The sequence below is a fragment of the Pan troglodytes genome, chromosome 18, assembly GCF_028858775.2.
Source record: "Pan troglodytes isolate AG18354 chromosome 18, NHGRI_mPanTro3-v2.0_pri, whole genome shotgun sequence".
Taxonomy (NCBI): Eukaryota; Metazoa; Chordata; class Mammalia; order Primates; family Hominidae; genus Pan; species Pan troglodytes.
Genome location: NC_072416.2, coordinates 44,499,046 through 44,609,012, shown reverse-complemented (window position 1 = coordinate 44,609,012; position 109,967 = coordinate 44,499,046). Strand labels below are relative to the sequence as shown.

Below are 109,967 nucleotides of genomic sequence, written 5' to 3'. Positions count from 1 at the left end.
AGACAGAGTCAGAGTTTAGAGGCCAAGGCAGCCAGAATTTGCAAGGCAGATCACTGGAAGGGAGGGAGATGCACAGACAGCACCAGAAACCTGCAGAGGGTCCCCTGTGGTATCACTTGAGTACCAATATGCATGTGTCTAGCTTGTAGATGGCCGTCTTTTTCCATGTTCCTTCACATGGTCTCTACTCTGTGCCTGTTTGTGTCCTCATCTCTTATAAGGATGCCAGTCACATTGGATTAGGGCCTACCCATAAGACCTCATTTTACTTTTAATATACAGGACCTGTCTCGAAATACAGTCATATTTTAAGGCACATGGGTTAAGACTTCAACATAACTTCAATCTATGAATTTTGTGAGAGACATAATTAGCCCGTAACACCTTCCTAATGTGGACAGTTATTGGAAGCCAGATGAAATTTATGAAAAATTTGTACTGAAAATATTTCAAAAGTAACATTTTAATAATTTTCAGGTCTATATAGTTAACCTTGAGCTACCTACTTTAAGATGTTGCTAAATAGGGCATGCTTTATTAAATAGATATTTTATTTGTGATTACTGCATTGTTTACTTTTTACACACTTAACAGATTTTAAATCAAATCGATAAGCATATTGCATCTCCTTTATGGATAAATCATGTGCCCCAGAGACCCCAAAATCTTGATGACATTCTGTGAAGTTATACAAATGTATCTAAAGAAACATATCTGTTCTTGTTCTGATTTCAATTCTAAATAAAAATCCAATTTCAAAATCAGTTAAGAATGATTTTAATCTAGGAAACCTTGGAATTGTTACACATGTAAAGCCTTGTCTCTGAGAGCCTTTTCTCCTCACCACTGCACCACTCCACAAATCTTAGCTGGTATGGCATAGCATTGCCCGCAGTCATAGGAACCTGAGAGCTCAGCCCCAAGATCACCACCATCATGGGTTTGCTCAGCCTTCGGTGCGTGTGACTTCAGCTTCTGGGGTAGGTACAGGGCAACCAAAATGGATGAAGAAACACTTCAGCAAAAAAACCATGATTTGTCCACAAAACAGTGAAAAAGCGTCACATAAAATTAACAAACCAAACATAAATCTAACACCATTCTGCATTTCTAGAACTTGGTTTGATATTTGCACAATGTTCTTGGTCACCCACGAATATTTTCTGCATCTATCTGAAGAACTCAATTATTAAGTTACTAAACCTGCTCTTTTGACCATAAATCACAGAATTGTGATGATTAGAAAATTCATTTAGTTCTCTGTGCAGGGCACTTGCCAGTGTGGCGAGTGTAGTGCAATTAAAGATGGGATAGAAGTCTCTGGCATCTGAACTGGACACAGGAGTTCTCAAAATCACGACAGGGCAGTGAAACGGCATGGTCAGAACTGAGGAACATCATTTCCTTGGAAAGTCTTACAAATATCTAAGCACTGCCTGAAGTCAACTGAGTACCTTGCTCCATACACTTCCACAGAAATGGGTAACTGGCACCCATTCATTATAATCCATGTCATCTCTGTCTCTACTTCCCAGGCAGTGTCCCTGTCCCTCACCCCTAGCTTCAGGCTGTGTTTCCAGCTGCTGCTCTGCTTCCGCCATCGATGCCACCTGCAGCAGCTGGGTCCCCCGCTGGATGGCACTGTGGGTAACCTGCATCCTTTCACTGTGCACATGGTTCTCATGCCTTTACGGAGCAGACGCCTTGGCAAATAAATGCCTCAGTGCAGGAGCCACACGCAAGGCATTTCCCTTCTGTGTCCTCTTTCGTGATCTTGAGGTGGGACTTGGGTTTGAAGGCTTTGTCACTCACGTGGCATGCAAACCCTTTTGTTACTGTGAACTCTCTGACAGTGCTTTAAGTCTGGGGCACGAATAAATAATTTTCCACACAGCTCACAACTGTAGGGCTTACATCCAGTGTGTGTGCATTATGTGTGTGTGTGTATCCTTATTTTTTTGAGATGGAGTCTCCCTCTGTCACCCAGGCTGGAGTGCAGTGGCGCGATCTCGGCTCACTGCAACCTCCACCTCCTGGGTTCAAACGATTCTCCTGCCTCAGCCTCCCGAGTAGCTGGGATTACAGGCACCCACCACCACGCCTGGCTAATTTTTGTATTTTTAGTAGAGATGGGGTTTCTCCATGTTGGTCAGGCTGGTCTCGATTTCCTGACCTCGTGATCCTCCTGCCCCGGCCTCCCAAAGTGCTGTGATTATAGGTGTGACACACCACGCCCGGTCCTGTGTATGTTTTGAGACGGAGTCTTGCTCTGTCACCCAGGCTGAAGTGCAGTGGCAGGATCTCTTCTCACTGCAACCTCCACCTCCTGGGCTCAAGTGATTCTCTTGCCTCAGCCTCCCAAGTAGCTGGCATTTCAGACTTGCACCACGATGCCTGGCTACTTTTTATATTTTTAGTAGAGACGGAGTTTCACCAGCCTGGTCTCGAACTCCTGACCTCAAGTGATCCACCCACCTTGGCCTCCCAAAGTACTGGGATTACAGACATGAGCCATCACGCCCGGCCCCTAAGTGGATTTTTAGGCATTCTTTCAGGTGGGCCTCTGTGGTGAAACCTTTTGTGCACATTTCACAAACGGCTTGTCCGCTGTGTGGCATTTCTCAGCTTTCTCCACTGCCTTCACAGGAAACTTCTTCCCGCACTCCTGGCCGACGTCGCTCCCTAGGTGACTGTGCGGCAAAAGCTCAGACCTCAGGACACTGGTGGCTGTCGTCCAGCCTAGTATCTGCTTACCCCGCACTCATCCCGTAGTCACACGTGAAGGCTTGAGGGGTCAGGAACTTCCTGGCCGTAGCAATGGACTTTCTGAACTTTCTTGTTCTTTCAGAATTGCGTTTTGACCCTGAGTGTGGTCGTGGGTGACTCGCCGGCCTCCCGCCCCGGGGTGTGGTGCCTTTGTTCTGAGTCATCACAAGTGCCATCATCCTGATCCTAGCTTCTTTCAGATCATCCTCTCGAGGCTCAGCAGCGTCTCCGCCAGGGAATGTGGGGCCCTCACCCTCATTTCCCTGGTCCCTGGAGGTGGGGGCATGCCCGAGGCCGTTTGCCTCCTTCCCTAGACAGAAGCTCCCCGTCCCGGATACAGGCACGAAAGGGCCACGTTTCCTTCTGTAATCAGGCCTCGGGCGCAGGCTGGAGAGGCTCTGAGAACAGGGGGGACCCAGCCCTGCCGACTCCCCCAGGCCTGCTAGCACTCGGCCCTCCCCACTGTTTATATTTAAGATGATGAGAAAATAAATCCGTCAAGTAGGTTAACCACTTCCTACCGCATGGAGTCTGCCTTTATTTTCTTTGTATTGCAAAATAATTCATACATCATAAAATTTAATCTTTAAAGTGTACAGTTCAGTGGTTTTTAATATATTCTCAAAGTCGTACCACTATCAGCATGATCTAACCCCAGAACATGTCCCTCACCCGCAAAAGAAATCTGTGTCCCTTGCAGTTACTCTCTCTCCATCCCTTCTTCTTCCGGCTCTGGCAATGGCTAATCTACTTTCTGCATCTTTGGATTTGCCTCTTCTGGACATGTCATAGAAATGTAATCATACAATATATGGTCTTTTACTTCTTGTTTGATCTCTTAGCATAATATTTTCAAGGCTCATTCAAGTTGCAGCATGCAACAGTGCTTCATGGCTTTTTATATTTGAATATTGCGTTGTATGCATGGACCACTTTGTTTATCCATTCATCTGTTGATGGACATTTGGATTATTTTCCCTTTTTGGCTATTGTGAATGCAGCTGTTATGGTAATTATCATATGTTAATTCCGTTTCGCTTTTTGAGGAACTAGGCCTCCCAGTCCCAAAATTATATGCAGTGATTTAGTCTGATTTGGTTTTTTTGTTTATATATGACCACAACTTAGAAAAATGTTCACCAATTAAAAGAGGTGTAGGCAACAGTTTCTAATACATATTTCCCAGGTTCTATAATAGCTCAAGTCTCAGTCTGAGTGATGGTCCATTGACACTTCTCTGATTTCCTTCAGAAAAGTAATAAATAAAGGCTTACTTCCAAAGCTAGCTAAAAAGTAACCTCCCGAATTAAATCTGCCTTTCAGTGAAGGTTGGTTAGGTAACAAAGGCAATGGCACTGAAGAAGTTACTGAAATTTGGATAGATAGCACAGGAAATCCGAGTGGAACACCACTGTAGAATCCCATACACATAATAAGGCAGTAGGCTTTTATACAAATCCAAGAATTTTTAAAGGTTTTTAGCAAAAATGTAACTACTCTTATTACCTAATAAGTATCATCCCTCCCACGTGCATTTCACATACTAACGGCCATTTTGTGGTGGTGTGGTGGGTTTTTCCAGAGTTTTCTAAAATCTGTTTCAGGGACATTTCCTGCCCCACCCTGTAGGTCTTCCAGGATGTAAAGTCAGCTCACTCGCTCTTCTGAAAGTGAGGTGCCAGGCCACGGAGCATGGGGTCTTTCAGCAGCACTCAGGGCATGGGGTCTGGCTTCTTCAAGTGCCAGGGACAGCTGCCCTTGGGTCAACAGCATCTGTGGCTGGCTTGCATGGTTTGCTTCCCAAGTTTCATTGCTCCACTGTTTCCATTTTTGTGGGGGTCCAAGGATGAGATCTGGTGGCCGATACCTTGATATTAATAGCATTTTTTGCCCTTGTCTCAACCATGATGGCACCCACGGATTCAGCATATTCCTCAGCATCCTTCAGGGGAAACTCCCTAATATCTGAGAGATGGCACTTGTTTCAGTAATAGTCATTACAATGTTTTCTGGACCATGTTCTTTCAGCTCTTTATCCCACTTCTTCAAGGTATGAAATGAATCCTGTTTGGGTAACATCTGTATGAAATGAATCCTGTTTGGGTAACATCATGCACTGTATCAGCTGCAGCCGATCCTCCATAGCACATGAGCCAACGAATGAAACCGTTCCTGGCCAGCAGTGTCCCAGATGAGGAACTTGTGAAGGTCATTTCCAGAAGGCGCAGTTTTGGTCACAAAAGATACCTCAATGGTAGGGCTTATGTTGCGGTCAAAGTGATCCTGGGCAAATCGATACACAATGCTTGATTTCCCTACGCCAGTGTCCCCGAGAAGGCACACTTTGAGCTCCTCTATTGGCATCATGTGCTGGCTGTCAGGCTGACAGGGGCTCAGCAGCGTCCTCCCAGCCCCATCAGCATCTCCCGCCTGGGCCCTCGCTGGTGCCGCCCAACTTTTCATCTTCAAAGCCCTTTTTCTACTGCAGTTGCTTTTTCCAACAGCCGCGTATTTATCCAAGGGAAGGACTCTGATTGGTCTTGGTTGAAGCACATGAATCCCTCTGCCCCGGGTAATGAGATGCTATGACTGGTTATGTCTACATCAAGTGCACCAAAAGGAGACGCTTCGGGCAGTCCCAAACAATAGCTGTTATAATCCACTACAGCCTGGATTGCAAGATCGTGGGAACTTTCCCGTTTCATAGTTCCATAGGGAGGACATTTGGTTGGTCTCATTAGACTAAAAGGGGAGTAGGGTTTTCTGTTTCTTCTTGTTAACTTAGGACTGGGATTTCTTTGGGGATTGAAAGTCAGTTTCAGTTCTAGGTAGAGATGGCTGATTCAATGTATGCATCACTTAGCATGTTAGCGAAGCTTTGAGAGTAACAAAGAGTAAGAAAATTAAAAGAATATGTAAACTCAAAAAAACACAAAAAGAAATAGAAAGGAAATAAAATATGCAAAATTTGGAAGTTGAAAAGCACATGGACAAGTGGGAACTGACTTGGTTCTCCCTACTGCTAGCTTAGGAGTCAGTTTTCTCTGCTGGGAAGTGCCTGGTGCAGGAATTGGCACTTTCAGGTACTTCTGGAAGTAAAGGTAAAGGTGAGATTTGAAAAAGCAGAAAATCGGCAGGGCACGGTGGCTTAGGCCTGTAATCCCAACACTTTGGGAGGCCGAGGGTGGGGGGGGGTGGATCACCTGAGGTCAGGAGTTCGAGACCAGCCTGGCCAACATGATGAAACCCCGTCTCTACTAAAAATACAAAAAATTAGCTGGGTGTGGTGGTAGACGCCTGTAATCCCAGCTAATCGGCAGGCTGAGGCAGGAGAATCACTTGAACGTGGGTGGCAGAGGTTGCAGTGAGCTGAGGTCGAGCCACTGCACTCTAGCCTGGGCAACAAGAGCGCAACTCCATCTCAAAAAAAAAAAAAAAAAAAAAAAAAAGAGGGTCTCTGGCCTGGCAGACACTAGGCGTAGTAGGCCACTGGAGTGCTGTACTGAAAACGGAGTTATGTGAATGGCTCCTAGTTTTCTTCTCTTTCTCCTTTTTCTTTTCTTTTTTGTTAGACAAGGTCTCGTCCTGTCACCCAGGCTGGAGTGCAGTGGTGCCATCTTGGCTCACTGCAACCTCCGCATCCAGGGTTTAAATGATTCTCGTGGCTCAGCCTCCTGAGCAGCTGGGACTACAGGTGCCCGCCACCACACCCAGTTAATTTTTGTAGAGACAGGGTTCCTCCATGTTGCCCAGGCTGGTCTTTAACTCCTGAGCTCAAGCGATCCTCCCGCCTTGGCCTCCCACAGTGCAGGGATTACAGGCCTGAGTCACCGAGCCTGATCCCTAGTTTTCTTCTCATGCTCAGCTTCCAGGATGCCGACTGCCAGGTCTGTACTCTATGGGCAGAGGTTTATAGAAATGTTTTTTAGGTCTCCCTTCGTGGTCATTTCCCCAGAGATACTGTACAAATACTGGATGCTTTTTAAGGGAACGCCCCATGATTGACCTCTGGTAAAGCTCATAGTTGCTAAGCATCAGGGGATTGAGCCTCCAATCAGTGTGGTAATGTGCTGACTTTTTAAATGGAGCAGACCGCGCAGGATCCCCAGACAGCTGAGGAAAGACTCTAATATGACACAGATGAATGCAACCCAGCATCTCCTCTGACTATCTTTCCTCCAGCAGCGCGGGCCCCAGGGTCAGTCTCAACCAAGGAAGCCAGGCCGGACTGCAGCGGCTGTGGCTGCGTAGGGGCGGAATGGGCCGCTGGGCTCCATCCAGGTGGCTCTAGGCACAAGCCAGGGGAGCGGGCGCAGGCAGGCACCAGAAGCTGCGCTGGGAGGGTCTGCTGGCTGGGCAGGGAGTGGTGCGCTGCCTACTCTGAGGTCCTCGGTTCTGAGCTCAGCAGCCTTCGCTGGTGCCCGAGCTGCAGCCGCGATTTGCAAGGAGCTCCGCCCGCCAGAGAGTGTCCTCATGGGGGTTTCCCCGGGCGAGGCCTTCAGCATCCCAAGGTTCTCTAGCTGCTCTACCCTCAGTCCTGTGTTCCCACGTGGGAATGGCGTCTTCACACGCGACTGGGGCTAGAGTAGCTGGAACTTCAGGATGCCTTCCCCTTCCGGGGAATGTCCTGAAAACTCTGCCAAGTCTCACTGACGTGGGGCGGGAACGCAGGTCTGGTGACAAGCTGTCATCGATGTTTCTGACACGTGAGCCATGCACATGCGCGCTGAGAACGGTTGGCCACCTGTCGGTTGTGCGCACGCGCAGTGACGAGCTGTCAGAGGTGCGCATGCGCAGTCGGGCTTACCGGCTTCGCTTGGCGCGGCTTGGCTGGTTGGCTTCGCTTGTTACTGGCTCTGACTTTGGAAACTGCGAAGTTTCCTGGTTGGAGGTGGTGGCTGACCAGAGTGGCTTGGTCTTACTGGGCCTCTGAGGCTGTGATAGGCGGACTGGTGCTGAGGTGTCTCTGATAGCCTCCGCCATGAGGAGGAGCTCTGGCTTCGGGGGCCAGAAGGGCCAGGGGCCCTCCTGCTCCTTCACCGGCTGTTGGTGTTGCAGGGGGGACGATGTCGCCGAGAGCGATGACAGCCCCTTCGCCCAGTGCGGGTACAATATCCAAGAGAAACACCTCGGCAAGCTCCACAGAGCTGCCAGCCGGGGTGAAGTCTCCAAGGTGGAGCGCATCCTTTCGAGCGGGAGCGCTGACTTGGATGAGAGAGACAAGAAGAAAAGGTGACAGGAGCTGGGGCTGGGGGCGGGGACTGGGAGGAGGCGGGTGTGTGGGAGAAGTGCCCCCTTTTTGGCGGGGGGATGCGGGGTGGGGGGCGAGCCCTCCTGACCCCGGGGTCCTGGCTTTCCTGCCTCTGCAGGCTCCACAGCACCTGGCCTGGGGAAACCTTGGAGGGGTTAATTAAGTCTATACAGCACTTTATCTTGAATGGACACATTTCAAAACATATATATATATATATATATTTTTTTTTTTTTAATGAGACGTAGTTTCACTCTTTTTGCCCAGGCTGGAGTGCAGTGGCGCGATCTTGGCTTACTGCCGCCTCTGTCTCCCGGGTTCCAGCAATTCTCCTGCCTGAGCCTCCTGAGCAGCTGGGATTGTAGGTGCACGCTACCACTCCCGGCTAATTTTTGTATTTTTAGTAGAGACGGGGTTTCACCATGTTGGCCAGGCTTGTCTCGAACTCCTGACTTCAGATGATCCGTCCGCCTCGGCCTCCCAGAGTGCTGGGATTACAGGCGTGAGCCACTGCGCCTGGCCAACATAATGTTATATACGCTATAGACAGGTGCATAAGGAGAGCAATAATTCCCATGACATTTCAACTTCTGGGCTAACAATTCTTCAGATTATATCTAATATTTATTTTTATATAAATGTACATCTACGTAAATACGTTCTTTACTGAGGAACCTTAGAAGGAAATTTTAAAGTGGGAAGTCGTTCCTGTTCTTGAGTAGGAAGATTCGTTTTTCTTAAGATGTGAGCTCTTTGTCTATCAACTTTACATAAATCAGATAAAAATATCAAAGTTTTAACATTTTAAAATTAAACTTGTTGTCTGTGTTTTACTATTATGATGACATGAAAATGTTTTTTGTAATGAGGTGAGAAAGACTGGCCTTTCTATATATCAAAATGTGCTATTAATTTCCACAAATTGTTTATTAACAACTGAAAAGACAAATGAATGAAACAGAATAGAAGATCTAGAATTGCCCAAATACATGTAAGAATTTAGAACTTGATAATGTTGACATTTTAGATTAGTAGGAAGGGTGAATTATTCATAAATGAAATGCCTGCTGTTTGAAGAAAACAAACTAGATTTTTATGTCACAGAAATAAGTTCCTGATGAAATATAGATCAAATATTTTAAGTATACAAAATAAGGAAAGTACCAGAAGAAGACACACATGCCTTTTTATACAGATACATTTTTATGTTGACAAAGACCTTCTTAAGAACTTCACAAGCAAGCATTCTGCAGGTTGATTTAGCAAAATAAAACTTAAAACACTCTGTAAATAAGAAAAAAAGACAACCTACTTGCAAAATATTTACACTACATACATATAACACACACATATCATACATACACATCAGGTGAAAAATGTATCTTCATATTACAGATAATTCAGATCAACAAGAAAATAATTCTAAATTTGGGCAAAGTACTTCTTTTGTAGATCTATAAGTGACATAGGAAAAAATATTTCGTATTCCTTGTAAGAGAAGTAATTCATGTTAAAAAAGAAATAAAATACTGTTTCCTATCCACAAAGTTTGTGAAGATGAAGACAGTAGTACTTATACGGCTGCTTAAAGTTTAAGTTGCTGATGAATTTTCAAGTAGAGAATTTGGTGATAAGCACCACATTTAAAAAAAACATAAATGCCCTTCACTCATCAATTCCATTATACTGAAATATTTGTAAAAAATAGAGATACATCCAGTTTGTTTTTCTCAGTACTGCTTAAAACCTCAATGTATTAAGAAAAACTCATATGGTGGATTTTAGAACTAAATTTCAGTGCATCCATAGGATGGAATAGTAGCCGTTGAAGGTGTGACTAGATGCAGACTTATTTTGACATGTGAAGATGTACTTTGCTATACAAATTGAGAAAAAATTATTTTGAGTGTACATACACACAGACTATGCTCTTGTTTTAGCTTAAAATATGTACCAAATATGAGTACATTTATTTCTGGGCATTTGTACTATAAGTACCTTTTTTTCTTGTCTGTGATTTCTGCAATGAGTTTGTATAAAAGTTATAGTAAAGGCTTATTATTAATGAAATAATCCTTGGGAAAAGAAGAATACATGAAACTTGCCTAGATAAAAATAATTTCTCACTTTGTATTATTTTATTTTTGCGGTTTGGTCTCTTCAGTTAACTTTTAGCCTTTTTTGGAGAATGGGGAATCCTTTTATCTGTGCTTAAAGGTTTTATTATGAGTACATTTTCATTATATACATATGTTTTTATTATATACAGATTTACTATATATGTGAAAAAAACAAATTAAAAATTTTAGTTTAGTTGTGTCCTTATGAAAATAAAAAATAGCAAATATAAGTGATTATTACTATTACAAAAGTATTGCTTTATCTTATGGGAGTTTTCCTTAAAAATGTTGAACTCCCCAACTGTATTTTTCCATTTTTTAAAAATAAAAATAATTTTCTTTTTGAGGCAGGATCTCACCCAGGTTGGAGTGCAGTGGCACAATTATGGTTCACTGCAGCCTCGACCTCCTGTGCTCAAGTGATCCTCTCCTCAGCCTCTGAGTAGCTGGGACTGCTGGTGTGCGCACCATGCCTGGCTAATTTTTGTACTTTTTGTAGAGACGGGTGTCGCCATGTTGTCCAGGTTGGTCTTAAACTCCTGGGCCCAAGTAATCCTCCCACCTTGGCCTCTCAAAGAGCTGCAATTACAGACATGAGGCACCACGCACAGCCTCCATTCTTTCAATCGATTTATTCATCAAACAGAGGCTGGACATCTGTTATGTAGTACACATATTTTACTATCTTTCAGGGTGCTTTCATCCTTAAAAACTTCATATTTACCTACCTAGCTTGAGCAAACTGAGAGATTTAAAATTGGAGTATTATAACTTAATCTCAACTGAAGCTTTTCCTTCCTCCTTTAAGCATTTCTGAAGGTGGAAAATAGCAAAATAGAACTTTTTTTTTTTTTTTTTGAGACCGAGTCTCTGTTGCCCAGGCTGGAGTGCAATGACACAATCTTGGCTGATCTTGGCTCACCGCAGCCTCCGCCTTCTGGATTCAAGTGATTCTCTTGCCTCAGCCTCCTGAGTATCTGGGATTACAGGCGTGCACCACCACACCTGGCTAATTTTTGTATTTTTAGAAGAGACAGGGCTTCACCATGTTGGCCAGGTTGGTCTTGAACTCCTGACCTCAGGTGATCTGCCTGCCTCGGCCACCCAAAGTGCTGGGATTACAGGCATGAGCCATTGTGCCCGGCCACAAAATATAACTTCTAACTACTCTTTTGAAAGTTTATAACAGTCTTAAATGTGAATATTAATCATTGAAAGTGCCTGATTTACATCCATTCTATAAATCTAAATAGAAAATAAAATAAGCCATATGCTTTCATTTGAATTCTGAATTTCTTTTGGCTTAAAGTGTTTTTTTTTTGAAAATCAAAGTTAGAATGAGTTTGTTTTAAACATTTGTTGTCATCTTTATTGTCAGTCCTCTCATTCCATAGTACTTTTAAGAACTAAAATTTATTTAAATGCCATTTATATGACTAGAACGGCCCTAGATGTGTTGTATATACTAATTCTACTTATTGCAAGGCACCATGGATTCTGTGATGCCCCGTCATTTTATGTCTCAATAAGAGAATTGTTTAAATGTTGCCAATTTTAGTTGTAATAAGTCAAGAACTGTAAGTGGGATTCCAATGTCAGAGATGTTAAAATATGAGCAAGTGAGCAACTCAGAATGATCAAAATACAATGTTACCTCTAATCTTTAAACATATCTCAAAGAAGATATAATTGTATCATTTTACTTAACTAAAATCTTGTATTTGTTAAGTGGTAGTATTAGTAATAATTGTAATACCTAACAAATACTGAGCTGTTATTTGTGCTAGGAACTGTCTAAATACTTTGTACAGAGTCTCATGCAAGCATCACAACAGTGTCCTGTGAGACAGCCAGTGTTTTTAACCCCACTTTATTAATAAGGAAATTGAGGCAAAAAAGGCTAAGCAATAAGTAGGAAGTGACAGAGTTTAAAGTAGGATTCCGGTCCAAGTTGAACTGAATCCAAAGGCCAAGGTCTTTCTATTGAAATAGGCTGCTCTTTCATTAATGTAGTGAGTAATGAGAGAGTAAAAAGTGTGATTGCTTCACAAAAAATTAAATATTTGTTTGGAAGGCAGAGAAATCACATGCTACTCAATGTTTATAATTATATAGATGATTTTATGTTTTCAGATGATTTTATAATTTTATGTTTTCCAATAGTTTCCTAAAAATGTCATCTCCCTCTCATAGGACTGCTCTGCATTTGGCCTGTGCCAACGGCCATCCAGAAGTGGTAGCTCTTCTGGTGGACAGAGGATGTCAACTTGATGTCTTTGACAACAAAAACAGGACTGCTCTGCTAAAGGTACATAGTAGTCAACGATTTCAGCATGAGATGGATTTGATACAAATACATAGAATAAAATAAAATCCATCTCATTTAAACAGAACTCATTGGTGAAACTTGTGGAATGCTTATTTTGAACTCCTAGAATTTACAATCTATTTCTTGGTCTAACACTGACAGGCGGTACAATGCCAGGAAGGGGAATGTGCGACTATTTTGCTAGAACACGGAGCCGACCCAGACCTTCCAGATGTCTATGGCAATACTACCTTACACTATGCCATCTACAATGAGGATATCCCAATGACAAAAAAACTGCTTTTACACCATGCCAATATTGAATCAGCAAACAAGGTATAGATCAACCAACTTTATTTTCAAAATATTTGAAATGCATTTGTTTTAACATTGACTTATGTACAGGTCAGTTTTCCATATTTGGAAGCTCAAGCATAACCTAAATAAAAATATTTGGAAATAACTTAATTATAAAATGTTACTTTAAATATTGATACTTTTAAAGAAGCATTAGAGGGTATATCTTTTTAAATGTATTTATGGTAAAATTTTTGAAAACACTGAATTTGAAAAGGTAATACTTTTAAATTTTTTCCTTCCAAGTTTTTTTTTCTAATTATTATACAATTATCCTGGAAAGTGAAATTTGCTCTGGAAATAAGCTTTATCTTAAAATGCCAGCAAAGCTAACACATTTTAAATAAACAGAAATCTTGATGCTGTTGATAAGTTCCTACATAGAGTAATATATATGAAAATGATTTAACTCTCAGTAGCAGGGCTTAAAAGGGAAAAATGGAAAAGGAAAGGAGAGCAACCAGAAATATGCAGGCCAATTTGGAAATTAGGTAATTGAGGGAAAATACGAGAAGAGTATTTTTGTTGTTGTTTGCTTTTTGTTTCTTTGTTTCCAGTTTATATGTCTAGACAAGATTCTTTTCAGTTTTGGGGATAATAGTTTTCAGTTTGGGAGAGAGTTAATGAGTTGTTCACTCATCTAGAGATCAATTTTAGGAGGACCGTGAGGAAACCAGTTTGGCTGTGAATAGGTGGTGATGAAGTGGGAAACCCTTAAGCAAGTAATTAACTGACTTATCCTACGCTGGCAGAAACAGCCGCTTAGATAAATGTCTAAACGCTGCTCTCAAATCTAGACTGTCTTGAGGGGAAGGTGGAAGATAAGGAGCTTACAAATAGCAAAGTCAAGTTGGATTTTGAGTTTACTAGTCCCTATTCTATTCCTACCCAAACAAATTGTGTGGAGTTTTCAGTAAATGTAAAAGAGAGAGAAAAAACTCTCAGTAAATGTAAAACAGAGAGTAAAAACTCTCTTTTACTCTTTCCTCTTTTTGGCCAAATCCTCAAAGATAAAGGTAACTGGTCATGTGGTGAGAGATGATGGAAGTAATTGTCGATTGCAGTAGTTCTCAGCTAGAATTGTGCATCACTGTAACCTAGGGAAATATAAAAAATTCTACAAAGCTAACCTCTCCTCTGATGATTTTGATATAGTAAATCTAATAAAGCCTAGACATACATGTTTACAAATATTTCCTTGGATCCAGGCATGGTGAAACATAGCTACAGTCCCAGCTACTCAGGAGGCTGAGGTGGGGCTATTGCTTGAGGCCAGGAGTTTGAGTCTAGCCTGGGCAACATAGTAAGACCCCATTGCTGACTAAATAACAGCAAATTCCTCAAAATTCTGATACATGTCTGGTTAAGAATCACTGAATAGATAAGTGTAATATATAAATTGCTCTTCTAGAGTTAAGAAATCTCTAGAAGAGTTGGAGTTTGATAGGTACTACTTCCTTAAAATCTCTCCTTTTCAATAATATTAGCCATTTTTCTTTACCTTTGTGGTTGTGAAGCTAAAAGAAATATTGTTGGCAATATCTATCAGCTTACAGAATAACACCTTTTCCTTCCCACCATTAATTATTTACTACCATTCAGCGGGTCTTTATAAATTTGCTATGGGTAGTCTTTCTTTTTAAAAATTTTTTTTGAGACAGGATCTTGCTCTGTCACCTAGGCTGGAGTGCAGTGGCACAATCAAAGCTCAGTGCAGCCTCAACCTTCTGGAACTCAAGTGATCCTCCTACCTCAGCCTCCTGAGTAGCTGAGACTACAGACATGCACCATCATGCCCAGCCAATTTTTAAATTTTTTGTACATACAGGGTTTCACTATATTGCCCAGGCTGGTCTCAAACTCTGGGTTGCTTCAAGCAGCCCTTCTGCCTCAGCTTCCAAAAGTGCTGGGATTACAGGCATGAGCTAGTACACTCAGCCTGGGCAGTATTTCACTAAGTGGAGGCTGACCCCTTCAGGACTTCACATCTCTTTGTTACCATTCAGGTAATTAGGCCAATAAATCTTTATTACAAGTGGAGTTTCCTTAATTAGAATTGTAGCAAATTCTAAACATTTTGTTGTTGTTGTTGAAGCTGTATTATGGGCTATATCAGTATGTCTGTTCATAGAGTTTTGGCATAATCAGGATGACAGTTTTAAACCCTGAAAACCATGAAGTTACTAAGAGTACAGATATAAATTCTTTTTTTTTTTTTTTGAGATGGAGTTTTACTCTTGTCCCCCAGGCTAGAGTGCAGTGGCTTAATCTCAGCTCACTGCAACCTCTGCCACCCGGGTTCAAGAGATTCTCCGCCTCATTCTCCTGAATAGCTGGGATTGTAGGCGCCTGCCACCATGCCGAGCTAATTTTCTGTATTTTCAGTAGAGACAGGGTTTCGCCATGTTGGGCAGGCTGGTCTTGAACTCCTGACCTCAGGTGTTCCGCCTGCCTCGGCCTCCCAAAGTGGTGGGATTACAGGCGTGGGCCACCACACTCGGCCGTAAATTCTTTTAATCATTTCGTTTCAGCATTCCTATGAACTAAATATCTATTTGGCTAACAATCTCAGAAAACTACTTACTAACAAATTTTAAATGAATAAATGCTAGAAAAATTATTGAAGTGGGTAGTGTGAGTCTTAGTAGCAAATTTTATTACATGTTGGGGACTGTTTTTTTGGTAAAACATCTGAAACTAAAGAAAAAATATTTTACATGCAAACACTTACTTTATGCACAACCATTTGGCAACACATCCACGGCAAGTTTAAAAATGCAAGGCCTGCGGTCTAAATGTGGCCCATAGGTATGTTTCACTTGCCTTCATAAATTGTGTCAACAGGTAAAATTTAGGAGACTTATATACAAATCTGGATTTTAGGCTTCTCTTAAGAATCAAATCTGGTGTCCCTTGAGCCCACATCACTGTTTGGTCTGATGTGCAGAGGTTACCCCTTTCTATGAGGCCTGTGTTCTCTAGTTTGCTGTGGTGCCCACCTAGGTACCTCACTTAGGTCACCCCCTTTGCCCTTGTAAGCATTTGACAACTCTCGTCTTACAGTATATTTTGATAAAGATGTCAAGGCTTTCAAGACAGTTTCTATTTGTTTATAATATATAGCCTATATTTTATATAAATCCCTTAGCACCAGAGTTGAATTTTAAAATTTAGAAGTTTAAAAAAAAAACTGCTAAATTCTATATTCTTTTTATTTATGGTAAATATTCTTTATATTTAACTCTCATTTTTTATATTTGCCATAAATAAACACCTTCTCATTAGCATGCCTATAAGCCTTTCTAGGTTATTCTTAGCTGTAGCTGGATGTGTTACACATCTGGTAAAGTAAACATTCTTTGCAATGCAGCTTAAGAAACACTAGTCTAGACGCAATAATTTAGATCATTAATAAAAATGCTTGAAGCTTTTACTAATATGTCTTAAGATTTGGGAATATAGAGATAAAAGATAGAGCCCCTGCCCTCAAGAAGCTCTTGGTTTACACGGAAAACAATAAAATCATTACAATATACTATGTTAAGTGCTGTGACAGAAGCGAAGATTATTGGAGCTGGTATTGAAGTGAGTTTTGGAGATGACCAGAGTTCATGTGGTGAGGTGGAGGAGAAGGGGTTTTTCCAAGGGAAGGAACAGCACACGGAAAAGCAAAGAAGAATGAAAAGGAAGGGACTTACTTACTTACATAAATATAAAGTTTCCAGTTCAGTTGAGAAATATGTAACGTTGTGAATTATCAGTTGCTCTTGCCATTTTACAGGATGAACTCACACCATTTTTGCTAGCTGTACATGAACAAAAACAGCAAATGGAAGACTTTTTAAGAAAGCAAAAAGAAAATTTAACTGCAGTTAAGCTTGAAAGGTACAGTAATTAGTTCTTTTTTTAAAACCTGACTGATATTCTAGAGTGATAACAGTCTCTCTAGTTAGAAATACTAGATTAATAAGATTAACTTGTAATTATTGTGATATAGTAAAAAATATCAACACAAATCATCGGTTAAGTAGAAAAACAATTATTTGGACTGGGCAACATAGAGAAGAGTATATAGTAGGATTCATCTTCTCTTATTATATTGACTGGTGTTTGTTATTTGTAATGTGATGTTTTTGGTCATGTGACTTGACCAAAGTGTTTTTATATTGGTTTTGTTAGTTGTATGAAATGTAGATTTTAACTTTTAGTATACTTTAAGATTTAATAAATATTGAACTTCTTAACCCTTTTATAGTAGTTTTTAACCTCTGCTGCTTATATGCTCTTCCTTTAAACATGCTATATTAGACATAAATAGGAGTTGAAAATCATTTTTTCTTCTAGATGACTCTTTAAGTTGCTTTCTTTGAAAAATAGTAATGTTAAGTTATCCCTATGTGGCTGTTAATTGCTATTACCAGATACCGTGGGTTCATTAGTTTTTTCTATTTCATTTCTAGTGTATTTTGATGTTTTTATTTTATTTAATTTATTTTTTTAGGCAGAGTCTCGCTCTGTCACCCAGGCTGGAGTGCAGTGGTGCAATCTCAGCTCACTGTAACCTCCACCTCCAGGGTTCAAGCGATTCTCCTGCTTTAGCCTCCTGAGTAGCTAAGACTACAGGCACATGCCACCATGCCCAGCTAATTTTTTGTATTTTTAGTAGAGATGGGGTTTTACCATGTTAGCAAGGATGGTCTTGAACTCCTGACCTCAGGTGATCCACCCACCTCGGCCTCCCAAAGCGCTAGGATTACAGGCATGAGCCACTGCACCCGGCCCTGATGTTTTTATTTGTAATTGCTATGGGCAGAGGAAGAAAATATAGGTTTAAATGAATAACTTCTTCTTCTAATGAAGACAAGCCATAGGTGGTTGAAAAAGAGAAAAGAGCTAGGCTTTAGATTCACACAAGACTGGGTTTAAGTCCTAGCTTTCTCACTTGCTAGAAATGTGACCTGGGAACATTACTTATCACCAAATATGTTTTTCTATATGAAAAGGAGGATAATAATATATCCTTCAAGGGTGGTTGTGTGGAAGAAAGATATATATATATATATATATATATATATAAAATTTAGTTCAGTGCCTAGCACATGTGTATCGGCATCATTAACTGAAACTACTATGATTATTATTATTGTTACCGTTAGTATTAGTATTATTGTTTCCTGCCTGCAGATGGCTCTTACTTATCTGACCCCTAGCTGATTTTGAATTACAATGTATCTGTCTTTAAATCTTTGCCTACATTAGATAAGGGATCTCAGCATAGTTTCTTGCTCATCAAAGGACTTTAAGTTAGCAACTTCTATGATGTAATACCCTACTGGGACAAGAGGCTTTTTTTTTTTTTTTTAAGCATTGTTGGTAATTTATGAAGATGAACACTTGAGCACCCAAGATGCTTATGTTTGTTAGTACATGTAAATGTTTAATTCTACATGGACAGGCAAGATATTAAATTGGTATATTATATCAAATTAGCTTTTTAAATAACTTTCTTAAAGTTCCTAAGAAAGAATTTATCTCTCTGGTGTTTTAAAACAGCCCTCATTCTTGCTGTACATTGTGAATCAGCAAGAATAGTCAGCATTCTTCTTCAGCAAAATGCTGATGTGTTTTCCCAAGATATGTCTAGATGGGCTGCAGAAGATTATGCCATTTTTAGTCCTTTTACTAGGCAAGTTTTTATATTAGAAGGCTAGTTTACACTAAATTGAGGCTTAAAATAATTATAGCTATTGCATCCTATACATCAGGTGAGATTTTATAGTTTAATTCAGGTCATTTTGGAGTGACAGTGAGTTAGTCCACTTTATCAGCCAGAAATCAGGCAAAAGGCTGGACTGGTTAGAAGTATCAATGGGTGCAGAATTCTTTATCTCAGGACTTTTGAGATCTTTGCCTTAGAGATCCCAACATTGTCCCTTTTACTCCAAGTATAGCCACATGCATAGGATAAAAATAGTGCCACATCTCTGATTTCTCTAATTAATTATTTGGGTCTTGAAATGTTCAGTTTAGCAGAAAATCTTGTATGGTCTTTTGAGGGCTATCTCCTATACCCTCCTCTTTCAATTTTTCAAGAACCTAAGGGGTTTCCTAAGTCCAAGAAGGATAAAAATGACAATCTTTTACCGGTCAGAAGGAAGGGAAGAAAAGGACATTCTAATCATTCTGTTGTTTCCTTTGATTCTTTTCCTGCATTATTGCCATTAAAAGTGGTTCTGCAGTCTGTTAATGCTTGACTTTTCCCACCAGGATTCGCTTACTGATTCAGAGCCCTCAGTTTTCATGGTGATTCATACCTAGACTTCATAGCTATAACTTTTTTTAGTTCACATACATATATGCTCAGCCATTGTTCCCAAAGCACTAGCATCCTGCTCTGACAGCTGGGCATCCTAGCTTTAGCCACACACATAGTGAGAAAATTGACCAACCTTAGCCGGGTGCGGTGGCTCACGCCTGTAATCCCAGCACTTTGGGAGGCCGAGGCGGGCGGATCACGAGGGCAGGAGATCGAGACCATCCTGGCTAACACGGTGAAACCCCGTCTCTACTAAAAATACAAAAAATTAGCCGGGCGAGGTAGCGGGCGCCTGTAGTCCCAGCTACTCAGGAGAGTGAGGCAGGAGAATGGCGTGAACCCAGGGGGCGGAGCCTGCAGTGAGCCGAGATCGCGCCACTGCACTCCAGCCTGGGTGACAGCGAGACTCCGTCTCAAAAAAAAAAAAAAAAAAAAAAAAAAGAAAATTGACCAACCTTCCCCCACACTCGAAACCTTCTGTGGAGCCCACATCTTAGCCTAGACTTAGCTGAGGCATTCGTGGTAAGTTATCCTTTGAGGCCCTTGTTTGTCTTTTTTCTGTCAAATAGTAGTTGAGATTGTTCTAAACTGTCAAAGAGGTTAAATAATGTTGCAGAAAGAGATCAGTGTTTTCTTACTCCATTGTTACCAGATCTGTACTCTGAGGCGCCTTTACAGCTGTTTAGCACATTTTCTTAGGGAGTGGAAGGTTCTATATTATCCTTCCCTAGAGCAGTGGGTGCCAATTTGTGTGTTTTCTTTCTTTTTTTTTTTTTCAATTTGTGGTTTTATCCTCAAGCAATCTGTTTTCCATAATAATGAAAATCTCCCAAGTTACTTGCATTTCTTTTCTTTTCTTCTTTTTTTTTTTTTTGAGATGGAGTCTTGCTCTGTTGCCCAGGCTGGAGTGCAATAGTGTGATCTCGGCTCACTGCAACCTCCGCCTCCTGGGTTCAAGCAATTATCCCACCTCAGCCTCCCAAGTAGCTGGGATTAAGGGCATGCACCACCACACCTGGGTAATTTTTGTATTTTTAGTAGAGACGATGTTTCACCATGTTTGCCGGGCTGGTCTCGAACTCCTGACCCCAGGTGATCCGCCTGCCTCAGCCTCCCAAAGTGCTGGGATTACAGGCATGAGCCACCATGCCTGGCCTAACTACTTGCATTTCTACCTCAAGTTTTAAAAATATTTTCATATTCTACCTCACAGGAAGCCATTCAACAACAAAGTAGGTTTATTGGGTTTATGAGAGCTAAGTCTCATCCATGACTCATGAGTATTCATGTGTAAAGTAAGTTTTGTCTTTGCTTCAGCAGCACACATCCTAACACTGGAATAATACAGAGAAAATTAGCATTGCTCCTGCATAAGGATGACACACAAGTTCATGAAGTGGTTCATATTTTGTGCAGTCCCTGGAGGTCATTTGACAATTTTCTGACTAGCTCCGAGGAAACAGCATGAGTCAAAGCAAAATGGTTGGCACTTAATATTGAAATTGTGATTTTCACTACAAAAATATTCACATACAGTGATCTATGGAATGACAATGGAGCTGAGTAAAACATGGGATGTTGTGTGCAAATGTATTGTTAGTATGTGTCTCAGAAATGAGAAAATGTCAACTTGCATCTCCTTCATGGAACTTACAAAAAGAGTTTTATCTTTTATGTCAGTTGGAGGTGAACATGGAGATTAAGCATCATTCTAACAAAGATCTACTGGTTCAGAGTTTGAGTCTGTAAAGAAGGAATAGTAGTCCAAGGCAGGTCTTAATATCTATTAGTTTTTTGCCTTTGGTATGATCGATGAGCTCAGTAACAGTAGACAATTAATGTTATCTAATTTAATGAGATAATAGGTTTATAAATAAATGTAGTTACAAACTATGAAATATATGAGATGCCCTAAATTAGAAGCCACAAAGAGTAGAACACCTAATAAACAAAATTAGGACTTAATAATATTTCCCAAGTACCACAACATTTCAATATTAGAACCTACAAAAAATATGCATTGGATATTATTTGCAGTTCCAAGATAGTTTCACCAATAAAGTTCAAGAACAAATTATTTCATTGCTTCACTATTTTTCTGAACATTCAAAATACGTTATCTCAAGTTTTTATAACAACCTAGTAAAACAAGACAGTAAAATTCTCACTTTTTAGAAGAAGACATTGAACCTAACAAAAGCAACTTATCCAAGAACTAGTAGCTTTTGGTTATGGAGCTAGGGCTTATTCTGAGTTAAGACACTTTCCATTATGTCAGGCTTGTAGGGTCCAGCCCCACAGGGTCGGTGGGTTTTCTCCCCGTGTGCGGAGACGAGAGAGTGTAGAAATAAAGACACAAGACAAAGAGATAAAAGAAAAGACAGCTGGGCCCGGGGGACCACTACCACCAAGACGCGGAGACCGGTAGTGGCCCAGAATGCCAGGCTGCGCTGATATTTATTGGATACAAGACAAAGGGGCAGGGTAAGGAGTGTGAGCCATTTCCAATGATAGGTAAGGTCACGTGGGTCATGTGTCCACTGGACAGGGGGCCCTTCCCTGCCTGTCAGCCGAGGCAGAAAGACAGAGGAGAGAGCCAGCTTATGCCATTATTTCTGCTTATCAGAGACTTTTAGTACTTTCACTAACTTGCTACTACTATCTAAAAGGCAGAGCCAGTGTACAGGATGGAACATGAAGGCGGACTAGGAGCGTGACCACTGAAGCACAGCATCACAGGGAGATGGTTAGGCCTCCGGATAACTGCAGGCGGGCCTGACTGATGTCAGGCCCTCCACAAGAGGTGGAGGAGTAGAGTCTTCTCTAAACTCCTCCAGGGAAAGGGAGACTTCCTTTCCCTGTCTGCTAAGTAGCGGGTGTTTTTCCTTAACACTGACGCTACCGCCAGACCACGGTCTGCTTGTCAACGGGCGTCTTCCCACATGCTGGCGCTACAGCTAGACCAAGGAGCCCTTTGGTGGCCCTGTCCGGGCATAACAGACGGCTCGCACTCTTGTCTTCTGGTCACTTCTCACTATGTCCCCTCAGCTCCTATCTCTGTATGGCCTGGTTTTTCCTAGGTTATGATTGTAGAGTGAGGATTATTATAATATTGGAATAAAGAGTAATTGCTGCAAACTAATGATGAATGATATTAATACATAATCATATCTATGATCTGTATCTAGTATAACTATTATTTTATATATTTTATTATACTGGAACAGCTCGTGCCCTCGGTCTCTTGCCTTGGCACCTGGATGGCTTGCCGCCCACAAGGCTAATGCAAGTTAATTTACTGAACTATACTGCCTTCAGTTCATGAGTACTTCATGTTATTTTTGCTTAAAGAGAAGTTTGTAGAGCTTACAAATGGGAAGTGTATGGGATAATTAAAATTCTAAAATTAACACTGATATCATTTGAAATACTCTAATAATTTAACATTTTTGGTAATTATTTTTATATCAGTTTTAAAATAGTAATTTTACTTATTTCGTTTTTACACAGCATTCACCAAGTAATGTCTGAATACAAAGAAAATGAGACACCTAGAAATCCTCAAAATAGCAATCCAGGTAAGACTTCTGGTAGTAAATTACTCTTGGTGCTGTTACCATAGATTAACAAATAAGAGCAAGGAAGTTTTAATCACCAAAGAGTAGTTTAAAAGCTCACTATGTAAACTGCGCATATACATACACACACATATATATATATATATACACACACACATATACACATGTGTGTGTGTTTTAAATTTCTTTTTAGTAGGTTAGATTTCAGATTTAAAAAGTTGTGTGTAGATAATTTATAATCTCAAACAGTATTATCTGAAAGGAATCATTTCTTTAATTGTAGTCCCTAAAATCTTATATGATTTTTTTTGTATAAATAAGAAAAAAGATTTTTAAGTTAGTATGTGGTATATTTTATTTATAGTCTCATTATAACAAACTGGATATGTTATGAAATTGGAGCTTCTATTTAATTTTTAAAATAAATGGTTTTTATTGCCGGGCATGGTGTGGCTCATGCCTATAATCCTAGCACTTTGGGAGGCTGAGGCGGGTGGATCACCTGAGGTTGGGAGTTCGAGACCAGCCTGACCAACATGGAGAAACCCTGTCTCTGCTAACAATACAAAGTTAGCTGGGCATGGTGGCGCATGTCTGTAATCCCAGCTACTCGGGAGGCTGAGGCAGGAGAATCGCTTGAACCCGGGAGGTGGAGGTTACCGTGAGCCAAGATCATGCCATTGCACTCCAGCCTGGGCAACAAGAGCAAAACTCCATCTCAAAAAAAAAAAAAAGGCTTTTATTTAGTAAATAAATGTCAATTACAGTTGACCTTTGAATAACATAGGATTTAGCAGTACTGACCCCGTGTGCAGCTGAAAACCTGTGTGTAACTTTTGATTCCCCCCAAAATTAGCTACGAATTAGATGACTATTGACCAGGAGCCTTATTCATAACATAAACAGTTAAGACATTTGATTTGTTACGTGTGTTACTATACTATATTCTTACAAGAAAGCAAGCTAGAGAAAAATGGCTATTAAGAAAATCATAAGGAATGAAAATATATTTACTATTTATTAAGTGGAAGTGGGTCATCCTCATGGTCTCCAAGTTGAGTAGGCTGAGGAGAAGGAGGAAGAAGGAGATTGGTCTTGCTGTCTCAGGTGGCAGAGGTGGAAGAAAATCTGCATATAATTAGACCGCTGCAGGTTAAACTCCTGTTGTTCAAAGGTCAACTGTATTACATAGTGATTTATGTCACTAAAAAAAGTAACTTTTTAAAACTGGGAACTCAACAATACCTTTCTGGTACCATAAACAAATGTCAATAAGAACTGTAAAACTTATCCAGTGTGCACTAATACTAATAGAAAATTATTTTTTTTGAAGATACCAAGTGTAGAAGTCAGAAAAGCATTTTCTTGTTGAAAAGCACAGGTCATGTTACATATTCTTATACCAACAAGGTCTCACTTATTGACTTCATTCTTCCTAATTTGAAATTGAATGAGATACATTTACTTCATTAGAACAAGATAAGTTCTTCTCTTCATTAGTTAATTGTCATGATAACAGTAATTTTGTTAGAACAAAACACTTTTACCAGTAGCCAAAAGGTTATTGTAATGAATACCAGAAATAGTTCAACTCTAGGCTCAACAAATTATAATAAAAGTATAAAAGTGCTTCGCAATAACAAAAATGCTACTATGCTACCTAGATGTGACACCAAATACATTGTACAGTCTGAACTGTATGAGGACACTTTTAATTTAGTACATATTAATCGAAGACCTTTTTTTTTTTTTTTTTTTTGAGACGGAGTCTCGCTCTGTTGCCCAGGCTGGAGCGCAGTGGCGCGATCTCAGCTCACTGCAAGCTGTGCCTCTGGCGTTCACGCCATTCTCCTGCCTCTGCCTCCCGAGTAGCTGGGACTACAGGCGCCTGCCACGACGCCCGGCTAATTTTTTTGTATTTTTAGTAGAGATGGGGTTTCACTGTGTTGGCCAGAATGGTCTCGATCTCCTGACCTCGTGATCCGCCCACCTCGGCCTCCCAAAGTGCTGAGATTACAGGCGTGAGCCACCGCGCCCGGTCTAATCGAAGAACTTTTACAAGTTAGATTTTGCAAGCTACAGGTGAGAAACACGTAGTCTTGGTCTTTAAGGTGCTCATAATAGACTACAGCTGTCCTTATTTCATATCTGTGTGTTTTTTCAAGATTTTTTTTTTTTTTTTTTTTTTTTGAGACGGAGTCTTGCGCTGTCACCCAGGCTAGATGCCATCTTGGTTCACTGCAACCTCTGCCTTCTGGATTCAAGCAATTCTCCCTGCCTCAGCCTCCTGAGTAGCTGGGATTATAGGCACCCACCACCATGCCCGGCTAATTTTTTTTGTATTTCTAGTAGAGATGGGGTTTCACCATGTTGGCCAGACGTCTCGAACTCCTGACCTCAGGTGATTCACCCGCCTCGGTCTCCCAAAGGGCTGGGATTACAGGTGTGAGCCACCGCACCTGGCCAATAATTTTCAAATAAAATATTTTTATTCATTTATACACTTGTCCATTTAATGAATAAACTATCAAGAGCGTTTTAGGGAGTAAGCTTCTTTTGTTTTCATGTTACATTTAAAAATACAGTCAGGGGCTGGGTGTGGTGGCTCAGGCCTGGAATCCCAGCACTTTGGGAGGCTGAGGCTGGCGGATCACCTGAGGTCAGGAGTTGGAGACCAGCCCGACCAACATGGTGAAACCCTGTCTCTACTAAAAATACAAAAATTAGCCAGGTGTGGTGGTACACGCCTGTAATCCCAGCTACTTGGGAGGTTGAGGCAGGAGAATTGCTTGAACCCAGGAGATGGAGGTTGCAGTGAGCCGAGATCGCCCCACTGCATTCCAGCCTGGGCAACAGAGAGACTCTGTCTCAAAAAAAAAAAAAAAAAAAACAGTCAGGGCTGGGCATGGTCACTCATACCTATAATCCCAGCACTTTGGAAGGCTGAGGCAAAATAATTGCTTGAGCCTAGGAATTTGAGACCAGCTTGGGTAACACAGTGAGACCACAACTCTACTAAAAATAAAAATAAAAAAATGAAAAAGTTAGCTGGGTGTGGTGGCATGCACCTGTAGTCCCAGCTACTTGGGAGGCTGCATTCCAGCCTGGGCAATGGAGCAAGACCATCTCAAAAAACAAAACAAAAACAAAACAGTCAGGAGTTTGTTACGATCATTTTCATTTATATTATTTGCTACTTCATTCAGTGCCTACTACTATGTGCTGGATGCCGTCTGGAAGTGTATAATGATCACTTATTATGTTAAATATGTGCCAGACACTTGAAGTATGTGGTGAGGAATGAAAGCTGTTAAAAAGTGGGTAGGATTTCAGGTAAGCATGCAGAAGGGGTAGAACTTTTCTAGGTAAAGAGGCAGAAGGATGATGTGGGCAGAAGGAACATCTGACAAGTTTTCATGTTTGGCAGAAGGAACATCTAACAAGATGGCGTGCTTGGGAGAAGGAGCAGCAGGTGCAAAAGGTAAGATGCTTGAGTGAACTTTGCAGGGTTTATGAGCAGTTCTATTTTGCTGTTGCAGAAACTGAGATGGGAGTGGTTGGGAATAGGGAAAAACCTAGGTAAGGCAAGTTCATGATAGACTTTTTAATACTTTATAGTATTAAACTGAGTAGATCTTATCCTGCAGGCTATGGGAAATTTACCAGGTGGAGTGCTTTGGGCTGCAAATACTAAAGGACCTAACTAACAGTGACTAAAACAATAGGAAGCAGAGTTGCTTTGGTGGGTGGTTCAGTGATAACACTGGGTCCCACTTGGTGTCCCTGTTTCAGCTGTGCTGTTTTGTACATGTCTCCTTTCATGGCTGGCTAATTAGCAAGAGCTCCAAATATCATGTTCTCACAACACAATTTCTGAAGGCTGGAAGGGCTGCTTTCTTCTCATGTTTCTTTGAAATAGGGAGAAAACTCAGAAGCTTGCAGTGGGCTTCCTTTCACATTTTATTGGCTTTGTTACACCAAATGCTCATTCCTAAACCAGGCACTGGGAAAACAAATGTAATGACCATGATTAAATTAGAATAGTTATTTCTTTTGTTGGGGATGGGGAGGGAGTATTAGGATGATAAATATTCAAATAGACTTGTGGTTCTCCAGCAAGAAAGATAAGGAATGGTCATCGGGTAGGGAGGCAGCAATGTTTTCTGTAGGAATTCATTATAGAATTGTGAGCAGAAAAGTCACAAGATTAGATTTGAGTATTAGGACATTCTGATTATGGTATTAAGAAGCTTTTAATGTAAAGAACCAGGTGGGAAATATTTCAGGCCATGTGGTCTCTGCTATATCTACTCAACCCTGCCATGGTAGTGTGAAAGCAGTCATAGATAATATGTAAGCAAAAGGCAGGACTGAGCTCCCATAAAACTATTTACAAAACCATTAGGCAGGCTGGGTTGGACCTGCGGCCTGCAGTTGGATGATTCCTCATATGGAGGATAGATGGAAAGTACCACATAAAGAGACTGTAAGACAAAGGAAGCTTTTGCAGTAGCCAAAGCTATAGCTTCCTTGTCACCAATCCTTGGACTAGCATCAGTCCATTATGAGGGTTTCACCCATCCATGGTGAAATAAATGATGTTAGAAAGCTACTTAGTAATTTTAAAATGTTGATCTTTCTCTTGGTTTTTGCCTTTTTCATTTGTTTTGCTTGTTTTTTTATTTAAGAAATAATATTAATAGTTGGTAGCCTGTAAAAGCCAGTAGTTAAGAACCAGTGGTAGTGGAAATATAAAGCAGAGACAGAGAAGAGACAGAGATAATATGAGTTAGTGATTATTGGATATACAAATTTAGGGCACAGAGAGAAATCTCAGATGATTTACCGGTTTCCAGGTCATGAACTAGCATTTAACCTGGACATGAGGAAGGAGTAGGAGATTTGCAGGTGAATGGAGAAGAGCAGCAGATCAGCAGGAATGACTAACCTCTTTCTGTGCATGTTGAGTTAAATGGAATATTCACGTAGGATATTTTCAGTAGGTAATTGGATTTTAGGCATTTCTAGCTGGAGGTAGAACTGAGGTTGGAGCTGCAGACTTGGAATAACGTAGGCAAGGTCATAGATCTGAATGAGCTTGTCCATGATAGGAAAGATGTGGAATAAACAGAAGGCCAGTGGCAAGATCCTGAGAATATCAACATTTCCCAGAGGAAAAGAAGTTAGTAAAGAAGGCTGAGCAGTGGCTAGAGAAAAGTAGGAGAGGTTATCAGAGGATGAGGTGTTGCAAAAATTTTTTTAATGTGAGAATTTCAAGGAGGGGGAATATAAATTCTAACAAGTAAGATTACTAAAAAGTAAGTTAAATTAATATTTTGAAAGCTCTTTGGTGGTACCCTCTTCAAAAGAACACTTTTAGAGTTGTAAGGTCTACTATTTAGGTACATGGCACTTCCGGTGTTCAAGCATGGAAGACACCTACCACGATCCTACCTAATTCTTTTGTAACTGCAGCAGCTACCTACACAGAGTCAGGCCTAGACTGGTGAGTTCCTGTGCCAACATTTTCCCAGAATTGTCAGAACCTAAGGGTCCACATGAGGAAAAGTGTAATCTTTCTTATCTGGTTTTTGGGGAAATGCTTGTTTTTTACTCAAACCCTTGATAAGCTCTTCTGGATGTGTTGCCAAACAAAAACCTGACAGCAACAGCTGGAAGCCATTATCAGATACTCATATCCTTCCTCTGACATGGAATCAAAATACAGCCATGCTTTGACAGAATTTTAAGTTTTGATCAGAAATAGTTTGCAAATCAGCAGTTTGGATTTCTTTTAAATGATTTCTTTTAAATATTTTATTGCAGAACACTAATGTAATATCACAGAAAAATATGAGGTGATATGCGTACATAGTAGTTCTCAGCATTTTTGGAATTCTGGGGACATCAGTAGGGAAGTCAGTACCTGACTCTATTTATTAGTGTAATTTCGTTTTCATCTTCCCTCTTGTGATATCTCTGCTTTCACTGCTTCCCTTTGAATTTCATCCCTAAACAAAAAAGTACTATTAGAACACATTTCTAACATATGTATATTTGACAAATGTCTATTATTTGATTTTAAAAGAATTGGCTACCTATCCTAAAGTATATATGGTATTCTGTTACTTTCTAATGCTAAATAAACTTCTTTATATCTGACAGGGTGACTGATGATGGTCTGCCGAGATTTTAAGTGCGTTCTGGATTGTCAAATACAAATTGTTTTATTTCACACAGTTTAAATGTAAAATGCTTTTCTGGAATTACATTTCTTCAGAAATTAGTAACTGTGATTTAATTAGATTATGTGGGCAATCAGACTATCACCATTTTAGTCATCTATATACAAGATAACTTTCTTCCCCCTTCAATAAGTTAAAAGTCCTGTTGATCCTTAATAATCAAATTCACTATTTGGCAGGAACAATGAAAAACTCATACTGCACTTTGGATGCATTTTTTGGGCATTTTGGCTTGTTCTATTAAGAACTGACTTTAATAGGTAAAATTTTTTTTTGTTTTATAAAAAATTAAGAAAAAGATTGAAAACAAAACATAACTCTATGATCAGTAGTACAGTATTATAGTATATCTGATGGCTATATGTTATTCTACAATTATCACAGTTACCTGAATGATACACAATCTTTTATTTATTTATTTAGTTTTTTTAAAGAGATGGGGTCTCACTATGTTACCCAGGCTGGCATGCAGTAGCTATTGACAAGAATGACTGTGGCTTGAATTCCTGGCCTCAAGCAGTCCTTCTGCCTCAGCCAAAGGAGCAGCTAGGACTACAGGCATGCGCCACTGCACCCAACCAGATGCATGATCATTATAAAAATGAATGAAGCCCTGCTGAGTTACAGAAAATTACGATGATCTTTTAAACACTTTTTCTAGAAACTTTTGTATTGTAGAACATATTGTGAATCATCAAGGTTTCTAAATTTATTCTGGTCAAAATAGGATTGTTGCTTGTTTCGCATTACTTTCTTCCATCATTGTTTTATGTATTTGTTGATACCTTTCATCAAATGTTTATAGAAATATAGGAATCTGAAAGGCAAATGTGAAAAAATAAAATAAAAAAAATTAGGGACAGATGCTCTGCAAAGCAATCTTCTGATTGTAGTTACATATGACACATCAAATAATAAAAATTTTCTATGATGCAGTTGTTTCAGAGACTCCCAAGACCACCTCAGGTTTGGTGATTAACTGAGAAGGACTCACAGCTCTTAGCAAATATTCATATTCAGGGCTTTGATTTATTACATTTAATACAATAAAATGGTACAGAGAAAAATTTGCAAAGGGAAAAGGTGCACGTGGTGAAGTCTGGAGGAAAGCAAACACAAAGCTCTAGGAATCTTCTCCTGTGCAGTTACCAGGATGTGCTTAATTCCCCCAGCCTCAGATTCTGACAACACAAGTTGTCTACCAGTAGCAGATTCTCACTGAAGTCCCAGTATCCATGTTTTTGATGGAGGCTAGTCACATAGGCATCCTCTCCCTCACATATACCAAAATTCTAGACTCCCAGAAGAAAATCAGCTGTTCAGAGTAAGCTACATTTGCATAAACAGTTTAGGCACAGCGAGCCACTCTTCTCAGTAAGGGAATGGTGAGAGCCCTCCCAAATCCAAGGTCCCAACACCAGCCCAGGGCCATTCTTGTAATAAGGCCTTTCTAAGGATGGTGGTCTCATCTCATGCCTACTGTATAAAATCTTTGCTGTGTGGTAGCTATGGCCCTGGCATAATTTTTGGTGTTGTCTTAAAATTTTATTTTAACAGCAAATAATATGATGTAACATAACATGGTACTGGTTTCAGTTGCATTATTCATATTAAGTTGCAATGCTGCTTACAGTTTTGACATTTGGTGAAGAGTTGGCAGATATTTGTACAAAAGTTACTATGGCAATATTAGGTCATTATGATCTGTCCTTATCTCATTAAACTTTCAGTAAAATTGTTGGATAAAATAAGCATAATAATTTTTGATTCAAAATTAAAGTAAAAATTATCATTTATCCTAATTATATGGATGGACCAGTTTTGATTCATGTTGTGTTAAATCCCTGCTTGTAATTATGAAATAAGATAAAATATTCAATCATTTTTATCCATTTTTTTACCCAAGTATGCGATTAAAATTATTTGCTTTATGTGTTTTTGTATATTTCAATTTGGGAGATAATATTCATATTATATTACTTTGATCTTTATTTGCAATTTTCAAGCTGACTATATCTTTTTATAATATAGGATAATAGCAAGTTCAGGAAATATCTTTTTTTAAATTAATAACTGTATTATTTAACATAGTTTTAGATTCACAGCAAATTGAGAGTAAGGTACAGAGATCTCTCATATACCCCACGACCCCCTGATGTGCATAGCCTTCTGCATTTTTATTTTTATTTTTTTATGGCATATTTATATAATACTGTTTCTTACAGTAACACAGCTAGAGAAAAGAAAATATTGTTAATAAAATCATAAGGAAGATAGAATATGTTGACTCTTCATTAAGTGTAGGTGGATCATCATCCTCATTCTCATCATCTTCAAGTAGAGTGGGAAGAGGAGTTGGTTTTGCTATCTCAGGAGTGGGAGAGATGGAAGAGGTGGAGGCAGTGGAAGAGGAGGCAGAAGAGGCAAGGACACTTGGTTTAACTTTATGGAAATACATCATAATTTCTTGTCTGACGTTATTGGCTTTTCATTTCTCTAAGAATGTTTCTCTATGATACCAATCTTTCACTGTTTGCTTTAGTTTCAGTGTCCATATCATAGAAGGGTCCATGTCATAAAATAAGTCAAAGCAGTCATGAATAATTGGAACTCTTCTACCAGATTGTCTAATGTCAATTTGTTTCCTTGCATTGCTTCTTCTATGTCTTCTTCCTTATCATCTGGCACTGGTTTGGAAGCATTCATCCCTATCAAGTCATCTTCAGTTAATTCCTCTGGTGTGGTGTATATTAACTCTTGAATTTCTCCCAATAGTCATATCTTGAAACCTTTCACCCTTCACCATTTTTTTTCTTGCCATTTCCACAATCTCTTTCATGATCTCCTTGTTTAGCTCTGTTATAAATCCTGTGCAGTCATGCACGACATCTGGACACAGCTTTCTCCAGCAGGAGTTTATTGTTTGGGGCTTGATGTGGCATCCTACTGAAGCCTTTCATGTTCTCTCTGTCAGGGTTTTCTTCCACAGTGTTGACAATTCTTTCCATAGAGTACCATGTGTAATGAGCCTTTCAAGGTTCTTATGACCCCCTAATGTAGAGGCTGATATCATATTTGGAGCCAAGTAGACCACTTCAATGCCTTTGGTGTTGAATTCATAGAGTTTGGATGGCCAGAGGCATTGTCCAATATCAAAAGAACTTTAAAAGGCAGTCTCTTCCTTGCTTCAGGGACAAAGCATTGATGGAACCAATCTAGAAAAAGAATTCTGGTTTTCCAAACCTTCTTGTTATACAATCAAAAGATGCCAGCAGGAGTTTATCTTTTCCCTTCAAGGCTTGAGGGTTAGCAGCTTTATGGATAAGGGCAGTCCTGATTTTAAACCTAACTGCATTTGCACAAAACATTAGAGCTAGCTTACCCTTCTTAAATCCTGGTGCTTGCTTCTCTTCCCTACTAATAAATGTCCTTTTTGGCATTATTTTCCAGAATAGGGCACTTTTGTCTGCATTAAAAACTTGTTTTGGGATACATACTTTCTCCTCAATGATTTTCTGGAGACATGTATATTCAAATCCTTTGCCCATTTTAAAATCAGGCTTTTTATTGTTGAGTTGTAAGAGTTATTCATATATTCTGGATATTAGACCTTTATCAGGTAGATAATTGCAAATATTTTTTCACATTTTGTTAGTTGTCTTTTTTCTTTCCTGATGTCCTTTGAAGCATAAATGATTTTGAATTTGGTAAAGTTCAATTTATATTTTATTTTGTTGCTTCTTTTGATGTCATAAAGATAATCCAAACTCCTGAAGGTTTACACCAAAGTTTTCTTCGGTTTTAGCTCTTTTATTTGAATCCTTAATAAATTAGAGTTAATTTTTTATGTGGTGTGAGATGACAGTCCATTTTTATCTTTTTTGGTCCAGATATTCAGTTGTCCTAGCATCAGTTGTTGAAAACATTGTTCTTTCTCCACTGAATGATTTTGGTACCCTTAGAGAAAATCAATTGATCATAGATGTATGGGTTTATTTCTGGACTCTCAATTCTATTCCTTTTATATTTATTCTATCCTTATATCAATATCACATACTTTTGATTGCTATAGCTTTGTTTAAAGTAATAACCTAAACAGTAATTTTTAACCAGAGCAGGGTAACTAGAATTACCCGTAAAGCTTGTTCACCTGGTTCTATCTGTATATGATGAAGTAGCTTGTATTTTATAGAATAACTATAAAATCTAGTAAAAATTAAGCAACATAAGCAATCACCACAACTGTTTAAGGGCAATGGGCAGTAACCAAGCCTGTCAGGATTTGTGGGGCCATAGGATAAACACAAAGAAAACCACATTTAAGAACATGAGAGTAAAATGGCTGAAAACCAACTACAAAGAGAAAATCCTAAAAGCCACCAGTGAAAAGTTATACATTATTTTCTAAGGAGCAAAAAAATATTGATGGCTGGGTGTGGTGGCTTATGCCTATAAGCACTTTGGGAGGCCATGGGGGGAGGATCGTTTGAGGCCAGGAATTTGAGACCAGCCTGGGCAACATGGCAAGACCCTGTCCCTACAAAAAATTTAAAAATAAGCCAGGTGTGATGGCACATGACTGTAGTCCCAGCTACTCAGGAAGACAGGAGGATCGCTTGAGCCCAGGAGTTCAAGGCCACAGTGAGCTGTGATCACGCTGCTGCACTCCAGCCTGTGTGACAGAGCGAGATCCCATCTCTAAATAATAATGATGATGATAATAATAATAATAATAAATATTTCTAGCTTTCTTTACAAAAAATGTTTACAAAATTATCATTGGAGGAGCCTAGCTTAGTTCATGAGTCAATAATTTATTGGTTATTACTGTTCAGGGGTTACAGTGCTGGTGAAATGCACCTGTCTTTCAGAATGCTGTGGTCCATCTCTGATGAATGCCAGAGACAATGGAATAACATTGAATACTAAACTTTTTTAAAAGGCTGTGAACATTGTATTCTATATTAAAATATCTTTTAAAAATGAAATAATATTTTAAGAAAAAAACAGAAAGTTCACTACTAAGAGATCTACATATAAGAAATGTTACCAATATCAGGAATGAAAAAAGGGACATCACTACAGAGTACACAGATATAAAAAAGATGCTAAGAGAATCTTATACTTTTATACCAATGCATTTGAAAATTTTAATGAAAAGAATGAATTCCTTGAAAAACTCAACTTACCAAAAGTAGCTGAAGAATAATTAGAAAATCTGAAGAGTAACTCCAGGTTCAGAGGGCTTCGTTGGTAAGTTATTTTAAAATTTAAGAAGGATATAGTATGACTCTTACATAAACTCTTTGAGAGTTTAGAAGCAGGAAGAACATTTCCAACCTCATTTTATGAGGCCTATGTAATCTTCATATAAAAACCTTACATGGTCACCAAATTATAATTCAGTCCCCATCATGACCACAAATGGGAAAAGCTTTAATAAAATACGATCAAATGAAATCTAATGATATATAAAAAGGAAAGATATATCACAAGTTGAATTATTTTTAGGAGTGCAATATTGGTATTAATTAACAAAAATAAAAATGTAATTCTTCATATTACAAAATAAAGGAGGAAGAAAAATCATCTTAATAGATGTAGAAAACATATTTGATCAAATTCAACACCCTTTCATGTTAAGGGGTACTTACAGAAACCTACAACAATCATGTTTAAAGGAAAATTTTAAATTCTTGCTCACAGAGATTAGGAATGAGACAAGAATGTCTACTATCATCACTTCTGTTCAACAGTGTACTGGAAGTCCTAGCCAGTACCACAGGCAAAACAGAATAAGAAAGATAAGGATTAAAAGGGAAGAAATAGAATTTCCATTACTCATTGACGATATAATTAATAGGTAGAAAAAATAAGAATCTATACACTGGTTATTATATTATTGTATTTCAGTTAATGAGCAAATTTATCAGAGCTGCTTGACACATCATCAATTTAAAATTATAATCCTATGTTCAAAAATTGTATTTCTGTATTTTGCCACAAACAATTATAAAATGAAAATAAAGATATGATTCGCAATGGTACAAAAAAGTAAATATTTAGGAGAAACTAGTGAAACAAGTTTATAATTTTTAAACAGAAAACTACAAAACAATTTTGACAAAATTTAAAGAAAAACCTAAATAAATGGAGAGATATGTTTTGTAGTTTATTTTATTTTATTTTATTTTATTATTATTATACTTTAAGTTTTAGGGTACATGTGCACAATGTGCAGGTTAGTTACATATGTATACATGTGCCATGCTGGTGTGCTGCACCCATTAACTCGTCATTTAGCATTAGGTATATCTCCTAATGCTATCTCTCCCCCCTCCCCCGACCCCACAACAGTCCCCAGAGTGTGATGTTCCCCTTCCTGTGTCCATGTGTTCTCATTGTTCAATTCCCACCTATGAGTGAGAATATGCGGTGTTTGGTTTTTTGTTCTTGTGATAGTTTACTGAGAATGATGATTTCCAATTTCATCCATGTCCCTACAAAGGACATGAACTCATCATTTTTTTATGGCTGCATAGTATTCCATGGTGTATATGTGCCACATTTTCTTAATCCAGTCTATCATTGTTGGACATTTGGGTTGGTTCCAAGTCTTTGCTATGGTGAATAGTGCCGCAATAAACATATGTGTGCATGTGTCTTTATAGCAGCATGATTTATAGTCCTTTGGGTATATACCCAGTAATGGGATGGCTGGGTCAAATGGTATTTCTAGTTCTAGATCCCTGAGGAATCACCACACTGACTTCCACAAAGTTGAACTAGTTTACAGTCCCACCAACAGTGTAAAAGTGTTCCTATTTCTCCACATCCTCTCCAGCATCTGTTGTTTCCTGACTTTTTAATGATTGCCATTCTAACTGGTGTGAGATGGTATCTCATTGTGATTTTGATTTGCATTCTCCAATGGCCGGTGATGGTGAGCATTTTTTCATGTGTTTTTTGGCTGCATAAATGTCTTCTTTTGAGAAGTGTCTGTTCATATCCTTCGCCCACTTTTTGATGGGGTTGTTTGTTTTTTTCTTGTAAATTTGTTTGAGTTCATTGTAGATTCTGGATATTAGCCCTTTGTCGGTTGAGTAGGTTGCAAAAATTTTCTCCAATTTTGTAGGTTGCCTGTTCACTCAGATGGTAGTTTCTTTTGCTGTGCAGAAGCTCTTTAGTTTAATGAGATCCCATTTGTCAATTTTGGCTTTTGTTGCCATTGCTTTTGGTGTTTTAGACATGAAGTCCTTGCCCATGCCTATGTCCTGAATGGTAATGCCTAGGTTTTCTTCTAGGGTTTTTATGGTTTTAGGTCTAACATTTAAGTCTTTAATCCATCTTGAATTAATTTTTGTATAAGGTGTAAGGAAGGGATCCAGTTTCAGCTTTCTACATATGGCTAGCCAGTTTTCCCAGCACCATTTATTAAATAGGGAATCCTTTCCCCATTGCTTATTTTTCTCAGGTTTGTCAAAGATGAGATAGTTGTAGATATGCAGCATTATTTCTGAGGGCTCTGTTCTGTTCCATTGATCTATATCTCTGTTTTGGTACCAGTACCATGCTGTTTTGGTTACTGTAGCCTTGTAGTATAGTTTGAAGTCAGGTAGTGTGATGCCTCCAGCTTTGTTCTTTTGGCTTAGGATTGACTTGGCGATGCGGGCTCTTTTTTGGTTCCATATGAACTTTAAAGTAGTTTTTTCCAATTCTGTGAAGAAAGTCATTGGTAGCTTAATGGGAATGGCATTGAATCTATAAATTACCTTGGGCAGTATGGCCATTTTCACGATATTGATTCTTCCTACCCATGAGCATGGAATGTTCTTCCATTTGTTTGTATCCTCTTTTATTTCATTGAGCAGTGGTTTGTAGTTCTCCTTGAAGAGGTCCTTCACGTCCCTTGTAAGTTGGATTCCTAGGTATTTTATTCTCTTTGAAACCATTGTGAATGGGAGTTCACTCATGATTTGGCTCTCTGTTTGTCTGTTATTGGTGTATAAGAATGCTTGTGATTTTTGTACATTGATTTTGTATCCTGAGACTTTGCTGAAGTTGCTTATCAGCTTAAAGAGATTTTGGGCTGAGACAATGGAGTTTTCTAGATATACAATCATGTCATCTGCAAACAGGGACAATTTGACTTCCCCTTTTCCTAATTGAATACCCTTTATTTCCTGCTCCTGCCTAATTGCCCTGGCCAGAACTTCCAACACTATGTTGAATAGGAGTGGTGAGTGAGGGCATCCCTGTCTTGTGCCAGTTTTCAAAGGGAATGCTTCCAGTTTGTGTCCATTCAGTATGATATTGGCTGTGGGTTTGTCATAGATAGCTCTTATTATTTTGAGATACGTCCCATCAATACCTAATTTATTGAGAGTTTTTAGAATGAAGGGTTGTTGAATTTTGTCAAAGGCCTTTTCTGCATCTATTGAGATAATCATGTGGTTTTTGTCTTTGGTTCTGTTTATATGCTGGATTACACTTATTGATTTGTGTATATTGAACCAGCCTTGCATCCCAGGGATGAAGCCCACTTGATCATGGTGGATAAGCTTTTTGATGTGCTGCTGGATTCAGTTTACCAGTATTTTATTAAGGATTTTTGCATCAATGTTCATCAAGGATATTGGTCTAAAATTCTCTTTTTCTGTTGTGTCTCTGCCCGGCTTTGGTATCAGGATGATGCTGGCCTCATAAAATGAGTTAGGGAGGATTCCCTCTTTTTCTATTGATTGGAATAGTTTCAGAAGGAATGGTACCAGTTCCTCCTTGTACCTCTGGTAGAATTCGGCTGTGAATCCATCTGGTCCTGGACTCTTTTTGGTTATTAAGCTATTGATTATTGCCACAATTTCGGAGCCTGTTATTGGTCTATTCAGAGATTCAACTTCTTCCTGGTTTAGTCTTGGGAGGGTGTATGTGTCAAGGAATTTATCCATTTCTTCTAGGTTCTCTAGTTTATTTGCGTAGCGGTGTTTGTAGTATTCTCTGATGGTAGTTTGTATTTCTGTGGGATCGGTGGTGATATCCCCTTTATCATTTTTTATTGCATCTAATTGATTCTTCTCTCTTTTCTTCTTTATTAGTCTTGCTAGCGGTCTATCAATTTTGTTGATCCTTTCAAAAAACCAGCTCCTGGATTCATTAATTTTTTGAAGGATTTTTTGTGTCTCTATTTCCTTCAGTTCTGCTCTGATTTTAGTTATTTCTTGCCTTCTGCTAGCTTTTGAATGTGTTTGCTCTTGCTTTTCTAGTTCTTTTAATTGTGATGTTAGGTTGTCAATTTTGGATCTTTCCTGCTTTCTCCTGTGGGCATTTAGTGCTATAAATTTCCCTCTACACACTGCTTTGAATGTGTCCCAGAGATTCTGGTATGTTGTGTCTGTGTTCTCGTTGGTTTTGAAGAACATCTTTATTTCTGCCTTCATTTCGTTATGTACCCAGTAGTCATTCAGGAGCAGTAGTCATACAGTTTCCGTGTAGTTGAGCGGTTTTGAGTGAGTTTCTTAATCCTGAGTTCTAGTTTGATTGCACTGTGGTCTGAGAGACAGTTTGTTATAATTTCCGTTCTTTTACATTTGCTGAGGAGTGCTTTACTTCCAACTATGTGGTCAATTTTGGAATAGGTGTGGTGTGGTGCTAAAAAAAATGTATATTCTATTGATTTGGGGTGGAGAGTTCTGTAGATGTCTATTAGATCTGCTTGGTGCAGAGCTGAGTTCAATTCCTGGATATCCTTGTTAACTTTCTGTCTCGTTGATCTGTCTAATGTTGACAGTGGGGTATTAAAGTCTCCCATTATTATTGTGTGGGAGTCTAAGTCTCTTTGTAGGTCACTAAGGACTTGCTTTATGAATCTGGGTGTTCCTGTATTGGGTGCATGTATATTTAGGATAGTTAGCTCTTCTTGTTGAATTGATCCCTTTCCCATTATGTAATGGCCTTCTTTGTCTCTTTTGATCTTTGTTGGTTTAAAGTCTGTTTTATCAGAGACTAGGATTGCAACCCCTGCCTTCTTTTGTTTTCCATTGGCTTGGTAGATCTTCCTCCATCCTTTTATTTTGAGCCTATGTGTGTCTCTGCACGTGAGATGGGTTTCCTGAATACAGCACACTGATGGATCTTGACTCTTTATCCAATTTGCCAGTCTATGTCTTTTAATTGGAGCATTTAGTCCATTTACATTTAAGGTTAATATTGTTATGTGTGAATTTGATCCTGTCATTATGATGTTAGCTGGTTATTTTGCTCGTTAGTTGATGAAGTTTATTCCTAGCCTCGATGGTCTTTACAATTTGGCATGATTTTGCAGTGGCTGGTACCAGTTCTTCCTTTCCATGTTTAGTGCTTCCTTCAGGAGCTCTTTTAGGGCAGACCTGGTGGCGACAAAATCTCTCAGCATTTGCTTGTCTGTAAAGTATTTTATTTCTCCTTCACTTATGAAGCTTAGTTTGGCTGGATATGAAATTCTAGGATGAAAATTCTTTTCTTTAAGAATGTTGAATATTGGCCCCCACTCTCTTCTGGCTTGTAGAGTTTCTGCCGAGAGATCAGCTGTTAGTCTGATGGGCTTCCCTTTGTGGGTAACCCGACCTTTCTCTCTGGCTGCCCTTAACATTTTTTCCTTCATTACAACTTTGGTGAATCTGACAATTATGTGTCTTGGAGTTGCTCTTCTCGAGGAGTATCTTTGTGGTGTTCTCTGTATTTCCTGAATCTGAATGTTGGCCTGCCTTCCTAGATTGGGGAAGTTCTCCTGGATAATATCGTGCAGAGTGTTTTCCAACTTGGTTCCATTCTCCCCGTCACTTTCAGGTACACCAATCAGACGTAGATTTGGTCTTTTCACATAGTCTCATATTTCTTGGAGGCTTTGTTCGTTTCTTTTTATTCTTTTTTCTCTAAACTTCCCTTCTTGCTTCATTTCATTCATTTCATCTTCCATCACTGATACCCTTTCTTCCAGTTGATGGGATCGGCTCCTGAGGCTTGTGCATTCTTCACGTAGTTCTTGAGCCTTGGCTTTCAGCTCCATCAGCTCCTTTAAGCACTTCTCTGTATTGGGTATTCTAGTTATACATTCGTCTAAATTTTTTTCAAAGTTTTTAACTTCTTTGCCTTTGGTTTGAATTTCCTCCTGTAGCTCGGAGTAGTTTGATCGTCTGAAGCCTTCTTCTCTCAACTCGTCAAAGTCATTCTCCATCTAGCTTTGTTCCGTTGCTGGTGAGGAACTGCGTTCCTTTGGAGGAGGAGAGGCGCTCTGCTTTTTAGAGTTTCCAGTTTTTCTGCTCTGGTTTTTCCCCATCTTTGTGGTTTTATCTACTTTTGGTCTTTGATGATGGTGATGTACAGATGGATTTTTGGTGTGGATGTCCTTTCTGTTTGTTAGTTTTCCTTCTAACAGACAGGACCCTCAGCTGCAGGTCTGTTGGAGTTTGCTAGAGGTCCACTCCAGACCCTGTTTGCCTGTGTATCAGCAGCAGTGGCTGGAGAACAGCGGATTTTCGTGATCCACGAATGCTGCTGTCTGATCGTTCCTCTGGAAGTTTTGTCTCAGAGGAGTACCTGGCCGTGTGAGGTGTCAGTCCGCCCCTACTGGGGGGTGCCTCCCAGTTAGGCTGCTCAGGGGTCAGGGCTCAGGGACCCACTTGAGGAGGCAGTCTGCCTGTTCTCAGATCTGCAGCTGCGCGCTGGGAGAACCACTGCTCTCTTCAAAGCTGTCAGACAGGGACATTAAAGTCTGCAGAGGTTACTGCTGTCTTTTTGTTTGTCTGTGCCCTGCCCTCAGAGGTGGAGCCTACAGAGGCAGGCAGGCCTCCTTGAGCTGTGGTGGGCTCCACCCAGTTCCAGCTTCCAGGCTGCTTTGTTTACCTACTCAAGCCTGGGCAATGGCGGGCACCCCTCCCCCAGCCTCGCTGCCACCTTGCAGTTTGATCTCAGACTGCTGTGCTAGCAATCAGCGAGACTCCGTGGGCGTAGGACCTTCTGAGCCATGTGCAGGATATAATCTCCTGGTGCACCGTTTTTTAAGCCCGTTGGAAGAGCGCAGTATTAGTGTGGGAGTGACCCGATTTTCCAGGTGCCGTCTGTCACCCTTTTCTTTGACTAGGAAAGGGAACTCCCTGACCCCTTGTGCTTCCCGGGTGAGGCAATGCCTCGCCCTGCTTCGGCTCGTGTTCGGTGCGCTGCACCTGCTGTCCTGCGCCCACTGTTTGGCACTCTCTAGTGAGATGAACCCGGTACCTCAGCTGGAAATGCAGAAATCACCCGTCTTCTGCATCGCTCACGCTGGGAGCTGTAGACCGGAGCTGTTCCTATTCGACCATCTTGGCTGCCTCCTCCTTCCGCATTTTTAATATCTCCCACAGAGTTCATCAGACTTACAAACGGCCCCCATAATTCAATTATCTCTCACCAGGTCCCTCCCACAACACATGGGGATTATGGGAGTACAATTCAAGATGAGATTTGGGTGGGGACACAGAGCCAAACTATATCAGTGGGTATCATTTTGAATATTAAAAAAATTAAAGTTCTGTGGTAATTGAATGTAGTCATTTAAGATGTTCTCTGTCCTTGCTTTAGTTTTCCTTTTATTCATAAGCATAGGATCTGATGACGTATGCTTTACATGCTGAGAAAGTGTGATTTCTATAGACACTTGCCACATAATGGGGAGGGTTGGGGAAAATGGCATCACGTGGTACTACACAGTGCTACACAGCACTAACTGGACCATTTTGCTCCATGAGGTGGGTCCCGATAGACTCATTAGCAGTAGGAAGGGACAATCTCAAGAGGTTGTACTTTATAAAACTAAAATCACAAAGTCTTTCATACATCCCTTGCAATGGAATATAAGACCAGGTAGTGAATACCATAGGTGAACAAATATGTTTGTCACTGATTCCCTTCCTTTCAGGAATTAGTTTGAATACAGTCCATATTATTATAGCATGGCTCATCTACACCCAGATTCTCTGTTATGAGAAATGCCAAGAGAATCAAAATGTTTTGGTTTACATGAATTGAGAGAGAATTTTTTTTTCTTTCACTAGACACAGTGATAACTCTTGGCAAATTCGGGTAGCTTGAGTGAGTTGATAATTTTGTTTTTATATATTTTTTATATCAGATAGTACTCCCTTGACATTTGGCACCCCTTCTGCACTGTTCCTTCTTAAGCTTCTCTCTGAATAAGTGGTAGGGTTCAGAGTGGGCAAACTCTTAAGGAAGTGATCTTTTCAGTAGTTCTTTCCATGGGAGGTAAAATGGTAAGTAAATTTGAACCTTATTTATATCACACATAGGGCAGATAAATTAGCTAGAACTAAGTAAATTTAACTAGCCTCTTTCCCAGAAGAGGATTAGTGAGAATGAGTACATTGATTTGTCTTGAGCTCTTCTCCACTGGCAGCTGAAAGTGATTTGCAAGAATCTTTGCCTCTGGTCTATTTTCTATGTTTTGCCATAAAACATAGTATGATGCCCATAGACCTAGCTTCCTTGTGATAGGGCATTTTATTCTAAACTAAAGCATTTTAACTGAAGAGCTGGAGAAGCTATGTTGTATGACAACAAAATAAGTACAGTTGTCTCCCTTTATCCATGGGGGATATGTTCCAAGACCCACAGTGAATGCCTGAGAGTTTGCATAGTACCAAACCCTATATATGCAATGTTGTTTCTATACATATATATCTGTGATAAAGTTTAATGTAAGATTTAGGCACAGTCTGAGCTTAACAACAATAACTAATAATCAAATAGAACAATGATAACAATATACTGTCATAGGGGAGTACCAACTATCTGGGCCAGTGGCATGGCAGTAAAATAATTTACCAAGACAGTTAGAGAAAGGCAGATTCATTACAGAAGATATGAAAATATGTTGCAAGAAGGCAATGGGCAGCCTGCAAAAGAAAAGCCTACTGCCAGGGATCAAAGGCTTGCTGGAAATTTTATAGGATGGTTCTTAGGCTGACCGATAATGCCAAGGTAGCAGGGATCTAACTTGCATTCTTCTGTCAGCTGAGGGGTTTGATACATTAAAGTGTTTGGCGGTGAGCAGGAAGTTTGTGACTTATATACATTATCTGTGCTGGAGGGCCATATGTCCTGGGCCAGAAAGAAAATGAGACCTATAACTTATTTGGTTCCTCTTTTTAAAAATAGTTTCTGGACCATGAAGAAAGGAAGACATAGCTTATTTGCTTTATCTCTTTGCTTTCTTCTTGCCCTGCCAACCTGACTCTTTTTTTGTTTTTTCTAATTAGGACTTCACATATGCTATAAAAAAGTTTATACATATATATGTATATATATTCCCTCAAAGTATCTTCTTGTACTGTACTCACACTTCTTCTTATGAAGATGATGTGAGGTAATACAATGCCTCTGTAATGGGATGAAGTGAGGTGAATGATATAGGCATTGTGAAGTAGTGTTAGGCTACCATTAACCTTCAGAAAGAGGATCATCTGCTTCCAGTAATCCTGGATTAATGAGCCTTGATGATGTTGTTGGTTGGATGTCAGGAGGAGATGAAGTCAGTGACTAATGGGCACATAGCATATACAGTGTAGATACACTAGACAAGGGGATGATTCATGTTGTGGATGGGATGGAATGGGATGGCTGGAGAGTCTATCATGCTACTGAAAACAGCACACAATATAAAACTTATGAATTGCTTATTGCTGGAATTTACCATTTGACATTTTTGGACCATGGGTGATGTATTAGTATTTCTCACACTGCTAATAAAGACATACCCAAGACTGGATAATTTATAAAGAAAGGGGTTTAATTGACTCGCAGTTCCGCAGGGCTGGGGAGGCTTCAGGAAACTTACAATCATGGTGGAAGGGGAAGCAAACACATCCTCTTTCATATGGCAAGAGCAAGGAGAAGTGCAGAGCAAAGGGTAGAAAAAGCCCCTTATAGAACGATCGGATCTTGTGAGAACTCACTTACTCTCATGAGAACAGCAGATAACTGCCCCCATGATTCAATTACCTCCCACAGGGTCCCTCTCACGACACATGGGGATTATGGGAACTACAATTCTCGATGAGGTTTGGGTGGGGACACAGCAAAACTACATCAGGTGACTGTGGGTGACTAAAACCACAGAAAGCAAAACCACAGATGTGATACTGTGAAATATGTATTCGATCTTTGAACGCTTTTCTTGGCATACAACTCCTAAAATCCTTAGAATCCCCAAAGTGATGTCCCTTTGTATGTGAATGATTCATTATGGCTGGCAGCCCCTAATGAGCTTCAGGATGGGGGCTGGTCACCAGAAAGACCAAGGCATGATTAGAGGGTTAGGACTTCCAGCCCTGTCCTCCAACCCTCCAATCTCACGGGAAGGGAGGGGGGCCAAAGTTTAAGTTGATCACCAATGACGATTGATTTAATCAGTCATGTGTATGTAATGAAACTTCTATAAAAACCCAAAAGGACTGGGTTCAGAGAACTTCTAGATAGCTGAATATGTGGTGGTTCCTGGAGGGTGGTGTACCCTCAGAGGGTATGGAACTCTGCACCCCTTCTCCCATGCCTTGCCCTATGCACTTCCTCATCTACATCCTTTCTAATATCATTTACAATAAGCAGGAAATGTAAGTAAGTGGTTCCCTAAGTTCTGTGAACTACTCTAGCAAATTAATCCAATCCAAGGTGGGGGTTGTGAGAACCTTGAAGATAGTTGGTCAGAGGTTCTGAAGGCCCAGGCTTGTGACTGGTTTGGGGAGGGGGAAGCCTTGGGGACTGAGCTTTCAGCTGTGGGATCTGACACTATCTCCAGCTACACAACGTGGGAATGGAATTAGAGGACACCCAGCTGGTGTCTGCTGCCGAACTGATTGCTTGCTTGTTGGTGGGGATAAATCCCCCTCGCCCACCAACATTTGGTCAGAGATGTCTTCTGTGTTGGTGATTGTTGCTGTGGTGTGAGAGCAGAGGAAAAATATGTTGAGTGTGTTTTTTCACCCATGTCATGGATATGGGAGCATTACTGTATACTCTGTTCTAACTACTACTAGTTCATTAGTCCACAAAGCATGTTCTTGAAGTTTGACTCAGTTTGCTAGTGATGCTAGTCAGTCTGATAGGGTTTGGTTAGGATTATGATTATTGTACACAGCAATTCATTTGTAGGTATCACATTTTGGCAAATCCCATTCTCTTTTGCTTTGACTGATACAAAGGAGGAGAAGTAAGGATTCTTAATGTAGTAATTGCCTACCAGTAGTATAATCAATATTAATTCTAGTATAGTCTCAAGGTATGGTCCTAAAGGAATACTTTGTGAAAAAAAAGAAAGATCTAAAGCATGCACAAAAGTGTACATGATTTTTTTTAACGAAGGCAGAGTCTCACTATGTTGCCCAGGCTGGTCTTAAACTCCTGGGCTTCTCAAGTGATCCTCTGGCCTTAGCCTCCTGAGTAGTTGGGATTACATGCATGTGCCACTGGGCCCTCTTATACTTTCAATATTCTGTGTTTTTCTATTGTTGACTTAAAATGCATTTTTTTCTTTAATAGTGGATGAGATTCCTGGAAATCCTGTAAAAAGGTATGACTTACAGATTTTAAAATATTATATGTTACCTGAGGGAATATAAAGAAAAGAAACTAACATCTGTTGAGTGTTGTACTCTGGGGTAGACACTATTTTATGTGCTTGTCTCATCTCATATAGTTATCACAGCAGCTTTGAAAGGTTCTCTGTTATTATAACCTACTTTTTCCTAATTAGCTAACTGTGGTTCAGAGAGGTTGATTAATTGCCCCATGTCCCCATAGTTAACGCTGGCGCATGATTTGACTGGCAGCCTGCCTGGCTCCCAAATCCCTTCTCTTGCCCCTCTGCATAGATTGGCAGAGACCTGTACAGCACTGGAATCAAGACACAGGTCCAAACCAGATCAATTCAGAAAGTCAAATTTAGTTAACTCTCATTTATAGTTTTTCTTAGAAGTCTGGTTAGTCTGAGTTTGTTTTAATGTATTTGGCAATTTCAGTGGTAATCAGTATCTTGTTTTTACCATCAAATATTTTAGGGTAGATCTCACTTAGCTATGGCCACAGGACCATGGGTTTTACATAGACAAGACCAGTCATATCCTAGAGAGGAATTATTTTATTGTAAGTGAATGCTATTTAAGTTACATTTATTTATTATGTTAGTTATATTTAGCATCTAAATAGAGCCTATTTCTAATTGATTTCTCTACTTATTGACTCCTTAGTTTAGTTTTCCCTTTAGGCTACTACCCTGCCTAATTCCATGGGCTTTTTTTAAAGAGTCCTTTTTTCTTCTTCCATTACTTTTCTGTAATCTTTACTTTAGTTGTTAACTTTCTTCTCTGCTTTCTGTGGTGTTTCTTTTGTTTTATTTTTCCATTTCTGCCAGCTAAGTATTCCCCATTTTTATATAGACAGAATCAAAAGCACACACAACTTCAGGATTTTAAGGAATCTTAGTGACTAATCAACTCTAGTACTTCAACCTGTGTTTAACATTCTGGTGAAGTGGTTGTTCAGATGGAATATCTGAAACTCAAAGAGATTAAGATGACTTATTTGGATATAGGAAGTGGCAGAAATGAGATTTGAACTCATTTCAAAGCCCATTACTCTTCCTTCTTTATCATCCTGTTAGTAAGTGTTTTAATAATAGAAAGGGAAAGTGGGTCTAGTGAACACAGTGGATGAGCCTAGGAAGGGAATTAGCTGGGGAACCCAATGGAAGAGGAGAAGAATTAAATTAATAGGGTAAGGCCATGTTTGAAGAGAAATAACACTGGATTGGATAGGAATAAGGTTTTTAGAAAAGAGAAGTGAATATTGGGGTTTATGACAAGTTTTATAAAGATAAATTATAGTAATGAAGAATACAGGATGTTGGGAGTTATCTAGAAAGACATGTTTAAGTAGGTGGTTCAAGGGAGTCTTGAACAGGTTGCTGCTCTTTTGTTTGTTTAATTAGAGTGACTGACCCAACTTCGAAGTTTCTATTGAAAGATGTTAAAAGAATTTGAGCCACTGAGAAGAGTCTCTATAGCAGATTGAATTGTAGTATTATCTACTTCCACCCCAACTTATAGAGGGATGGCTCAGAGTCCCTCCACTACTAGAGGACTGAAGTTTCCTGAACTATATAGATTTGAGCCCCAGAGCACGTATCCTCTTACCTCTGCCTCTTTTCCCAATTCACCAATTGTCCTTCCCATTTCCGTGATTGTCTGGCAAATCAGTCATGGACCTTCAGTTTGGTAGTTGATAACATGCCTATGCCGGGGGAAGACGACTGAAATTCCATTTAGCTTGCTTTCTAGCAGCAGTAAAATTGAGAGCTCTGTCTTTTGGTCATTTGAGCTTACTCTTTTAGGAATTTGTGCTTTTATTGGCTGAAGATTTAAAGGTTGGAGACTGCCATAGAGCCCTGCAGAAGAGGGATCTGGAAGTGGGAGCCCATAGGAGGGGAGATATTTAGATAGTTCTCAGGGAAATAGAGATACAACTACCAGGACTCTGTTTTTCCAGGAGTCTCTCTCCTTTGGTGTCTGAGTGCCTATGGAGGTTTTTAAGAGCTTAGTACTTTATGTGGCCCTGAATTTGGCAAAGTCTATTTAGGGAAAATAATTAGATTTTATAATTAAGTTTTAGTATCTCCAGGAAGAGTATTTTTAATAACAATATATACATTTGTCCTTTGACATTCATACATTTAGCTTTCAAGTATTTTAGATGTGTCAGGGAAGATTCTGTACTATTTTAAGGAAAAGGGAAGCAATGGGGGCCTCCTTAAGAGGTTTCCAAGCAGAAGAACCAGGACTGCCATTTTCAAGTGACACAGATTGGTCTTTGAACCAGAGATAGATCATGGAGAAGGGACAGTGGATCTTTTTACTTTATTTTAAGTTATCAGGTTTCTTCCAGTTCAGGTAACAAAAGTTATGTCAGCCATTACTTGGATTTTAAGTTCTGCCTCCAGGACAAATAATTTGTGAAGCCCAATTATTCTTAGGCTTTACCAATATATTAGCTGTCATGATTTGTTATGGAACTAAGGGTGAGTCTTCATGGACTATTCCATAGCTTTGGAGAGGAGGAAGTAGAAATACGTAATTAAGATCTTTCCCACAACAGAGGCCAAATTTTAATTATGTTAAGAGACATTATTTTAAATACAGATAGCTGACCTTCCACAAGGTTTACTTTTTTTTTTGTTTTGTTTTGGGAGGGCACCCAGTTATGAACCTTCAAATTGCTTAAAGAAATGAACACACTCATTTTTGTTGCATATTTTTATTCTAAAGGCTTTTCAACAAACCATCTATTGACGACTCACGACCTATGTCAGCTAATGAAGACTTTGATTTTGATACTGAGGTAAAGAGGTCTCTTGCAAAATTAATTTTCTCATTCTGAATCTAATTTTCTGTAACATTTTCTCTTGAAATTTAGTAGTAATCTACTTATAATCGTATTATGTTGGTTATGGAAAGTTCATTAGAGAAAACCATTTTATAGAAACATGACTAAACATTTTCAAACATTTTTTACTTTGATAAATAACAAAGACTTGGCAAATATGTAGAGGGAGTGAGGGTGAAAAAAGAATGGGCTGGAAAATACATAGTGACAGGAAAATTATATTAGGCAAAGCTTTCTCATAATAGAGCAAGTTTGAAATTTGGTCAAGGTTGATTTGAATAAGTATTCTTACTGTGTGTGATTTTTAAATTATACCAAGATGGCTTTTATAATACTTATGCCTAAATAAGTCTTTAATGGATCTAATTATTTATTATAGTAATCATGGAATCTCCTTGATGCCTTTTGGTTCAAAAACTGTACAGCAGATAGCATATACTTTTCTTTCTTAGACACATTATTTTAGTATGATATATATAGTTTTTAGGTGTGAGATTTTTTTCCTATTTCTATCCTTGGTTATGTAACTAGACTAAAATAATATTAGAAATTGTGAAAATTTAGCTGGATATGGTGGTGCATGCCTGCAGTCCAAGCTATTCAGGAGGCCGAGGTGGCAGAATTGCTTGAACCCAGGAGTCTGAGACCAGCCTGGGCAACATAGCAAGAACCTGCCTCTGATTTTTAAAAAAATTGTGGAAATTCAGAAATTTACATTTCGTTTCTCAAAATCTTTATTACAATGAGATTCCACTGTGTTTTCTATGTCATTTCATTAAGACTACATTTAAAACTCTTCACCTAATTGAAGAATAGTTGCTTTGTCCAAAATAACAACCAGTTCTAGAAGCAAAGACTCTTAATAACCATATGGTGGGACTTAATTTCAGAATTATTTGTATTGTAGTTCTTAAAAATATCCAAACTAAATCCTTACATCACATGCTAAAATTTCAAATTTCAGAAGTTTTTGTATTTATTTAGTAATCATTTCAAAACTCCTTTATTACTATGAGCTACTGGAGGTTAGGGAATTTTTTTTTGTAGCCTGGAGTACTATGAATGAACAGACAAATGCATTTCTATATAATGGAATGTTAGCAATAATATAATATGCCTAATATATCTAATACATAAATCCATTCATTTATAAGATATAGCCTAAATTTATATTCCCTTTTAATATTTAGGATGTATAAATTCAGATGAGTTATATTGAAAAAGTGTGTCATAAATAAGAAAATGAATTAGAAATAGATCATCAATAGGAAAGAGGGTTAAAGTGTTAATATCTTTTCTAGTGTCTTCCAACTATAAGCATAAATTAATATTTTAGATTTAAAATATTTAAACTTTTAAAAGCCCCAACCCATGTTCTGCTAAATATATGTTTTCAACCCATATATTACTGCTTAGAATTCTGATTAGTATTTTTCCTCCAAGTAGAAAGTTAATGGAATATTTCTTTTTCCATTTTTCTCTCTCTGAGGTAGTAATGTTCCAGCTTTTAGGTAGTGGTATATGACCATATTTAACTAATTGAATGTCTCGTTTTACAGTATACAATTCAATTCTATATCACAGAAATGTTTACCAAAAGCTAGTTATAAATACTACTCAGTATTATTGGAAATATACTATGAACCAAAGTCTCTACATCTATATTTCTCCATGTACCTTACTGTATGTGATGTTTTTCTCCTTTTCCTTGGCTTTGGCTTTATTCCTTGGCTTTCTTTCAAGCTCAAACTTGATTGACTGGTCAAGTTATGTCTTTTTGTTTGTTTGTTTCTTTCTTTCTCCCTCCTTCCCAATCTTTTAAAAATGATTTATCCCAACCTATGTTTTTCCTCCTAGAACACATTCTCTACAACATCTCTTCTTTCAATCCATGTGTCTTTACTGCCAGCATACTTAGTGTAGCTTTCTACGTAGTAGCTATGTGAGACTTTTATTCATCTATCATTGCCCTACAAGATTTATTCTTTTTTTCTCTGTTTCTTGGAAGGAGCTGAATTTATACAATGATTTGTCCTTAGCTTTTTGAGAAACAGAATAGAAATAACTTATGCTAAAGAATTAGAAAGCAACCCACAACAGCAGCTTAACGAATATGGAGCTGAAGAGGGGGATGAAGGGAAAGAATTTATTAAAGAGAGGCAAGATAAATGTAAAGATTGAGTAACAGAGTCAAGTTGTCAGATTATTGTAAAAACACATCAGAAACTGTGGGATTTAATGAGCGCAGGAACTCTTTACATTATAAAATATGATAGAACTTATTTTAAATGCAAATTAAGAAAAGAAAGACAGGTAATAAAAAAAATTGCTGAGATTCCTCTGAATGTCTTATAGCTGATTTTTATGAAGAACCGAAATAAAATATAAGGGTGACTATAGTTAACATTAATCTACTATACATTTGAAAGAAAAGATAACTAAGGTGATGGGTACCCCAATTACCCTGATTTGATTATGTGAATGTATCAAATTATCACATTTACTTCAAAAAATGCACATCTATTATGTATCAGTTTTTAAAAAGGAAATTTATATCCTCACATCTTTGAATTTAGCAAAGTTATGTCATATATTTGATCTAGTAAAACCTTGTTTATAAATAATGCACAGTGAAATCTGTTTTAGGCCTTATCAGATTTACTATGAATTCTTAATTTTTGACTCTTGCTTCTTGTTTAAGTTTTCTAACTTAGTGTTTGGCATATCCATGACTTAACTAATTTATCTTACTCTTTCATATAATCTTGAGAGCCGTTTTAGATGTTTCTGAGAATAAAGAAAATAAATAAATACATTATATTTAATCTTTTCATTAGTTAAAATTTCTGGTTTATAAAGGAGGTTCTTAATTTATCCATTCGGTGAGAAAATAAATTTCAAGGTAAAATCCTCTTAAATAAATTCAGGGAAGAAGATGGAGGAATAGAAATCCCACTGTTCCCCACCACCACAAGGACACCAAGTTAACAACTATCTACACAGGAAAAAACAACTTCATAAGAACCAAAAGTAAGGCGAACACTCACAGTACCTAGTTTTAACTTAATGTCACTGAAAGAGGCACTGAAGAGATTTTTTAAAGTCCTGAATGGCTGACATCACCCCTCCCCCATCCCTAGCAGCCTGACGTAGTGTGGAGAGTGTCTCTGAGTGCTGGGGGAGGGAGAACACAGCAAGTGTGAGGCTATGAACTCAGTGCTGTTCTGTTAGAGCAAAAAGGAAAATTAGACCAAACTCAGCTGATGTCCACCCATGGAGGGAGCATTTAAACCAGCCCTAGCCAGAGAAAAATCACCAGTCCCAGTGGTCTGAATTTAAGTGCCTGTAAACCTTGCCACTGAGGGCTACAGCACCCTGTGTCTCCAAGTAATGTCAAAAGACAGTCTAGGCCATAAGGACTGCAACTCACAGATGAGTCCTAGTGCTGAGCTAGGCCAAGAGACAACAAGCTGGGTGGGGAAGATATGCCATATTGAGATACCAGCTGGGGTAGCCAAGGGAATGTTGGCATCAACCCTCCCCTAACCTCAGGCTGCACAGCTCACAGCTCCGATAAAGGCCCCTTCCTTCTGCCTGAGGAGAGGAGAAGACAGAGCGGGGAGCACTTTGTTTTACATCTAAGATACTAGCTGAGCCACAGCAGCAAGATAGGGCACTGGTCAGAGTTGGGAGCCCCCATTCTAGGCCCTGGCTCTCTGATGACATTTCTAGACACACCCTGGGCCAGAAGGGAACCCGCTGCCTTGAAGGAAAGGACCCAGTCCTGGACTGGCAGTATTCCTCACCTGTTGACTAAAGGGCCCTTAGGCCCTTAATAAACAACGGTGACACCCAGGTACTACATCGAAGGCCTTGGGTGAGCCTCTGTGACTTGCTGGCCTGAGGTGAGACTCAGCATATAACCAGCTGTGGTGGCTATAGGGCAAAATATTTTCTGCTTAAGAAAAGCAGAAGGAAAAATAAAGGGGACTTTGTCTTGCACCTTAGGCACCAGCACGGCCATGGGGGTGGGGAGTAGAGCACCAAGTGGGCTCTCAAAGGTCCCTGATTCTAAGACTTGACTCTTGGATGGCATTTTTGGACATGCTCTGGTCCAGAGGGGAGCCCACAGCCTTGAAGGGTGAGTCCCAGGCCAGGCAGCATTTATGACAAGCTGACTTGAGAGACCTTGGGCCTTAAGAGAACATAGACAGTAGTCTAGCAATACTTCTCATGGCCTGAGGTGATGGTGGCTTCTGGGGGGAGGCTCCCCCCAACTCTTTCGATGCCTTGGGACATGGGCCATGGGTTTTCAAGAAACAGTGACCAGTGAGGAAGCACCTGTTCCTGCAGCACCTGCTGCTGTCCTGGCCACTCAGTAGTCACTACTCATGAGCCTCACACAGCAGCTGTCAGAGATGTGGCAATTAGACAGATCTGCCCATATCCCTAATAAACCACTAATGTTCATCTTTATTAGAGCCAGTCTTATAAAAACAGAGTTTCATCTTTTTCAAGAAATATAGGCTGGACGTGGTGGCTTAAGCCTGTCATCCTGGCACTTTTGTAGGCCAAGGAAGGTGGATCACCTGAGGTCAAGAGTTTGAGACCAGCCTGGCCAACATGGTGAAACCGCGTCTCTACTAAAAATAAAAAAATTAGCCAGGTGTGGTGATACATGCCTGTAGTCTCAGCTACTTGGGAGGCTGAGGTATAAGAATCACTTGAATCTGGGAGGTGGAGATTGCAGTGAGCTGAGATCACATCACTGCAATCCAGTCTGGGCAACAGAGTGAGACTCCATCTCAAAAAAAAAAAAAAAAAAGGAAAGAAAGAAAGAAATTTTTTTTCAAAGGGATAATAACAGAGAACTTCTTAAACCTGGAGAAAGATATTAATATCCAAGTACAAGAAGGTCATAGAACATCAAGCAGATTTAACCCAAAGAAGACTACCTCAGAGCATTTGTTAATCAAACTGCCAAAGGTCAAGGATAAAGAAAGGATTCTAAAAGCAGGACGAGAAAAGAAACAACAGACAATGGAGCTGCAATGCATCTGGAATCTGATTTTTCAGTGGAATCCTCCTTACAGGCCATGAGAGAGTGGCATGACATATTTAAAGTGCAAAAATCCTCAATGGAATGTTTTCAAAGTGAATTCAACAATATATTAGAAAGATCATTTATCACAACCAAGTGGGATTCATCCCTGAGATGCAAGGATGGTTCAACATATGCAAATCAATCAGCATGATACATCATATCAACAGAATGAAGGATAAAAAGCATATGATAATTTTAATTGATGCCAAAAAAGCATTTGATAACATTCAACATCCCTTCATGATAAAAACCCTCAACTGGATATGGAAGGAGCATACCTCAACAATAAAAGCCATGTATGACAGACCCACAGCTAGTATTGTACCGAATGGGGAACCCAAATTTGGGTTTCCTTTAAGATGTGGAACCGACAAGAATGCTCACTGTCATCACTGTTATTCAAAATAGTACTGGAAGTTCTAGCCAGCACAATCAGACAAGAGAAAGATATAAGGGACTTCCAACTGGAAAGGAGAAAGTCAAATTATCCTTGTTTATAGATGATATGATCTTATATGTGACAAAACCTAAAGACTCCACAAGTAAACTATTAGAACTGATACATGAATTCAGTAAAGTTGCAAGATACAAGATTAATGCACAAAAATTGGTAGCATTTCTAGATGCCAACAGTGAACAATATGAAAAAGAAATAAGAAAGTAATCTTATTTACAACAGCTACATGTAAAATTAAATACCTAGGAACTAACTTAACCCAAGAAGTGAAATATCTCTACAATGAAAACCATAAAACATTGGTAAAGAAATGGAATAGAACACCAAAAAATGGAAAATATTCTATGTTCATGAATTGGAAGAATCAATATTGTTAAAAGTTTCATACTACCTCAAAGAATCTACAGATTCAATGCAATTCTCATCAAAATATCAATTACATTCCTCATGGAAATAGAAAAAACTGTCCTAAAATTTATATGGGACCACAAAAGACCCAGAGTAGACAAAGCTATCCTATGCAAAAATAAGAAATCTGGAGAAATCACATTACCTGACTTTAAATTATACTACAAAGCTGTAGTAATCAAAACATCATGGTACTGTCATAAAAGCAGACACATGGTATTGTCATAAAAGCAGACAAATGCAACAGAATAGAGAACCCAGAAACAAAGCCACATACCTATAGTGAACATATACTTGAAAAAGGCACTAAGAACATACACTGGGGGAAAAGACAGTCTCTTCAATAAATGGTGCTGGGAAAACTGGGTATCTGTATGCAGAAGAATGAAACTAGACCACTATGTTTTTTTTTGTTTGTTTTGTTTTTTGTTTTGTTTTGTTTGTTTGTTTGTTTTTGAGATGGAGTCTGAATCTGTCACCCAGGCTGGAGTGCAGTGGCACGATCTTGGCTCACTGCAACTCTGCCTCCCGGGTTCAAGTGATTCTCTTGCCTCAGCCTCCCAAGTAGCTGGGATTACAGGCACCCACCACTATGCCTGGCTAATTTTTCTATTTTTAGTAGAGAAGGGGTTTCACCATGTTGGCCAGGCTGGTCTCAAACTCCTGACCTCAGGTAATCCGCCCACCTCAGCCTCCCAAAGTGCTGGGATTATAGGCGGGAGCCACCGCATCTCGCCTAGACCCCTATCTCTCACCATATACAAAAGCCAAATAAAAATGGATTAAAGACTTAAATCTAAGACTTCAAACTATGAAACTGGTATAAGAAAACTTTGGGGAAATCTCTAGGACAATAGTCTAAGTAAAAATTTCTTGAGCAATACCCCACAAGCACAGGCAACAAAAGCAAAAATGGACAAATGAGATCACATCAAGTTAAACAACTTCTGCACAGCAAAGGACACAGTCAACAAAATGAAGAGACAATCCACAGAATGGGAGAAAATGTTTGCAAAGTACCCATCTGACAAGGGATTAGTAACCAGAATATGTAAGAAGCTCAAACAACTCTATAGAAAAAATATCTAATACTCCAATCAAAAAATGGGCAAAAGATTTGAACAGACATTTCTCAAAGGAAGACACACAAATGGAAAACAGGCATATTAAAAGGTACTCAACATCATTGATCATCAGAGAAATGCAAATCAAAACTACAATGAGATATTATCTCGCCTCAGCTCAAATGGCTTATATCCTAAAGACAGGCAACAACAAATGCTGGTGAGGATGTGAAGAAAAGGGAACCCTTGTGCACTATGGATGGGAATGTAAATTAGTACAACCACTGTGGAGAACAGTTCAGATATGCCTCAAAAAACTAAAAATTGAGCTACAATATGATCCAGCAATCCCACTGCTGTGTATATATCCAAAAGAAAGGGAATCAATATATCAAAGAAATAACTACACTCCTATGTTTGTTGCAGCACCATTTACAATAGCTGAGATTTGGAAGCAACCTAAGGTTCCATCAACAGATGAATGGATAAAGAAAATATGGTACAGATATACAATGGAGTACTATTTAGCCATAAAAAGAATGAGATCCAATCATTTGCAACATCGTGGATGGAACTGGAGATCGTTAAGTCGAATAAGCCTGACACAGAATGACAAACATTGCATGTTTTCATTTGTTTCTGGGTTCTAAAAATCAAAACAATTGAACTTGTGTGCATAGAGTAGAAGGATGGTTACCAGAGGCTGGGAAGGGTAGTGGGGTTTGGCAGGAGTTGGGGATGGTTAATGGGTACAAAAAATAGAAAGGATGAATATGACCTACTATTGTTAGCATAATAAGGTGAGTATAGTCAATAATAATTGTATATTTTTAAATAACTTAAGGAATGTAATTGGATTGCCTATAACTCACAGGATAAATGCTTGAGGGGATGGTTACTCCATTCTCCATGATGTGCTTATTTCACATTGCATGCCTATATCAAAACATCTCATGTATCTTATAAATATGTATTGATATTGCATAATGTACCTATTATGTACCCACAAAAATAAATAAAAATATTAAAGTAAATGAGATAAATTCAGAAATTATTTCTGAAGGTATTCTGATTTCTAATAATATTGGTATATAATCGACACACATGCACACATCAAAATGCAATCAAAATTTATGATTTTCTAAAATAAACTACCTGTTATCATAGGATTATAAGAAAGTTAAGATTTCCAAGAAAGTATGAACAGTTATCTCTAGAAGATGATTTTCTAATTTTAAAAATATCTCTGGCAATAAAGACATTTTATGTTATTGTCAGGAAGCTTTATTAACTTTAGTATTCATAGTTGTTAAACCTTATACATAAATTCTTGCATCTCTAAAACTCAGGAATTCTGCTGACTTGATTTTTGTGTGTGGAGAATGGGGTCTTACTATATTGCCCAGGGAGGTCTCAAACACCTGGACTCAAGCTATCCTCTTGCCTCTGCCTCCATAAGTGTTGGGATTACAGGAGTGAGCCACCGTGCCTGGCCTGACTTGATTTTTTAGTCCCCATTTTCTCTCCTCATGTGAATATGGGGTCCTGCTTGAGCAGCATCTTGAGTTGATGTTTTAGAATTACATCTTTTCATTCAATTTAAAATGCATATTACCATAATATTTCAGAAATAAATATTTGTGTATATTAGTAAAAGTATATTTTATATCCTTGAAACAAATGTTGAAATATATAATAGAAATTTTGAATCTCAAGATTTTTTCTCCTCTTGTTTTCATTTTCAAAATTTCAGAAAAGTGTATAGTTTTGCATGATTTAATTCTGAGTTTAGTATAATTTAAAAATATTCCTCTTCTTCACATTATGTGCTTTTCCTGAGTAAGGTCATCCACTCTTGCTTTCTGGGTGCCTCAAATTTGTTATGTCCCACACTGAAGACATTGTCCTTGACCCTTTCCTGATGTTTTGTAATCTACTCTGTCATCTGGTTTCATCATCCTAGGAAATAACACCTAGTAAGTAGCACTGAAACAATGAAGCAGGAAAATTTCTACCTTTCAGCCCTTTCTCAAATCATCAGTTCAGTCCCTTGCAAATTCTATATTTTCTACCTGGTAAGCATTTTTTATATCTCATTATCATAATTCACTCTCTGACTCATAATTTTGAAATACTCTTAATCTTCCCCACACCATGTTCATCTCTATCTTTTTGTTGCTGCCAAGGTGACTTTCATAAAATATATTTATAATGATATATAACTCATCTGCTTTTGAATTGTTCCCCATTGCATGATGGGGTAAGTTCACACTCTAGTGTGGCCCATATCTTGTGGTTTGGCCTGATTCTCCCATTTTATCTCTCCATTCCATTCCCTCTGACTATGTTCCACTTTTACTGCATTATTTTGGTACCCTTCATTTGCCCTGTCATTTCGTGCATGCTTCTTTTGAGCATGCTTCTCTGTCTAGAAACCCTTCCTACCCTCACTGTGTACTTGGTCTATGTTTCAAAATATGGCTCTATCTTTGCAGCATTTCCTGAGCTTCCCAAGTAGAACTGATTGTTCTCTTCCTTGTGCCTGTACTTACTTTATTCACTTTAGTTGTAGAACTCATGGATTACACTTTTCTGTTTTTATTACCTTTTATATATCTCTACCCTCACTGAAATATAAGGCAGGATCTGACTTTTATTTATATTTTTAGCTTCTCCCCAAATACTGCTTATGATTTGATAAACAGCACATTTTTTTTGTCTTACTGACAGAGTGGGTGAGTGAGTAAATACAATGTTTTCTGAAGTTGCTGTTCTTTTCTTTTTAATAGGAGAAAGCAACAGAGCCAGCAAATGGAAAACGACAAAATGGTATGGGTATTATTGAGAGTGCTCCACAAGAGCACACAAATAATGAAAACATTTAATTTTGATTCAAAAATATTCGAGGTGGTAAGTTAGTGAATATCTCTGAAAAACAGTGTATAGTAAGTATTTTCAATAGAAAAACCACCGAACTATATAGATCCAAACATAATATTCATTTCTTTTCCACAATTTTTTTCTTTCTTTATACTACCAACTTTTTCCTAAAACTACTTCAATTCCTCAATTCCCTGAAATTCTTTTTCTTTTTCTTTTTGTTATTACTTTTGTTTCACTGAAATATTTATGGGTGAAGACAAACTTCTATAGGTATATAAAATTCATAGTGATAAATTTTCTCATGAATGTGTCTGTGTATAACATTTTATAGATATGCCATTCACAGTAAAATCAGGACAAAAGGAAGACATGCAATCACATTTGGACAGCAAGGTATTATCTATTGTTATTGCTGCAGTTATTATTTTAGAAAATAAGCATTCAGTGATATTACAACATAAAAGAGAATGCTTTCACTTCACTTTTGCACCTCTGCATATGCCCATAAATAATTATTTTCTGGCCAGGCAAGGTGGTTCACGCCTGTAATCCCAGCACTTTGGGAGGCTGAGGCGGATGGATCACCAGAGGTCAGAAGTTTGAGACCAGCCTGGTCAAGATGGCAAAACCCAGTCTCTACTAAAAAAAATACAAAAATTAGCCAGATGTGGTGGTGTGCACCTGTAATCCTAGCTACTCAGGAGGCTGAGGCAGAAGAATCACTTGAACCCAGAAGGTGGAGGTTGCAGTGAGTTGAGATCGTGCCACTGCACTCCGGCCTGGTCAACAAAGCAAGACTCCATCTCAAAAAATTTATATTCTTCCATTATCAGCCCATAATTAGTACAGTAGTTATGTACAAAGTATATCACTGCTGCATAGTACAATTCTGTTAATTTGGAGGATTCGTGTAAAAAGCCAGTGTCATATAGCGTAAAAAATATCAGGGTTAGAAGTCACAAGGAATCAGTTTGGGCTCTAAAGTTAAGTTTATCTAGAAACTAAAAAATTGTTCCATGTCGATATATGGCTGAATGCATGATTCTATGTTCTACCTGGATGTGTAAAAGTGCTAATGAGATTCAGAGAGAAAGAGTTTGGACTGTAGTTTTGTACAACTTGAAACCTGAAAAGACAATGCCTGGGACTTAAAATACTACCATGTTTGGATTGACTAGTATAGATCTGCAAAAAAATTTCAGAAGAAGCAAAAGCATGGGGAGTTGTAAATAAGTGAAGCTATAAACACAGTAGTTTGGTTTAGTGGTGTTTTATTAAGTAGAAATCATATTTTAAAAAAGAAAACATTGAGTACCTTTATGGTAAATGAAGACTATTCTAAGGTGACAACAGTAGAAAGAGATGAAGGGGCCTGGCTTCTTAGAAGCAGTAGCTGTATTGTGATACCAGCACCAAGTTGGTCAAAAGACATGTTGTTATCCTGGTGCTTTTACTTACTAGCTATGAATTTCTGGTAAAAATTATTTAACCTATTTGAATGTCGAGTGATGCCCTTCATAAAAAGGGTACTAGTATGTACCTCTTAGGCATGTGTAATGAACAAATGTGCTAAAAAATTGGAAAGCATTTTGTAAACTTGAAAGTGTGTACACTAATGTATAATAAAGTGATCCACAGGGGTATTCAATAAGTATTATAATTCAATAAGTATTATATAAAGTATAATAAAGTGATCCACAGGTGGCTCAATAAGTATTGAGGATGCTTCATGTAAACTCGGAGGACAATAAAATGACAATAGCATCAAGAAAAGTTTGGGAAAGTCAGAGTGGGCATGTGGATTTCTAGTTTGGGGAACATGGAGTTTCAGCAAACTATTACTAGAGAACTCTTCTAGGAATCTAGTGGTTTGGTGCTTGAGACATTCCCATGGATATTTAAGTGTTTTGACCTTGAGTGAATTTCTGCTGTTGAGCACCAACTCTGCTAGGCAACTAGAGACTGAATATCGATGATGGGGGCTTAGGTTACAGCAGCAAGAAGAGAAAAACAAGTAAATAACCCAGTCTTATAAGTTGAATGTGCTTCCTATAAAGAAAACGGAGAAGACAGAGATTATTGGAGAGGTTTGTAGTTAGCATGGGGATGGGAGTGGCAGTAAAGTTCTATAGTCAGAGGAGATGTTTCCGCATGTGACATTGAAACTGTCAACTAAAGGATGAAAGGAGCCAGCCATGGGAAAGTCTAGGAGGAGGACATTCTGGACAGAGAGGAAACAATGGATCTCATCTGTTCATCATGTTCTTGTTAACATCCTGGAATGACCAGAAAGTGGGGTTACCATCATCTTCATCATCATCATTATTTTTATTAGTATAATGTGTAGAAAAGAAAATGTGAAATTAAGTTGCCTGGCACATTTTAAATGCTTCACAAATGAATGTTCTGAATGTTCTTGTTCTGCTTCTTTTTTTTTGAGATGGAGTTTCACTCTTCTCGCCCAGGCTGGAGTGCAATGGCGTGATATTGGCTCACTGAAATCTTCGTCTCCCGGGTTCAGGGGCTTCTCCTACCTCAGCCTTCGGAGTAGCTGGGATTACAGGAGCATGCCACCACACCCAGCTAATTTTTATATTTTTAGTAGAGGTGGGGTTTTGCCATGTTGGCCTGGTGGGTCTCCAACAGGAGTTTGAGACTGCAGGTGATCCACCCGCCACGGCCTCCCAAAGTGCTGAGATTACAGGCATGAGCCACCGCGCCCAGCCTTGTTCTGCTTTTTATACTAAGGCTTGATATACTTTGTTGAAGTTTTTTTTTTATTGGGAGAGTGTTGCTTACTATATCTAATATTTGCTTACTTATATATAGACATAAACTAAAGGTTTTCTCATTGCTTTGTGGTTGTATTCAACCATTTTTTCTATCAGTAAAAATATCAAAGACTGTGTAGATTTCTCCAAGCCCTTGTTTATCTAAATGAAGGAGCTTCTACCATGTTCTGTTTAAACGCAACATGATGTACGCCACATGTTTCTTATTGTGCTGTCTTAACATTTACATTTTCTGTAACTAGAAATCTTTTAAATATTTAGTATTAAATATTTAAATATTTAATGCTTTAAGTGTAACACCAAGTGTGTTATGTCATATTTTAAATGGTCTTTTATTTTTGGTTGGGAATGTAGGGTGGAGTTAGGAATTATGAAGTTAGTCTCTTGCTGCAATATGCACGTAAGTTATTATTTGGTCTGTGAATATATTTCTTGTAGGCTTTTAGTCTGGGTGTGCAGAGGTAGTAGCCCTGTGAAGATAAAAAATAAGTTTGATTTAGACAGCCTATCTATGTAAGGTTCTCTATTGAATAATTTAGGTTCCCAACACATGCTTTTCTTATTTTGAAGTTATCTGAATGAAAAACACCTTCTTTAAAAGAAAGTATTTGGGAAATCTTTATGTAACTACTACTTCTTTTTCATCTTCTTGAAACTCATTGTTGTTATTAATTTTTACAGAAGATCTCCAAGAATCACGCAGAGAATGGTGGCAGTCATGTATCTGGGGCTACAGACTGTAAGACAAAATATGTAGTAAATGGGCAAGAAGAAGGTAAAAACTGTAGTCATAGAATAAGTCGATTGACAGTATGTCTCTTTAAAAACAGGAGCACTAGTATATTCTAATAGCCAGAGAAAACTTCTTAAAATGACTTCTTTTTTTTTTTTTATTTTTTTGAGATGGAATTTCACTCTTGTTGCCCAGGCTGGAGTGCAATGGTGCAATCTCGGCTCACTGCCACCTCTGCCTCCCAGGTTCAAGCGATTGTCCGGCCTCAGCCTCCCAAGTAGTTGGGATTACAGGCACACACCACCATGCGTGGCTAATTTTTTGTATTTTTTCTATATGCTTCATTTTCATTCTTTAAGCCCTAGTGCCTGACATATAGCAGGACTCCATAAATAATTGCTGAGTAAAATATATAAAGGCTGTTTATACAAAGATGATTTGCAAGTTGTCCCCTATTGTGTAGGAGCAAAGGGGACATTCATGTAAAGCAATAATGTACAGTTCAGGTGGTAAAGATTCAGTAGAAAAATTAATAAAATACTAAGGCAGCCCCAAGGAAGGAGACACCTGGTTATCTGGGGAATAAAGATATTAATTAAAAAAATCACCAGAATCAAGGAAGACTTCACATAGCCACCTGTTTTAAAAGAAGAAAATAAATTTGTCAGAATAGTAAAGGAAAACATTTCAGATATTAGGAACAGGGTGCACATCGATAAAAGTGTAAACAGTCATTTTGGAAATCATCAATAAGGTACTACCATGAAGCAGAGAATAGTATACTGCATTACTATGTAGGGATGTTTCTACTAAATTTTTAAGTATATTTTTAATTTTTAATTTTTTGGGTACAAGGTAGGTGTAGATATGGAGTACATGAGATATTTTGATACAGGCATACAATGTATCATAATCATATCACAGTAAATAGGATATCCATCACTTCAAGGATTTATCCTTTGTGTTAAAAACAATATAATTATACTGTTTTAGTTATTTTTAAATGTACAATTAAGTTATTATTGACTTTAGTCACACTGTTGAGCTGTCAAATACTAGATCTTATTCATTCTATTTTTTGGCACCCATTAACCATCACCTCATCCTCCCCCAACACTGCCCCACCACCCTTCCCAGCCTGTGGTAATTATTATTATACTCTATCTCCATTAGTTCAATTGTTTTAATTTTTAGTTTTCAAAAATAAATGAGAATATGCAAAGTTGGTTCTTCTGTGTCTTGCTTATTTCAGTCAGCATAATGACCACCAGTTCCATCTATGCTGTTGCAAATGACAGGATGTAATTGTTTTTCATGGCTGATTAGTACTCTATTGTGTATATGTAGCACAATTTCTTTATCCATTTGTCTGTTGTGAAAGGCATAGGCTGCTTCCAAATCTTGGCTATTGTGAATGGTGCTGCAATAAACATGGGAGTGCAGATATCTCTTTGATACATTAATTTCCTTTCTTTTGGGTATATACCCAGCAGTGAGATGGCTGGATCATATGGTAGCTCTATTTTTAGTACTCTGAGGAACCTCCAAACTATTGTTCATAGTCGTTGTACTAATTTACATCCCCACCAACAGCATACAAGGTTTCCCTTTTCTCCACATCCTTATCAGCATTTGTTATTGCCTTTCTTTTGGCTATAAGTCATGATCACTGGGGTGAGATGACATCTCATTATAGTTTTGATTTGCATCTCTCTGATGATCAATGATGTTGAGAAACTTTTCATATGCATGTTTGCCATTTGTATGTCTTCTTTTGAGAAATGTCTATTCAGATCTTTTGCCGATTTTTAAGTTGAATTATTAGATTTTTTCCCATATAGTCATTTGGGCTCTTTGTGTATTCTGGTTATTAATCCCTTGTCAGATGGGTAGCTTGCAAATATTTTCTCCCATTCTGTGGGTTGTCTGTTCCCTTTGTTGATTGTATCCTTTGCTGTACAGAAGCATTTTAACTTGATGTGATCCCATTTGTCTATTTTTGCTTTTGTTGCCTGTGCTTGTAGGATATTACTCAAAAAATTGTTGCCCACAATGATGTCCTGGAGAGTTTCCCCAATGTTTTCTTCTAGTAGTTTTATAGCTCGAGCACTTAGTTTTAAGTCTTTAATCTATTTTGATTTGCTTTTTGTATATGGTGAGGGATAGAGGTCTAGTTTCATTTTTCTGCATATGGATATCCAGTTTTCCAAGCACCATTTATTGAAGAGCCTATCTTTTTCCCTAGTGTGTATGTTCTTCTTCCCCAGTGTATGAACTCAAACATGAGTTCACTGTAGGTATGTGGATTTGTTTCTGGCTTCTTTATTCTGTTGTGTTAGTCTATATGTCTGTTTTTATGCCAGTACCGTACTGTTTTGGTTACTATAGCTCTGCAGTATAATTTGGAGTCAGGTAATGTGATTCCTCCAGTTTCTTCCTTTTTGCTCTAGATAGCTTTGGCAATCCTGGGTCTTTTGTGGTTCCATATACATTTTAGGACAGTTTTTTTCTATTGCTGTGAGGAATGTCATTGGTATTTTGATAGGGATTGCATTGAATCTGTAGATTGCTTCGGGTAGTATGAACATTTTAAAAATACTGATTCTTCCAGTTTATGAAAATGAAATATCTTTTCATTATTTGGTGTCCTGTTCATTTTCTTTCACCAAAGACTTACAGTTTTCATTGTAGAGATCTTGCACTTCTTTGATTATGTTAATTTTTAGGTATTTAATTTTATTTTTAGCTCTTGTAAATGAGATAAATTACTTCCTTGATTTTATTTTCAGATTGTTCACTTTTGGCATCTAAAAATGCTACTGATTTTTGTATGTTGACTTTGCATCCGGCCACTTTATTGAATTTATCAGTTCTAATAGTTTTTTAATGAAGTGTTTAGGTTTTCCAAACATAAGATTATATTATTATATCATTTGACTTCTTCCTTTCCTATTTAGATGTTCTTCATTTCTATCTTTTGTCTAGTTGCTCTAGCTAGAACTTCCAGTACTATGTTGAATAACATTGGTGACAGTGGGCATTCTTGTCATGTTCCAGATCTTAGAGGAAAGACTTTCAGGATTTCCCTATTATGATACTAGCTATGGGTCTGTTGTATATGACTTTTGTTGTGTTGAGGTATGTTCTTTCTATACCCAGTTTTTTGAGGGTTTTTACTATAAAGGGATACTGCATTTTTACCCAATGCTTTTTTTTGTATCAGTTGAAATGATCATATGATTGTTATTCTTCATTCTATTGATATGCTATATCACATTGATTGATTTGCATATATTGAATCATCTTTTCATTCATGAGATACATTTTACATGGTTATGAAGAATAATTTTTGAAATGTGTTGTTGAATTTGTTTTGCTAGTATTGGTTGAGGATTTTTTGCATCAATGTTTATCAGAGATATTGATGTGTAGTTTTCTTTTTTTGATGTGTCTTTGTCTCATTTTGGTATCAGGGTAATACTGGCATTGTATAATGAGTTTGGAATTATTCCCTTCTCTTCTGTCTTTCAGAATAGTTTGAGTAGCATTGGTATTACTTCTTCTTCAAATATTTGGTAAAATTTAGCAGTGAAGCCATCAGGTCCTAGGCTTTGCTGGGAGACTTCGCTGGGTCCCCTAAACTTTGCTGGCTTCAATCTCATTATTTATTCTTAGTCTGTTCAGGTTTTGGATTTATTCATGGTTTAATCTCAGTGGGTCATGTGTGTCTAGGGATTTAATCATTTATTATAGGTTTTCCAATTTATCGGCATATAGTTTTTCACAGTAGCCTCTAACAATCTTTGAATTTCTACAGAATCAGTTGTAATGACTGCTTTTCCTTTATTTTTTTTTTAATTTTACTTTAAGTTCTGGGATATATGTGGAGAATGTGCAGGTTTGTTACATAGGTAAATGTGTGACACAGTGGCTTGCTGCACCTATCAAGCTGTCACCTAAGTATTAAGCCCTGCATGCATTGGCCATTTGTCCTGATGCACTCCCTCCCATCCTCCCGCTGAGAGGCCCCAGTGTGTGTTATTCCCCTCCCTGTGTCCATGTGTTCTCATTGTTTAACTCCCACTTATGAGTGAGAACATGAGATATCTGGCTTTCTGTGTCTGTGTTAGTTTGCTGAGGATGATGGCTTCCAGCTTCATCCATGTCCCTGCAAAGGACACGATCTCATTCCTTTTTCTGGCTGCATAATATTTCATGGCATATATATACAACATTTTCTTTACCCAGTCTATCATTGATGGGCATTTGGGTAGGTTTCATGTCTTTGCTATTGTGAATAATGCTGCAATAAACATAAATGTGCATGTAGCTCTATAAAAGAATGATTTATATTCCTTTGAGTATATACCCAGTAATGGGATTGCTGGGTCAAGTGGTATTTCTGGTTCTAGATCCTTGAGGAATCGCCACACTGTCTTCCACAAGGGCTGAACTAATTTACCTTCCTACCAACAGTGTAAAAGTGTTCCTATTTCTCCACAGCCTTGCCAGCATCTGTTGTTTCTTGACTTTTTAATAATCGCCATTCTGACTGGCATGAGATGGTATCTCATTGTGGTTTTGATTTGCATTTCTCTAATGATCAGTGATGTTGAGCTTTTGTTTCATATGTTTGTTGGCTGCATAAATGTCTTCTTTTGAGAAGTGTGTGTTCATGTTCTTTGCCTACGTTTTGATGGGGTTGTTTTTTTTCTTGTAAGTTTGTTTAAGTTCCTTGTAAATTCTGGATATTAGACCTTTGTCAGGTGGGTAGATTGCAAAAATTTTCTCCCATTCTGTAGGTTGCCTGTTCACTCTGATGATAGTTTCTTTTGCTGTGCAGAAGCTCTTTAGTTTAATTAGATCCCATTTGTCAATTTTAGCTTTTGTTGCAATTGCTTTTGGTGATTTCGTCATAAAATTCTTGCCCATACCTACTTTCTGAATGGTATTGCCTGGATTTTCTTCTAGGGTTTTTATAGTTTTGGGTTTTACATTTAAGTGTTTAATCCATCTTCAGTTGACTTTTGTATAAGGTAAGGAAAGGGGTCCAGTTTCAGTTTTCTGCATATGGTTAGCCAGTTTTCCTAGCACCTTTTATTAAATAGGAAATCCTTTCCCGATTGCTTGTTTTTGAATGACTGTTTTTTCATCTCTGATTTTATTTATTTGGGTCTTCTCTCTTTTTTCTTAGTCTGACTAAAGGTTTGTCAATTTTATGTAACTTTTCAAAAAATCAAGTTTTTGTTATGTTGATTTTTGTGTTGTTTTGTTTGCTTTAATTTCATTTATTTCTGTTCTGATCTTTGTTATTTCTTTTCTTCTGCTACCTTTGGGTTTGGTTCGATCTTGCTTTTCTAATTCTTTAAGATGCAACGTTAGGTTGTTTACTTAATGTTTTGTCTCCTTTTTGATGCAGGCACTCATAGCTGTACTCATCTCTGTTAGCACTGCTTTCACAATATCATATAGGTTTTGGTTCTTGTTCCATTATTAAGAAAAAGTTTCAATTTATTTTCTTAATCTCTTCATTGACTCACAGGTTATTCAGCAGCATGTTATTTAATTTCCATGTGCTTGTGTAGTTTCCAAAATTCCTCTTGTTATTGATTTTTAGTTTGAGTCCATTGTGGTCCCACAAGATACTTGATAGTTTCTATTTTTTGAGGGTTTTAAGACTTGTTTTTTGGCCTAACATATGGCCTGTTCTTGAGAATGATCCACGTACTGAGAAGAAGAATGTGTATTTTGCAGCCATTGGATGAAATGTTCTGTAAACATTTATTTGGTCCATTTGGCCTATAGGGCAGATTAAGTCTGATGTTTCTTTGTTGATTTTCTATCTGGATGATCTGTGAAATTCTGAAAGTGGGGTATTGAAGCCTTCAGCTAATATTGTATTGAGGGTGTGTTCTCTCTTTCTCTGTAGCTTTAGTAACATTTGCTTTATTTATCTAAGTTTTCCAGTGTTGGGTGCATATATATTTAAAATTGTTATATCCTTTTGCTAAAATGACCCCTTTATCATGATACAGTTCCCTTTTTTGTCTCTTGAAGTTTTTTTCTTGAAGTCTATTTTGTCTGATATAGGTATATAGCTACTGATTCTCTTTTTTAGTTTTCATTGGCAGGGAATATCATATGTCATTTTTTTTTTTTTTGAGAGCAAGGAATTTGTTTTATTTACTAATATATCCTCCTCATAGGGCTTTAAAAGTCTTTTTTTTTTATGTCATGTTTTTATTTTCAGTCTATATGTGGGCAAAAGATCATTGGGTCTTGTTTATTTTTAATTCATTCATTCCATTTATGTATTTTGATTGGAGAGTTTAGTTATTTATATTCAATGTTGTTATTGATAAGTGAGGACTTACACCTGTTAGTTTGTAATTTATTTTCTAATCATTCTGTAGTCTTCTCTTCCTTCTTGTCTTCCTTTTAGTAAAGGTGATTTTCTCTGTTGGTATGTTTTAATTTCCTGCTTGTGTGTGTGTGTGTATCCATTGTATGTTTTTAGATTTAAGGTTACTATGAGGATTTCAAATCTACTTAAGATAGGAGTAGTTTACACACCATAATTAAAGTGTTGTAATATTCTATGTTTGTCTGTGTACTAACTATTATCAGTGAGTTTTGTAAGATTCATTGATTTCAGGTTGTTTCTTATTGCTCATTAACATTCTTTTGTTTCAGATTGAAGAACTCTCTTTAGCATTCCTTGTGGGACAGGTCTGGTATTGATTAAATTTCTCAGCCTTTGTTTGTCTGGGAAAATCTTTATTTCTCCTTCATATTTAAAAGACATTTGTACTGGATATACTATTCTAAGATAAAAGTGTTTTTCCTTCAGCACTTTAAATATGTGTCATAATATGTCATGCCACTCTCTCCTGGCCCATAAGCTTTCCACCAAAAAGTCTACTTCCAGTTGTATTGCAGCTCCATCGTATGTTATTTGTTTCTCTTTGCTTGATGCAGGGATAAATGACCCTTTCTTTATTTTTGATCATTGTAAGTTTGATTATTAAGTTCCTTGAGGTAGCCTTCTTTGGGTTAAATCTGCTTGGTTTTCTCTAACCTTCTTGGACTTGAATATTGATATATTTCTTGAGGTTTAGGAAGAACTTTGTATTTCTTTGAATAAACTTTCTTCTCCCATCTATCTCACTTCCTCCTCGCTAAGGCCATTAACTCTTGGAATTGCTTTATTAGGCTATTTTCTAGATCTTGTAGGCATGCTTCATTCTTTTCTATACCTTTTTCTTTTGTATCTTCTGACTGTGTTTTCTCAAGTAGCCTATCTTCAGGCTCACTGGTTCTGTCTTCTACTTGATCAGTTCTGCTATTAAGGGACTCATGCATCCTTCAGTACATCAATTGCATTTTTCACCTTCAGAATTTCTTCTTGATTCTTTTTAATTATTTCAATCTCTTTGCTAAATTTATCTGATAGAGTTCTGGAATTTTTTTCTTTGTCTTATCTTGAATGTTTTTGAGTTTCCTCAACACAGCTGTTTTGAATTACCTGTCTGAAAGGTCATATATCTCTGTCTCTCTAGAATTGGCCCCTGGTGCCTTATTTAGTTCACTTGGTGAGGTCATGTTTTCCTGGATGGTCTTTATGTTTGTGGATGATTGTCTGTGTCTGGGCATTGAAGAGCTTTGTGTTTATTGTAATCTTCACAGTCTGGACTTGTTTGCACTCATCCTTCTTGGGAAGGCTTTCCAAGTACTCAAAGGGACTTGGGTACAGTGTCTATGCTTTTGGTCACTGCACCCATATCTGCATTAGGGGTCAGGGACCCTAAGCCCAGTAATTCTGTCATGTTTGCAGCCTCACAGAGACATGCTTTTGGTGGTTGTTCAATAAGAGCTGGAAGAAGTCTCTGAATTACCAGACATAAACTCTCGTTCTCTTCCCTTACTATCTCCTAAACAAATGGAGTCTGTCTCTGTGCTGCCTGGGGCTGGGGGAGGATTTATATAAGCACCTCTGTGTCCACCATCACTGGGATTTCACTGCATCAGACTGTTCAAGCCTGTAGGGCTCCACAATCAGCTGGTGGTGAAGTCAGCCAGTCTTATGTCTTTCCATTCAGGGCAGTGAGAGTCCCTTCAGGCCCCAGGTGGGGCCACAGATACTGTCCGGGAGCCAGGGCCTGAAGTTGGAAACCTTAGAAGTCTACCTGGTGCTGTATTCTACTGCAGTTAAGCTGGCACTGAAACCACAAGACAAAGTCCTTTCCACTCTTCCCTCCCGTTTCCCCAGGCAGAGGAATCTCTTCCCATGTCCACCACCACCACAGACCTAGGAGGAGTCCTGCTGGGGTACCACCAATGTTCACTTAAGGCCCCAGGGCTCACATTTTAAAATTTTATTTTCTTTGTGTTGGTTTTCTTTATTTATGTTTGGTAGATACATTTGTGAGTGAATGTTTGACATGTGTGTTTATCTTCAACCTGGTGACATCTAGTGTCTCCCCAGGTGGTTTCTTGAAGTTTTAAGACTTAGGAGTATTTATTAAAGAAGTAAATATCCTGCTAAAGATTAAGCTTCCTTTAAATTCACAACTTATAAAATAAAATGAAATATTAGTTCTAATCTGTTTTCATAAAGCCTATAGTTTAATCTAACTGTTGTGAGTAGTTCATTTTAACTAAATGTATAATTTTTTCAGCAGAACAAGTCTTAGCAGTGATATCAGAGGAAGAGCAAGAAAGACTTGAAGAAAGTGAAAACAACGAGCTACAAGTATACAACAATTTCATTTAAATTTCTTGTTGACTATTATGTTCTTTGCTTTAATAATGTAGGGTAGTCCAAATGAAATTACCTTTCAGATTAGCCTTTGATAACAATAGATTCTAATTTACTATTTAGTATTGAATTTTAAATACATTTTAACTAGTTATAAAACTTAAAAGATTTTTAAAATCTATAGTAACTTATAGCTCATCTTTACCCTTGGAATAGAGAGAAAACATTTTCAAAATTTTCTTTACTCTTTCATCTCTATTAACATGTTTGCATGATGAAGAAAGTAACATGAATTATTAAATCATATTATTGAGCGACAGAAGTTATGAACAATTTAAGGGTGATGGCCATTGAGTTGGATTCATGTTAAAGGAGTCATGATGGCCAGTGGTTCAAAATGTGCAGTTTTATATTGCCAGTCACTAATGCCAAGGTTAAAGATGTATTCTGCCTCATGGTCTCTCATTGACTTCAGGTCATGTTTAGGAAGAAACCTGGGTCATAAAATCAACCTAACTGTTTATTAAGAGAACCATACTCTGCAGAATGGGACCTTTGGTATTAGGATATGAACAATAACTTTCTAACTTATTTCAATGCAGGAAGTCAGTAAATAGTATAAAATTTTTAATCCATCATCATTGGTGGATATTAGAATATATTAGAACTGGACTTAAGCAGACTTAACTGGATACATCAGAGTGTCATATTACAGAATATAATTTGAATTATAATTTGAGAATTTGCTTTTCTTTCTGATTTGTATTGATTTTGGCTTCTAACAAAGTTTGCCTACAGTCCAGTTAGTAATCTTTAGAAAAAGTACTTAAATGCACCGCATGTGCTCACTAATTAGTGTATGCTGAGGTAAAATCTTTTCAAGTGAGGACACTTTTGTAACACTACTAACCATCTGCTAATTCATGTTTTGGTAGATATAACACAAAATGAATTTAGTCCAAACAACAGTGCCAAAGTTAAGTTTGCTGGTTTGTTTTTTTCTTGCAGTTTTAGCTAAGGCAAATTACTTTTTACTTCTCCCTGTGATTTGGGAGAAGCTAAACATACATGAAGAAGTTTAACAATTAAATTTTAATTTTAATTAAATTTTTTTCTTTATACTTTATTGAGAATAAAGTTATTTTAAAAACATGCTCCCTGCTGGGCGCAGTGGCTAATGCCTGTAATCTTAGTATTTTGGGAGGCTGAGGTGGGAGGATTGCTTCAGCCCAGGAGTTCAAGACCAGCCTAGGCAGCATGGTGACGCCCCATCTCTACAAAATTTTTTAAAAAAATTAGCTAAGCATGGTAGTATGTGCATGTGTTTCCAGCTATATGGGAGGCTGAGATGAGAGGATCACTTGAGCCCAGGAGGTTGAGGCTGCAATGAGCCACGTTTGCACCACTGCACTCTTAACTTATGCAACAGAGTGAGACCATGACAATTAATTGTTTGAAAATGAATATGTATAGCAGATGGTATTGGTAACTGGTGCACCTGGGGGAATTTTTTCAAAATTGTTCTGAGTCTATTTTGTCTGTGTTTAAATGTTGGAAGGTTTTTTTTTTTTTTTTACAGTTCAAAATGCATTTCATTTTTATTTACAACCAATTTTTACAATTCATTTTTGCTTTGTGCTATTAATAATAATGAAATGTTAGAAACAATAGCATGCCCAATAGTAGGCAACTAAGTAAATGATAGTCCGATAAAATAGAGTATATGAGCGAAATTGTATGTAATCATTAATTATGACCTTGGAGAAATTACCCATTGCCTTAGAAAGATATTCATGAAAATAAACCAGATTATATGTATGATAAAAAATAAATAAAAACAAAAACATGCACTCTGACAAAGATAACTTCTGAGAAACAAAACAAATTAATCTTCCCCTTTTGCATCTGCCAAAAATATCTCAAGAACAAGAATAAAATAAGGATTGGATAGAGAGGATATGTCTGTATATTCAGGACTGTTTTGTGTAAAAGTCTGAGGAAATGTGTATTAAATGAGGCAAATTAGAGTGGGAAAATAAATTAAAACTTCTCACAAATGAGTTAAATCAGAGGTTTGGTGAAATCTGCGAAAAATACAAATTACTGCTTTTTCTGAAGCCACTCCATGATAGCTCAAAAGGAGAAGCAAACATAAAGGAAATTCCTTCTAATTTGACAAATAATATACTTGTGAGGGAAAAAGATGCATCTGGAGTGTCTGTCTTTGTAGCCTTCCAGGCATTTTGTTGAACACATGGAACCCAGTCTCAAAAATATGTGTATATCTCATTCATGTTCTGGGTTTTTGGTACATGTTTGCCAGGCATCTTTTAAGCTTTATTTAAATGAAAATAAATTAGACTGTGAAAATAACAAACCAGATAATGAACATGTTTTTAACATAGATGAGGAGAATTTTTATAATGATAGAGACTCTAAGAAAGCAAGGAACCGTGAGCCGAGATCGTGCCATTGCACCCCAGCCTGGGCAACAGAGCGAGACTCCTCAAAAAAAAAAAAAAAAAAAAAAGAAAAAAAAGAAAGCAAGGGACCCAGAAGTTGTTACAATGGAAGTGAAAGAAAGTCAAGACTTTGATATGCAAATGACGAAAAAATATGACCAAGATACCATGAGGCACTAAATTAGACATCAGGCATATGCCTCTACCTAGTGATCCAAAATGTTTTTTAGATTCATGGGGTACCCCCTCCAGAGAGATAAAACATGATTCAAATTAAAGGAGTGAGCCGAGTCGCACCACTGCACTCCAGCCTGGGCGACAGAGCGACACTCCATCTCAAAAAAAAAAAAAAAAAAAAAAAAAGAGCCACAGTATTTCTGCAGATATAGACACTTAGAAGAAAATAAAAGCAATACAGGACTTGTTCTAGAAGCCATTCTGTGACAGTCTCAGTGCTAGCAACTATAAAATCATGGTGCCTGAATTAGAAAATGTGAGTTCTTTACCACTACATCATGACAGAACATCAAAAATATATCTACAAGGAAAATGACAGCAAGATATGCAAAGGTTTAAGAATGAAGTAGACATATTACAAGTAGAGTTCCTGGAGGTTTACTTGTTGCTACTCTTTGTTTTTTCTCTTTATCAATTATCTGATCCATTCTGAGTTACTACTGATGAGAAACTCATGTGTAAAATAGGGTTATCTAAATCTGTAATTGTACATAGAAATAGATTATTTCTGCTATCTAAATGATAGAAGTTCAGAAAAACTTTCTCTAATCTTTGTACCTTGATCAAGCAAAGTCTGTTAAGTTTTCCAAGTGGTATAAGAAATCATAAACTAATTTATCCATATGCCTATGTCCTTCAGAACCAGGATGAGCATAAAGAAAATTGCTTAAAATTATAGCCCTAGGGTTGTCCCTTCTATTTACATAAAGACGAGATGTGTTTAGCAATAAAATGGGAATACAATGGGAAGGAAGAAATAACTGAAAAGAGAGATAAAAATGTATTAGTCTTGAGAGTTGTAAGAAATATTCCTGGCCAATGAAACTGTTTCTTGTGCTTTCATGTTTTGTAGTGTATCTGTTTAACTGCAACTCTTGCAACATATAATTATATTATAAGCATTTTAAATATTTTTGAGAAGTATATATACTTTCACATATTTTTAATAACTCTCACATGTTTCTGTTGAGTCAGACCTCTACATTCTATTGTTTGATAGAGTATGGTGAGTTATGGCATATATGATATTTTTATATAAGTAGCATAAATCCTCAGCCAAAAATTTAGTATATGATTTTAAAGTAGAAAGCTGAGTTCTAGACAGATAAAAAAGAAAGATAAAAGGCAGTGGGGAAAAGAATAGCTTAGTGCACAAAGGGTGAAGCTTCCTTTCTGTTCCTGAAGCCCCACAATGTCGCATCCTCTAAATCTGGCTGTTTAAAATCCAAGTTGTAAAGAAGGAAGAAGACAATTTTTGTCTTTGTCTTTTATGAGGTGGTGGTGGTGGTTCTGGCCTTTGGCCCACTGAATAAAATGATGTTCTCTTAATTTAATGCCATTTGTCTGCAATGGTCAAGTAGTGATATTCATATTGCCCTCATGAAAAGCAGAAGCATTTGATACTTTCCATAGGAATTAATGATCTTTCTATAATGTCAAAACCCTTGCTACTAACAAAACATGTTCTAGTTGTTGAAAGTTATTTAATCTTATTTTTATATTAATGGAGGGGTTAGTTTATTACTTCCACTGATTGGTAAGAAGAAAATGTATAGGCAGTTCAGAGACCATATTTTGGGTGTTCTTCTTTTTACTTTTGAGAAGATTAACAGTCTGCTCCAATAGTGTCTAATTTGAGTACAAAGAGTTTGAACACAATGGTATGCCACAATATAAACTAGTGATAATTTGCTAATATGTATTTTGTTCCTAGTAAAATAGTTCAGTATATTTCCCCCATTTCACATTTATTACTCTTTCAAACATTATAAAGAGGAAATAGAAGTTATTGAAATGGAAATGATTTTATGACTCTCTAAGCAAAGCTCTATAATTTTATCTTATTTACTATTGGTGTTTTGAAATAAAAAAGCTTCTTTTTGTATTTATTCATACTAAAGAAATAAATGTGATTTGGTGGAGGCGCACTAGAAGTAGAGTTAGAAAACCTAGGGAAAATTCTGCAGCTTGCTTATTTTTTGACCACTCCTTTGCAGAATTGTGATAATTGAGTTCAGTGACATATGTAGAAGTGCTTAGTGAAATGCTTATATTTAGCATTTATGCACGTATGTCATTCTTAGAACTGACTATAAAAATGGTACAAAAATACTATATCTGTAGAATATTCTCAGGAAAAAGGAGCTTAAAGGACATTGGGAAATTTCATCTGTCCAAATATATGCAGAGCTAAGGCTCTTAGTATATGGTGGTATATAGGTTAGATATCAGAGTGTAAACCCAATATTTAATGTAGTAAATTTTTTTAATCTTTTATTTTATGCCTTTGGGTTTGTTGTTGTTCTGAGAAAGGTTTTTCCATTTCTGGGAACCTTACACATTCTCTAGTGGTTTCTCTTTTACTTTTATGGATTCATTGTCTTTAAATAAATCTTTGACCTTTGGAGAATTTATGCTCTATGAGGTTTGAAGTTTTAATTTAACTTTTTTTTCCCAGTTAGATATTCATTCATGGCAATGCTTTCATTGTATAAATGTGCAGGATATTCTTTAATTTCAGAGAAAGTAATGAAATGTCATTGTATTGAATGTTAGCTAAAAGTTTCCTTTGTTTATTTAGATTTCTCATGGGCATAAGAAAGAAAAAGATCTGTTGCATAAAAATTGCATGTTGCAGGAAGAAATTGCAAGGCTAAGACTGGAAATAGATGCACTGAAAAATTGGAACCAGCAAAAGGAAAAGAATTTTCTTGAGGACATTAAAATTCTGAAAGAAAAGAATGATTTCCTTCAAAATGCTTTGATGCTGAAAGAGGAAACATTTGCAACAATGATATTCCAGGACAGTATACAGCCTGAAATTTTGAAAGCTGAGAATGAAATGCCCAGTTTTAAATTGAAGGATAAAAGCCAAAACCAGGAGAGACTGGAAAGAGAAATTGAATCATATCGTTGTAGATTGGCTGCTGCTCTACAAGACCGTGATCAAAGTCAGGCATCAAAAAGAGATGTAGAATGTGATTTCCAGAGAACAAGAGAAGAGTGGTTTCATTTAAAGGAAAAAATGAATTTTGATATGAGTGACCTAAAAGGTAAGAATGAGCTGCTTTCTGAAAAACTTTCTAATGCTGAAAATAAAATCAGAAGCCTCAAAATGAAGTGGCACCAGACAAAAGATGCTCTAAGGGAAAAGACATTGGTTTTAGAAGATGTCCAAAGAGACCTAACCCAATTGCAATGTCGGAGGAAAGAAATTGAACAAATGTTTCAGAATGAAGAAGACAAAGTGAGTAAATACATTCAAAAGCAAGAATCTCTAGAGGAGAGATTATCTCAAATACAAAACGAAAATCTGTTACTTCGACAGCAACTGGATGAGGCTTATAAGAAAGCCGACAATCAAGAAGAGACAATAATTAATATCCAAGAGCAATTTAATGCTATTGTCAAAAATCAAGCTCAGAGTGAAGAGCAAAGTCTTCTACTAGAGCAGAAAAACAACAACTTGATCAATAAATGTGATTTCATAAAAAAAAGATTGTACAAATATGAAAAAGAGAAAGCAGAAAGAAATGTAAGTATTGAGAAAGAAAATATTTTTCAAACTTCTTGAAAGAAAATGTAAAGTAATATTTGGTTTTTGCTAAATGATGAGTCTCATTGAATATAAAAATATATGTATTATAAACATATTTGCTTTATCAGCCTAGAAACATGCCAGCAAAAAAAGTTAGACTGGAAAGATGCTTTGAGTAAAGAAACAGTGTCACCTATGAAACATTGAGAGGTTAAGTTACAAGTTGTTAATAGATAGAGACTAATATCAATAATGTAGTCTTACACTGCTGAAATAATACCTTTTTTTAAAATTTGAGACAGAGTCTCATTCTGTTGCCCAGGCTGGAGTGCCGTGGCACGATCTTTGCTCATTGCAACCTCCACTTCCCGGGTTCAAGCGATTCTCCTGCCTCAGCCTAACGAGTAGCTGGGATTACAGGCACGTGCCACCATGCCCGGCTAATTTTTCTATTTTTAGTAGAAACGGGGTTTTGCCATGTTGGCCAGGCTGGTCTCAAACTCCTGACCTCAGGTGATCCACCCACCTGGACCTCCAAAAGTGCTGGGATTACAGGTGTAAGCCACCGCAACGGGCCTGAAATAATAATTTTAATGTCTTTATGTGGCCACATTTTGAGACCATGATGAAACAGATAAATGGAAATGCTCATACCTGAAATGAATATTTTGAAATTAAGATTCAATTTGGTGGGTGATTTCGACAGTTAGGTCCAGATTTCCCAGGTGAACTGAAGCGTACTGCTGTATCTCATAAGACTTTCCCTCAGGAGCTTCTTATATATTGAAGTTGGTGTAATTTTATTTTTATTCATGTCAGTTTGACTTAAATCTGAAACTATTTCATTATTGTCATGACCTCTCAACTCTTTGACGGCATTCACTTTTAATTAAATATAATTTGGGACGGATGTGAGTATCAGTAAAACCATATTTGATTTACTCTTACCACTGGCATTTGTAATTTATTTCGAATGTTTTTACAAGTAATTTGTGCATAATTTTTATTTCAAGACTCAATGACTAATTTCATTTGGATATAACTTTGTCCAGTACAAAGATAATTGTAGCAATCTGAGATTTCTTTGTTTGGCATTGGGTCCCCATGTTCAAACTAACGAGGGGTGACAGGATTCACACATAGTGGGAATGGAGTGAGTAGGGGAGAGAGTGTAGGAGCTGAGATCAGGGAGGTGGAGGCAAGATTATCAAGGGCCTCAAAGGCCATTGAAATTTTAGTTTTATTTCGATACAGCAATCTATTGGAAGGATTTGAGCAGGCAATTGAATAAATGAGGAATTGTGAAGTTGATTTGAACTTCTAATAAAGAAGAGAGAAAACATTTCAGAGTATAGAATTTACCACCACTAGTCTCACTCACATACCCATTTCTTTCTGAGACTTCAGTAGATGATTAAGCATTGCAAACTTAGGTGATGAATGTATAATGGGCTGTATCTGTTGTCTAAGTTACAGAATACTGATTTGGTGGGAAAATAACACCTTTTCTGTCCTTAACTGAATTCAGTATTGAACAGGAATGTTCATTACACATGTGGAAAAGTAGGTGAATCAATGTATGTGGTAATATTTTTCAAAGTATTTATGTTAGAGTTAAATTCTATGACCATCATTTAATAACAAGGTGACATAAAATCAATAACAAAAATATCTTTACAGGAAATTATGAGACAACTTCAACAAGAACTGGCTGATACTGTTAAAAAACAACCTATATCAGAGCCTCCACTAGAGGCTACACCATGTTATGTTAATTTAGATGAAACACAGGCCTCAAAGAGGAAATCAGGTCAAATCAGAAGTCAAGTATGTATAAAATGTAACATGTCAACAGTTAGTCTATAGCTGGTTAAATAATATGAAGTGTTTTAGTATACTAATTTCAGTGAACAGCTTTCTTTTTTGTTTTCATTATAATTAATTTTATTGCAATTTTATTATCATTATAATGTACTTATTTCTTAACCTCTTGACTTTTATTCTGTCATTTTTCCTCTTAAGTATGTACATATTTTTCTTATAATATTTACCTTCAGGAAAAGTTGAGAATTAGACATCATTTCTCACAAAAGTTGAGAGACTTTTTTTCTGTGAAACAGTAATTTTTAGTGATTTTTCTCTATTGCCATGATGAGGCACACGAGATTAAATCAGAGGATAATGTTTATTTCAGAAAATTGTCTTATTTCTTATCTTTACTTTTGTGAATGGGTACAGAATCTCTGTATATTTATTTCATGTATTTCAGGATAACATGTACAGGAAAGACTGTTATACTGGTCTTCAAAATACAAATGTTTTAGATTAGTTTACAAACTACTTGAAATGTTAGGCATTTCCTTCCTATTTTGTTTCTTTTAAATATATTGTAAAACAGAAATATTCAGATCATGTATAGTATATAATCCAAAGTAGAGAAGTAGGAAATTTATCAAAATCCTGCCATTTGATTTTTAAAAACAACTTTATTAAGATACAATTCACCTACCATACAGTTCATCTGTGTAAAGTGTACAATTCACAGTTTCTTAGTATATTCACACAGTTGTGTAACCATTGCCACCATCAATTTTAGAACATTTTTATGACCCTGAAAAGAAACTCTGCATCCCTAAGCTATCATTGACCAGTTTCCCCTTTTTTACTCAGCTCCAGGGAACCACCAGTCTCCTTTGATTGTATAGATTTGTCCATTCTGGATGTTTTCTATCAGTGGAAGCACACAATATGTGGTCTTTTGTGACTTTTTTTTTCACTTAGCATACGATTTTAAGGGTTTTCTGTGTGGTAGCAGGTATCAGTACTTAATTTCTTCTAATTGCTGAGTAATATTCCATTGTGTGAATATACCAATCATTTTATTTATCCATTCATCAATTGTTGGACCATCGGGTTGTTTCCAGTTTGGACTGTTATTAACAAAGCTGCCGTGAACTTTTATGTAAAAGTGCTTGTGTTTGCATATGTTTTCATTTCTGTTGGGGTTATACTTATGAGTGGAATTGCTGGGTCATGTGTTAACTCTTTGAGGAGCTGCCAGTCTGTTTTCCAAAGTGGCTGCACCATTCTACATTCTTCTCAGCATCGTGAGGGTGTTCTAATGTCTTCATACCCTTGCCAAAATTTTCCATATTTTTGATTGAGAAAAGATTTCATTCTAGTAGTGCTATGTGGTACTTTATTGTGGTTTTGATTTGCATTCTTCTAATGACTAATGACTTTAAGCATCTTTTTATGTGCTTATGAACCATTTGTATATCTTCTTTGGAGAAATATCTATTCAAATCCTTTGCCCATTTTTAAATTGGTTTTTTATTTCTAAATTTTAAGAGTTGTTTTTATATCCTAGGTGTAAGTCCCTTATCAGATGCATGATTTTCAAATATTTATTTCTACTCAATGGCCTTCCTCTTTGCTTTCCTGATGGTTCCTGTTCAAGTTCCAAATTTTGATCAAGTCCAGTTAATCTATTTTTCCTTTTGGTGTTATGTCTAAGAAACCACTGGCAAATGCAGTCACAAAGATTTATGCCTGTGTCTTCATCTAAGAATTTTATAGTTTTAGCTCTCACATTTAGCTGTTCTATTTTGAATAAATGTTTAGATATGGCATTTGGTGAGATGATACCATTTGTTGAAAATACTATTCTTTTCTCATTTGCTTTTTAACTCTTGTTGAAAATCAATTGAACACAAACATACAGACTTAATTTTGGATTCTCAATTCCAATATGCTGGTCTATGTCTATCCTTGTGCAGTAACATGTCTTGCTCAATTTGTATGATATGGAGAAGCATTTTGTTACAAAATAAAGATGAGATGGTCTCACCTTCTTCATACAAACAGGCTCAAAGTAAGGTAAAGGGGAAATTGTACTTAATTTCTTTTTTATCTTATTATTATTATACTTTAAGTTTTAGGGTACATGTGCACAACATGCAGGTTTGTTACATATGTATACATGTGCCATGTTGGTGTGCTGCACCCATTAACTTGTCATTTAGCATTAGTATATCCCTAATGCTATCCCTCCCCCCTCCTCCCACCCCACAACAGGCCCCGGTGTGCGATGTTCCCCTTCCTGTGTCCATGTGTTCTTATTGTTCAATTCCCACCTATGAATGAGAACATGCGGTGTTTGGTTTTTTGTCCTTGCCATAGTTTGCTGAGAATGATGGTTTCCAGCTTCATCCATGTCCCTACAAAGGACATGAACTCATCATTTTTTAAGGCTGCATAGTATTCCACGGTGTATATGTGCCACATTTTCTTAATCCAGTCTATCATTGTTGGACATTTGGGTTGGTTCCAAGTCTTTGCTATTGTGAATAGTGCCGCAATTAACATATGTGTGATGTGTCTTTATAGCAGCATGATGTATAATCTTTTGGGTATATACCCAGTAATGGGATGGCTGGGTCAAATGGTATTTCTAGTTCTAGATTCCTGAGGAATTGCCACACTGACTTCCACAATGGTTGAACTAGTTTACAGTCCCACCAACAGTGTAAAAATGTTCCTATTTCTCCACATCCTCTCCAGCATCTGTTGTTTCCTGACTTTTTAATGATCACCATTCTAACTGGTGTGAGATGGTATCTCATTGTGGTTTTGATTTGCATTTCTCTGATGGCCAGTGATGAGCATTGTTTCATGTGTTTTTTGGCTGCATAAATGTCTTCTTTTGAGAAGTGTCTGTTCATATCCTTCACCCACTTTTTGATGGGGTTGTTTGTTTTTTTCTTGTAAATTTGTTTGAGCTCATTGTAGATTCTGGATATTAGCCCTTTGTCAGATGAGTAGGTTGCAAAAATTTTCTCCCATTCTGTAGGTTGCCTGTTCACTCTGATGGTAGTTTCTTTTGCTGTGCAGAAGCTCTTTAGTTTAATTAGATCCCATTTGTCAATTTTGGCTTTTGTTGCCATTGCTTTTGGTGTTTTAGACTTGAAGTGCTTGCCCATGCCTATGTCCTGAATGGTATTGCCTAGGTTTTCTACTAAGGGTTTTTATGGTTTTAGGTCTAACATTTAAGTCTTTAATCCATGTTGAATTAATTTTTGTATAAGGTGTAAGGAAGGGATCCAGTTTCAGCTTTCTACATATGGCCAGCCAGTTTTCCCAGCACCATTTATTAAATAGGGAATCCTTTCCCCATCTCTTGTTTTTGTCAGGTTTGTCAAAGATCAGATGGTTGTAGATGTGTGGTATTATTTCTGAGGCCTCTGTTCTGTTCTATTGGTCTATATCTCTGTTTTGGTACCAGTACCATGCTGTTTTGGTTACTGTAGCCTTGTAGTATAGTTTGAAGTCAGGTAGCGTGATGCCTCCAGCTTTGTTCTTTTGGCTTAGGATTGACTTGGCGATGCGGGCTCTTTTTTGGTTCCATATGAACGTTAAAGTAGTTTTTTTCCAATTCTGTGAAGAAAGTCATTGGTAGCTTGATGGGGATGGCATTGAATCTATAACTTACCTTGGGCAGTATGGCCATTTTCACAATATTGATTCTTCCTACCCATGAGCATGGAATGTTCTTCCATTTGTTTGTATCCTCTTTTATTTCATTGAGCAGTGGTTTGTAGTTCTCCTTGAAGAGGTCCTTCACGTCCCTTGTAAGTTGGATTCCTAGGTATTTGATTCTCTTTGAAGCAATAGTGAATGGGAGTTCACTCATGATTTGGCTCTCTGTTTGTCTGATATTGGTGTATAAGAATGCTTGTGATTTTTGCACATTGATTTTGTGTACCGAGACTGCTGAAGTTGCTTATCAGCTTAAGGAGATTTTGGGCTGAGATGATGGGGGTTTTCTAGATATACGATCATGTCATCTGCAAACAGGGATAATTTGACTTCCTCTTTTCCTAACTGAATGCCCTTTATTTCCTTCTCCTGCCTGATTGCCCTGGCCAGAACTTCCAACACTATGTTGAATAGGAGTGGTGAGAGAGGGCATCCCTGTCTTGTGCCAGTTTTCAAAGGGAATGCTTCCAGTTTGTGTCCATTCAGTATGATATTGGCTGTGGGTTTGTCAGAGGTAGCTCTTATTATTTTGAGATATCTCCCATCAATACCTAATTTATTGAGAGTTTTTAGCATGAAGGGTTGTTGAATTTTGTCAAAGGCCTTTCCTGCATCTATTGAGATAATCATGTGGTTTTTGTCTTTGGTTCTGTTTATATGCTGGATTACGTTTATTGATTTGCATATGTTGAACCAGCCTTGCATCCCAGGGATGAAGCCCACTTGATCATGGTGGATAAGCTTTTTGATGTGCTGCTGGATTCAGTTTACCAGTATTTTATTGAGGATTTTTGCATCAATGTTCATCAAGGATATTGGTCTAAAATTCTCTTTTTTTGTTGTGTCTCTGCCCGGCTTTGATATCAGGATGATGCTGGCCTCATAAAATGAGTTAGGGAGGATTCCCTCTTTTTCTAGTGATTGGAATAGTTTCAGAAGGAATGGTACCAGTTCCTCCTTTTACCTCTGGTAGAATTCGGCTGTGAATCCATCAGGTCCTGGACCTTTTTTGGTTGGTAAGCTATTAATTATTGCCTCAATTTCAGAGCCTGTTATTGGTCTATTCAGAGATTCAACTTCTTCCTGGTTTAGTCTTGGGAGGGTGTATGTGTCGAGGAATTTATCCATTTCTTCTAGATTTTCTAGTTTATTTGCGTAGAGGTGTTCATAGTATGCTCTGATGGTAGTTTGTATTCCTGTGGGATTGGTGGTGATATCCCCTTTATCATTTTTTATTGCGTCTATTTGATTCTTCTCTCTTTTCTTCTTTATTAGTCATGCTAGTAGACTATCAATTTTGTTGATCTTTCAAAAAACCAGCTCCTGGATTCATTGATTTTTTGAAGGGTTTTTTGTGTCTCTATTTCCTTGAGTTCTGCTCTGATTTTAGTTATTTCTTGCCTTCTGCTAGCTTTTGAATGTGTTTGCTCTTGCTTCTCTAGTTCTTTTAATTGTGATATTAGCGTGTCAATTTTAGATCTTTCCTGCTTTCTCTTGTGGGCATTTAGTGCTATAAATTTCTCTCCACACACTGCTTTGAATGTGTCCCAGAGATTCTGGTGTGTTGTGTCTTTGTTCTCGTTAGTTTCAAAGAACATCTTTATTTCTGTCTTCATTTTGTTATGTATCCGGTAGTCATTCAGGAGCAGGTTGTTCAGTTTCCATGTAGTTTAGCGGTTTTGAGTGAGTTTCTTAATCCTGAGTTCTAGTTCGATTGCACTGTGGTCTGAGAGACAGTTTGTTATAATTTCTGTTCTTTTACATTTGCTGAGGAGTGCTTTACTTCCAACTATGTGGTCAATTTTGGAATACGTGTGGTGTGGTGCTGAAAAGAATGTATATTCTGTTGATTTAGGGTGGAGAGTTCTGTAGAGTCTCTTAGGTCTGCTTGGTGCAGAGCTGAGTTCAATTCCTGGATATCCTTGTTAACTTTCTGTCTTGTTGATCTGTCTAATGTTGACAGTGGGGTATTAAAGTCTCCCATTATTATTGTGTGGGAGTCTAAGTCTCTTTGTAGGTCACTAAGGACTTGCTTTATGAATCTGGGTGCTCCTGTATTGGGTGCATATATATTTAGGATAGTTAGCTCTTCTTGTTGAATTGATCCCTTTCCCATTATGTAATGGCCTTCTTTGTCTCTTTTGATCTTTGTTGGTTTAAAGTCTGTTTTATCCAAGACTAGGATTGCAACCCCTGCCTTTTTTTGTTTTCCATTTGCTTGGTAGATCTTCCTCCATCCCTTTATGTTGAGTCTATGTGTGTCTCTGCATGTGAGATGGGTTTCCTGAATACAGCACACTGATGGGTCTTGACTCTATCCAATTTGCCAGTATGTGTCTTTTAATTGGATCATTTAGCCCATTTACATTTAAGGTTAGTATTGTCATGTGTGAATTTGGTCCTGTCATTATGATGTTAGCTGGTTATTTTGCTCATTAGTTGATGCAGTTTCTTCCTAGCCTTGATGGTCTTTACAATTTGGCATGTTTTTGCAGTGGCTGGTACTGGTTGTTCCTTTCCATGTTTAGTGCTTGCTTCGGGAGCTCTTTTAGGGCAGGCCTGGTGGTGACAAAATCTCTCATCATTTGCTTGTCTGTAAAGTGTTTTATTTCTCCTTCACTTATGAAGCTTAGTTTGGCTGGATATGAAATTCTGGGTTGAAAATTCTTTTCTTTAAGAATGTTGAATATTGGCCCCCACTCTCTTCTTGCTTGTAGAGTTTCTGTGGAGAGATCAGCTGTTAGTCTGATGGGCTTCCCTTTGTGGGTAACCCGAGCTTTCTCTCTGGCTGCCCTTAACATTTTTTCCTTCATTACAACTTTGGTGAATCTGACAATTATGTGTCTTGGAGTTGCTCTTCTCGAGGAGTATCTTTGTGGCATTCTCTGTATTTCCTGAATTTGAATGTTGGCCTGCCTTGTTAGATCGGAGAAGTTCTCCTGGATAATATCGTGCAGAGTGTTTTCAAACTTGGTTCCTTTCTCCCTGTCACTTTCAGGTACGCCGATCAGACGTAGATTTGGTCTTTTCACATAGTCCCATATTTCTTGGAGGCTTTGTTCATTTCTTTTTATTCTTTTTTCTCTAAACTTCTCTTCTCACTTCATTTCATTCATTTCGTCTTCCATTGCTGATACCCTTTCTTCCAGTTGATCGCATCGGCTACTGAGGCTTGTGCATTCATCACGTAGTTCTCATGCTGTGGTTTTCAGCTCCATCAGCTCCTTTAAGGACTTCTCTGCATTGGTTATTCTAGTTAGCCTTTCATCTAATTTTTTTCAAGGTTTTTAACTTCTTTGCCATTGGTTCAAACTTCCTCCTTTAGCTCGGAGTAATTTGATCTTCTGAAGCCTTCTTCTCTCAACTCGTCAAAGTCATTTTCCGTCCAGCTTTGTTCCATTCCTGGTGAGGAGCTGCATTCCTTTGGAGGAGGAGAGGTGCTCTGATTTTTAGAGTTTCCAGTTTTTCTGCTGTGTTTTTTCTCCCACCTTTGTCGCTTTATCTGCCTTCGGTCTTTGATGATGGTGACGTACAGATGGGTTTTTTGTGTGGATGTGCTTTCTGTTTGTTAGTTTTCCTTCTAAAAGTCAGGACCCTCAGCTGCAGGTCTGTTGGAGTTTGCTCGAGGTCCATTCCAGACCCTGTTTGCCTGGGTATCAGCAGCAGTGGCTGCAGAACAGCGGATATTGGTGAACTGCAAATGCTGCTGCCTGATCGTTCCTTTGGGAGTTTTGTCTCAGAGGAGTACCTGGCCGTGTGAGGTGTCAGTCCGCCCCTACTGGGGGGTGCCTCCCAGTTAGGCTACTTGGGGGTCAGGGACCCACTTGAGGAGGCAGTCTGCCTGTTCTCAGATCTCAAGCTGTGTGCTGGGAGAACCACTACTCTCTTCAAAGCTGTCAGACAGGGACATTTAAGTCTGCAGAGGTTACTGCTGCCTTTTGTTGGTCTGTGCCCTGCCCCCAGATGTGGAGCCTACAGAGGCAGGCAGGCCTCCTTGAGCTGTGGTGGGCTCCACCCAGTTCGAGCTTCCCAGCTGCTTTGTTTACCTACTCAAGCCTCGGCAATGGCGGGTGCCCCTCCCCCAGCCTTGCTGCCGCTTTGCAGTTTGATCTCAGACTGCTGTGCTAGCAATGAGCGAGGCTCCATGGGCGTAGGACCCTCTGAGCCAGGTGCGGGATATAATCTCCTGGTGTGCCGTTTGTTAAGCCCATTGGAAAAGTGCAGTATTAGGGTGGGAGTGACCCGATTTTCCAGGTGCCATCTGTCACCCTTTTCTTTGACTAGGAAGGGGAATTCCCTGACCCCTTGCGCTTCCCAGGCGGGGCGATGCCTCTCCCTACTTCGGCTCCCGCACGGTGCACTGCACCCACTGTCCTGCACCCACTGTCTGGCACTCCCCAGTGAGATGAACCCGGTACCTCAGCTGGAAATGCAGAAATCACCCGTCTTCTGTGTCGCTCACATTGGGAGCTGTAGACTGGAGCTGTTCCTATTCGGCCATCTTGGCTCCCATAAGTTATTATTTCTTGATGTCTCTTTGTTTAAATCAAATTTTCTGTTTATTTTTTCCTAACAAATTACCCAAAGTTGACTCGCTGAAAACAACATTTATTTAGTTCAGCCATCTGTGGGTGGGGAAAACTTTGGCCAGGACAGCTTGTCTCCATCCCCTGAGCTTCACTTGGGATAAATCAGAGGTTGGAGGACTGGAATCCTCTGAAGGCTTGTTCCCTAACTGTCTGGTTGTTCATGATGGCCATTGACTGAAACTTTAGTTGGGGCAGGCAGCTGAAATACCTTCATTGGAACTCTTAGGCTATCTTTGTGGCCTTAGCTTCCTCACAACATGGGGTCTAAGTTCCAAGGACAAGCAATGTGAGGTAGAGGGCCTTTTCTAACTTAATGTTGGAAGGCACGTGGTATCACTTTTACCACATTTCTTCATTAGAGGCAAGTCAGTAGGGTTGGCCCACAGTCTACTTCTTTATAGGATACATTTTTTCTTCTATTTTTATTATTTATCTATTTATGTATATTAGAAATGGATCTCACTGTGTTACTCAGGCTGGCCTTAAACTCCTGAGCTCAAGGGATCCTCCTGCTTCAGCCTCCCAAATTGCTGTGACTACAGGCATGTTACGCCATGCCTGGCTTTCTTTTATATTCTGTGGTCATGTATATTTGTACATATTTATAGGATACACAGTAATATTTTGATACATGTAAACAATGTATAATCATCAAATCAAGTTAATTATTATATCAAGCACTTCAACCATTTACCATTCTTTTTTTTGTGAACATTCATAATCCTCTCTTCTAGCTTTCAAAAAAGTACAATAAATCATAGTTAATCATATTCACCCTACAGTGCCACAGAACACTAGAGTTCATTCTATCTAGTGATAATTTCTTTTCCATTAACCAACCTCACCCCATCCCCTACTCCCCTTCATTTCCCAGACTCTAATGTCCACAGTTCTTTTCTCTACTACCACGAACTCATTTTTTAAAAAAATTTAGCCCACATGAGTGAGAACATACAGCATTTGTTCTTCTGTGCCTGACTTATTCTACTTAACATAATGTCCTCTAAGGTCATCTATGTGGCTGAGAATGATATAATTTTATTCTATTTTATGGCTGAATAGTCTTCCATTGTGTACAGTTACCACATTTTCTTTATGCATTCATCTGTTGATAAACATTTAGGTGGATTCCATATCTTAGTAATTATAAATAGTGATACAATAAAAATGGCAGTGCTGGTATTTCTTTGACACATTTATTTTCTTTCTTTTTGATAAATACTCAGTAGTGGGATTGTTGGATTGTTTTATAGTTCTATTTTTAGTTTTTAAGAAACCTCCATACTGTTTTCCTTAATGGCTATACTAATTTACATTCCCTCCAACAGTGCATAAGAGTTTCCTTTTTCTGCAACCTCACCAGCATTTTTTACTTTCTGTCTTTTTGATAGTAGCCATTCTAACTGTAGTGAGATGATATCTCATTGCAGATTTATTTCATTTCCTGATGATTACTGATGTTGAGTATTTTTTCATATATTTGTTGGCCATTTGTACATCTTCTTTTGAAAAATGTCTGTTCAGATCCTTTGCCCACTTTTAAATCAGATTATTAATTTTGTTTTTGCTGTTGGGTTGTTTGAGCTCCTTATATAGGCTGAATATTAGACCTTTGTCAGATGAATAGATTGCAAACATTTTCTTCCATTCTACAGATTGTCTCTTCACTCTGTTGGTTGTTTCCTTTGCTATGAAGAAACTTTAATTTTAATATAGTCTCATTGGTCTGTTTTCGCCTGTGTTTTTGATGTTTTAGTCATCACAGCTTTGCCTAGACCAAGGTACTGAAGCATTTCTGCTATGTTCTCTTCTAGTAGTTTTATAATTTTGGTTCTTAGATTGTCTTTAATCCATTTACAGTAGATTTCTGTATATGGAGAACTATAAGGATCTAGTTTCATTCTTCTGCCTACAGATATCCAGTGTTCCCAGCCTTATTTGTTGATGAGAATGTTCTTTCCCCCATGGATGTTCTTGACATTTTATCAAAAATCAGATGGCTGTAAATATGTGGATTAATTTCTGGGTTCTCTATTCTTTCTGTTGGTCTTTGTATTTGTATTTATACCAAAACCGTGTGTTTTGGTTACTGTATCCTTGTAATATAATTTGAAGTCAGGTAGACTGATGCCTCCAGCTTTTTTTTTCCTCAGGATTGGTTTGGCTAGTGTGGCTCTTTTTTGGTTCCATGAGTTTTAGAGTCATTTTTCCTAACGCTGTGAAAAAATGGTGTTGGTAGCTTGATAGGAATAGTGTGGATTGAATTCGTAGATTGCACTGGGCAGTATAAGCATTTTGATGATACTCATTCTTCCAATCCATGAGCATGGATTTTTTTCATTTGTTTGTTTAATTTCTGATTTCTTTTGGCATTGTGTATAGTTCTTCTTGTAGAAATCTTTCATTTATTTGGTCAGATGCATTTCCCGGTATTTTATTTTTTTGTGACTATTTATAAATGGGATTGTGTTCTTGATTTGGCTTTCACCTTAAAACACTATTGGTGTATGGAAATGCTGCTAATATTTCCACGTTGATTTTGTAACTAGAAACTTTACTGAAATTGCTGTCAGATCTAGGAGTGTTTTGACAGTCTTTAGGGTTGTCTAGGCATACAATCATATCATCTGAAAAGAGAGATAGTTTGACTTCTTCAGTTCTTACTTGGATGCCTTTAATTCCTTTCTCTTGCCTGATTGCCCTGGCTAGGACTTCTAGTACTATGTTGAATAGGAATGGAGAGAGTGGGCATCTTTTTCTTGTTCCAGTTCTGAAGGAAAATGGTTCCAAGGTTAGCCCATCGAGTATGATGTTGGCTGTGTGTTTGTCATAGGTGGCTCTCATTATTTTCAGGTATGTTACTTTGATGCCTAATTTGTTGAATGTTTTGATCATGAAGGAATATTGCGAGTCTACTGAAAGTTTTTCCTGCATCTGTTGAGACGATCATGTGGTTTTTAAGAATTCTGTTTATGTGGTGAATCACATTTATTACTTTGTATATGTTGAACCAACTTTGCATCCCAGAAATAAAGCCTGTCAGATTGTAAAAAAGTGAATTTTGGGTCAGGCACGGTGGCTCTTGCCTGTAATCCCAGCACTTTGGGAGGCCGAGGTGGGTGGATCACGAGGTCAGGAGATCGAGACCATCCTGGCTAACACAGTGAAACCCCGTCTCTACTAAAAATACAAAAAAATTAGCTAGGCATGGTGGTGGACGCCTGTAGTCCCAGCTACTCGGGAGGCTGAGGCAGGAGAATGGTTTGAACCCGGGAGGTGGAGCTTACAGTGAGCTGAGATCATGCCACTGCACTCCAGCCTGGGCGACAGAGTGAGACTCTGTCTCAAAAAAAAAAAAAAATGAATTTTTGATGTGTTGCAGGATTTGGTTTGTTAATGTTTTGTTGAGAATTTTTGTGTCTATGTTCTTCAGAGATATTGGCCTGCAGTTTTCTTTTTTCACTGCATCTCTTTCAGCTTTTAATATCAAGATGATGCTGTATTCATAGAATGAGTTAGGGAGGAGTCTCTCAAACTCGATACTTTGGAATAGTTTCAGTAGGATTGGTAACAGATCTTCTTTGTATGTCTGGTAGAATTTGGCTCTGAATCCAACAGGTTCAGGGCTTTTTCTTTGGTTACTAGGTTTCTAAATTACTGATTCCATTTCAGAACTTGTTATTGTCTGTTAAGGATTTTAATTTTGTCTTGGTTCAATCTTGGGAGGTTTTGTATTTCTGGGAATTTATCCATTTCCTCTAGATTTCCTAGTTTCTGTGCATAGAGGTGTTCATAATAGTCTTTGATGATATTTTGTATTTCTGTGGGATCCATTGTAATGCCATCTTTGCCATTTCTGATTGTGCTTATTTGAATCTTCTCTATTTTTTCTTTGTTAATGTAGCTAGCTAGCTATCGATCTCATTTATCCTTTCAAAGGACAAACTTTTGGTTTTGTTGATTACTTGTAAGGATTTTTGCGTCGCAAATTTATTCAGTTCTGCTCTGGTTTTAGTTATTTCTTTACTTCTGCTAGCTTTGAGGTTATTTGGTTTTTGTCTTGCTAGTTCTGGTAGGTGCGATTTTAAGTTGTTAGTTTGAGACCTTTCTGGCTTCTTGATGTCTGTATTTAGTGCTATAATCTTTTTTCTTAATACTGGTTTTGCTGTATCCCAGAAATTTTGGCGTGTTCTCTCTCTGTTTTTATTTATTTTCAAGAGTTTTTAATATCTGTCTTTATTTTGTTGTTTACCCAAAAGTCATTCAGGAGCAAGTTGTTTAATTTTCATATAATTATGTGACATTGAGAGAAATTTTTGGTATGGATTTCTATTTTTATTCCACTAGGGTCTGAGATATTATGCTTGGTATACTTTCAGTTTTTAAAAAATGTATTGAGAGTTGCTTTATGGCTGAGCATGTGGTCGATCTCAGAGTGTGTTCCCTGTGCCGATGAGAAGAAAGTACATTCTGTGGTTGTTGGATGGAGGATTCTGTAAGTGTCAATAAAGTTCAATAGGTGAAATGTTAAATTTAATTCTAGAATGTCTTTGTTACTTTTCTGTGTCAGCGATTTGTCTAATGCTGCCAATGAGGTGTTGAAATTTTTAACTATAATTGGGTGGCTAACTAAGTCTTTTCATAGATCTAGAAGTACTTGTTTTAGAAATCCGATGCTCCAAGGTTGGGTGCCTATATGTTTAAAAATATTTATGCCTTCTTGTTGAATTGAGTTCTTTTATCATTGTGTATCATTCTTTATCGTCTTCTTCTTTGTCCTTTTTAAAAACTGTTGTTGGTTTAAAGTGTGTTAATCTGATATAAGAATAATGACCCCTGATTTTTTGTTTTCTGTGTGCATGATAGATCTTAGTTTATGCCTTTACTTTGAGCCTATGGGTGTAATTGTATGTGAGTTGGGCCTTTTGAAGACAGCAGATGGTGATTCTTGATTTTCTTTAATCCAGCTTGCCACTCTGTGCCTTCTAAGTGGGGTATTTAGATAATTTTATCCAAGGCTAATATTTATATGTCAGATTTTTATCCTGCTGGGATGTTGTTATCTGGTTGCTTTGTAGTCTCCAATGTGTATTTGTTTATAAGGTCTGTGAGCTATGTACTTATGTGTGTTTCTGTGGTTGCAGGTATTGTTCTTTCATGTCTATGTTTAGAACTCCCTCAAGGATCTCTTGTAGGGCTGGTCTAATGGTATTAAATTCCCTTAGCATTTGCTTGTCTGGAAAAGATTTTTTTCTCCTTCACTTATGAAGTTTAGTTTGACAGGATATAAAATTTGGGGTTTGAATTTATTTAGGGATGCTAAAATAGGCCAACACTCTTCTGGCTTGTAAAGTTTTGCTGACAAGTCTGCTGTTAGCCTGATGGGCTTCCCTTTGTATGTGATCTGACCCTTTTCTCTAGCTGCCATAAGACTTTCACGTTGACTTTTGGATGCTTTTCACTATGTGTCTTTGGAATGACCATCTTGTATAGTATCTTATCGCTGAATTTCTTGAATTTGCATGTCAGCTTCTCTAATGAGATTGGGGAAAGTTTTGTGGACTATATTCTAAAATGTGTTTTCCAAATTACTTACTCTTTCTCCACAATGCCAATGAGTCATAGATTTGGTATCTTTATGTGATCCCATATTTCTCAGAGGTTTTGTTCACTTTTAAAAATTCTGTTTTCTTTATTTTCATCTGACTGGGTTGATTCATAGGACCCGACATCAAGTTCTATAATTTCTTCCTCTGCTTGGTCTAGTCTGTTGTTGAGGCTTCCAATTGTATTTTGAAATTCCTAGAGTGAGTTGTTCAATCCCAGAAGCCCAGTTTTCTTCTTTCTTAAAATGGCTATGTCATCTTTCAACTCTTGAATTATTTTTCTGGCTTCCTTGGTTAGGTTTCAACTTTCCCTTGGATCTCATTGTGCTTCCTTACCATCCAGATTCTGGATTCTAAGACTATCATTTCAGCATTTCAATCTGGTTAGGATCAATTGCTGAGGAGCTAGTGTGATCCTCTGAGGGTTAGAAAATGCTATGACTTTTTGAATTGCTGGATTTCTTTCACAGATGCTTTCTCATCTGAGAGGGCTAGTGTTTATTTATCTTTTTGAAATTGCTGTCATTTGGATATGACTTCTGGTTTCTATATTCCTATTCTTCCCTTGAGTGTTTGACTGTTGTGTATGTTGGAACGGTTCATTGGTTTAGTTTCTGTGTTCTTTCAGAAGGCCAAGGATCTTTGTGAATTTCTTTCTTTTTCTTTTTTTTTTTTTTTTTGAGATGAAGTTTTGTTCTTGTCACCCGGGGTGGAGTGCAGTGGTGTGATCTTGGCTCACTGCAGCATCCACCTGCGGTGTTTGAGTGATTCCCCTGCATCAGCTTCCCAAGTCGCTGGGATTCAGATGCCTGCCACTACACCAGGCTAATTTTTTTTTTTTTTTTTTTTTTTTAGAAAAGATGAAGTTTCACCATATTGGCCAGGCTGGTCTTGAACTCCTGACCTCAGGTGATCCACCTGCCTTCGTCTCCCAAAGTGCTGGGATTATAGGCGTGAGCCACCGCACCTGGCCTCTATGGATTTCTTAGTTGCGGCTAGTTTCCTGCGTTGGTTTTCACGGGCTAACTGTGTTTAGGGAATTAATTTTGTTTGGTGGTGTAATTCGGACTTCAATCCCGTAGATGGTGCTTTGGAGTAAGGGCTGGTGGATAGGCTCTTACTCAGCTGCATAACTCTTGTGTATCAGTGTGTTTGGAGCAGGCCTCTGAGGAGGGGGAAACAGTTGGCAGGGAGGCAAGAAATGCCTTTCTCACAAAGTTTGTTCCCAAGCCTTCAGAGAATCCCCTTCAATCACTGGTGCTATACTCCCTCTTTCTTAGCTCCAAAGAAGTCCCTGGACAGCTGCACAGCCCCCATCTTTAAGGCCAGGGATGTCCAATCTTATGGCTTCTCAGGACCACATAGGAAGAGAAGAATTGTCTTGGGCCACACATAAAACACACTAACACTAACGATAGCTGATGAGCTAAAAAAAAAAATTGCAAAAAAAACTCATAATGTTTCAAGAAAATTTACAAATGTGTGTTGGGCCACGTTCAAAGTCTTCCTGGTCTGCATGCAGCCCATGGGCCCAGGACAAGCTTGCTTTAGGGGCAGCCTGAGCCAAAGGTTAGTCCTCCAAATCTCCAGGGACCTGCTGATTCCCTGTGCTTGGAAGAGTCTGAATGGGATATGGGGTATGTCTGCAGGTGTCTGTGGATGCTGTGGGTCAAGGGTGAAGGTCCCCTGGGCAGGGTGGGTGGTGCCATGGGTGTGCAGCTGGTGTGGTACCCACAGCCTGGAGTTTTTTGCTCAGCAGTTGGCTTTGAGGACCATACAACTCATGCTCCCCAACCAGGTTTTCTGTGATGTGTGCTTTTAGGTAAGGCCTGACCAGCTAGTTTTGTCCCAAGCCTTCTAAACCCAAATCTTTGGCCTGATATGTGTTCCAGGCCATAGGTTTCTCTTGGATGGAGTCTGTGGCCATCCAACAGGCTATGCTTTTCCCAGACCAGTCTTGCAGAAGGAGACACACCCAGCTCCCATGCCAGCACATCAATCTGTGCCTCACTCTTCTCAGTGTTCTGAGAGTGGGGGTGCCACCCCGACTTGAGCTCAGGCCACAGATACCAGCTTAATACCACTTAACTGTGCACTCAAACCCTGGGAAGTTGGGATGGGTCTCGTAGCTATATCCTCTGGTACCTCAGGGTCAAGCATTGGCTGTACTGGAGTGGGCAAACTGCTTTCAGGCTGCCAGAAAAACACTCAGGTGGGGCAGTGGAGGCTGTGCTATGTGTACACCCTTGAGGGAGCAACTAGGCAGGAGCTGGGGAAGGGACCGGCAAACAAGGGGGTGTGCAAATCAGATGCACTCCAGGCCCTTGGGAAAGGCAGCCCTGCTCTCTCCTGGTCAGGCTGTCAGCAGGGGCTAAAGTGACTCGGAAAGATGGAGAGCCTTGGTGGATGGGTGCCTATTCTCATATTTTCTTGCAGCTGCCTCATGCATGAAACCTTTTGGGCTCCATGCATGTTCAAGCTCTGCCTCTTCCTACTCTCCTGGCAGTTCCCCCTGACAATTCAAATGTCTGTGTGTATCATGGGATCTCTTGTACCTAGGATCTCAGAGGTCCCTGGCAGGATTGTGTGACACCTAGTTCCTTCACTCTCTCCTTCCGTAGGTCCAATTCTGGACCAAGAGCTGGTCCTGGTGATTGGTGACTCCATCTGGCTTCCTAGTTTCCTTTCTCTTCAAACTCAGTGTCTGCATTGCCTGTCTATTGACTTTGAGTGCTTTTTCCCCCAAAATCTGTTCAAAGTGTGATGGTTTACTCAATATTTTGTTTTCTCTCTGTGGAAGAGGTATTTCTGACTGCATCTGGTTGGTCATCTTGTTCCCCAGTTAAAAATGTAATTGATATTTTGATATGGTTTGGCTCTGTGTCCCAATCCTAATCTCATCTCAAATTATAATCCCCATGTGTGGAGGAAGAGACCTGTAATCCCCACATGTCAAGGGAGGGATGTGATTGGGATCATGGGGACAGTTTCCCCCATGCTGTTCTCATGATAGTGAGTGAGTTCTCACGAGATCTGATGGTTTTATAAGGGGCTCTTCCCCCTTCACTTTCTCCTCTCTCTCCTGCCACCATGTAAGATGTGCCTACTTCCCCTTCTGCTGTGATTGTAAGTTTCCTGAGGCCTCCCCAGCTATGCAGAACTGTGAGTCAATTAAACCTCTTTTAAAATACATTTTACCCAGTCTTGGGTAGTATCTTTATAGCAGTGTGAAAATAGACTAATATGTATTTTAATAGTGATCATATTTAACCTGTAGACTCCTTCAGATAGTATTTTAACAATATTAATTATTTAAATTCATGAGCATGGGATATATTTCCATTTGTTTTTGTCCTCTACCATTTCTTTCATCAGTGTTTCATAGTTTTCTTGCAGGGGAGCTCTATCACTTCCTTGGTTAAATTTGTTCCTGAGTAGTATTTTATTATTTTTTAGCAATCGTAAGTGGTATTGATTTCTAGTTTTATTCCACTGTGTTTGAGAAGATACTTGATATGATTTTAAGTTTTTAAAATTTGCTAAGACTTGTTTTCTGGCCTAATATATGGTCTATCCTGGGGAATGTTCTATGTACTGATGAGAAGAATGTGTATTCTGTAGCCATTTGATGAAATGTTCTAAGAGTTTGTTTGAGGAGTCTAGGTTTTTTATGTATAGGATCAGGCCATGTACAAAGAGAAATTTCTATTGTTCTTTCCCAATTTAGATGCCCTTCATTTTTTTTTCACCCAGTTGCTCTGGCTAGGACTTCTAATACTGTGTTGAATATGAGTGCTGAATGTGGGTATCCTTGTCTTATGCCAGTTCTTAGAGGAAAGACTTTCAGCTTTTCCTCTTTCAGTGTAATGTTAGCTGTGGTTTTGCCATATATGGCCTTTATTGTGTTGAAATATGTTCCTTCTATGCCTAATTTGTTGGAGTTTTTATCATAAAGATTCATTAATTAGAGTCTTATATTCAAGTCTCCTTCTCAGAGTGATTTATTGGCTTAGGTCTGGATAATTTAATATGGTGTCCCTAAAACTTTTTTAGAAATTATGGGGAATGACAAAGGGTGTGAGGGGGCAAGAGACTTTGTACTAAGAAGTGACTTAGACTGAGTGTGGTGGCACACACCTGTAATCCCAACACTTTGGGAGGCCGAGGTGGGTGGATCACAAGGTCAGGAGTTCGAGACCAGCCTGGCCAACATGGTGAAATCCCGTCTCTATTAAAAATACAAGAAATTAGCTGGGCATGGTGTCAGGTGCCTGTAATCCCAGCTACTCAGGAGGCTGAGGCAGGAGAATCACTTGAACCCAGGAGGCGGAGGTTGCAGTGAGCCGAGACCATGCCACTGCCCTCCAGCCTGGGCAACAACAGTGAGACTCCACCTCAAAAAAAAAAAAAAAAAAAAAAGAGAGAAATGACTTGGAGCAATTTTAAAGAGGAAATACATTAAACAATCAGGAAAATGAAAGCCTACTATCACGTAAAAATGTTGTGTGGCAAAGATGATGTGTGTAAAACATATATTTTTGTGATTCCTGGTGGTTTTAAATTTGTTTTTGATTTTCTAGGTAATTCAAGGATTCATGTTTTAAGAATCTACTGCAGTATAGATAACATTTTATTGAAACTGAATTTATTTAAAAAATGATTAGTTTTATATTAGACTATTCTGTCTTCTTTCTTCATTACCAAACCATATTATTTTACTCATGCAGGCTGATCTTACAGAAGCAGTGGAAACTGCATCTTCAGAAGGTCTACATGTGGATGCAGAGATTGAAGTTCTTCAACAGGCACTATTATATATGAAAACAATGCAAGAGAAACGTGAAACACTACAGAAGGATCAGGAGAAGTTGGAAGAAGAACTAGTAAACCTCAAAAGTCACATGGAAATGAATATGTTAGAACGTGGTCAATTGGAACACTATAAACAGGAGGTCAAAGAAAGAGCAAGGCAGGAGATAGCAGAACAATTAGAAAACATTGGTCTACTTTTACAGGTTAGTTTATTATCAATAAGGTGCCTTCATTCATTTCAGTGCAAATTATATTTGGGATACATGCATTGTATGTGTTTCCTCTACGTCTCTTGTAGCAATTTGTTTGGTAGATTTCTAGAAGGAAGGTGGTATCTGTTTCTCTCTTTAAATATTTCACTTGCCGTCATTATTGTAACTAAATTGATCTTCCATAATAATGATTCTCATTAGTGAATCATTTGATTGCTAAGACAAGTGGCATAAAACAAGACTAACAGAGGAAGAAAAATGTGATTTATAAATTATACTATACTCTTGAAGTATTCTTAAGTTATATTGCTCAATTTTTCAGAATTTAAATTGATTTTATTATTCTTTGGAATGTTACATTTCATGAGTACTACCATAAGCATGATTTCATTTTTTTACAATTCAGATTAAATTATTAATTTAGTTGATACTCATAATAAATATATTAAACTTCGGTTGCTTTTTTCACATACTTAGAAATGCTCTCTAGATCACCGACCCAAAACAAAAAGAAACAAATACACAGTAATTATTCAGGTTATAATCATTTGTTTAATGTACCCTTTCAATTTGTTTTAGTCACAGAAAATAGCTCATGACAAGTTACAGTTAAAAGAGGAAAGCAATGCTACTAGGAAAAGTCAGATGGAACTTAGAATTAAAGATCTGGAATTCAAACTCTACAAAGCAAGAACTTCACAAGCGGACTGTAATACAACAGAATTGGAAAAATATAAGGAGCTGTATCTAGAAGAATTAAAACTTAGAGAATCTTTGTCAGTTGAACTAAACAAGTAAGTCAAAACACAGAATCATAGAAAAGAAATGAAGCTCATTAATTTGCCTCAAAAGCATAATTTTTAGTGAGACAGGTTTATGAGATTAGGGGGAAGTGAAAGCTAACTAGATTAAACAATTTTGGAAAATGATGTTAGTAAATGAACTTACCTTTAAAATGTTAATCCACAGGTCACTCACCTGAGGTCAGGAGTTCAAGACCAGTCCGTCCAACATTGTGAAACCCCGTCTCTACTAAAAATACAAAAATTAGCCGGGCATGGTGGCACGCTCCTGTAATCTCAGCTGCTTGGGAGGCTGAGGCAGGAGAATTGCTTGAACCCAGGAGGCGGAGGTTTCAGTGAGCCGAGATCACGCCACTGCATTCCAGCCTGGGCGACAGAGTGAGACTCCATCTCAAAAATAAAATAAAATAAAATAAAAATAAAAATAAAAAAAGTTAATCCAGGCCAATTCATGTCACTCCCCTGTTTTTGGATGTGTTTTTTGGTTTGTTTTGTGTGTTGTTTTTTTGAGATGGATTCTCACTCTGTTGCCTAGGCTGGAGTATAGTGGCACAATCTCTGCTCACTGCAACCTCTGCCTCCCAGGTTCAAGCAATTCTCCTGCCTCAGCCTCCTGAGTATGACCTTTCATATTCTCACCATTCCTGGCTAATTTTGATATTTTCAGTGGAGCTGGAGTTTCACCATCTTGGCCAGGCTGGTCTTGAACTCCTGACCTCAAGTGATCTGCCCACCTCAGCCTCCCACAGTGCTGGGATCACAGGCCTGAGCCATCGTGCCTGGCCTGTTTTTTGGTTTTATATGGCTCTTTATCCCCTTAATATTCTTATTTAGTTAACCTGACCTGTTAGTCTTTCAGCCAAGTATCTTTGAAGCTTCATAATTTAGACAGTGATATTGTTGCACAATTGCTTGTCAGCATTCCCCTACAAGAAATATTAATGAATTTAATTATTTTTTATAAGATTACAACTTAAACTGAAAAAGGGTCAGGTACTTCTACTCCTCTGCACATTCTGGCACTCAGTAAATTAACTGTCATGGATTGCGATCTTTGGTATTATCATTAGAGGCCACCTTGGAACAAAGTATTTTGTATAGTTTTTCCATGCCACATAAGGGCATACTTGTGAATTAGAGAATAATTAACACAGGGTTGAAAGGAAATATAATTCACAAAGTGGTGAAAAATAACACCTTGGTCAGCCTGAGGTGGTGGGTGGAAGTCCAAAAGGGCAGGCCCCACTTCTGATGCCTGGGTCACAATTTTAGGAGTAAATCGCCTTTGGAGATGACTGAGTTCTCTTTGATCTCGGCTATCTCCTTCTCCCCAGGGAATTGTTGTTCTGAATGATTCCCCAGTGCCAAATGCTTCTCAAATAATGGGTGAAATGTACAAGGGTGGTAAGAAGAAATGCTTGAAAGTGTCTTTGAGAGATAGTTTTTTTCTGTATCTGGCTTACTGAATACAAGTATTTCTAGCTTTATTTTACTTTTAGTTACTTCACCGGAGTAAAATATTTTTGGATTTATATTTTTGGATATATTTTGGTACTCCTATATATTTAAGGAGTAACACATGATGTTTTAATATATTTATACATAGTCAAATGGTGATTCTAGTCCAGCAAATTAACATGTTTATCATTTCATGTAGTTACCCTTTAAACAGAAGTATTTATTTGCTTTTTTACTTTTTTTTTGTCTTGAGATGGAGTTTTGCTCTTGTCCCAGGCTGGAATGCAGTGGCACGATCTCGCCTCCCAGGTTCAAATGATTCTCCTGCCTCAGCCTCCCAAGTAGCTGGGATTACAGGCACCCGCCACCATGCCTGGCTAATGTTTTGTATTTTTAGTAGAGCCAGGGTTTCACCATGTTGGCTAGGCTGGTTTTGAACTCCTGACCTCAAGTGATCCACCCCTTTTGGCCTCCCAAAGTGCTGGGATTACAGGTGTGAGCCACCATGCCCAGCCTAAATGCAAGTATTTCTAATGGCATCCTTAAGAATCTTATAAATAGAGCCATTTCAGAAGGCAACAAATGTCACCTGTTAATCCGTACATCATTGATAGCTTTTGCTCTTCCCTCCCTACTTTGTTTGAATTACTTGTTAAAAATCCTCTAGGAGTACATGTACTTCTTTAGAACAATTTTAAAATTAAAACTGTGTACGATACATGTGCTCTCATACATTTTCAGAGTTAAAACATGGTTTGTGGTATCTTTCATTGACTCATGGTGACTTTTTAAACAATGCAAGTAATTTAGACATAATTTGTAAAAAAAACCCCAAAATACTCAGTATCTGTGTTTTGCAATCTTCATAGACGTAAAGAAATTCTAGCAGATGTCAGTACCAAACTTCTTCAAGAAAAAGAGTGGAGCAGATCTTTATTTACTTCTCATACTACAAGGCCAGTCCTAGAGTCAGCATGCAACGGAAATCTTAATGAAAATTTAGGTCTCAGAAGAATACATATTCCAAGAGAAGCCTTAAGAATTCCTACCTTAAACTCATTGTCTTCAAATATCAGAATGGAGAGCGACTTGTCAAAGGTTAGGTGTAGCATCATTTTTTCTTTCCTTCTCAGACTTCTGATATAATTCTTATATTTTTTTGGCAAAATATTCAGTTGTCTAATTGACTTATGTATTTTAAATAAAGGTCATAATTATCTGTGTTTTTAAGGAAAGGAAACACACTTTACAGCTTTTTTTTTAAGTCCTTGGAGCTCTCGTTGTCAAGAGATATTCATTTGTTAACTTTATTCAATAAATGTAACTAAACCGGCACATTTTAAATTTCTGTAAAAATTGCATTTAAGTTAGATTTTGGAAATTGAATGGTATTGCCTAACAACTAAAGGTATACTTTGAGATGCTTTGGCTTACTTTCTAATTGATTTTAGTTTGGCTTGGGTTCATAATGTTTTTAAAGTTTTCCTGTAGCATCTCATATTTCCCACTTCTAATCAGATGTAAATGATTGATATTCAAACACCTAACCACATATGGATGATTATTATGTAAAGGAATCCAGGATAAATACTTTTTATGAATTCTATGAACCTGTAACACTGAAAAAGATTTCTGTTTTTCAGTTTAAAGTTTTGTGATTTTCTTACATGAATACATCCTTAATTGCTATTGTACTTTTAGCATTTTAATATCAATTGTTGTAAAATGTGCCCGTTGCTGTGCAATCGTACAGCAGTTTTTAAATACTTAAAGCAATATTTGAATTCGTAAAGTGAAGTTCACTTATGTCTATCTTACCATCACTTGAATGATTTATGGCTAAGATGGCAATGATATCAAAAGTAGTTAAATAGCAAATGTGACCAAACAGAATCCATTCTGTTCTTCCTACTCAGAATTGCATGTAAAACTGCACAGGGTTCCCATCTCCCTGGGACATGACCCTTTCAATGTTTCAAGGTTCAATTGAACAAGAACCTTGCAATCCAACTGTTAGGGTAGGCAGTTAGTTAGATATGAGCAGGCAGGAGGAAAGGTAGCTATGTGGGAAGGAACGCCCCAAAACGACTCTTAAGGTGCTCAGTAATCACTCATTCTATGGTTGAACCGTCAGAATGTGTTAACTACATTCAGATAAAGAAGGGGAAAGGCAAAAGGGGAATTCTTAAGAGCTGCGTGGAAACAGTGAGTACAAATGTGATGGCTATACAACTTTCCTGGGTGGCAGTAATGAGCAACACCACCATTGGGTAGAATTTGTCTTGATCACTGGGTTCTGCACATGTGCATTAACCAAGAGTAAGGGAGGGTCCCCCAAGTCTGTGTGTGAACTGGGCAAGAACACAGGCAGGAACCCAAAGAAGAAAGTGAGGAAAAAGATCAAATGCAGAATGTATTGGAGCTGCTTCCAGCCAAGTTGGCCCACTCTTCTCTTAAAGCATACTGTCACTTCTGCAATACATTTTTTGCTAGATTTACTAACTGATCTTTTGGCTGAATTCTTTCTTGCAGGAAGACAAGAATGGAGGACACTTTCTGGAACTCCAGGCTTGACAACATCTCTCGGTGTTGTGACTCGCATCCTGTTGTGAGGTAAGGGCTATGCTCCCTGCTGTCTCCTCTCACATGTCTGCTCCTATCCAGCATAGACTATGAGAATGCTGAGCATGCCGATCAAGCTCCCTGGCATCTCTGCTTTGTGTGCTAAGCTGGAGCATGTCCACCTAATGCCCAACAGAGCCCCTCCAGGCACAGAATGCTTTCTTCTTGACAGAGACCCTAAGGCTTCTGATCCCTTCCACATTCTCACAACTGACTTTTGGGGACTTACCACCCTGTCTTTCTTCACAGTTGGTCCTGCTGCCTATGCCATCGCAGCATCTCTCTTGCTAGCCAATGCCACCTACTTTGTCCTCTCTCTTCTCGGATAGGCTCCAATAGAGTGACTTTTTGAATGCTCTGTCACTGTCTCCTCTGCACTTATTCCACCTCTAGAAGGAATTTAGGTAAATTTCGGGTGCTGTGGTCTCGGTCTAGGGGTCTCCTGGATGTGGCTAGTACCCAATATTCTTTCCATGTTCTTACCACTGAATTCTCCGGGATTTACCAATCAACTTCCCTCTTGTCTCTGGCCCTCCGCACTGGCCTCGACATGCTTTGCCTGTATGCAGAGGGTTATCAGAAAAAGCTACAAAATTATAATTAGGTACAGTCATCTATAATTAGAGGTGAGACCTATGGACCTGGGGGGTCAACAGACCAAATGAGAGAAAGAGGTCACTGCTCGGTTGGGAGCATGCAGTAAGGGTGCATGAAGTGTGAATCTCCTCACAGGCTAGGGTTGCATGGCCTGGTGTGGGAAAGAGATGGAGAGGATGCTCTTCCCCTTTCATAATGGATGAGAATGGACAGAGAGCGAGGATGCTCACTCTCCCCTGGCCTTTACTTCTCTCTGTTTTTCAGACGGACATTCAACACTCCACGCTGTAGGACTCACCCCTTGGATGCATTCTCAAAAGTTGGGACAAGATTGATCCCCAGACATTAAAGAAAAAGATAGTAGTTTTCTTTTGTAACTCTGCATGGCCTCAATACAAAGCTATGTGACTGTAGGAAGGCTGGCCAGAAAATGGTAGCCTTAATTTTAATACCATCTTGCAGTTGGACCTACTTTGCAGGTGACAGGGTAAATGGTCAGAGGTACCCTATGTCCAGGCCTTTATGGCTTTAAAAGAAGATCAGAATCTCTGCCAAAAATGCAAACTGGACCCTGCTATTTTGGCTCTTGTGAGCCCCTCAGTGGATAATTCTCCTATAAATGGCTTAGGAAATTTCCCAGCAGAGCATCCTCAGCCTCCTTTAATTCATCCTCCCACTGAGGATCCAAAGCCACCAGCCCCTTGTACTCACCAGAGGAATAGGAATGGGCACTGGGACATGAGGCCCTGGAGGCTGGTATCAACTGAGAGAGGTCCTACATCTGCCTTAAAATGTTCAATGGAAAGTTAGCTATGTTTTGCATGACTCCTGCCACTTTGGCAACAAAAACCTTTCAATAATGTGCAAATGGCTCTTTTGGGGAAAAAAAGTCTTTCCAAGACTCTTGAACAAGTTTGCAGGGCCTGTGCCCTTTGCACATTAAACATCCCACAAGGAGCCAAACCTCCTTTTCTTTTCCAGCCAGTCCAATGGAGGAGTACTTATGCTGGGGAGGACTGGCAGTTTGACTTAAACCAACTTCCTGCCTGTATAAATATCTTCTGGTCTTTGTAGACACCTTTCCAGGTTAGATAGAAGCTTACCTGTGTGAATGGAAAAAGCAGTGGGGGTAGTAAAGGCCCTCCTCCTGGAGGTCATCCCCCGGTTTGGCATTCCCAGGTTGCTGCAAAGTTATAACAGTACATCCTTCACCTCACAGTTTACTCAACTTGTTTGTCGGGCCTTGGGAATCAGTTACTTTCTACATTCCTCGTGGCATCCACAACACTCTGGAATGGTTGATAGAATTAACCAAACTCTCAAGCAAACCTTGGAAAAATTATGCCAGGAAACCTCAAAGCCATGACCAGAGCTACTACGTATTGCTCTACTAAGGCTGAGAAACATACCCACCTCTAACTTACAACTCAGTTCTTTCGAGTTATTATGTGGAAGATCCTTTCTTTGCTTTCCTGTTGGATACTGAAACTTACCAACTCACTAATTATGTTACTTTCCTATCCCAGTCTCAGCAGGGGGCTCAAAAACTAGGCCAAAAGATGTTTTCACATCCTGAAAACTCTGACCAAATTTTATACCCACCAAGTTGATGAGAACTCAAGTTCTCATCAAGACTTGGAAGGATGGAACTCCAAACTCTCAACTGAGTTTTATTTGGAGAGGTCCTTATACTGATTTGCTCTCCGCTCCTACAGCAGTTATGGTGCCAGGGATCACCAGGTGGATCCACTATTCCAAGGTAAAGCTGTATGACTCATCTCTGGCAGAGGAAGTCGTAAAGGTCCCACTGGACACCTGGACCACTGAGCCCCTCCAGGGTCTCAAACTCCTCTTCAAGCAAAGCCAAAAGAATAAAGATAAGTAAATTAGTAATGCTTTGGATTGTTATACCATGAATCGTAATACTCCTTGCAGGTTTACTAATATGTCTTTGCTACTGTGAACCAATACCACCCCCCACCCACTGCCAGGAAAAGGTCTGTTCTGCCCTACCTGGATTTAAATCTCAAAGCAATAATCTGGGTGGTGTTCTCTCTAATACTCACTGAGTTAACAACTTCTTTTTCCATAATCAACAGACATCTTGATTTGGCTCTAATCTGTTCTCGTTGGGACCATGCAGCCAAATGCTCTATGCTCACTAATGCTTCTAGCTAAAATCACCCTCATAGGCCCCAACAGCCCACAACTATATATAAAAAAAAATCTACAAGCAGCTCAACAACTACTGAAGTTCACCAAATCTTCCTATCCCTCAACCTATGGGCTAAGCATGAATTATTTCTATCCAGGGCAGGAACAGCCTACTCAGCCACGATACAAGAATAGGCAACTTCTCAAGCCCAGTTTAGCTTCACCTATCACTGAGGCTTCTCTATACAAAACCTTTCCAGAGATGCATACAGTACCTAACACAAGCAAAGGGGACTTTCAGGCTTTTCTTAAGCCCACTTGCACTATTTTAGGCCCCTTGTTTTCCCCCATCACCATCAGTCAGGTACTCCTAGGCATAACTACTGCCACAGATTCTGGAACTTTGGTGGGTTCTCTCAACCCTGTGCACTGCAACACAACCATCACCGTTGTCAATACCTCTCATACTTCTTTTTTTCTAGAAACTGAAATTTCCCAATACCAAGTAAGGTTCTCTACCTTACCAAGCCAGTAGGGGTCATGCAAAAATTTCAAATCTTTAACTCCCTTTGGAGGCTCTTCTCCTTGACATTACTAGACACATGCTCTTCTGGGAAAATAAGAACCATCCTCCTATTCAAACTACTCACTCATGTCTGGCTCCTCTAGCAGCTGCAACTTTAGTGACAGAATATCACATCTTGCGTAGCCAACAATGGTAATGTTTGGAATTGACCTTGCCTCCTTCCGTATCCATTCTTGTCTACGTATGACAGAACTTTGTTTTCTATGTGGGACACAGGCCCACCTCTGCCTCTCTGCAAACTGGACCAGAACACGCATGCTGGCTTACCTCACCCCTAGCATCTCATTGCCCCAGGTGATGCTTCTCTGCCCTTGCTCTTATTTATAACCTCACACTGGGGCCCACCAAGCAATTCAATTAATTCCCTTTCTCGTTGGGCTTGGCATCACCACAGGTGCCATGATGGGAATAGCCAGCATTGGCACTTACTCCTGAACCTACCACAGCCTGTCTCTGGAATTGGCCCAGGGGATAGAAACGACTGGTTGCTATAACAGAGTTACAGTGGCAAGTCAGTTCTCTCGCAGCTATAGTTCTCAAACATGGTAGAGGTCTTGACATGCTGGCTGCAGCTCAGGGAGGAACTTGGCTGTGCTTGGAGAAGAGTGCTGATCTGGGTTAAGAGATCAGGGCAGGCTCAGGAGCACATTTGAGATCTCATAAACTAGGCTTCTCACCTTTGGGAAGGGGCTACTGGGGTGTCACCTGGTTCTGATTCTCATGGCTCCTCCCCTTCCTGGGACCTCTGACCTCTATCTTCCTTATTCTCTTTTCTGGACCTTGCTTCTTGAATCTACTAAGTAAGTTTATTTTATCCCATCTAGAAGCCATCAGACTTCAAATGGTCTTGTGACAAGGATATCAACCTCTTTCCTGCCCTTGAGGACAACCAAGTTTCTGTATGTCTCCTCTGGACACTGTGGGTCAAACCTTTTGAGAGACAACAACAACCTCTGAAACCCTCTTGCCATGACAGCAAGCAAGGAGGAGGGACCAGAAGACCCTCGACGCCCCTTTTCAGCAGGAAGTAGCTACAGAAGAATGACCTCCACCCTATTTCCCAAAAGATTTCTGGGTCCCAACTCCTTAAGGGATAAACGTGAAAGGAGGCAGTTAGTCAGATATCAGCAGGCAGGAGGGGAGGTACCCATGTCGGAAGGAACAGCCCAGACCACCTCTTAAGATGCCCAGTACTCACTTTATGGTCAAACTCAAAATGTGGCTAACTAGATCCTGATAAGGGAGAAAAAAGGCAAAAGCAGAATTCTTGAGAGCCACACAGGTGCAATGAGTACAAATTTGATGGCTATATGACCTTCCCGGGTGGCAGTAATGAGCAACGTCCCCGTCGGGTGGGATTTGTATTGATCACTGCGTCCAGTGCATGTACATGAACCACAGTAAGGGATGATCCCCCCAAGCCTTGGTGAGAACTGGACAAGGAAAGAAGCAAGACCATAGAATATCGAATGCAGAATGTCCCGGGGCTGTTTCCAGCAGGGTCAGCCCACTCTTCTGTTGGAGTGTACTTTTACTTCCCCAATAAAACTTTTGCCTGCTTTACTAATTGGTCTTTTGAGTGAATTCTTTCTTTGAAGAAGACAACCAAGAACACTCTGGATCACCCCAGATAGGTAACATCAACATGCGACTTCACTCATAGTAGGAGTCCATTTCTGGGAATCTCAAAGTGAATCCAATAATGACAAGGTATATCAATTATAGAATTGGTAAGGAAAAAAATAGTTCAACTATGCTTGACTTATTTTAAGAACTTTGTCTAAGGTTTGACCATCTTTCAACCACTGGAAAATTACAAAAACTGGGTGCAATGGCACACAACTGTAGTCCCAGCTACTCCAGATGCTGAGGCAGGAAGATTGCTTGAGCCCAGGAGTTCAAGGTGGTAGTGTGAAATGATGGTGCACTGCAGCCTGGGCAACATAGCGTGACCCTGTCTCTTGAAAAGGTTATAAAAATTATAAAATATTTGTTTTAACAAAAATAAATAAGTAAATTGTAACTAGTTTTTTGTGTCTCATTGTTATTAAAAATTCAGTCAATGCACTTTGGCTTATAGTTTTGATGGTGTTTTTATGATCTTAATGCACAGAAAAGTAATAATAGACCCATGTTAAATGAGGCCTTAACCTTCTTTCTTTATCTGGGTTCATGTCCCAACACATCACAGAAGAGCAGATCTAAAGTTTTTAAGAAAGCATTGCAGCCAAATAGCTTAAAAGAGAACAAATTAAATGCTTGTTTTAATACATAAATTACAAAATCCTAGTTGCTGATGTTAAAAATCATATTGTTAGTTTTGTTTTACTTTTCTGCAAAAAGATGATGAGAGTCTAAGTGCTTCAGAATCATAAAATTCTGCCACTGGGTACAAGAAGAAAATGAAAAATACTTCTGTAAACTGTTAAGCACGATTTAAATATAAATGTTCTAATTAGTTTTTACCAGCAAAATTGGGTAATATATCATTTCACAAGATGACAATGAAAGAGGGTATAAATGCAGATGTGGTGCCAGGGAAGATTTTTGAGTCAAGGGCTGTTTATTTTTAGTATTTCTAGTAAGTTGAAAAATAATTTATTTTAAACTTAATGTATAGTTCCAAGGCAGATTTGGTTCCCCTGTTGAGACACTGGTTTGCCAAATCATGTTAGACTTAATAAAAGAGATTAAAAATCATTCTCTCAAGATACAAAGACGTGAATCCGTAATCACTACAAGATACCTTGAAAGAGTTTTAATATAGTTGCCATCTACAAAATTCTTAAGTTAAAGAAGATGCCTTCTAGAGTTGCTAGAAAGTGTAAGTTGATTTCAAACACTGATGAACTTTCTGAATGTCTCTTCCATGTTGGATTTTACTATGATATCATTTTCAAACAGTTAAAAGCCACTTTTTTATTCTGCAATGAGCTAAAGGATGGCATAACAACAAGCAAGGTCAATGAAGATATCCAGAGAGTAATGTGTGAATAGTGTATCGATCCAGTGTTGTTAGACTGTTTTTTTGCAAATGGCATTTGTAATGGCCACAAGTTGCAGAAAGATAGAAGGAAAAGCTGTTTTTCCACCAAAGATGGGCAAATTGATAGTTTTAAAAAATCTGGAGAGGGAAATGAATATATATATAAAGTTCATCAAATCTATCTACAGAAAGCCACTGTGAAGTGTGTGGGTTCTTTGCAAACAAATATGGCTCCATTTTATTAAGACTTGAACAGATTGTGTTCATGTATAGTAAACAAACACAACCTCATGATAACTTGTTTCTAGGAAACGTGGAAGCAAATATCACAATTTGGTGCTTGGAAACCCTGGTGAAGTGCCTCCATGAATAGTTCTAGGCAACACATCTGAAATAGCTAAATATTTGCCTTATGACTCCAAGTATATTGGATTTCAGGAAAGAGAAACAAGTCCACATCTGAGATGAGAGTGAGTGATACGATGAGAATGGAAATAAAGGACTTTCATTATGTTTTATTCTGTGGAGAATTCAAAAACTAAATGAAGAGATCCCAGGAACACTTCTTCACGAGGCATTTTTAACCTTATTTTGGCCTTGAGGCATTTTCATGAGGCATTTTTCAACTTATTTTGGCCTTGAGGCATTTCAACTTATTTTGGCCTTAAAAGACCAAAATCTTGATTATTCTGTGACAGTGCTCACTTATAGAACAATAAGAAATGTGGATTACCTCAATCTAGGATTTGTTCTCTCTGGCATGACAAGGGCCTTTTTGATAGAAGTGCCTTGCATCACATTTCATATGACAGATACATGTGATATAATCCCACAGAATATCACAAGCTTAGCAGAAGCTATTAGGAAAAGTAAAGAGAAGAATGACCCAGAATTCTATATTGATTGTCGGGACAATATTCATTTCTGCAATCAGGCATGTGTGCTTTGAAAGGGTTTATGATAGCAAAACCCACAAGGGCAACCGGAACTCTGAGGTGTTCACTCTACACACCTCAGACCCCTACAATATAATAAAGGTGACAACCAAGATAGAAAGACACTAACTCACACTGTTCGATGACCAATTTCTGGAAGTTGAGACTCACAAAATATGCATTTACTGAGAAGATTATTTTCCTGTTAGCACCTCCGGGTGTAATTTT

General features: G+C 38.4%; 1 protein-coding gene, 1 non-coding gene and 1 pseudogene across 2 annotated transcripts; 2 read left to right on the top strand and 1 right to left on the bottom strand.

Moving 5' to 3' along the window:
* Window positions 1–4,529: 4,529 nt before the first annotated feature.
* Window positions 4,530–5,133, bottom strand: LOC100610834 (ras-related protein Rab-31-like; annotated as a pseudogene).
* Window positions 5,134–7,494: 2,361 nt separating this feature from the next.
* Window positions 7,495–107,385, top strand: LOC129137333 (coiled-coil domain-containing protein 144A). The gene is made up of 19 exons (XM_009430727.5): window positions 7,495–7,998; window positions 12,331–12,445; window positions 12,608–12,781; window positions 16,584–16,687; window positions 22,629–22,696; window positions 26,124–26,177; window positions 45,508–45,538; window positions 48,288–48,360; window positions 58,228–58,267; window positions 58,653–58,714; window positions 61,795–61,888; window positions 70,528–70,598; window positions 75,885–76,838; window positions 78,522–78,668; window positions 97,302–97,589; window positions 98,178–98,392; window positions 100,729–100,957; window positions 102,392–102,472; window positions 104,794–107,385. Exons 1-18 carry the CDS (start codon window positions 7,748–7,750, stop codon window positions 102,431–102,433), a joined length of 3,012 nt encoding a protein of 1,003 aa, XP_009429002.4. The 5' UTR covers window positions 7,495–7,747; the 3' UTR covers window positions 102,434–102,472; window positions 104,794–107,385.
* On the top strand, window positions 20,427–20,529 carry LOC112206002 (U6 spliceosomal RNA). The gene has a single exon (XR_002940128.1). It is a non-coding gene; the product is annotated as a U6 spliceosomal RNA (small nuclear RNA).
* Window positions 107,386–109,967: the final 2,582 nt, after the last annotated feature.

Bases quoted from the DNA above. Each gene is read 5' to 3' on its own strand.
- LOC129137333 (XM_009430727.5), top strand. From the start codon at position 7,748: ATGAGGAGGAGCTCTGGCTTCGGGGGCCAGAAGGGCCAGGGGCCCTCC. The intron at 61,889-70,527 runs GTAAAAACTGTA...TTTTTTCAGCAG, and splicing joins AGTAAATGGGCAAGAAGAAG to AACAAGTCTTAGCAGTGATA. The intron at 78,669-97,301 runs GTATGTATAAAA...TTACTCATGCAG, and splicing joins CAGGTCAAATCAGAAGTCAA to GCTGATCTTACAGAAGCAGT.